This window comes from Chrysemys picta, chromosome 1 (genome assembly GCF_011386835.1).
Source record: "Chrysemys picta bellii isolate R12L10 chromosome 1, ASM1138683v2, whole genome shotgun sequence".
Lineage (NCBI taxonomy): Eukaryota > Metazoa > Chordata > Testudines > Emydidae > Chrysemys > Chrysemys picta.
The window spans coordinates 301,245,801-301,389,979 of record NC_088791.1 but is presented as its reverse complement, the minus strand read 5'-3'; the positions used below and the strand labels follow the sequence as shown (position 1 = coordinate 301,389,979).

The 144,179-nt window shown below is 44.6% G+C and overlaps 2 protein-coding genes across 3 annotated transcripts; one reads left to right on the top strand and one right to left on the bottom strand.

Moving 5' to 3' along the window:
- The first annotated feature begins 22,597 nt into the window (after nucleotides 1-22,597).
- LOC101939210 (complement C4) lies at nucleotides 22,598-119,900 on the top strand. The gene is made up of 41 exons (XM_065581281.1): nucleotides 22,598-22,771; nucleotides 23,448-23,640; nucleotides 25,252-25,435; nucleotides 26,184-26,254; nucleotides 28,432-28,517; nucleotides 30,157-30,239; nucleotides 31,203-31,290; nucleotides 34,625-34,730; nucleotides 34,991-35,114; nucleotides 37,485-37,600; nucleotides 39,454-39,621; nucleotides 41,821-42,018; nucleotides 46,245-46,436; nucleotides 47,361-47,510; nucleotides 47,952-48,078; nucleotides 48,475-48,546; nucleotides 52,764-52,967; nucleotides 57,858-57,972; nucleotides 58,188-58,258; nucleotides 60,819-60,958; nucleotides 61,534-61,746; nucleotides 67,031-67,082; nucleotides 69,979-70,059; nucleotides 83,731-83,934; nucleotides 90,197-90,272; nucleotides 91,977-92,133; nucleotides 93,110-93,214; nucleotides 95,007-95,175; nucleotides 95,686-95,852; nucleotides 96,406-96,564; nucleotides 97,131-97,190; nucleotides 98,028-98,121; nucleotides 98,862-99,033; nucleotides 101,865-101,952; nucleotides 103,328-103,402; nucleotides 105,880-105,988; nucleotides 109,167-109,256; nucleotides 109,640-109,732; nucleotides 111,650-111,733; nucleotides 118,105-118,237; nucleotides 119,657-119,900. Exons 1-41 carry the CDS (start codon nucleotides 22,707-22,709, stop codon nucleotides 119,796-119,798), a joined length of 5,076 nt encoding a protein of 1,691 aa, XP_065437353.1. The 5' UTR covers nucleotides 22,598-22,706; the 3' UTR covers nucleotides 119,799-119,900.
- A 1,005-nt stretch (nucleotides 119,901-120,905) lies between these two features.
- STOML3 (stomatin like 3) lies at nucleotides 120,906-142,193 on the bottom strand. Of its 2 annotated transcripts, XM_065581282.1 has the most exons (8): nucleotides 142,060-142,181; nucleotides 140,441-140,572; nucleotides 135,504-135,607; nucleotides 134,458-134,530; nucleotides 133,256-133,338; nucleotides 130,483-130,686; nucleotides 123,668-123,802; nucleotides 120,906-123,508 (listed from the first exon to the last, which is right to left on the bottom strand). In XM_065581282.1, exons 2-8 carry the CDS (start codon nucleotides 140,490-140,492, stop codon nucleotides 123,320-123,322), a joined length of 840 nt encoding a protein of 279 aa, XP_065437354.1. In that variant the 5' UTR covers nucleotides 140,493-140,572; nucleotides 142,060-142,181; the 3' UTR covers nucleotides 120,906-123,319. The 2 variants fall into 2 exon arrangements, with proteins under 2 accessions (XP_065437354.1, XP_065437355.1); XM_065581283.1 differs by lacking the exon at nucleotides 123,668-123,802 and having other exon boundaries at nucleotides 123,305-123,508; nucleotides 140,441-140,573; nucleotides 142,062-142,193.
- Between the last annotated feature and the right edge of the window lie 1,986 nt (nucleotides 142,194-144,179).

The following is a 144,179-nucleotide window of genomic DNA, read 5'->3' as shown; positions in this document are numbered from 1 at the left end:
CAGCACTGCAGGGAGGAAGGACTGTGCCCAGTTTAAGGTTGGGTGCAAGATTTCTTTTGTGTTTGTTTTTTCAAACTTTGTATTAGTAAACAACCAGACCACAAGAAGGGCTGTGATTGGAAGAGAGACTGTGTGGAGCTTCAGGAGCCCTGAAGAAGGGGAAAACAGAGGTGGGGCTCTGCAGAGGCACCCTGGGCACAAGGGGCTGCTCAGATGACCACCACAGTGTTATACTCTTAAATCATATAGAGGAGGAAGAAATGAGTGAGTTGCAATAGATCAGAAAGTCTGTAAACCATAGAAAAGGGGGCAGTTCCTGATGGCAGTAATTGCTTCAGAAAAGACGTGGATGAACTGGACCTCATGCTTGGCAATAAATTGTAGTGATCAGCACAAAACATTTGGTCATATTAGTTTCCAGTTGTTAACATGATAGGGCTGACGTGGCCAGGTAGAATATACTACACAGCAGGGCAGTTCCACATTGCTCTGTATTGTCCCACAGAATAGAACAAAGTCGTTCTTGGTCTGGAATAGAATGTTCCATAGGGAGCTACCTCACACTAGCTAAATTATACTGGGATCGTTATTCCAGAATGGCTATGTGGTCAGTTTCCCCCGTGTAGATAAGGCCTAACCTGAACTAAGCCCAGATCACCAAGTCAGCAAAAGATGTCCTGGCATCCAAAAGCAATAAGTCTTCATATAGAGCTAAAGTCTGCCTTTGGATCTAAGTCTATGACTCCCACTAACTGCAGTGGGAATCCCAGGAGTGCACATGAAAGCAGAATTTGGCCTCCTAATTTTCTTCAGACTGTTTTTAACACAGCTGTCCACTGGAGGGCACCATTATTACACACATATACCATTGCTGGGAGAATGTAAACCTTTCCTTTACTACTGCTACTACTACTATAGTGCTTATATAGCAACCTGAGTACAGACAAACAGGATATGAGCCCTGCATCCATGAATTTACATTCTAAATTACTAGTTTTTGCTGTCTTTTTTTAAAGACATGAAAACTATAACTGAAGGCACAGAAAACTGCCAACAACACAGTATGTATAGATATCAAAGGGGTAGCCATGTTAGTCTGGATCTGTAAAAGCAGCAAAGAGTCCTGTGGCACCTTATGTGTACCCAGAAGCCTCCTACTGCAAGACAAGCCCAAGAAAGAAACCAACAGAACTCCAGAGGCCATCACATACAGTCGCCAGCTAAAACCTCTCCAACGTATCATCAGTGATCTACAACCCATCCTGGACAACGATCCCTCACTTTCACAGGCCTTGGGTGGCAGGCCAGTCCTCGCCCACAGACAACCCGCCAATCTGAAGCATATTCTCATCAATAACTACACACCGCACCATAGTAACTCTAACTCAGGAACCAATCCATGCAACAAACCTCGATGCCAACTCTGCCCACATATCTACACCAGCGACACCATCACAGGACCTAACCAGATCAGCCACACCATCACCGGTTCATTCACCTGCACATCCACCAAGGTAATATACACCATCATATGCCAGCAATGCCCCTCTGCTATGTACATCGGCCAAACTGGACAGTCCCTACGTAAAAGGATAAATGGAACAAATCAGATATTAGGAATGGCAATATACAAAAACTTGTAGGAGAACACTTCAACCTCCCTGGGCACACAATAGCAGATTTAAAGGTAGCCATCCTGCAGCAAAAAAACTTCCGGACCAGACTTCAAAGAGAAACTGCTGAGCTTCAGTTCATCTGCAAAGTTGACACCATCCGCTCAGGATTAAACAAAGACTGTGAATGGCTAGCCAACTACAAAAGCAGTTTCTCCTCCTTTGGTGTTCACACCTCAACTTCTAGAAGAGGGCCTCATCCTCCCTGATTGAACTAACCTCGTCATCTCTAGCCTGACTCACTCTTGCTTGCATATTTATACCTACCTCTGGTAATTTCCACTACATGCATCCGACAAAGTGGGTATTCACCCACGAACGCTCATGCTCCAATACGTCTGTTAGTCTATAAGGTGCCACAGGACTCTTTGCTGTATGTATAGATGGATCACAGATTCTTCTTCTTTATTTATATTCTGGCACATTGTGGTTATGGGATTATTTTAGATATTACTTTACAGCCTATGGCTAGTGCTATGTTCTAGGATTCTTTTCCATGACTGCAGGCTTCTGTTTCTAAATGACACATGTGGTGTACACCTTCTAGTTTTATTAACTACATACCACTGGGAAAATGTAACTTCCCAAATCACCTTTGTCTCTTGCACCCTTCCTAAGTTGTGATCTTGATGTTAACTATATTGTGGTGCTGTCATTACCTTATTATCATTAATACTGTCAAATAGGTTGTAGCCAAAATATTTTCTCTCACTTACAAAACTGCAGTGATTTTGCATCATTTCCCCCTTGCCTCCCCACAACCACAGACAGACAAAGGACAGAAGAAAAGTAAAAGAGGCTCAGAGTGGGGGGAGGGGGTTGTAGAGTTGCTATGTAAGTCCAAAGTTGGCACCCTCTCTCAAATAGGCAGGAATTACCATGGGCTCCCCGTGTGTCTTGAGTTGGGTTGTGGAGGGGAAGTTATTGCTGTTTTGTCATGAATGAATGTGGCTTTTGGTATAGTTGAATCTGCATGGGAACAGGCTGCTGAGAGCACCCGTCTGCTGGTTGACCAGACTCTCTTCCCTCCTCACCGTATATTCCAAACTGCATGTTGTTGTCGTAGAGGGACTGTTGATTGCTACACAGGAAGAAGGGACACGTGCCTCCTAGCTGGCTTTCTTTTTTCATCTCCCAGCACTTGTGTAGAGAAGAAGCCAGCAGTGTTTTTATCACTAGGTTGACTAAGTCTCTCCTCAGCGCAAGCCTGGAGAGCACACTGGTAAAAAGGCAAGCAGAAACCAGCACCCTGCCCACCATTGCCAACATCACTGGAGCTGTATCAGTGTACCAATGGTGGCAAACTTTAGGGCAGTGTTTCTCAAATGTGGCCACCAGGGGCTTTTCTTGCAACCTCATGGGCAGTGATTGGGTGGGGAGGGCAAAGCAGCAGCCCCTACCCCAGGGCCACCAACAGGATCCTCCCCTCCCACCCCCAACACAAACGTTGGGGGAGCCGGCTTTCCCGGGGATGGTGGGCTTGGGCTTTGGATTGGGGTGATGGGGGGCAGGCTCCAGCCATGGGGCTTTGGGCTCCGGCCCCAGTCCCCGGGCCAAAGCTCCCCACCCCATTGCCTCCCGCTGCCTCCTCTGGCCCCAGACTTCAGCCATGTGGCAGCGGCGGGTGGGACTTCGGGCTCTAGACATGGTCCCTAGCTACATGGCAGCAGACTCTGGCCCTGGGCTCACCCCCCTCATCGCCCTGGCCCCCACTGGCAGCCTCCCCTGGCCACTCATTCATACACACATCCCCATTGCTCCTGTCCCCCACTGCCTCCCCCAACCCCCCATCCAACCCCCCATCGCCCTCCGGCCCTCACCGCCTCCCTACCCACTTCCCCATCCAGGGCTTAATTTATCCCTGGGCTTGCATAAGTCTGCTGTGAAAAGTGATATTAACAAACATATAAATATCACTTTTCACAGCAGCAGACTTACTAGACTAGCATGTTTCTAAAAAAGCAACCAAAAAGCAAAAGAAACAACAAAAAAGACAAGAACGTACAAAGCACCTTATCTGTGTTCCTGTTTTGTGCAGGTCCAGTAAACAATAGACACAACTGAACGTTTTTTTTTATTATTGAGTCTGCAAAAAACCCCTACATAAATAAATTACAATGATTTGGACCTGTATATGTGCATACTGATTTGTTTTTCATAAAGTTAATTATTTTAGGAAAAATTATTAGTCCACGAAAAATGTCGTTGTGAGAACCCTTGCTTTGGGGGGTTGCGAGTGAAGACTATTGTAGACCAGGCCTAACTGCAACTTATTTAACTTGCTGTTTAAACGGCCGACCCTTTTCTAACGTGATTTTCTTGTATTTTTGGTGGGTCACCGCCTCCTGTGATGTAAATCAGCACAGCTCTGATTACAGTGGAGCTAGGTGCATGGTCCAACTGATGCCATAAAAAATATTTCTTTTAACGGGGCTTTTTCTGAATTATTCTTTTAGATGCACCATGTTTAGTTAAACACCAAAAGGCTGATACTTTAAAAGGTAACAATAGCGTGGAGTGCTGCATTAACCGATGTACAGCTCTCTCCCTAGCCCTTTACAGAGGCTCCGCGCTTTACGGGGGTGGGTTTCACCCTCATTTCACGGCTGTAACAACCAAAGCTCAGAGGGGATCATTTAAAGCCTAGTCAGGCCCCATTCAACTGCTAACACAAAGCAATCAGTGAAATATAACTTCCACTTAGGCGATCGGGGCTGTTTCTCGCCTGACCCTACAGTGAGGGGCTCTGATTGATGGCTTGACAGTTCCAGCCTACTCCCCTTGCTACCAGACATCAGCAGGGCCTGGGCTGGGGGAAGGGATGGAGGCAGCTCCACTGCACAAGTGACCCTTGGGAGCTGATCTACAGGGAGCTAACAGTGGCCCCAGGGCAGGAGCCCACCCTGCCATGCTTTACTGAGGATTTCCCAGGGCTGGCAGTCACTGCTTCTTTTCTCCTAACTGAGGCTGCCCAGCCCCTCGTCCATCCCCACACATGGGGTAGAGAGCGGCTCCAAAAGCGCAGCAGCACCTGAGCCCTGTGCCATGGCCGCTGCCTCTTCCAGCGCATCCCTGCACAGTGAGCTGCAGCGCCCTGGTCTGCCTGGAGTCCTTCGCTGACCCTGTCATCCTGCCCTATGGCCACAACTTCTGCCGCCTCTGCATGCAGGGCAGAGACATGGAAGGACTGGACCGGCTTTCCTTGTCCCCCTGCCGCCAAGTGAGCCTCCTATCCGCGGGGTGCTCCTGCCCTGCGAGGTCACCTTCTCCTTAATTAGCTCCTGGGGCTTCTTCAAAGAGCCCAACCTGCCACTAAGGCCTTCCTCTGAGGGACAGCAGGGAGAGACTGAGATGTGCTCTAACCAAACACCCCCAAAGGTTAGTGTGACGGGATCCCCAGGGTACCACTGTGCCCCCTTAACTCTCCAACCTGGGCTGTCTCTCACAATGCCTTGCTAGTGACAAGCAGCAAACCCCTGCAGGTCCTGTTAGTCACCTCATTTGTCATTGTCACTGGAAAACTATCATTAGAGACTCTCAGAATGGCGACATATTTCAGTAACAACCATACAGCAAAATCTCATAACTTCATACACACTAATGATGTGCATAGTCTGACGGAACAGTGGGTTTCAGCAGGTCATGACCTCTCGTATGATATCTTACTTGGCCTTCTTTGTATGAAATATATCATAATTATTCGACAGCAGTGAATATGGGGATTCCAGGGTGCTGCTTTGAGGTACAGATTGTCACAGTTGGGATCTGCAAACTCCCCCAACCAGAAGCTTCTCCCCCACCTCCAATAATTAGCATCTCATCTCTCTGAAGCTCTCCTTCTGCTCTCAAAGCCTCAGGGTGGGGCTTTAATTTACTCTTACAGCCTGGAGGTGACTGAAAGGGGTCTGATCTTTAACACAAGCACCTGGGAAACTGGCACTACTTACCTGGGTGAAATTACTCACATGCAGGGCCTGTATGTGTGTCTTATATACCCCTTCAGATTGAGGACTAAATGGAAAATGGTCTTTGTATCTGCGAGGTTCTTGCCTGTTTGTGTCTCCACAGTCAATAAATCAATGTGGTTTGCACAGAACCATGTCTGAAAATAGCTAATTGTGTAGTGAATATGGGGCCTTGGAAAATCAAGTAAGCCAAGATTCCATTCTGGAGTCTAAACTGGCCCCAGGTGCTCTTATTCCATTGGGATGAATGGGGAGCAGACACAGTCTCTTCTTTGGATGATTTGTATTGGTTGGTTGGGTCAGTTTTTTTCAATGTTGGGTTGACAATGCAGAAGTCAATTGGTTTGTGCTGTGATTGCCAAGTCTGTGCTGGGTGCTGCTCTGGCTGCTTAATGTGATCCTTGATGATACTAGGAAACGTGTTCCTCAAACCAAATAGCTGCTTTAAAATCTTATAGCTGCAGCTAGACTTCTGTAGAAAGTATAGACAGTACAAGATTTGGCAAATAACCATCCGACTGAATTACTATAAAATAAATTCAGTTTCACATTACTGCAGTGGTTACCTGCTGGTTGTGGTTGTTTCCTGGTGAGATGATGCAGCAGTGTTGCAAACTCTTCATGTTCAAATATGTTACAACTAAACAGGTTATAATTTACAAGAAAAAAATGATTTACTTCTCCAATTACCTTCCTTCTCCATTCCATCTTTCCCTTTTGGTTTCCCTCCCTGGAAATGAAGACAGAGGGACCAAAATGGGGACAGCTTCTGATTGATCAGTGCAGATATTCCAAATGTGATTATAATCTATTAGCTGTTTATCACAAATTTGAACAGTGCAGAATGCAGCAAAAATCCTTGTTTAATACCCCCTTTTTTGCATCTGCAATTTTCTCCTTTCTGTAAGAGCTTTGTTGGGTGGGAACAAGGGAGGACTTTGCTGAACATTTCAGTTTTAACTTCTTGCAAATTGTCCTAACAGCTGCCACTGTGTATTCACCCACCCACAGATAGTCAGAAGAAGAGAAGCAGACAACAAAATAGTCAGGAGGAGTTGGGCAGAAGATAAGGGTGGCACTGCCCCACCTAGCTGCTAGACATGGTTGGAGGGGAAGAAAAGTTTTCCTTCCTCCCCTGCACACAAAGTAACCCTCAGCAAGGCTGGAAGAGCATTACATATTGATGAGACAGCAGCTAGCCAAGGTAGTTACTAAAAGCACACATATGTGGAAATGAATGTGTGGTTACAACAAGGATGTTGCACTTCCCCCAACCAGTAGCTACATGGATGCCCTGCCTCACAGAGCTGCCTCTAGCCAGTAGGAATCTTTTTCTTTTCTGGACAAGCTCTGGTGGGAACATTCAGTCTGCCCACTTGAGCTAATCCATGTTGTCTTTTAAAAATGTCACTAATCTCTGCCATTTTGTAGGATCTTGAAAAATCACAGCATAAACCTCTGTTTTTATTGCAGGGAGCTGATGAACATAAGTATAAGCAGAGTCAGGATAAGCTCTACCCTGACATCTGGTGGTGAATTATGGCGAGGGTGGAAAAGAACTTCAGGGGCTGATCTTGTTTGCATAGGCACACCCACTCGCCTAGCCTGGGGCAACAACAACTGAAAGTGGTTACTTTGGCTGGTGTGCGATCCTCAGTTTCTCTGTTATTGGGGCAGGAAGAATAAAGTGTTGTTACCCTGATTCTGTGAATCAGGGCTAGTGGAACTGTTGTATGACAGAGGGACTCACCAGTAACTAAGTAGCACTCACTAGACAAGCGGCATGGGTTACAAAACCCAGTGAATTGAGAGAGGTTGGGGACAGGTATGTGTATCTGATGGTATGGGCCCCTTTTGAGGGCCCAGAACACCAATTACACTACCCCCTCTCTCTACTGTTGAATAGCAGAGCTAAGTTTGCTTCCATTAGGAGTCTAGATAGAAGTTGCTGAACTGAATTCACTTTGGGCCAATGGTGCACCAGCACTGGGGCTCCCCTACTACAAGCTGAAATCACTAAAAGAGCTAAAATTGCTGAGCTGAGATCACTGAGTGCTGTGTTAACCAGTGGGGTAGCCTGAAGATATATTGCTAAGCAGCTTGCAGAGCCGAGCAGTTTGTGGGACGGTTGGAGCGGCCCATGGAACAGCGAGCGAGCGGAGTGACGCAGAGCTGAGCCATTTGCGGGGGCAGCTGGAGTGGTTCATGGGACAGCTGGTGGAGTGGAGCGGCTGGCAGAGCTGAGCAGTTTGTGGGACGGTTGGAGTGGCCCACAGAACAGGGAGCAGTTTGCGGGGACGGCTGGAGGAGCGGAGCGGAGTGATGTGGCGCGGCTGGTAGAGCGGAGCCATTTGTGGTAAAGGCTGCAGCAGAACTCCACAGAGAGGTGGGGCAGTCGGCCTTGGACCATGTAAGGTGCCCCCTTAACATTCCGTGTGCCCCTCCCCCCATTTCAGCCCAGGCTGGGGGGGGTAAAACTTTGCAGATAAACTTTTGAACTCTGGAGCAGCACTGACCAGGGACAGAGACTTTGGGGTTGTTGGAATTTGGGGTGATTGGACTTAAGACCCTGAGGATATTGCCAAACTTACTTGGAGGTGGGTCTTTTGCTCGTGGTTTGTGTTATGAATCCTGTTTGTGGTGTTTCCCCAACATAATGCCGCATTGTTTCCCTCCTTTATTAAAAGGCTTTTGCTACACTCAGACTCCGTGCTTGCGAGAGGGGAAGTATTGCCTCCTAGAGGCGCCCGGGGTAATCGTCCCAGGTCACTGGGTGGGGGCTCGAGCTGGTTTTGCATTGCGTTATTGAAATGGAACCCCTAGATACTGAACCCGGCCCTTGTTGCTGCCAACTCAGAGGGGCAGAAGGGTTACATAAGTATTAAAGCTCAACCTTCCTGTGCACAGTATTGTAAATATCCCACCTGAAAGAATGAATCCCCACATTTTAACCCTCACATCACTGATTGTTTTGACAGGTTTTCCCAGATCCCAGTTTCCCTAAGAATTTCTTGGTGGCAAACCTAGTGGGAGCGATCACAAAGTTCAAGGCCTCCCTTCCTCAGCAAAATAATGTGGGTCACCAAAAGTGTGGAAAGCATAATGAAGAACTGAAGTTGTATTCTTAAACTGACCAGGTGTCTGTCTCTGTGGTATGCTGGGAATCCAGGGCTCACAGGTAAATGGGTTGTACTAGCTTTTCCCTTTTTAAAAGTATGTATATTCTCCTCAGCAAAGATGCTTAGGAAGGGTAGCGTGCAAAAGAAATAATGTGGAGGAAAAGGCCAGTTCTTCCAGAGGAAAACCAGTGAGAATCTCTTCTCTGTAAAATAAGAATAGTAATATTTCCTTTCTCCCCACCCTTTCGCTGTCACATCTGTTCAGACTTTAAGTTTTTGGGGGTAGGGACTGTCTATTACTGTGTATGTATATACAGTGCCTTGCACAATGAGACCCTGGTCTCTATGTCATTAATACGAATCTAGCTAATTTCAGATTTCTTTCCTTTTAAGTGAACTCTATTCAAATGGACTCTGTGGATCTACTCCTTTGGCCTGCCCTCAGTACCTTTTCAAAATGAGAATGATAGCCAGGCTTGTGAAGGCAATGATTGATGCCATTGCCTGTATGATCTCTATTAGCATCTCCAGCTATCACAAAGCAATACAAGATTCAGCTAGTCAGTTGGTTCATGGTGACCTGGGACAAGAATTCTTTAGTAAAAAGCAACAGAGGGTCCTGTGGCACCTTTAAGACTAACAGAAGTATTGGGAGCATAAGCTTTCGTGGGTAAGAACCTCACTTCTTCGGCTACCCCTCGAATTCTTTAGTGTGTCCTTTTCAGGACCATATGTATTTAAGACCTCCAGTTTACACACACAGGACATTTCTACACTTAAAATGCTGCATCAGCGCAACTGCAGTGCTTAGCTGAAGACACCTTAATCCACCTCCCCAAGGAGCAGTAGCTATATTCATGGGAGAAGCTCTCCTGTCGACATAGTGCTGGCTACACAGGGGGTTAAGGTCAGTTTAACTACAATACTCGGGTGTGGATTTTTCACATTCCTGAGCGATATAGTTATACTGACATAGCTTTATAGTCTGAAGCCAGGTCTACATTGTCTTTCTTCTGAAAGAGAGTCTACCGGACCTCTCCTTTTGTGGTCCATGAGCTCTGCCTGACATCCTTCAGCTTCTGCACCTCACAGTATCCTGTGCCAATACTGCCCAATGGGCCATTGTCTTGCTCGCCATCTGAGATCACCAGAAAGGAAATAACTTAGTACAATTTTTAGGTTTTTCTTCACTCACCCCAAGTCAGATGCCTTCTAGAACTCTGGGTTAGGTGTCATTTATTAGATAGGTACAATATATGGCTACTAAGCTTGGGGGTTCTTGTTCTGTTTATGCACAGGGGATTTTGCCTGTCTCTTACTCTCATTTTGAAAAGGTGTTCGGAGCAGAGCCATATTGTCTCTTTTGAATAGTCTGTTGAAAAGCAAATAAATTTGAAATTGACAGGATTAAGCAGCAATGAGACAATGCTTCTTCAAACAACGGGGGTTTTTTCTGCGGGAAACATATGAGGTGTTTCCTGTAAAAGAAATGTATGAAGAGCTTGAGGTAATCACAAAAGGAGAAAATTGAAGCCCAGTTTAGTGAGCTTATTCAGTTCTTGCTGGATGAGAACAAAGTGCTTTTGGAAGATCTTCAAGCTGAAGAACAGAAAGCCATAGCTATCATGCAAAACACAATGAAAGACCATGAAGTGAAAATGAAGTTATTGGAAGAAGAGATAGCAGACGTTCAAGAAAAAGTGCCTGTCTCATTCAGTGGAGGTTCACTATTTAATTTTTACTTTGTATCTGAATCCCAGACTGTTTTGTGTCTGTGTATTGGACTTTGGCTCAACAAATGAATCAGTATGACGGTCAGCAAAACCTTAGCAGATAGGTAAATATGAAAGAACATTGACTTTGGAAGATATACAACAGTTTAAATATTTTAGTTGAAGTCCTTCTGCTGCCTTGTTACAGAGATGTGCAGTGACAGGTGTAGGTTCCATGGAATGTCAGTTTGTTTGTTTGTTTGTTTTTAAAGGGGACTTCCAAAGCAACTTTGTGTGTTATGTTAGAAATTCCTGTGCTATCTAGATTGGGAGATTCTATGGTAACTCAAGAGCTAATGAAAGGATAATATCAAACCGATCCAGAGATGGAAAGTTAAGCAACCAAGAGGAGAAGGAATTTCTATTCTAATTGAATAAACCTCTTCTGGGGTATGCATGTGCACAAATCCCTATTTAAATTCAGTAGTCAGTTTCTATTTTGGAGAAAGGATGTCTTTGTTAAGGGTTCAACATGCCTCTCTTAATTTAAGATTCGAGATATTAACAATATACACCTCTACCTCGATATAACGCTGTCCTCAGGAGCCAAAAAATCTTACCGCGTTATAGGTGAAACCGCTTGCCGCATTATAGGTGAAATCAACTTGCTTTGATCCGCCAGAGTGTGCAGCCCTGCCCCCCCGGAGCACTGCTTTACCGCATTATATCTGAATTCGTGTTATATTGGGTCGCGTTATATCAGGGTATAGGTGTACATGTCCTGTAGATTCTCCAAGGGAGACCTGATATTTCTTAATGCCAAAAATCAAGCAGGGATGAAACTTAATAGAAGAAACATCTGAGCTGTCTTATACATAAGGAACTAAAAATGGCACAAACCCAGTTTTAAAAAAAACGTTTAGGATCATCTTTAAAGAGTGATCCATGAAAAGGTCTGAGTTGTGAGCTCATGTGTTTCAGGGGCATAGTGACGGACTCCAAACTAAACAGCTGTTTGTCACAACTATACAAACAAACATTATTCTATATCCAAATAAGCCTGCCCAGACAACGATACTATGACCTCCCACCAAATAATGAAGATTAGAAATAAAGCAAACTTTTGACATGATTCGACAGTACATTTTGGGCTGTGCCAGCACCATTTCTTCTTTTAGGGGCTGGCAACTTGTTACTTTAAACACTGGCTGACCTGCATACTTTATCAAATTTATCTCATTTTAAATTGGCAGAACTAATTAAGTTATCCTTGAAGGGGCAGGGGATTGGATATGGGGGTACTGATCATTATTTTTCTTCCTTCCCTATGCTCTGGACAGAGTGCGAAGTGACCCATTAGTATTGGTGTCTTGCTCCAGTTAGTGATGGAGCTCACTCTATAATTGCATGATTGCTGATCTTTGATATCAGTGGTACAGGGATCACTTGAGTCTTGACTTACAAGTGCCCATAGAGGAACACCAACCTCTTCCGAAAAATCTCAGTAGGCTTCGCATGTTCTACTTCTGTGTTTTCATTAGATCCCACATTAGCCTCTTCCTTGCTCATGCAGTATGAGAGAGCTTTTCGGTACTCCAGACTTTAGTTTGCCCGGGTTCTGCTGCCAAACCACAGTCCCAGGAGAACATGAGCCCAGCGTCTCTGGAGAACTTTCGTTGGCATGAATTGTTGCTATTTTCCTTTAATACAAATTGACTCCAAGATGGAAATGATAGCACTTACTGCTCAATGTGCTTTGATTTAAGGATTCCATAGGCCTTGAAGGAACTGATGTAATGGTGACCAGGGGCCAGTTAGTCTCAGCATTACATAGTCAAAGTGGGAATGACTGGAGAAGTGTGGACCCAGATCAATCTCAGTTCTTTGGGGGTCTCCTTGAGACATCTCTTGCCAGGTTTCAGCACAGCCTTTGTGTCCCCTTAGGGTCAACTCTCTGTTTTCCAAAAGGCAGTGGAATAATTTCTTCATGCCCTCTCTTCCTCCTTGTTGACTGCTGGCTGGGGAATGTGGAAGCCCGCCAAGGGAGTAGTGAAGACAGGAGCGGTCACAGTACATTTCTGAGCTGAAGAAAACTAACTATATCTATTTATCTCCACCGTAATCTGGGAATTCTAAAGTTGGCAGCTGCTACAAAACCTGCACAGCCATTTCCTCGCTTGCTTTAATCTAGAGCAGAGTGAAATGTTTTTCTCTGCCCACAACAATATATGACTGTTTTTAATTTCCTTTGGTTCACAGGATGTATATTCCACTCTCTCAATGTTAGTGAACTTTCTGTTAACCCCAGGCTCCACAGTGTGCTGCAGTGACTGGCGACTTCAGAGAAGGGCTGAGTGACTGGCGGGGGACTGGAGTTGAATATCAGGCTTTCAGTGGGTTCCGTTAGTTCGCCTTATCCCTTAAAATCAAAAATAGTTGTAAAGTGCAGCACCTCAGTCAGTGCAACCACAAACTTCAGTTTTGTTAAACAAACGTGTGGAATTTGTGCTGGTGAAGGCATTAGCTCGAGAGCTCTGGTAAACGAAGAGTCCTCCATCTTGTCTCCTTCCTTGCCTATTCTCTTAACGTCTGCCTCCCTGCACTCTGTCCCTGGGACTTCTTTCTGTGGTGGAAATGGCGCTGCCATTTCAGAATTGCGGTAGGAAGAGCCCAATTCTGGACCTTCTCTTGCCTACCGGGCAATAGGGGCTGCTGCAGCTCCAGATAAACACAGATGTTGGCAGGACCATCTGGCCAATCCCTTCTTCTATCACCACTCAGTGACCGTCTCCACCTCCATGCCTGCCTGACCCCTACATGTACAGAGCAGGGTTCAGAAACCCTTCAAAGCGCTGCCAGTCAAAATCAGTATGCTTAATAGTCTTGATTTACACCACTGCTGGACGGTCCCTGCAATTTCAGCCCTGCCCTTATGCAAATCGGAGCAGGTGACAACTCTAGTGCCCACGAAAGTGCCAACTAGAACCAGTTATGTTCTTTGTCACGTGGAAATAGATGAATGGTGACCAGGGCTATCTGTCTTAGCTCTGTATAGGGCTCCCATCACTGTAGTACCTGAGCGCATCACTATCTTTAATGGATTTTTCCCCTCCCAATCCCACCTGTGAGGCAGGGAAGGGCTACCTCATTTTACAGATGGAGAACTGAGCCACAGAGAGACTAAAGTCACACAGGAAGTCTGTGGTAGAGGAGGGAATTGAACCTGGGTTGCCTAACTCCCAGCTTGCCGGTCCATGCTTCCTCACCATGTAGGGTCCTAAGCAGCCATCAGCTATTAATAACTTTCAGTCATGAATGAGGTGGACAGAATTTGACTTGGTGACCTTCAGGTGAAAGGCTCTGGCCCCAAACTTTCAAACCTGGGTGCCTATAGCTGGGCTCTTAAATCTACTGACATCAGGTGGCCAGGCCACTTCTATTTAAATACCTAAATGAAAATTTAGCAGCCTTACTTTAGGCTGCCAGGTTTAAAAGTGTTGCCTCTGTGTCCCATTACCTATTTCATGAGCCTTCTAGTCTAAAAACTTATCTTTGATATTGAGGATTGTTTTTCTTCTGCAGTCATCTACCAGCAATGCCCAGTTTCAACAAGTATAAAGTGATTCCTCATTGGCATAAATTCAATGGACCAATCCAATATGCTGCTTAGAAAAAAATGTTTGCAGATCTCAGTCCAGGTACTGGTCCCCCCCCCTTTTTTTTTTTTTAAGAAAGTTGATTTGCTAAAATGCATCTTGTCTAATACTTAGCAGCTGTCTTAAACATTGCTAAGAGAAACTGATCTGTAGGTATGTGTAACACTGTATGTATGTGATAAGAACTAATCCAGTACAAAGAACTCTTGAGAGAGTTTTATAGAAGAAAAGCATGAGCAAGTCAAACTATCCTGCTTCAGCAGTCTTGCCATTACTAAGACCAAAAGGGTATGTAGGGGGCCTCTACCACTCCACACAACCAAGTGTGTGGGACTGTGGCTCTGTTCCCTGACACACTAGCTAGCAGAGAGAAGCTGTACCCTGAACAGGGTTGAGGTAACTTCCTTTATGCCTCAGAGCAGGGAGAAGTGGGGAAGGAACTTCAACTCTCTCAATTCCTTCAGCCTCAATTCTTTCCTGCAGCTTTTCCTGCAATAATGTAACTACATGCAGCCCGCCCCCCGCCCCCTTTCCCGAGCTAGTGATTGGGTCACAATCTAACTGATAATTAGTAAGTAAATATATTATGAGTCCCAAACGAAGCATGTTTCTGAAATGTAAAAAAGGCCTTGAAAGTTAAAGCAAATCCATCACAGGAGGACAGTGTTCCATCATTGTGACTATCTTTAGCCTTTTCAACAGAAATTCCATAGGGACTTCTATTTCACTTGATGGCATAACAACATTTTATCTGTCCATTTCTGTTGTGCCAATCTCATACATTTTTATTTATTTATCTTGGAAGGGTTTTATGCTTCGTATGTTAGTTTCTCAATTAAAAACTTTTCTAGTGCAAAAAGGAGGAACACAGATGATTTAAAATGCCATTTGTAATACAAACCCCTTTAAAATCATTCGGATACACAGAGGTCCATGCTAGCTGGTCCTACTGAAGAATCAGGCCCTTTAATGTTTTCATTCTTTACTTTAGGACATTTGGCTCGCCTCTTCGATTGTTCTACAAATTAAGGGAAAATCTGTTTCATTGTGTCTGGAAATGTATGACTGATTTTTTTAAATTAAATTATAAATATGAAATGAAAAATGGATTTTTGTGGTAGTTCACATTTTGCCATAATAATGCCTATCTCCCTAGGGCCAGATACACTCCTCCGGACCCCCATCCTGAGCTCTGATGGTGGCCTAATTCCTTGACTCAGGAGCCAGCCGGCTGGCAGAGGGCAGGCCCTGTCCAGTGCTCAGACTGGCTAAAGAACCAGAAGGAGGTGAGCAGCAGGAAATGTGTCTGGGTGGGTCGGGTGATTGGAGAGGCCTCACTTAATGGAAGAGGAGCGAGAGGCATGTGATTGGGGAGACAGGGGAGCTGGGGAGCTGAAGAGAAGTTGAGTCGTGCTTGGCAGTCTAAGGGATGAAGAGTTTTTGTAAGGAAATTTCAACAGAGTTTGGGTTCCGAAGTGGGCTTTTCCTGAGAGAAGCTGGTCTTGATGAGAAGCAGAATATACACCAGCTGTGCTGCCCCTCTGCAAATGCCATTTCTTCACACTCTCATCTACACCATCCACAGTCTACCCAGCTGGGAGAGAACAGAAGGGTGAACCTAGATTCCTGCTATATGGAGGGGCCTTCCCCTACTGTTGGCCTGTGTTTAATCTGGCACTGGCTTTCTATATATGATATAACCATAAATAGTAAAGTTTTGACAGTGTTCTGTATGCAAGTGCCCCGTCTACTTGTGTATAGAGACAATTAAAACTTGTGTGGTAGCCTGGGGCTCCAGGCCTGTGCTTTTGGATTCTGCTGGAAAGTCTGGCAGCAGTTGGAAGACTCCCCATTCTGCTACATTTATTCATTAATGTCAGTTAGCTGCATTGCGAGAAACGGAATAGTTTCGGTTTCAGAGTAGCAGCCGCGTTAGTCTGTGTACACAAAAAGAACAGGAGTACTTGTGGCACCTTAGAGACTAACAAATTTATTTGAGCATAAGCTTTCATGGGCTACAGCCCACTTCATTGGATGCATAGAATGGAACATATGGTAAGGAGATATATATACACATACAGAGAACATGAAAAGGTGGGAATTTCCCTACCAACTCTAAGAGGCTAATTAATTAAGATAAGAAAAAAACTTTTGTAGTGATAATCACAATGACCATTTCAGACAGTTTGACAAGAAGGTGTGAGGATACTTAACATGGAGAAATAGATTCAATGTGTGTAATGGCTCAGCCATTCCCAGTCTCTATTCAAGCCTAAATTGATGGTATCTAGTTTGCATATTAATTCAAGTTCAGCAGTTTCTCGTTGGCGTCTGTTTTTGAAGCTTTTCTGTTGCAAGATTGCCGACTTTAAGTCTGTTACTGAGTGACCAGAAAGGTTGAGGTGTTCTCCTACTGGTTTTTGAATGTTATGATTCCTGATTTGTGTCCATTTATTCTTTTGCATAGAGACTGTCCCAGTTCGGCCAATGTACATGGCAGAGGGGCATTGCTGGCACATGTTGTCGTATATCACATTGGTAGATGTCCAGGTGAATGAGCCCCTGATGGTATGGCTGACGTGATTAGGTCCTATGATGATGTCACTTGAATAGATGTGTGGACAGAGTTGGCAACGGGCTTCGTTGCAAGGATAGGTTCCTGGGTTAGTGCTTTTGTTCTGTGGTGTGTGGTTGCTGGTGAGTATTTGCTTCAGGTTTGGGGGCTGTCAGTAAGTGAGGACAGGTCTGTCTCCCAAGATCTGTGAGAGTGAGGGATCGTCTTTCAGGATAGATTGTAGATCTTTGATGATGCGCTGGAGAGGTTTTAGTTGGGGGCTGAAGGTGACGGCTAGTGACGTTCTGTTATTTTCTTTGTTGGGCCTGTCCTGTAGTAGGTGACTTCTGGATACCCTTCTGGCTCTGTCAATCTGTTTTTTCACTTCAGCAGGTGGGTATTGTAGTTTTAAGAATGCTTGATAAAGATCTTTTAGGTGCTTGTCTCTGTCTGAGGGATTGGAGCAAATGCGGTTGTATCTTAGAGCTTGTCTGTAGACAATGGATCGTGTGGTGTGTCCTGGAGGGAAGCTGGAGGCATGTAGGTAAGTAGGCATGTAGTTTTGTTCAGATTTCTAAATATAGTTGACCCAGATTTCTGCTATTTACCCCTCAACTACTTATTTTGGGATTGCGTGAGGATTGAGGTGCTGTTCCACATGCATAAGACTCTTATTTTTTTCTTCCGAAAGACATTGTTCAAACAAATATGGATTTCGCTGCCAACCCTTTCAGAGCCATGAGTAGGTACCTAATAAATTGAGTTGTCTATGTAAGCCCAGGATCTGTTCCCATACCAATGTTTTTGAGCACCCAAAATTAGGGTGCACAATTTTGAGCACTCATTGTAGTTACTTTTGAAAATGTCCCATAATATTTGCAGTGAAGACTAATCCTGGGACACCCCAGCTCCCCCCCCAAAAGGAGCTCTTCCAGATAATCCAAAGGGAGCCTCTGGCAAAGCCAGCAGGACGTATGTCACAGTTGCAAGTTGTGCATCTATCATGCTGTGCCCAGAGTTCTATAAATGGATGGAAGTGTAGGAGGGTTGTGCCAGCTCCCAGCTTTAGCAAGATGATCCTTTCCCGCTTGCCTTGGACTGAGGCACCTACTGCTCTTGTGGCACCATCAGTGTGTGTATCAGGAAGACTTTTCATTTTAAATTATTTAACTTAATGGATTGTAGTTTAATGAGAGTGTGGAGTTGTTGACCACTGTAGAGCAAATTTCATGGGTAGCGTGGGATGGAGGAGCTGGGTGCGTTTGGAATGGGCCATTACAGGGGGGACTAGGGGGTGGAAATTCTCAGTCCCTCCCAACAGTCCATTTTTTGCAGAAATGGACATGGGACAGTAGTGGTAGTTCTGATTGTAAGTATCACAGCCTCACTTTGAATATAAATACAACCTACAAATTCTTAGACAACTGCCTTTTAATACCTGTTCCAGGCATATGATGTTAATAATTAAGGATCAGACTTAAATGTTATATGCCAAAGGGCAGTTTATCACTAGAAAATCTGGGCCGTTCTCATGGGCTCACTTCTTGTTTTCAGTTGTCAGTGAATCAGATGGGCAATTTTCCCTTTTCTTCTGTCAATAAAACCATGTTTACGAGTCAGCGTTCCGGGAAAGGGCTCCTGAAATTAGACCTGATGGTGGTTTTAGCTAATGCTTCTGTATTGCCTTTAATAAAGAACTGGTAACAGCACAAACAGCTAGGTGTTAATTACTTCTGTGTGTCCAACCCTGTATGGTACTGATTGCGCCCAACTCCCATGGATTTCAATAGGAGATGAGGGTGCTCAGCCTCTCAGGAGACGTGCTCTCCGCTTTGTAGGATGGGGTCCTGGAATTACAGTGACTAGTTCAATGCCGTGGCCAAGGGTGTCTCCGTCCCTTCCTGAGGCTGAGTCACAGGCAGAAACTTGTGTTACTGCTCCTAGTTAATGGACTTAGGGTTAGCGTCACAAAGGTACTTAGGTGTGATGCTGCTGAGTGTCACAACACTTAACTTTTAGGTGCCTGGAAAGTCACAGGAATTCACAAAGCCTGCATTACACAGCTGGGCTCCCTATACAATGAATGGGGAGAGAGAGGCACCTTCCAATACCATTCACAAAAGCCAGCATGCTTGGTGCTGTGGGCTAAGCCCCGATGCTCTCATGGAGATAGGAGCCTAAATCCAGGCTCTAGGGAGACTCCAAGCTCTGCTAGCAATCCAGAGCCAGGAGCCCGCTTTGGAGTTAGTCGCCTAAGGCATTTTATTTTATTTATTTATTTGCATGGAGGGGGGTGGTTGTCCACAGTGCGACAGCTTGAAGAGTCATTTGGGTGAGAAAGGAAGCATGAGACTGACACTGTAGCCTAGGGTCAGGGCACTCACCTGTGCGGTGGGAGACAGAGCTGGGCTGATGTCTCCTTGTTTATTTACAGTGGAACAGCTTCCTCAGGAGAGACAAAGGGAGCCCTACATCAGGATGTTCTATAGCTCAGTGGGTAGAATGCACTCCAGTCAGGTGGATGAGCCCTGTTCAAATCCCTTCCACCTGCCCCACCCTCAGGCAGTGGTGGGGATTTGAACTGGTGGTTTCCTACATCCCATTTGGGTAACTAACCATTGGGCTAAAAGTCTTCCTCCCTCTCCTCGACTATTTTCAAGCTGGTAGGTGGCCTCCGCGCAGGCCTACCAGGTCAGGCCCTGCACACAACTTAGCTGGCTGAACAACCATCCTCCCTGGCTCATGAATCGCTCTGTGGCTTAGGCAGGAGACTGGCGTCTGAACAACTAGTGGGAGGTAGTGGTGCGCAGGCCCGCAGGCAGAGACATAGGTGCCTAGGGAACTTCTACTGCAAAAGCTTAGGGCGCCAAGTGCTTTCAGGTGCTACAGCTGTCATATGGAGTTTTGTGAAGTGCAGTGGAGCCTAAAACTGAGACTTAGGTGTGTAAGTCTGGGGTTTAAGTGCCTAAGTACCAAAGGCACCGACTCCATGGGTGCTCTGGGGCTGGAGCATCCTCAAAAAAAAAAATAGTGGGTGCTCAGCACCCACTGGCCACAGCTGTTCAGTGGCGCCATTGCCGATCAGCTGTTTGGTGGTGCCCCCGATGAGCTAATCAGGAGCATGAACAAACAACTCTTTGGCCATGCCCCCAAACAGCTGTTTGGTGGCTTGGGGAAGAGTTTGGGGGAGAGCGGCAGGCAAGCAAAGGCCTCAGGGAGGGGGTGGAGCGGGGAGGGGCAGGAAGAGGCAGAGTGAGGGCGTGGCCTCGGGGAGGGGGCAGCGTGGGTGCGAGAAGAGGTGGGGTGACGGTGGGGCCTAGGGGGAAGGGGTGGAGTGGGGGCAGAGAACCCCTGGGAAAAACTAGAAGTCGACGCCTGTGCTAAGTACTTTTGTGACTCTAGCTCTTAGTCCTTCAGCTCAAGTGGTAAATATCTGCTTTGTAACTAACTAGAGGGCACTGATTCAATCCCTGCCAATGATCCACACAGAAGAGGGTAAAGGCTGTTGCAAAAAATTTTATAGAAAACCTTTAGAAACTATTCTTGGACAATCTTAAAGATGGATCACTAACATGAGGACTTTTGAATGAGGACTTTTGCGTCTAAATAGTTGAAACAAATAAATGAATCAAAGCTTTATTTTTATTGTTACTTAGTGGGAGGCAGGTGACCCAGAGTCTATGCTCGGCTCTACCGCTGACCTGCTGGGTGATCTTAGACAAGTCACTTCACCTGAGGGATAGCTCTGTGGTTTGAGCATTGGCCTGCTAAACCCAAAGTTGTGAGCTCAATCCTTGAGGGGGCCATTTAGGGATCGGGGCAAAAATCTGTCTGGGGCTTGGTCCTGCTTTGAGCAGTGGGTTGGACTAGATGACTCCCTTTGAACCCTGATATTCTATGATCTCTCTGCCTCAGTTTCCTCATCTGTAAAACAGGGACAATGGCCCAGGGACCTTGATTTGTCAAGTGCTTTGAGATCTAAGATGAAAAGCACGATATGAGAGCTCAGTATTATTACTATCACTCTCTCCCATTCTAAAGAGCTGAAGCAGAGGGCTAGCATTAGCATTGCTACACTCACCTTTCATCTCTAGAAGCCTGGGTTCATATGTGCCTTAGACCCGACAATGAAAATGGGCTTCTTGTCTGTTTTGGGATAGAAACAACTGACCAAAGCTAGGAATACGTGGCTTGATTTGATTTTGCTTTAATTTTGAAATTAATTTGTTTTCATAAGAATGTGTAAGGGGCCATTTCTCTCAATGCATCTTTTCATGATGCTGTCTCTGAACACACAGAATACATTAGCCCCTTGTAATAAAATCAAGAAGCTGAGAAGGCCATTAGTTAAACGGGCTGTGTTTCTGGTCTCCTACAGATACAAACAAGCAATAAAAACCTAACTCTCTGTAGATAAATCTTAACACTGAACATACATTGAAAAAGGCCTTGACATGAAAATGAAGAAAGAAAAGAAGCAGGATGTTTTGTAATGTGTCACCTAATTAAAATCAGAGAAGTGACCGTTATCACATAAAGAAACTGGCCACTCCACCTCCAAACAGCATGTAGAAAGTGAAGGGAAGGGGTGGCGCTGGGATCAGAGAACTGTGTTTATTGAGCTCTTTAGACACGTTTTAATTTTGAACCATTCTTCAAGGTTATTCACATACCTTATTGCAGTTCAACCTTTCCAGACTATTGTACCCCTTTCAGGAGTCTAATTGTCTTCTGTACCCCAAGTTTTACCTCACTTAAAAACTACTTGCTTACACATCAGACATATAAATACAAAAGTGCCACTGCACACTATTACTGAAAGATTGTTTACTTTCTTCTTTTTACCATATAATTATAAAATAAATCAATTGGAATGTAAATATTGTACTTACATTTCAGTATATAGTATATAGAGCAGTATAAACAAGTCATTGTCTGTATGAAATTTTAGTTTGTACTGACTTGGCTAGTGTTTTTATGTAGCCTGTTGTAAAAGTAGGCAAATATCTAGATGAGTTGATGTACCCCCTGGAAGACCTGGTTGATGTACCCCTGGTTGAAAACCACTGCCTTAGTGGCATGTCTGCTAATCTCACTAACGGTCACTGTCCTGTCAAGGAAATTGAACTGTGCCCTGATAACAATTGACCAGATTTTGGAGAAAAAAGACTGAAACAAGATGAGAGAAAAGAGGATGTGGGCCTTCAGGACATCCGTAAAGTATGACCAGATCCAACTGACTGGATGTCTTTAATTCATGCCTGCAGTAAGCATTTGTCCACAACACAAACCCAGCACATAATCTGGTATGGTTCAATGCAACCCTCAGGCTTTGCTCAGGATAAGTCCAGAGTGTGATAGTTTGAGTATTGCAGGCCAGGACGGAGTTGCATTGGAGGAGTTCCATTGTGAACTTTGCTGAGTGCCTGCCCATGCTATACTTGGCTGTAGTCAGTATTTCTCATGTTTTCATAATCACTAAATTCAATCAGTGTTTAAACACACAGAAAAGAAACTTTCTTACTAGAACAAAGTTACACTCAGATAGAAAAAAGCACCGTTTGTTTTATTCCCCACTCAGAATGAAGAATTGGCTTATTGCAATTGTTTTTGTCATGCCATCTTTTTCATGAAACTGGTTTTAAGGATAGCATTTTCAGAACTTACACTATTAAAGTAGGCATCATACTATAAGAACTTCACTCCACATGATTTTAAATGACTAACATTTGAAAATATTGCAGCTGCAAAGAATCTGGGCAACGGAGGCTGAATAATAACAATGCAAGTCTTGATTAGCTCTAGAATGCACATCCCTGGGCTATGTTTTTACATCTCTGGAACCTTCAGTCACTATTGATTGCATAATATTGAGGGTTATTAATGAGTAACCCAGGATAGAGACTGATAACTGATGTAATCTGTGGTCAGCCCCGTTCTAACCATCGCCATCTCAAAGGGAGGTTGTTAATGTTCTTCGGATAGATCTTTTTCGCAGCAAGGACATTTATATTGCAAAGGTTTTTGATGGAAAGGCTGGTATTTGTGCTGAGCATTTGTGCATTCTTGCGCAATGCAGAACAAGCGCCATCGTAAGTATATTGCTTATTAGTTTTCTGCTTAATGACAAATGCCATGGGACAGAAAGCATAGCTGGCTGACACTCAACTCCCTATCTCCTTCTCATGAAACCCAGATTCTATAGTCTTGTATTGCTAGTATTTTAGGGAGACAGGCATCTGGATGAAGATGAACTATCTATAACTCAACATATATAAGATGGAAGTGATACCTGTTGACATCTGGAAGCATTTGGAGGAATGGATAGTATAGGGGAGGTATTGGTACCATCAGTTGAAGATACATGTTTTCAAGTATAAAATACACACATTTATATAATGTTATTAATGCACTGCCTGGTATTACTTCCAGATATGTAGGCGTGAGCCTGTCTAATCTTGTTCTCTATTAAACTGGGCATTGGTAGTCATTATTCGGTCTACAAGGTCCACCCTTTCCCCCTTTGTATGTGAGATGAATTTGGGGTAGGACTGGTTATGGTGATTCAGGGTGGCTGAGAATTGTGGGGAAGGAGTTGATTGATTTCTATTGTATTTATGTTGTTGCTGGGTTGGTTTGATCTGGGGGAATTAAGAAGTCTGTTTATTTAGTGTCTTTTGAAAAGTTTGCACTTGATGGGTGCTTTTTTAGTGTCTGTTTAAAAAAATCCACATAAGTCAGTAAATAGTCTATTCTATCTGGTTTTAGATTTCTTATTACTGCACCAAATGTGGTACATGTAGGAGAATATGAGACAATAACTGTTCAAGTGCACAGAGCACAGAGCTCTGTCAAAGTTACAGTATATTTCAAGGATGAGATAAATAATGAGCTACTATCAGACATGACTGTCTTTACCCTCAATCAAGAGAACAACTATCAGGAAATGAAAAAAATTATGGTGAGTCAACAATCATACTAGTAACCAAAAGCTGTCATTTAAAAATCTCTCTGCAGCCATATCATCATGAGCTGGGACTGTGTGATATCACTGACTAGATGGGGTCAAAGCTTGGATAGGAAAACTCAAGCTCTCTTTGGAGTAGTATTTCCAGTTCAGATGGTGGCACTCTGTTTTCTGAGTCTATACTACTAAAGAAGTGCTCCAGCATGGTTTCAGTGGGCTCTTTGTGATAGGGTGACCAGACAGCAAGTTTGAAAAATCAGGACAGGGGGTGAGGGGGTAATAGGAGCCCATATAAGAAAAAGACCCCAAAATCGGGACTGTCCCTATAAAATCAGGACATCTGGTCACCCTACTTTGTGATGATAGGTGCTATCTTCTATGCAGTAGGTAGACCCAAGTTCCTGATCACTTTTGATTAATAAAGATCTAGTGACTTTTTCATGAGAATGTGGAATGGAATATTGGCCCTGGTGCCCTGGCAAAGTCACTTCACAGTTCCATTTAGAGAAAGTGGTCGTCTTCACTTTTATTATTGAGGGCTTGTCTAGACTTAAAACACTACGCATCACAGCTGCACCACTGCAGTTGCACTGCTGTAGTGCTTCAATGTAGACACTACCTATGCCAATGGGCGAGATTCTTCCATCAGCATAGGTAATCCACCTCCCCAAGAGACGGTAGCTAAATTGACAGAAGAATTCTTCCATTGACCTAGCACTGTCTACATGGGGACTTAGGTTGTTTTAACTCCACCACTCAGGGGTGTGGATCTTGCACACCCCTGAGCAACATGGTTATACTGACCTAATTTTCTAGTGTAGACCAGGCCTAAGATTGTGGTAGCACCCAGAGTGTGATGGGCACTTTCCATACCTAGGGGTAGAATGTATGGTCTTCTAATCTAAAAATGTAAGCTATTGCTGTGAGCTGTCAAGGAGCTGCTGCATTGCACCCCAAAGCCTGCTTACTGTTAATGGCAGTTGAAATGAGTCCTTAAAGTTCAGGAGAGTTGAGATCTGGGGTTTTGTTTTGGCTTATTGTGGAGACAGAGACATGCTGCAAAATTCCGACTTGATTTGAATATCCCTAAAGTTCAGATCTGCAGCTCTGGTTTGAGCTCCTTTCTAGACAGGACATTTGGTAGCCCTTATTAATATGCATCAGACAACACTCTAATCACATACCCAAACTTTGAATAAATAAGGGAATATGGGGTAATATTATAGCTAGCAAATGGCATGGTAACAAGAATGTAATATGTATTTAGGGTAAAAAGTAATTAGGTTTTAATTATATTTCATTTGAAAGAAGGTGTTTTACTTTTCCATAGTTCCATGGCAGAAAATTAGGGAGTGAATTGCATTTCTAATGGCAAAGAAATAAGAGTCCCAAAATAGAAATAAACTTGAGTACCGTCTGTATAAAAATGATATGAGCCATACAAATGGTATCAACTCTTCAGCTATTTCATGGATACTTCAATTGGATAAACTTCTTAGGCCAGATTCTCAGCTGCTCTACGTTGGCATAACTCCTTGGAATTCAGTAGAGCTACATTGAATAACACCATGTGAGGATCTAACACTGTTCTTCCATTATATTCAGGTCAAGCCTGATTTGATGCCTGAAGATATGTTCAAGAAAAGACGAAAACCGTATATTCTGCTAGTCGCTGAAAGCAAGGAGCTTTTTAAGGAACATGCTCAGCACACTCGCATCCTCCTGTCTTCCAAGAAGGGCTACATTTTTATTCAGACAGATAAACCTATATACACACCTAATACAAAAGGTTAAAAAAATAGTGCCACTTTTCAGAAGTTAAAAATGCTGTATATCATGTGGTTGCTCTTAGGGAAAAAATTAATGGCAAATTCTTCACTTTATGGCAAAAACCTCACTACTCCCCTCACCCCCTATGTGTGTCCAGCAGCTGCAGTAGACTCTAGGCACTTGTACTGCAGTAGACTCTGGCCTGCGGCATTGTGACATAGCTCTGTGTAATGGCACAAAAGGGGAAAGAATTTTTTTGTTCCTTCTCCTAGCCCTTAGACATTCATCCAGGGCCCAAGTGGAATCTGGAACTTCCTCCTCAAGCACACAGCAATGACTCTCATCAGAAAAATATTAAAATACAGGGGGAACACCCTCACAGAGCTTTGTGATGCACAATATGTCCCCTTTTAGTGATTGTGAAGTTACAAAATATGAGATTGGATTAAGTGATAACACAGGGAGCTCAACATTATACACATTTGAGTTGCAATGGTTAAGTGCCTGTAATGATACTATCGTGGAACCAAACTTATTTTATCTTTATAAGAGATAGGTTTAAAACAGCAAACACATTTGTTCATATTTATCTTGCTTCATACAGTATAACCTGGAAAAGACAGTGGTAGTTTTTTTTATTACGTTTCTGATTATTTGATTTGCCTTCCTGAATTGATTGACTCAGTTAACAACATGAAACTAGAACTAGAATGTGTATTTTAGAAAGGTAAAATGAAACCCTCAGCTTTACCATTTTTGTTATATAGTCAAATACAGGATCTTCACCTTGGACAATGCAATGAAACCTGCAAATGAGAAGATTCAAGTCATTGTACTAGTGAGTATTTAAACTGTGGTAGGTAGTTCTCCAGGAAGTTCAAGAGTGAGACTTGTTCCAATGATGGCTTTTGAGGGTGCAGCTGCACTTTAATTCACAATTGTGAGAATCTGGTTAAAAAATTTTCTAGTGCAGAGGTGGCTTCCGAGACCTCCATCAAGAGTTCCAGTTAACGGATGTGTTTTTGTGGCATGGGCATTTGTCCATTAAAAACTGAATAGAGACCATCAATTTATTTCATATGGCCATTGGACAGATATCCGATGGTGACAACTTTCAGTCATTATTAGGGCTGTCAATTAATCGCCGCTAACTCACGCGATTACCTCAAAAAAATTTAATCACAATTAAAAAAATTAATCATGATTAATTGCAGTTTTAATCACACTGTTAAACAATAGAATACCAATTGAAATGTATTAAATATTTTGGATGTTTTTCTACATTTTCATATATATTGTATTCTGTGTTGTAATTGAAATCAAAGTGTATATTATTTTTTTATTATCAATATTTGCACTGTAAAAATGATAAACAAAAGAAATAGTACTTTTCAATTCACCTCATACAAGTACTGTAGTGAAATCTCGTTGTTGTGAAAGTGCAATTTACATATCTAGATTTTTTTGTTACATAACTGCACACAAAAACAAAAGAATGTAAAACTTCAGAGCCTACAAGTCCACTCAGTCCTACTTCTTGTTCAGCCAATAGTGAAGACAAACAAGTTTGTTTACATTTATGGGAGATAATGCTGCCCTCTTCTTATTTACAATGTCACCAGAAAGTGAGAACAGGCATTTGCATGGCACTTTTGTAGCCAACATTGCAAAGAATTTACATTCCAGATATGCTAAACCTTCGTGCTTCGGCCACCATTCTGGAGGACATACTTTCATGCTGATGACGCTTGTTAAATAAATAATGTGTTAATTAAATTTGTGACTGAACTCCTTGGGGAGAATTGTATGTCCCCCGCTCTGTTTTACCCGTATTCTGCCATATATTTCCTGTTATAGCAGTCTTGGATGATGACCCAGCATATGTTGTTCATTTTAAGAACACTTTCACTTCAGATTTGACAAAACACAAAGAAGGTACCAATGTGAGATTTCTGAAGAAGTTACAGCACTCAACCCAAGGTTTAAGAATCTGAAGTGCCTTCCAAAATCTGAGAGGAATGAGGTGTAGAGCATTCTTTCAGAAGTCTTAAAAGAGCAACACTCTGATGCAGTCACTACAGAACCCGAAGCACCAAAAAAGAAAATCAACCTTCTGCTGGTGGCATTTGACTCAGATAATGAAAATGAACATGCATCAGTCTGCACTGCTTTGGATTATTATCGAGCAGAACCCATCATCAGCATGGATGCATGTCCCCTGGAATGGTGGTTGAAGCATATGAATATTTAATGCATCTGGCATATAAATATCTTATGACGCCAGCTACAACAGTGCCATGAGAACGCCTGTTCTCACTTTCAAGTGACATTGTAAAAAAGAAGCAGGCAGCATTATCTCCTGCAAGTGTAAACTAACTTGTTTGTCTGAGTGATTGGCTGAACAAGAAGGAGGACTGAGTGGACTTGCAGGCTCTAAAATTTTACATCGTGATTAATTTTTTGAATCGCTTGACAGCCCTAGTATTACCAAATTGTTTCAGACTTGAACCTGTAAGTAGATGAGAAAGGCTTTGTTAGTTTCCCATCCAGGTCTCATGAGGGGGACTGTTTAAAAGTATATCCTTAAATATAAGGTAAAGAACAATAATTATATTAAGACATTCAGCATATGGCTAATTGAGTAGCCTAGGACTAGTTCTGTGCACTATCATGTTGGAATCTTGGGTCCAATTTCTTCCTTTCTTCCTAGGCCAGAAAGGGCAGGGAGGACTGTCAGGGCAATTTACTGTGTCACTTAGTAGCAGTAGCAGTAAGTCTTCCAGTCAGAGGAGAAGTCGTGTTTACGGGCTGTGAAGAGAATCTAATATAGTCCTTCTCGGTCTAAATTGGAGTATGGAGGTGGGGCAGAAAAGTGGAATCCTAAAGAAAGGAAAAATTAGAGCAATCTTGCTCTTTCCCCTCCCCAGGATCTAGATGCAAACTTCAGCTAATGACACAACCGTTTCATTCTGAGGGTATGAGCTGTATCTTTGTTTTTGTTTTTTTCCTTGATAGAATTCAAAAGGAATGGTGGTTAAAAAATCAGCGTTGCAGACAAAGCCAATGACCAGTGGACATTTTGTGATACCTGACATTGCAGAGTAAGTTACTGTGGCATAATCTTCAATGTGTCAACATATCAAAATTACTACTATTATTATTTGGGAGCATCAGAAATGTCTTCAGACTAAAAGTGGCTAGAGAGATACACAGGCTCAGTTTGGAAACAATTTTCCCTTCCTCACCAAGTGTTGTTTAGTTTTGCCATCCTTTGTTAGAGCAGGGAGAGGAATGTAGGATGGTGTGTTACAAATTGCCCTTTCCCCAGTGCAATTCAGACAAGTCTGAGAGAGATCAGGTGGATTTTAACTATTTTATTGAAAACTACAATAGGATCTAAATATATGCTTCTAGGCTACAATTACAGGAAGTAAGGAAAATCTCATTCCCTGCTGTGTGGTCTGGCGGGGCGTACCAGCTACGGTCCGATGAACCTGTTTCTCTGTCTAGAGTCTGTCACGCCTCCATCACACAGTACATGGAGAAGCTCTTAACACACCCATATATATCCTAGGCTATTCATGTGCCCTGTCACATGCACATACACAGCATGTCTATACATGCCAAGCCATGGCTCCCCCTAATGCTGGAAAACATGAAACACATACTAAAAAGATAAACCTTAAAAACAAGAAGGGTAAAGGTTCCTCACCCTGGGACACAGAGTGGGGCGCTACAGTCCCGTAACAGATGAAGGGGATGTTTCTGCTTTGATTACATTCAAGCACAGCTATGGCATCCTTTTAGAAAACGTCATTTGGCAGGAAATGATGGCCCAGTCATGTGTGGCCCTGAGATCCTTGTGGAAGACACCTTGATCCTTACAAGAGCCAGCTCAACCATTTAGTGCTTATATGGTGCTGCTATATGTATTCCAAATTATGAAGGCCCCAATTCAGCAAACTGTTTAATTGTAATCATGTGCTTAAATCCATCCCTCTTCAGTATAGCACTTATGTTTAAGCATTTGTTTATTACAAGCTTGAATCCCATTGACTTCAATGAGACTTAAGCATGTGCTTAAAGTTAAACGTGCTTAAATGCTATGCTGAATTATTTAGAGCTCATAGCATCAGGGCCGGCTCCAGGGTTTTGGCCGCCCCAAGCAGCCAAAAAAAAAAGGGGGGAAAAAAAGCCGCGATCGCGATCTGAGGCGGCAATTCGGCGAAAGGTCCTTCGCTCCGAGAGGGAGTGAGGGACCGTCCGCCGAATAGCTGGACGTGCCGCCCCCCTCCGGAGTGGCCACCCCAAGCACCTGCTTGCCAGGCTGGTGCCTAGAGCCGGCCCTGCATAGCATGAAGATTGCCTTTTGTGAATATACTGTGACTGTCTTCTTCATATAGGTTTTTAGGGAGTAATCTGTGTTCCATGTAGTTTGCAACATGGTAATTTATTGGCTTGTTCCTCATGCTCTACAAAGTGTCTATTTCAATCCAGACTGCAGCGCTTCAGAGAGACATTTATGGGCTTCCCAGCAGTAAAGGGAAAGTAAAATGAAGGAAATTCATTGTTAGAGGGTGAAAACAAAGGAAGGAAGCAAAGATTGATGTTTGGTTTCAACTGCTGGGTTTTTTGTTTTTTTCCTTATTCTATTTAGCAAGACATTAAATATGTTTAAATTGCTTTGAAAATCTGTTGAGTAAGAGAAACTTTCCCCTTTCTATTTAATCTGAACACTAGTCCTGGAAACTGGAAAATCCTGGCCTGGTTTGATGGGTATGAGATGTCCAATAGTTCAGCTGAATTTGAAGTTAAAAAATATGGTAAGCTAATGTTTAACTGGGAGCATGAGTACATGAAGTTCTGACTATATCTCAGTGAAGTTTCTGGTTGTGCTTAGATATTAGATCTTCTAGATAACTGAGGGCCAAATCGGCTTGATAGGCAGTGACCCAATTAGGAGGTGGTGTTAACCATTCTTCGAGCAGCGCTTAGTGGGATTATACCTCAAGGAGGTGTAATCCCTTGCTGAGTTCCCTGGTGCATATGGTAGCGCGCAGTCTCCACCATCCATTAAGATGATGATGGTTACTCACCCCAGTGTGTCTGAATTGCTGTGTGAGCCAGTGCAGTGTATGTGGGAGGGGGAGGGGGCAGTGATGGGAGGTAGCAGGGCAATCGCTCTACCCCCTCTAGAATGCTTTGGGCTCAAAGAGATGCACAGAGGAACAGTCTCAACACTGGGCTGAGACAATCCATATGCAAGGTGCTTGAATTGGGAAGAATTTGCACCCTCTCATCCCTATGCAACCATGTAGGGGCCAATCATGACCTGACCCTTAGTGAACTGGAGGATTTTATAATGAATGTACTTTGGTGAGGAACAGCCAACTCTAAGAGTATCACTCAGCCAATGGGCCTGATTCTGATCTCACATATATTTTCATATGTGAAATATCATTGACTTCAGTGGATATAAATCAGTATTTGTGAGATCAGGCTCCTAAAAAAAAAATAAAAAAATAAATCCAGAGTCTATCTGTCTCTATGCCATTGTAATATAGCTCCAACTATTGATTAGCAAGAGGGCTATCAAAGACTGCTCTGCTTTTGACTACAGCTTAAATGGAGACTTCAACTTTCTCTGCACACCTTTCAGTGCAGGAACAAAGAGCTGCCAATTTTTCCAAAGCCTCATGCATTATGAACTCTCAGGAGTTGAAGGCACATTTGAACTGTGAACTCTTTTAGACATGATCTTTTATTTTTTGTGTTCTTTTGTGCAGAACTTCCATCTTTTGAAGTCAAACTTATCCCATTAGAGCCATATTACCATATTTGGAACAAGACCTTTACATTTGATATTTATGCAACGTAAGTATATTTTAATGGTGTCTTTTTTATGAGGCTTGGGGATAAGAAAAAGTGGGCTCTGTCACTTCCTCCACAAATTGTAATTAATAATTAAATTAATCCATAAGACAGGAGAGGCAGTTCAATTGTTGGCAAATGCATCTTTTGGGGCCCCGAATTTAAAGACTGGATGCTTTCAAGCCATATGAAAAGTCAAAATGCACTACTTGGAGTGTCTTGACAGAATTAATATTGTATGTTGCTTAATTTGACCATTTAAATAACCAAACCTTTTTAAAAAATGTTTGTTTTCTAGATTAGATGCTTAGATACTAGGTTGATGAGGGCCACATAGGTACCTAAATAGACAGATATTATATTTTTTACATTGGTATGGATCATACATCATATACATCTCATAATTCTTGTTTCTGAGTACATGCTGCAGGTCATCTAACATCTAATCCTGTATAATAGAAATCAGTTGGAGACTTTCCACTAACGTTAGTGGGAGCAGGCTCTGGTTTTTCTCAAGCATTTCTCCTTCAGTCTCTCATATTCTGGTCCTTTCTCTCTGTCTCTTCTTTCTTGAAACATTGCTGTGAAATGCTGCTTCTGTGCTAATGGGATGCAGTCTGATAAAGAAAGAAACAGGGCTTTGTGCCTTTCTTTATGAGCTATAGAAGAGATGAAAATGAGAGAGAATTTCTTTCTGGATTGCTAGATCAACAAGTCCCTAAGACAACCAGAGATCATTATTTTTAATTAAATGGAAAATCAGCAAGTATGAGAGTTAGCAACATTCTAAGCCCAGTAACTTATGATTTAGATAGAGGTGGACCTCAGCTGTTAGTTCAGACCCAAATCTGAACTTTTCCCAAAGCTCAGTGGTGTTTAGATCTCGTAGCTCAGTGTTTCTCAAACTTGTTCTGCCGCTTGTGTAGGGAAAGCCTCTGGAGGGCCGGGCTGGTTTGTTTACCTGCCTCGTCCGCAGGTCCGGCCGATCGTGGCTCCCACTGGCCGCAGTTCACTGCTCCAGGCCAATGGGGGCTGCTGGAAGTGGCGCAGGCTGAGGGACGTACTGGCCGCTGCTTCCCGCAGCCCCCATTGGCCTGAAGCAGTGAGCCGCGGCCAGTGGGAGCCACGATCGGCCAGACCTGCGGACGAGACAGGTAAACAAACCGGCCCGGCCTGCCAGGGGCTTTCCCTACACAAGCAGCAGCCCCAGTTTGAGAAACACTGAGCTTCTTAGACATTATGTTCTCATGCACAGGTTTCAAGCAGAGACTGGGAGAACCAAGAGCAGTTCAAATCTAGGTTCTATTTTTCCAAAATCCTGAAAATTCAGAGATTTCAGATAAATGGTTCTGTTTTTAGGCCATCTGTAGTCTGAATTGGAAATGCTAGTCCTACATTAGCAGTTACTGTAGGGTGGATCCTTTATGCAGAGAGTCTCAGAAATTTGGTGTTTCTTTACTTGCTATATCAATCTTAGGCACGTATGTGCCCCGTCACTGTAGTATGCCCTGTGAGGTAGGGCAGTGTAGCAGGGTCGGCACCCGCCTCTCGCGAGTGCCCCCTCTGGTTGGGTGTGTCTGTGGTCTTTAAACCAGTCCAGCCCTGGTATGGGGCTGTATCCCCAGGGCTTCCTCCCTGGAGACACTATCTTTCTGCGGCCCTCCAAAGGCTCAGTCCCTACTCAGTGTCCACAGCCAGACGGGAGCTCCTTTATTGCTTCCCCAGTCCCTACTAGCAAACTGTCTTTGGCTCAGACCTAGCAGCCAGCCAGCAGCCTCTCGCTCCCTCCAGTCCCTGCCATCCGTTGTGCTGCAGTTCCCTCAGCCAGGCAGGAATGCAGTCGTTTCTTCTCCAGCTTCCAGCAGCAACTAACTGCTACTCTGTTCTGCAGCTCCTTTTATATGGCCCTCCTGGGGCCTGATTGGCTGCTTCCACCCTGCAGTCACTCTAGCCTGCTTGGAGGACCTCTCCATCGTGCCTTTCCTGGGATGGGTGTGGCAAAACCCTGCCTTTGGGCCTAGTCCATCCCATCACAGGCAGTGACACAGTTCCAGGGTAACTGCATCTGTATTCCCTGTCTGTGATCCCTCAAGGGAATCCACTTAAGTTTTCTGGCTCCCACCATCACCTCTTTTGCATGGAGATCTGAATGTGACTCCCTTCTGACCAGGGTTTTAAGGCTGCATAGCCTCCTGCCTTACATTGTGATATCCCCAGCAAGCCAGTCTGCCTCAAGGCCAGCGCTTGTGCTTTGCTTTCTCTCTGAAGGCTGAGACCAGTGTATTGCCAGCAGTTACAGGTTACCACACAGCTCCTTCTAGGCAAGCATATTTATTCTTAAGGTAAAAGCATTAGAGAGAAAACATATTAAAATTATAAAAGCTCCAATGTACATGCTCAAAACTTACCAGAAGTCACCCATCAGTCTTCTGGGGCCCAAATAGGCCAAAGTCTTTCCAACCCTTTTGCAAGATGAGATCTTTACACAGGTTCAGAAAGAAAGCCCTGTGTGAATTCAAGCTAATCCTTTCATACTAAAAGCCCTTTCTTTGTTTCCTAGTCTCTGGAAAACCCAGTTTGAACCAGTATATACAAGACTCTCCAGGGTAGTACATCTCTACGGTTCTTTAGTCTCAATGACTCGCCTTAATCACTTCCCACTGTTTTTTGATTCCTGTGAGAACTGTGGTAACCCTCCCCCATGGAGTAGAACACAATGATACAGAAACCGTACAGAGACTGAATAGAGTGACCCCATAGATATTGCATTGGGTTGCAATATTGTTCACAGGGAGTGCTATGGCCCCCTTTGTGCAGATGAGGAACTGAGGCACAGAGGCCAGATCTACACTACAAAGTTATGCTGACAGAGCTATGTTAGCCAGGACTGTGAAAAAAAACGCACCTCTGACTGAGATAGCTATGCTGACAACCTCCAATCCCCATGGAGATGTACCTATACCAACAAAAGGAGTCCTTTTGCCAGTATATGCTGTGTCTCCACCAGGGGGCTCTGCTGGTATCTCTATACTGGTGCAGCTGTATCATTAAAGCCTTTGTAGTGTAGACTAGCTAAGGGACTAAGTGACACATCCCAGGTCTGCACTTTGTATACCTATACCTTTGCATACGAAGCTGTCAAAGATTATTATATGTATAGCACTAGTTACTAGAGCTGTATTTCAGTTCTAAATAATCAGTTACAAAGGCACAATACTAACTCATTGCTAGGCAAAGGGACTCTTTCATTTCATGTTCATTAGCAATTGCACATTAGACTGTCTACTGTGTGTATATTACTATAATTATTGTTGCTTCATTCTTTTTCCTATAAAAGGCACTCTTATGGAAAAGGGATAGATGGTGTTGCATATGTGCGATTTGGCATAATAGAGGAAACTGATAAAAAAATCTTTCTCCCAGGCCTGGAACAACAGCCTTCAGTAAGTACCACATGTTAGAAGTGATTATTGTATATGATTGAATATTGAATCATATTTAAATATTAGTTCAGTGGAGCTATGCCATTTTATACCAGTTGAGTTCAATATTTGTTGAGATTCGTGGAAATGAAATATCAAATGGCCTTAAAACACTGGCCCTTGTAATATTACAGTCAATTTACTGGAAGTGCAACATAACCTTTACATCTAATACCATTCAAAGCACCAAAGGCAATAATATTTTTCCACCTTTATTTTAGATACAAAATGGAAAAGGAACAGTCATGTTAAGTACCAAATCTTTGGAAGAAAAAATAACAAAGAACATTACTGTTTTGGAAGGGCATTTTTTATATGTCTCTGTTACAGTTATTGAAACTGCAAGTAAGTAAACTAAGCATTTGCTGATGTAATCTACAACATTTTCATTGATCTTTTCCCAGTACAGTTCTCATTGGGTGAAATCTTGGTCCATGGATCTTCTTTTCACTGCAAATTAACACAAGTCCTTATTTGACTGTTGTCCACACACATTATGTCTATGCCGCAGGCTTTATCATGTGTTCTTATCCTTGTTTTACGCTCGCCCCTCACACCACCGTCCACACACAGTATCCGAAAGCATGTGCTTATATGTGCCTTGAACCCATGTTTGCTTGCACAGCTGGGGGATGGGTTAAAGCCCACATTTTGCTGTAAGGCATGCTTCAAACTGTCCACTTTGCAGTGAGGATACAGCTGTAGCCAAGTTTGTGTTCAGATAATCCTCCAATGCCATACCACATTCCCAGGTCCTGTATGTTCCAGCTCTTCTTCCTAGTCACTTCCTACTTGCCTCCCATGCATCAGAAGCTACTTGTCAGTCAACATTTAACTCTTCATTCCATTCAGCCTGCTCCATTTCCTGCTCAGCCCAATTCTGCAAAACAGCTCTATGTTATGCTCAACACCCAGCATGCTGCTAGCTGGCCAAAGGAGCATGCCACAGTTCTGGTTAACCAGTGGTGTGAGCACAGAAGGGAGCATGATTTGGGGAGCAACATCAGAAATATCCACTTGTCTGAGAATATCTTAAAGAGGCTAGTGAAGATGGGACTGCTGTTCAATGCAGGTAGTGCATTAAACATCTAAGGACCTTCTACCGCAAGGCAAAGGTTAGCAGATCACCATCTACCCGCCCCTGTTAGGAAGGAGTTTGACTGGGGGCTCACCACAGTCCCAAGCACAGAGCCCATAGCCCTACATGATAAGTTTCTGAGCAGGGCTTTTGAGACCAGCGGTAATGGCACCTGAGTAGATACAGCAGAACATGGGGCGGAGTCACAGGAACAGACCGTGGTGCTGGAACAAGCCTTGGATCAGGCCCCACAGCTAGACGGGTGAAGGGGTATCCCAAGGCTATATTCCAAGGATATGAGCATACTGCAGCGCTAAGAGCCATGGGATATGCCCCAGCAGTCTTACTGCCGCCACACAACAGAGTACAGCATCAATGTGGACGCAACAATTTGAGTGTTATTTCACAGAGTGGCTGCTCTCACTCATGCTAGGCTGACATGAGAGAATTAACTGGAGTGTAGATCTTTTGAGTTAACTCTGTAGAGAAGACATACCCATGGAAGCCAATGGCAAAACTCCCATTGACTTCACTAGGGCCAGGATTTCATCCATTATGTTTTATTGTCCACTTAGCACAATTGAAAAAGAGCTGGATAATATATTTGCTCATACTTGCTATAATTTAGTCTGAGTCTTAACATTGTGGACACCATTGTGCATATAATGGCATGCACAGCTGATGAACTTTACTCAGCAGGGGCTGACCCTGGGAGCACACAAGTAACAAATAGGTATTATAGAAGGGTTTCTTCCCCTCTCTCCTCGCTAGCCACACTGAATTTTTGCTAGGAATGTATCGGCTTTTTTGCAGAAGGAAGGAGACCCGGTCAAAACCAGTGAATAATAATGCTGGGTGGGCAGGAGCTGATTGTGAACTTATCGTAAAGGTTTGAACCTGCAAAATAATATATCGAACAATCATAAAAGTATTAGAAGTATTTGCCAGAAAAGAAAACTTTCCTCCCAGAATGTTAGAGACCTAAGGCCTGATTCTTCCACCATTACTCACGCTGAGTAAGGCCTGCTTTTTTGAGTACTCCCAATAGAACTAATTGTAGAGAAAAGAATTACTCAAAGGGAGTGAGAGTGCTGGAATCAAGCCCAAAGTAAAAAACAGAGCTCTCAAAGGGCCGGAGTCTACCCTCCTGACACTGAGTAATACCTTTAACAGTAAAGAAATATCACCTGCCTGCTATCAATTCACAGAAGTGGTAAAAATGCTAAGTGTTTTCTTTCCTCCAGACCACTCTCTGCACCACGTTCCCTCAGCAAGGACAGCAAGAGGGATGTGAGCCGGTGGTGTAGGCTGTTCAGAAGGGAAAACTGGGTTGTATATGTGTGGGAGATGGTGGAAAGCAGGAAGGCTGAGGAGTACACACTGCTAATGCAATCCAGCTTCATTGGCTATGTGGATTAACTGCTTCGCACAACCCAAGAGCAGCCTGAGCATATTAGGGAATCCAAGGCCAAGAAAAGTGATATTCCATTATAAACTAAGCCGCGAGTCTTTGGAAACGAAGGCTCAGCTTCATTCACTTCTATTGTACTTTAGTTTTCTTCATTCGTGAATGCCTTTTAACATTTATGTGGGAGTAAAAAATGTCTTGGACCATAAAAGGTGTTTGCTATTAATAGGTGGTGAAATCCAGGAGGAAGAACTCAGTAATGTGAAGTTTGTCAAATCTCCTTATACTATCGACCTGTCTAACACCAAACAATATTTTGTGCCTGGGGCACCTTTCTCTATTGTGGTAAGTAACGTTTAGTTTGTAGTATCTACTTTCTTTCATTAAAAGGGACTCATCTAGCAGCTGTTCTGCCCATAGAATTCCCAGCTGCTTCCATGGGATTTCTTTGTGAGGAGTGCCTGGCAGGTATAGGCCAAAAACGTTGCTGGCCATCTCTGTTCATTTTCTGGTTTTATCTTTCTGAGTACATAGAGCCATACCAGGGGGTGGAGAGTAGAAAATATAGAACTTATCTTTAAGAAAGAACTAGGAATGCAATGGTGCACCTCAAGCCTTCAAAAGCTATGAGACAGTGCCCCTCCCCTCCCCCCCCCCCAAATTATGAAATTGGCTTACAAATCCAGAGGTTTTTAAAATAAAAGTTGGTTTCTTTTCATTTGTCTTCTGGCTTTTGAGCTGTCAGGGTTAATGTTTTCAAATTTTTTAGCACAACTATCAAGGCTAGAAACTTAATGTGTGTGTCTGTCCGCCTGTTATGGAAGCTGAAATTCTCATATAATCACTTGTCTCCAAGGCCTAAGTGATTACATATGCTACTCCTGGGAGAATTGTGCACCAAAAAATTAAAATTCTGTAAAATTCTGCATATTTTATTTGTCAAAATAACACAATATAATCATGTCAGTTACAAATATTTTGATAATTTATTTAAAAATACCTGTCAACAAGTATGTCTGTAACAATACAGACAACAAAAAATATTCATGAAATGTTTTTCTGACAAACAAACTCCTTACTAGGCATATGAGTAATAATTTATTTAATCTACAATACAGAAACGTATTTCCCACACCCCTCAGAAGCAGTGCAAAGGTTGGGGGAGTCAGGGGTAATGGAGGAGCTGAGGGAGAAGTAATTGCTGGGAATGAGCCTGGGAGTGAACATGAAGGGTTGCTGGGTGTGGGTGGGAGCAGTATGGAACGGGGATTTTTTGTGGGGAAGAGATTGTTAGGGAGTTGAGGAGCCTCCCCCATGCAGACCCTGGCTGACCCCTAGCCTTTCCCAGTCAGTCAGACAATCTGCCCCTGTCCCCATGTGTCCCTGCACCACCCTGCCCCCCAATCCCCATGTGTCCCTGCATGCCTACTCAGCCACCCCTGCCCCCTGTTCCCATGTGTCCCTGCCCCCCATCTCCATGTAGGCCTGCACCCCCATTCAGCTGCACCCCCATTCACCACCCTGCCCCCCCATCCCCATGTGTCCCTGCATGCCTACTCAGCCACGCCCCCCCAATATGTCTCTGCATCCCCCTGTCCCCATGGGTCCCTGCACTCCCACTCCCATTCAACTACCACGACAGGCTGTTCCCACCACTAGCCCTTCTGAACCCCAGTCTATGTGATTCCCCAGCAGCCCCATGTGACACTCTCTGTCCATTCCTTGCCTCCTCACCTGGCCCCTAGGCTGGGTGCTGTGAGGAACACACCCTCTACTCTCTCCCCATCGGCTGTTGAGTGCTACAGCCAGTGAGCTGGCTGCCTGTGTTCTGGTGCCAGAGAGAGCAGCCCCTGCTGAGTGAAAGGCATAACTGCAGCGCTTCTCCAGCAGAATGTATTTTCTGTGGAGAAAAAAAAAATCTTCAGGGCACATGAATTCTGCACTTGTGCACTGGCACAGAATTCCCCCAGGAGTAACATGTGCTTAGGAGAGCTCTGGCACAACAGGGGATCTGGGTGTAGTTGTATGATACTAGCTGGTAACAAGACGAAGTCACCTCCTGTTTCTCCCTTCCAATGGTCAAATTTCCAAATAATAATTTTTAAAGGTTCATATTTCCTATTGGTTTAAAATATCTTTCCTTGTTTTAAGATTTTATTTTCACCCTGTCATTTGCCTGTGGAAATTTTCCCGAATAGGCATCTATAACTTCTGCTGATGGTTCTCCTGCTGCTGACGTGTCTGTTACTGCAACTCTTACCCGAGATAGAAAAGACCCAAAGAAAAAGACTGCACTTTCTAGTAAAGAAGGTCTAGTATCCTTTGTATTCAACATTCCTCGTGCTGCAGAGAAGCTACAAATAATGGTAAAAAAAATTGTTAGACAAATTTTTACAGAAAATGAATGCCCAGAATATTTTTGATGGAAGCTGCAAGGCAACTGCAGCATGATTCCTTACATCATATGAACATCTTTAGGAAGATTCCATTGAAGATGTTACATAAAGTAGGAGCCTGATGCTGCAAATCGTTATGCACTTGAATTGTTTCACTGATATGATTGAAACTACTTCTGTGTTTTAGGATTGTTTGCATGGGCAAGGGTTGACTGATTCAGGCCCTAAAGTTGTATTGTAAAATAGTTTGTATGATTAGCTAGACTGTAATCTTCTCAGGGCAGGGATCAGTTCTTTATTTTCCCTGTACAGCATCTGTGGTGCTCTGTACAAATGTTAAATACTAGTAATAGTGTATTTGTTCTTGGTTTGTGATAGGCAAATTTTGTCAAAATATAGCTTCCATTTTCACACAATTGGCAGAAATGGTGGGCAAAATCCTGAGGTCACTATGCATTTTGTTCTTGGGCAAACTCCTGACCACAAAGGGTACATCTATACTTTGGGCTGGAGGTGTAATTTTTATCTTGCGTAAATGTACATGTGCTAGCTTTGCTCAAGTTAATATGCTAAAAATAGCAGTGTAACCGCAGTGGCAGGAGAGTTTAGTCACTTGAGCAATTACCTAGGGCCTCAGATGGGATTGTACTCCAATGGATAGCCTATCCTGCTGTCTGTGCTATTGCAGCTACACTTTTTGTAGCATGCTAGGTCAATAAAAGCTAGTGTGTGCGCATCTGGAAATTGCACCTCTAGCTGCAGTGTAGATGGATCCGGAGTCAACCTCGAACATCAGTGGGGATGCACGCAGGTGCAGGGGTCTCCCTGCAGAGTCATTGGTAGGATAGGGCCCTAATAATAGACATGACTCAATGCATAGCAAACGGGGAAGAGGTGGGGTGAGAAATGGCAAAGGACAGATCAGTAAGATCACACAGCTATTTAGCATAGTCATCTGCGCATTTGAATGGTTGTTAATTTTATTTTCAAAATACTTATTGTTAATCATTATTAAGTCACTTATTGTGGGTGTCATTGAGCAAGCTACTCTAGGAAAATATCAAAGACAAATATAGCAACAGCAAAATAAGCAACGAGCGAGAATCGGATTATAGAATTGTTGTTCTTGTTTTGAAATCACCAAGCTCTGCAAAAAGAACGAGGAGTACTTGTGGCACCTTAGAGACTAACAAATTTATTTAGGCATAAGCTTTCGTGGGCTAAAACCCACTTCATCGGATGCATGCAGTGGAAAATACAGTAGGAAGATATACAGAATATACTCGTTCATTAGCCCATTCGTTTATAAGCCGACCCCACAAGATGGTTAGGTAAAAATAGCAAAAACTGTATGAGCCTTTCAGAAGCCGACCCTATATTTCAGTGGTTAGCAAACTTTGGCTCCTGGCCCATTAGGGTAAGCCTCTAGCGGGCCTGGACATCTTGTTTACCTGGAGCGTTCACAGGCACCTTCACAGCTCCCAGTGTCCGCGGTATGCTGTCCCAGCCAATGGGAGCTGCGGGAAGTGGCACGCCCCATTGGCTGGGAATGGTGAACCGCGGCCACAGGGAGCTGAGGGGTTCCATGCCTGCAGATGCTCCAGGTAAACAAAACGACAATGTATTAGATGTTCAATTCAATGATTCCATAGAGTTTAAAATCATCAAATTTTGGTGTAGACCCGTTTATAAGCTGACCCCCGCTCTTTGATGCGTCACTTTTTTACCAAAAATATTCAGTTTATGAACGAGTATATACGGTATATACACAGAGAACATGAAAAAATGGGTGTTGCCATACCAACTCTAATTAGACTAATCAATTAAGGTGGGCTATTATCAGCAGGAGAAAAAAAAACTTTTGTAGTGATAATCAGGATGGCCCATTTCAAACAGTTGACAAGAAGGTGTGAGTAACAGTAGGGGGAAAAATTAGCATGGGGAAATAGTTTTTACTTTGTGTAATGACCCATCCACTCCCAGTCTTTATTCAAGCCTAATTTAATGGTGTCCAGTTTGCAAACAAGCTCCTAGACTTAGTGCATTATGGTGACTCAACTCACCCTCCAGTGTTTTCCAGGTGACTTGGTGATACATGAATTAACAGTGGCACCTGATATTGTCTCTTAATTGGCATGCTGTTTGCTCTGTCCTTTTCTTTCTTCACAGGTGAGGGCTGAAGAGGGGAAGCCTGGCATGGAATCAGCTGGAACCAAAACCACTGCTGAGAGATACCAGTCTGCTAACCAGAACTACCTTAGTATCAGCATTCCACATGCTGTCATAGCACCTGGAGATACTTTACAAGTTACCTTGAAGGATGTCCACCGGTCCAGCAGCAGTAACATTGACTATTTCTATTACATGGTTAGAAATAGGACTGTGCCAACAATACTTTGTATTAGAACAGATCATTTTGCAGTTTATAAATCTACACAACTGACTTTTTTCAGGTTGGGAGAAAAGCATGTTAATGTAAGATGCAGCTTCGGAGGAGATCTGGTGCAAAGAGATCCATACACGTGGTATTTTTAGATCTTTTGTGACATCCATGTACTTTAATTGAAGTGAAAGGCACCAGGTTGAGAGCTTTGGAAACTGAAGTCCTAGGGAGAAAAATTCCGTGATCTCCTGATTTTCCTAAGTTTGGGCCAAATTTATGCCCACTTCTACCAGATCTGAATTTGGTCCTTAAAACTGCAATAAGCCCAGATTTTTCTTTTTTAAAATTTAGTCTTTATAGTCCTGATTCTTATTTACACTCAGGCCCCTTTACATCACTCTTTCAGTGTCGAGGGGCCTTAAAATCAGCAGAAAAGTATATGTGCAGAAATGGGAATCAGGTCCTGTGAGTTTAAAGTGCAGTCATATTGCTGGTGTCATTTAATGTCTTGCAGTGTCTCTTCCAGATAAATGGTTCTCATTTTACAAGTAAAACTATACTTTTTTTTTAAATTACCTAGGATCCCAAAGTCCAGCTAGTCCTTTCAAGCTAGTGCAGCATTACCTGCAACTAGAGCTGGCCAGGAATTTTTTGACAAAACATTTTTCAGTGGAAATGATCTGTTGAAACTGATGCTTTTCACAGGAAATGTCCTGTTTTGAAATATTTTTTGAAATGTGTTTTGAAATTGTTAAAATGTCCCATTTCAACATTTTCAAAATGAAAAGTTCCATTTTTTTGGAACCAAATTATATTTTTTGTTGAGAAATTTAAAGGTTTTTTTTTTTTTAATTAAATTATATAAATATTGAAATGATATGTTTCAAACTTATCTGAAGCAACCCAAACTGAAATTTTTTTTGGATTAACAGTGTGCTAAAAATTTTGAAATTTTTGGCTTTTTGTGCTGATTTAGGATGGAAAATTTCAAAAATCTCAAACATCTCCTTAGGATGAGAAAATAGTTTCCTGTTCAGCTCTGACTGAATCTAAGAGATGTCTACACTACAAAATTAAGTTGCTCTAGTTTATGTTGGCATACGGCCGCCTCAGTAATTGCATAGCTTGTGCATATCTGCACTTTGCTCCTTGTGTCGGCTGTGTGCATCCTCACCAGGAGCACTTGCACGATTGAACTGTCAGTTCGGTGGCACCCAGTTCTTCAGATACAGATGAAGAAGTGGGGTTTTTTACCGATGAAAGCTTATGCCCAAATAAATCTGTTAGTCTTTAAGGTGCCACCGGACTCCTCGTTGTTTTTGTGGATACAGACTAATACGGCTACCCCTCTGATACTTGAACTGTCAGTGTGGGGAATTGTGGGATGGCTTCGGCAAGCCAGCAACAGGTGATGTAAGCAACAAATCGAAGGCCTGATTTACACTACAGCATAGGCGCTGACTTCCCCTTTGCCCAGTGGGTGGTTGAGTCCTCACCCCCACCTCTGGCCCTGAACCTGGCCCCACCGTTTCCCTGCCTATTCCTGCCCTGCACCACACTCACCCTGCCCCCATTCCACCCCTTCCCCAAAGTCCCTGCCCCCATTCCATCCCCTTCCCCCAAGTCCCCGCCCCTGCCCCGCCTCTTCTTCACCTCGTCCCCGGTCCTCCCCATTGCTCCCGGAAAGTCCAAAGTGCCGCCAAACAGCTGTTAGGTGGCAGGGGGGCGGGAAGTGCTAGGAAGGAGGGGGAGGAGCGGGGATGTGGTGCGCTCCGGGGAGGGGAGGAGGATGCGGTGGGAGCTTGGCTGCTGGTGGGTGCTAAACACCCTCTAATTTTTCCCCATGGGTGCTCCAGCCCTGAAGCACCCACAGAGTCGGCACCTATGCACTACAGAATTAGGTCAACTTAAGGTAGCTTATGTCAACCTTACTCTGTAAGCGTCTACACTAAAATGTAGCTCCCACCAATGTAACTTGCCCACTACACTGACTTAATAACTCCATTCCACAAGAGGCATAGCGCTTAGGTCAATGTAGTTAGGTTGATGCAGTGTCAGTGTAGACACTGCATTGCTAACATCGGCTGTTGCTGCCTTTCAGAAACCGTCCCACAATGCCCCACCCTGGTAGTTAAATCAGTACAAGTTCCCCTGGTGAGGATGCACACTGTCAACACAAGGAGCGTAATATGGACATGTAAAACTAATTCAATTACTGCGCTGGCTGTACGTCAACATCCACAGTGTCTACACTGACACTCTGTCGACCTAACTACATCGACATTGACTCTATGTCTCTTGTGAAGGTAGAGTTATTAAGTTGGTGTAGTGGACAAATTACATTGGCAGGAGCGCAATTTTAGTGTAGACACTTACATAGTTAGGTCAACGTAAGCTGCCTTGCGTCGACCTAACTCTATAGTGTAGCTAAACTGGAATTTAATGAGCAATTCTCTTCATGATCTCTTCATGCACAAGCCAGAAAACAATCTTGCTCAGTTTCTCACAGCTTTTATTGACTCTGCAATGCTAACAAGTATAAAAAATATTTCTTTCACTAAAATAAGCAGATCTGACTATGAATCCACTCAGGGAACAAATCAGTTGAATGACAAATATGTTCATTTTTTTTAATGATAACTGCACTTTACAGCTGACATTTTCAAAGCTGTGCAAAGCATTTGGACACCCAGTTACCATTTAATTTCAATGGGAATCAGGTGTCCAAATCCTTAGACAGTTTTGGAGATCACAGTCCCAAGATTTACAAGTAAGATGTAAAAAAGAGACAATTTTATGCCAGAAAAACAATGAGGAGTCCAGTGGCACCTTAAAGACTAATAGATTTATTTGGGCATAAGCTTTCATGGGTTAAAAAAAACTCAGTTCTTCAGATGCAATTTTATATCAGGATTAGAATACCTGCTACCCAGAACTACCTGGGCACCTTAGTACCCTTGAAGTGCAATATCTGTAAGAAAGTTAAAACGTGTCTGAAAGGAGAAACTCCATTAGCTCATTTGTGAGGATCTCTGTTCTACTTTGGCCATTTTAATGGCAAAAACCTGCTGGTTTTTTTTAGACTTATGGCCAAATGACCCTATGTTTTTATTGTGTCCTGTCTCATGATTTTTACTGTTGTTTTGAAAAGTGTCTGGCATCAGTTCAGGTAAAATCTTTATCAACTCTGCCATCTAAGGGTCTGATTCTGGCTTTCTTACAACTTTCTCTAGAAGTGGTTCAATTGAAATAAATAGGATTACTTGCAGAGAAAGGAATTAGCCAATGTAACAATGACAGAATCAAGAATAAGAGCCAGACTCTGATACTCTTACTCACACTGAGTAATACCTTATCCTGTCAGTGAAAGACCTATGCCCCCTTCAGCCCGATGTAAGAGAGCCAGTGTTCCTATAGCCTGCTGAAAGACAGCCACAAGCCTGCCTTCTGAAGTCCCTTTTGCAAGGTCGGGTACAAGGGTGTGCTGGGGATAGAGTTGGGGATGAAGGAGTGTGTCAGGGTGGATCCCCAGCACACACATATGCAGAAATTCTGGGCAGTGCTGCAGTTCTAAGGGCAGCCTTGGGATGCTACTGTAACTTAAACAGGCTACCAGAGCTAAGTTATACTGGGGGACCTCTCCAGCCCTGGGAGTTGCCCAGAATCAGAAGGGCACGACTCCATGAGGTCTCCCATGGAGCTCAGAGGTACTAACCATAGGCCATGAGTTGTGTGCTGTTCCTCTTTGAGGTGCAGCACCCAACATCACCCTATGGGTAGGTCTATACTTACCTCCAGGTCCAGAGGTAAGCAATTGATCTTCTGGGATCAATCCCAGAAGTGCTCGCCGTCGACGCCGGTACTCCTGCTCCGCGAGAGGAGTACGCGGAGTCGACGGGGGAGCCTGCCTGCCGCGTCTGGACCCACGGTAAGTTCGAACTAAGGTACTTCGACTTCAGCTACGTTATTCACGTAGCTGAAGTTGCGTATCTTAGTTCGAAGTTGGGGGTTAGTGTGGACCAGGCTTATGAATAGTACCATTGACTTCAATGGGAGAATTTATGGAGTTAGGTGCTACTAACCCAGAATAAGTTATCAGAATCTGGCCCTAAGTGACATGATTATTAAGTTTCGTATTCCCTTTATGTAATACAAATTCTGTCATGATTGCACAGCATTTGATTTGTTTGTATTTGCTTTTGAATTGCAGGTGGTGACAAAGGGGAAAGTTGAGGTTATGGGAAGGGTCCCTTACGCAAACAAAATAATCACCCTGGATGTTACTGAGAAAATGGTGCCTGCATTTCGCTTTATTGCTTACTACTTCATTAAAAATCAACGCCACAGTGAGATTGTGGCTGACTCTGTGTGGCTAGACATTGTGGATGCCTGTGAAGGAAAGGTAATGACAAATAAAGGGATATTTATAGAGAACAAAAATAGAAAAAAGATGAATAAGGTGGGATATGATAGAGATCAAGCCAAAGATCTGATCCCACATGTATAAAAGGGACAAAAAGCTGTTTCATACAGGTTGGCGTGCATTTATTAATAATCTTTTGGTAATTCCACCATTACCACCATCTAATTCTGAATACACAAAGAATCTACATTAGAGTGGTCCCTTGTAGTAATCTTTTAAAAGCCTAGTATTTGAGGGACAAATTCTGCTCTCATGTACTTGATTTAGACCTGTGTAACCAAGAGCAGAATTTGGTCCATTAACTGAAAGTGAGAAGGCAGATATGGGAGAAGAGAAAGTGAAGTAGCAATTGTTTTGGTTTAATTAACTTTGTAACATAAATAAGCTACACGTCACTAGTTTTATTTCAAAGTATTTTTGATTGTTAGCTTGCTTTGGAAAGATATTAAATGTTGCTTTGGAAAGATATTAAATGCAGCTGGTACTGTTTAAGGCCCTGATTCAGCAAAGCATTTAAGCATCTGCTTAAATCGAATTGAAGTTAAGCTCATGCTTTTCTGAATCCCTAAATATTTAAGGTAAAATTCTCTTCACACACACCAGCTTCCAAGGCTCTTAGTGGGTGTTGCCCACATGTATCTGAGGGCAGAGTCGCCATTCTTTAAGGTTCTGGTGTTCTGAGCTCTCATTGTAGCAACTGGAGTAAAGCACAGTTTAGGATCAGCCCCTTTATCTTCGTCTGCCAACAAACATATACCACAAGTGACACTAGATTTAGTGGTGTGAAATGCAGAAAGCTTAGATAGAGATTACCTATATTGCTAATATCCCACTAATATCAATGCTTGATATTAATGCTAATGAGAAATGTAAAATTCTGTTATTTAAACATTTTGCATTTAGATTAAACTGAAAACAGACCGAGACACATACGAACCAACAGAACTGGTAAATTTATCCATTGACACAGATCATGCAGGAACTGTTGCCTTAGCTGTGGTCGATACTGCAGTTTTCATTCTGAACAGAAAGAATAAGCTTACGGCCAAAAAAGTAAGTGTGTTAAAAAGAAAATAGCTTGTGTCACTGAGTCAAGTAGTATTTCATAGGAGAATAGAGAGAGCTGAATATAAAAAATGAGTAGTAATCAAAACATTATTCTAGACATTGCTTATTTGGGAAAATATTTTTCTTATTTATTTATAATACATTTATAACCAATTTTCATAGGATTTGCCAAAGCAGAACAGACTAGTAGGCTGTCCACTCTCATATGGGCAAAATTAATGATTCAGAGGGAGGCCATAAATGAATTCAATGTATGCCCTTCTTAAAATGTTAGATTCCTTTCATCTCAGTGCTGGGGTGTAACCAATACTTCTATTTGCATCATTTCTGCATATGGCCCGATAACAGGATATGACATCACTATTCAGAAAAGAATCACTAGTTTTGCAATAGTGCACCTTCCTTCAATGCTATTATATTTTGTAGGTCTTTGAAGCAATGAATTCATACGATCTTGGATGCTCAGTGGGCGGAGGTGCTAACAGTGCTCAAGTTTTCAATGATGTGGGTCTGGCCTTTATATCAGATACAATTAAATCACATTTTCGGCAAGGTAAACAAAGACCTTCTTCCTTTGCTATAGAAGTGTATTGTGGTAAAATAAGTTCACACTGAATTTCTGGGGGTTGATTTTTAGACCTTGTATGGCACTGTATTGTTGCTTTATTCAGCGGCCTCCCTTCTGTGTGGTCTTCTTATTTCCCAATGTTCATTTTCCCGTCTTATATTATGTGTTCATAGCTCATATGCAGGTGAAACAGGCTACACTCTTGAGACTGGTCATTTGGCATCTATTGTAGATTGGACTGTGTGAGGGGGAAAGGCACTGGTAAACCAGCTTTGCAGATCATGCGTCCTCTGGCTGCCAGGCCCCAGGCTGGTGCTGAGGAGCAACTTAGAGCAGCCTCAGGAATTATTTTAACCAAACTCTCTTGCTCTGTTTTCCTAGGCTATAAGTGTTCCCCTGCTACCAGAAGACAGAAAAGATCATTGGATTTTCACAAGCAAATTTCAGGAATTGGTATGGCCATTAATCTTCAGGGGCAGGGCGGAGAGGACTGGAGAGCTAGGGACCAGAGCCTCAGGGCTGGATGGAAGGAAGGGGAAGGATGGCGGCTGGGGGGAGGGGCAGCAGGAGCTGGAGCTTGCCTGAGGGAATGGGAGAGGTCTCAGTTATAGGGACAGGTGCTAAACGTTACAGGGTGTAATCAGGCTAAATCTATTTATACTCTTTTAGAGGACATGCCAATGCTAATTGTATGCCATTCCACTGTATCACCCATTATGTTTATGTTCTGTGTGTGCCATAGATTTCAGAGGAAAGCCATTTTAGAAATGATTTTATGGTTAGAAAATGTTTTATTAATACCACGTTTCCTTCCCTTCTGCTTCAAAGCCAGGTTGCCTTCGGCACAGTATGCTCCAAATGACAGAAGTGTTAGTGATCTAAATATATATGATCTGGAGAAAGCATTTTCAAAAATAATTTTCCTATAAGTCTGTCACATGAAGGCCTGATATCTTATGACCTGTCACTATAAGAAACAAATGCTTTATCCAAGAGTTTTCCTAACTTTCTGGAACTGGCTGTCTATTCCAAGAATAAAAATAGGGTCATGACTCAGTCCCCGCAAGACATCTAACCCTCAGCATGGGCAGGTGAAATTTTGAGTCATAACCATACTAGACATAACAACTAACTATGTAGTTTTTAACAGTGATTTTAAGGCTGTCTAAAGTTTTATAGATCAACATGCTGGAAGAACCTGTCTGACTGATTAATGATGTTTCACATAATGCTGAATTGGGGATTACAATCTTAATTCTTTTTTATCTCTATGCAATCATGATACTTCATTTATCTCTTCACCGTTAGAGAGAAACCTGATTTACAGAGACAAGAGAATGAAAATGAGATGGGAACTGTCAAAACTGATCCATCAAAAGCTGAGTGTTCCTCTTTCAGAGATACCCAAAATCTTCTGTTCTTCTGGCTAGAGAAAGCCAGTTCCAAAGTGCTGATGCAAGGGATGTCTGTCAACTTGCCTTCCAACAGCCCAGTCAGTCAACATCTTAGCTGAAAAGATTGGTGGTCCACCTCTTTCCTGTTGGTGGATCATCAGAAAAATAGTCCTGCTGCTGGATCTGAAGTTCTTTGAGATGCTGACTGTTGAATTCCTGATGGCTCCCATCTGGCATCTGTTCCCTTTAAAGTTTGAGGTGAAAGAAAGCTTCTCCAAGTTTCCTCTTTGCGCTTGGGAAGACCAGTTTCTAAGTGTTCTTATGAATAAGTTCTGCCCTGTTTTTCAGGTACTGAGCAGTCATATTCCACTACAATAGAGAAAAGTTCAGCTCCTTTAGGTGCCCCCAAATGTCAGCAGCATAAGCTACGCATGACCCCTCCTGAATTATTGAAGGCATCCACCAAGGGAGCTCAATCTTCATTCAGGAAGTCTGCTCTCAGTAAAAACAGTTGAGTTAGCCTGAAACTGTGAACCCATGAGACATGAGGTGCAATATGTTAGATCTGAGTGACCACACCACTGTTCTTACTTGTCTTTGCCCTGGTACCATATATGCAGATTGAGATGCATCAGTGAGATACACCGCTCTCACTGAATGTGGGAGTCTTTGACTGCTTCTGAAATGTCTCAGATAAGCATTTTCGTGGCACTGCTTTATAGAGGAGCAAGCCTTCTTCAATAGCAACATTAGAAACATACCTCACAAGCGCTAGAAGCCATCCAGTACCAGAGATACCAGTTGACTCATTACATTGAATTGTTAAATAGTCCCTTTTCCTGTCTTTTGAAAGCAACTGTTCTCATACATTCTCAGCCACATCACTGATACAGTATTGAATAGTCTCATTTTACAGGGCCTCTTTTCAGTTTGGTGGCTGATTCATAGATTCCAAGGCCAGAAGAGACCATCTAGTCAGGCTTCCTGCATAGCACAAAATAATTCCTAGAGCAGATCTTTTAGAAAACATCCAATCTCGATATAAAGATTGCCAGTGACGGAGAATCCATCACAACCCTTGGTAAATTGTTCCAATGGTTAATTGCCCTTACTATCAAAACTATATGTCTTATTACCGTCTGAATTTGTCTAGCTTCAACTTCCAGCCATTGGATCCTGTTATATCTTTCTCCGCTAGATTGAAGAGCTCATTGTTAAATATTTGTTCCCCCGTTGACGCTTATAGCTTGTAATCAAGTCACCCCTGAGGCTTCTCTTTGTTAAGCTAAATAGACTGAGCTCTTTGAGTCTATCACTATAAAGCATGTTTTCTAATCCCTTCATCATTTTTGTGGCTCTTCTCTGAACCCTCTCCAAGTTATCCACATCCTTCTTGAACTGTGGGCTCTAGAACTGGAGACAGTATTCCAGCCGCAGTCACACCAGTGATCAATACAGAGGTAAAATAACATCTCTCCTCCTGCTTGAGATTCCCCCGTTTATTCATCCTAGGATTGCATTAGCCCTTTTGGCCACAGCATCATGCTGGGAACTCATGTTCAGCTGATTATCAACCACAGCCCCCCAAATCTTTTTCAGAGTCAGGCCATATAATTTTTGAACCCATATTCATTGAGCAGGGAAGTATAAGATTTTCTACAATAGTATAATCCTTATAGTATTGTGTATCAAGATAAGATGCCTGAAGGGCATGAGTCTTGTCATAGCCAGTTTGAATAGCCAAGTCTTGCTGATTGTTCAAGGCTTTGAGTTTTCTCAGGAAAAAACCCTCAGGTTCATCTTTCAGTGACAGTCATTTTGAAGGCTTCTTAGCCTCAGCTGCCAGCATTTCATATCACATCACACACTGTGATATCAAATCAGTCAATGTAAAACCAATTGTTGCATCCTCGTGTTGTCTGTTAATTTTATGAACTGTCCTGGGAACACCTCACTTGCCATTGTCTCATTCACAAAACTTTTCAATAAGGCAGGGTCATTTCCTGGCTGACAACCCTTTGGCTAGACATGATCTCTAGTAAAAATGGAATGACATAGGCAACATGATCATGTTAGGCTCATTGGGCCTTCATGTTAACAGCAGATGCACTGTTCTAGCTCAGTGGTCTGTTTTATCATGGTCTGTGTGCATGGGCATGAGCACTTGCACTTCCTATGGTACATCATAAATAACAGTGCTGGTACAGGTGTTTTATTTGCAGCAGCTCGGTTGGCATACTGCACTCACGTTCTGCTCAAGACTACACTGAGCATTAGTCTAGATTAAAGTTGCAGTAATATGATGGCCTTAAAGGAAGCATGCCAATCATGACAAGACTTATAATGTGTATCTAATTACAAATGTATTACATTTCTTTTCTTTCCCACTGCAAACTCTTATAGTCATGTTTCAATTACATTTTTGGTAGAATTTTTCATGACATTGTTGGATCTTCTCTACAACCCTCTCTGGGACTGGATTCTACGCTTTGGGGAACAATACCTTATACTCTAAGAAAGTGTGGCTTCTCAGCTCTCCAAAAGGGATGGAGCATTCATTTCTAGCACTCCACCGTTATGAGATATTAGAACTTACCATTGTCACTGGATCAGGACGGAAGATGATGAGTGTAGTTTTCACTCTTTACTTTTATCTGAGCCTGAATGGGAGGGAAATGGGAAATGTTTTTGTGGCAGGTTCTTTTGTTTTTAACGATGATCATTGAAAAGCTATTCAAAGACTAAGCATGTTGAAAGCATTCTCAGTGGAAATGGGCTAGTAGGCAGATTACAGGTGAGGATTTCCAAGTATATGTTTAGTTTATTAAACCATTCTGTTGTTTGTTCTGGCAGAAGCAGAAATAAAGGAACATAATCCATGCAGAGGAGAATAAACCTGATAACTGAAACTCACAATCTTAAATTTTTCTGTGTAAGAAAACAAGCATTTGAAAAATGTGTCCTAAATAAGAGTCCAATTCTGCTCTCATTCACTTCAATGTCAGTCAGCTGATCCTGCCCCCAGTGACTTCATGGTCTGAACTTGAAGGAAAGATAAGATTGTAAACCCTTCAGGGGAAAGGACCTTCTTCTCGTTCAGTTTTAGTACAATGCCTAGCCGGGTGGGGCCCTGGTTCATGATAAGGGTTCCTATGGCTACTGTAATAATAGTGAAAAATAATAATAATGACATAAGTGAAGTACATAAGTATGAGTGAATATCTCAAAATTTATCAAAGCCTCTGCAACACTGATGTCACTGTAATTTTGTTACAGCTAGCAAATACCAAGATCCTGCTCTACGAAAGTGCTGTCATGATGGAATGAAATTAAATCCAATGAGGTTTTCTTGTGCCAAAAGGCTAACTAGAGTTACTGGCTCAATAAAATGCAAAGAAGCTTTCAAGTACTGTTGTGAGAGGGCTCAGAGCCTCAGGAGGGAGCTGGAAGAGAAGAAACTAGCTTCTGCATTGGCAAGAAGTAAGGAATTTTGCCTTTTAGTAACATACCATTTTTAAAAAGTGAATTGTATACAGCCATCTCTGAAAAACGAACAGGAGTACTTGTGGCACCTTAGAGACTAACAAATTGATTTGAGCATAAGCTTTCGTGGGCTACAGCCCACTTCTTCGGATGCATAGAATAGAACATATAGTGAGGAGTTATATATACATACAGAGAACATGAAAAGGTGGGAGTTGCCCAACCAACTCTAAGAGGCTAATTAATTAACATGAACTGTTGTCAGCAGGAGAAAAAAAATTTTTGTAGTGATAATCAGGATAGCCCATTTCAGACAGTTTGACAAGAAGCTGTGAGGATACTTAACATGGGGAAATAGATTCAATGTGTGTAATGGCTCAGCCATTTCCAGTCTCTATTTAAGCCTAAGTTGATTGTATCTAGTTTGTATATCAATTCAAGTTCAGCAGTTTCTCGTTGGAGTCTGTTTTTGAAGCTTTTCTGTTGCAAAATTGCCACCTTTAAGTCTGTTACTGAGTGACCAGAGAGGTTGAAGTGTTCTCCTACTGGTTTTTGAATGTTATGATTCCTGATGTCAGATTTGTGTCTATTTATTCTTTTGCGTAGAGATTGTCCGGTTTGGCCAATGTACATGGCAGAGGGGCATTGCTGTCACATGATGGCATATATCACATTGGTAGATGTGCAGGTGAATGAGCCCCTGATGGTGTGGCTGATGTGATTAGGTCCTATGATGATGTCACTTGAATAGATATGTGGACAGAGTTGGCGTCGGGCTTTGTTGCAAGGATAGGTTCCTGGGTTAGTGTTTTTGTTCTGTGGTGTGTGGTTGCTGGTGAGTATTTGCTTCAGGTTGGGGGGCTGTCAGTAAGCAAGGACAGGTCTGTCTTCCAAGATCCGTGAGAGTGAGGGATCATCTTTCAGGATAGATTGTAGATCTTTGATGATGCGCTGGAGAGGTTTTAGTTGGGGGCTGAAGGTAATGGCTAGTGGCATTCTGTTATTTTCTTTGTTGGGCCTGTCTTGTAGTAGATGACTTCAGGGTACTCTTCTGACTCTGTCAATCTGTTTTTTCACTTCAGCAGGTGAGTATTGTAGTTTTAAGAATGCTTGATAGAGATCTTGCAGGTGTTTGTCCCTGTCTGAGGGATTGGAGCAAATGTGGTTGTATCTTAGAGCTTGGCTCTATACAATGGATCATGTGGTGTGTCCTGGATGGAAGCTGGAGGCATGTAGGTAAGTATAGCGGTCAGTAGGTTTCCGGTATGGGGTGGTGTTTATGTGAGCATCGCTTATTAGCACAGTAGTGTCAAGGAAATAGACCACTTGTGTGGATTGATCTAGGCTGAAGTTGATGGTGGGATGGAAATTGTTGAAATCATGGTGGAATTCCTCAAGGGCTTCTTTTCCATGGAATTGGAGTTGGTTGGGCAACTCCCACCTTTTCATGTTATCTGTATGTATAGATATCTCCTCACTATATGTTCCATTCTATGCATCTGATGAAGTGGGCTGTAGTCCACGAAAGCTTATGAGCAAATAAATGTGTTAGTCTCTAAGGTGCCACAAGTACTCCTGTTCTTTTTGCGGATGCAGACTAACACGGCTGCTACTCTGAAATCTGAAAAAAGAATTGTTTTAGGGCTGCAAGGTAGAGAAGAATCGCATAGGTAAGTATTACTCATGGGGACACATGTCATTGCAATGCCTGTGACTTTAGTTGTGCTAATCTCATAAAACCTGTAGCAGTTTGTGCAGCTGATTTCCCAAGTGTGGGGTTCCGAAACGACACCGAACTGCCAATATAATTCAGCTAAGGATCAGTCCGGCAAGATACTGAGCACTGACTTTGAAGATCTTGTCCTGCAATGTGCTGAGCACCTGATACTTCTGTTGACTCCAGCGCTCCAATACTGCAACATTCTGAGCACCTGCTGTCCTTGTAGTTTGGTTTCTAGGAGGCACATCTGTGTTCACTTCAGATTGTGAAAAGAACAGATCTAGCTCTGTCCAAAAGTTGAGCTCAGGTTTTTGGGCCATAAAATGTTGGATTATATTTATCAAAGAGATAATGCACTGCATGAAGGATGACGTTTGTCTGAGTGTAAAGTAGTAGCAATGTATCTGATGTAATTCTCCATTATATGCACACACACATACATATGTCATGGCTGAGTAGGGTGGGATTTTGGAAAGTGCATATTATTGGTTTAACTCTGCTCCCCTTGAAGTCAGTGGGGGGTTTTCAGTGGGAGCAGAGTTAGGCCAATGATGGGAGCATTTGAAACCCCCACCTGAAATGTTTAACCACCATTGTTTTTTGGTGATTTATGTGCAGTTTACAAAGTTCCACACCCCTTTCTTCTCCTTCTCTCACAGACATCTCCATATCTTCCTGCAGGCTCCCATTTACATTTTCAAGGTCCCTTCTCCAAATGTATTCACCATACCACAAATACTACCTCTATGCCTTCGTGAAACATGCAAACAGTGAAAGCAAGCAAAGCAATCCAAGAATTCTCCATATGTTTTTGGCCCTCATTTGTTGTGCCATGTTGAGCAGGTGCATCCGGGCAGGTATTGTGAGCCTGAGTCACCCGTGCCCTGCACCTTGTACAGTCACTTATACCTGTGCAAAGGAAGGGTAAAATGATCCCAGTAACACTTTGCATGTATCCTCTCTACACACGTGTCTATGGCTACAGAGGGTGCAAAGCAGTGGAGAATTAGGACCACTGAAGTCAAACTCTGCCTATCTTACTCTCACTGAGTAGTACTGTATCTGTAAATAGTCCCAGTGGTGTTAATCTGGCCCTGGTTTGGGGGGACACCTTTGGTAGCACATCTTTGCTCACTCAGAAGAGCAGCAGTATTAATAGTGAGGTTTACATTACTGCTTTTTCAGCAAGTAACAATTTGTAAACTAATGATAGTGACCATTTGTTAATATTTTCAGTAACATAAGAACACAGGAATTGCCACACTGGGTCAGACCGAGGGTCCATCTAGTCCAGTATCCTGTCTCTGACGGAGGCAGTGCCAAATGCTTCAGAGGAAAGTGTAAGAACCCTACACTATGTAGATGTGGGGTAATCTGCACCCCTCCTTAGGTCTCTTCCTGTTGTCTAATACACATTGGCCTAAGCCTTGGGGCATGAGGGTTAATATCCCTTCCACAACATTTTGATTATCATGAATTATGACAAATCTGCATATTCCTGATATCCGTATAAATGTCCAATTCCTTTTTGAGTTTTGTTCAGTTCTTGGTCTCACCAACTTCCTGTGGCAGTGAGTTCCCCGGTCTAATTACAGGTTGTGTGAAAAATTTCCTTTTTTCTGTTTTGAATTGCCCACTTTAAAATGTCACCTTGTTTATGTGTTGTGAGACAGGGCGAACAGAAGCTCCTGATCCACTGTCTCTGCACCATTCACTTTTTATATACTTTTATCCTGTCCCTTTTATTCATCTCTTTCTTAATCCCTGTCCCAATCTTTTCAATCTTTCTCCATAGGAATTTTCCCATTCCCCTAACAATTCACATTACCTTTCTCTAAAAACAACAAGGAGTCTGGTGGCACCTTAATGACTAACACATTTATTTGGGCATAAGCTTTCGTGGGTAAAAACCTCACTTCTTCAGAGGTTGCATCTGAAGAAGTGAGGTTTTTACCCATGAAAGCTTATGCCCAAATAAATCTGTTAGTCTTTAAGGTGCCACCAGACTCCTTGTTGTTTTTGTAGATACAGACTAACACGGCTACCCCCTGATACTTATTACCTTTCTCTGACCACCATCTAATTCTATAATATCCTTTTTGAGATCTGGCGACCTCTACGCAGTATTCCAGATGAGGTTGCACCATGGATTTACACAAAGGGATTGTAATAGTCTCCCCATTATTCATCATCCCATTCCTTAGGCAACCTAACATCGTGTTTGCTTTTTTGACTGCTGCTGTGTACTGATCAGAGGTCTTCACTGAGCTGTCCACAGTTTCAAATGAAGAGTTAATTTCTTTACATGAGTTGTATACTATAAGCCTGACCCAAAGCCCATTGACACCAGTGGATGGATTCCCACTGTGGTCTACTGGGTATGGCCCTGGTTTCTGTTCCCAGCTCGAACACTAAGCAGCCTCGTGACCTTAAGGATTTCACTTCACCTCTCTGGGTCTCTCTTGCCCGTCCCACACAATGTTTAAACTATTTTGATTATTAGCAGGGACAGGAACTGCCTCTCACTGTGTATTTGTACAGTGCCTAGCATAATGGTGACCCAATCTCAGCTGGGGTCTCTAAACACTCCTGCCATGCAAATAAATAATAACAATCATTATCATCATCATTTCTGAATGAATTTCAGTGCACTTTGGATCACACCCTATGTACCCAAGCACTCTGAAAGTCTTCCTGCCTGCTGACAATGTATGAAATTCAAGCAGAGAAGTGTTTTGCATTTGTCTCCATTCTGCCCCTTAGGCAGCCAATTTCATTGAACAATTCTGTGTGTCATGACTGATCCCATTCAAAGCATGATTTCTGTCACTGGTGTTCTCTCCTTTCACGCCCCATCTATCACAGTAGTAATGAAGAAATAATTTCTCCTCTTGTAACTAAAGGGGGAATTTTTTCAGTTGACAGCATATAATTTCCCAGTTTGGAAGGAAGAATTAACCTTTTGTTCAGTGTCAATCTTTAGTTGTTGTCTGTTGTCTTTATGCATTTTTTTGCACTTTACAAGATCAAAACCAGACACAGTCTTTTCATTCAGCTAGTCAGCATATTAATCCTTTTGTCTTGTCTCTCTGACAACTGATTCTCCAAATCAGTGTAAGGTTATCAGCCATAGGTTTTAAGGAAGACTCCCAATTTCTGTTTTCCAGTTGGTGACGTTCCAGAAGAAGACGTGTTTGATGAAACTTCAATCAACTTGCGCAGTGTCTTTCCTGAGAGCTGGTGGTGGGAGACAGTAGAAATTAAAGAACCTGGACAGCATAGGTACTATATTATTTGACCAGATGAATACACCTCCATGTATGTAAAAATACCTATAAATGTCAGTGTTCTGTTGAATCTATTATAGAGGGATTTGGACCTGCTTGCTGTGTCTCTCCTCCACAACTGATATTTTTTTTTCAGTCTTCAAGATTTAAGGAATGAACTTGTTTTCATTTCATACATTCTTCTTAATACCTTATCTCTTGTCCCTTTAGGGTAACAAATGCTATTCCTGACTCTATAACTACTTGGGAAATTCAAGCAATAAGTATATCACCTCAAAAAGGTAAAAAAACCCTATTGGTAAACTGTTGGTTCACTCTGTACTGATGCATGAATATTGACTCAACCTCTACATGATCTTAAAGATGTGCACTAGCTCATCTAGAAGTTATGGACTCAATACAGAAAGTACAGAGTTGAATTTTATGGCCTGTCTTATACAGGAGATCAGATTAAGCAATCATCATGGTTCCTTCTGGCTTTGAATATCTAAGAACCTTTTAATTTTAGCTTCCAGTTAGACAGAGGGTTATGGCAAATGTGGTAAATAACAATGATAAATAAAATGCTGAGCACTTTGAACCTATGAATCTTTCACTGTGTTTAGTGATGCCTGTGTTCATATTAAGTAAGTCTGGGGAGCAGATGCAAAAAGAAAATTCCAAAGGAATCCTATTCAGAAGATTTTAACTGAATATGTGGTACATTACCATTAACAGATTCATTGGTTTTGAATAATAATACCTAGCACTTTGCATCTGTAGATCTCAACATGCTTCACAAAAGAGGTCAGTGTCATTGTACCCATTTTAAAGATGGGGAAACTGAGATACAGAAAGGTGAAGTGACTTTCATGTGATGACCAAGCAGGCCAGTGACAGATATGGGAATAGAATCCAGATCTTCTGAGTCCCAGTCCTGTGCTCCATCCACTAGGCAACATTGCCTCATACATGCAGAAAGGATCATTCATTTGATCATCTAGTGTGCGCTCCTGTATAACACAGACCATAGAATTTCACTCCGTTAGAGTCATAGTCACAGAGTTTAAGGCCAGAAGAAGCCACCAGATCATCTAGTCTGATCTGCTGTATAGCACAGGCCACCAGTACCCACACACTCAACTCAGCAACAGAAATTAGACCAAAGTATTACAGCCCAAAGGTCATTAGACTATTATGTGCCATAGGCAGAGAATAGGAAGGACTGTGGTGCACCAGTGTCTGAGGCCCCAGCAATGGCAGGGAAATTTGGGCTCATAGAGTTACTCCTATACTGAGCCCAAATTCTCCACAAAGCATTTTAAGAACATGGGATTTGCCATGCCAGATCAAATTCAAGACCATTGATGTATCCAGTTGGGTATTCTGTTTCCAAATTTGCTGAACCAACCACTGGCCCATACGTCATGGCTTCAGAAAGCACAGAACAAATCCACAATATACCCAGCCAGTTGTTCAGTGTTGGAGGCAGGAGTAAAAGTTTCCTCCTGACCCGGCAGGCCAGCTTATGGTCTGAAGCATACAGTGTGATTACCGTTATCAGTATTTTAGCTTGCACAATCACAGACATAAGCTGCCATAAGATATAGCTACAGAGACTTTTGTTCCTAGTTTGTAAACAACCAAACTCAGTACCGTTCTTTTGCATTTATTGTAAAAGCTTAGCAAATTCAGGCCTTTTCATAAGTCTCCCATGGATGCCAGCACTGGGTTTAGGTAGCACTGCTGTTCCAAATTAACATACCTTTTAACTAACGCATTATTGTAGATCCCCAAAAGATTGCCTGCACGGACCTTTGAGCCCATGCAGAATCCCATTGATTTCAGCAGGGCTCTGCACATGAAATGTCCCTTTGCAGAATCAGGACCGTAGTCATTTAGGCCTTGATTCATCAAGGGGTTTAACATGTGCCAAATATAAAGCCCCAGAGTAGTCTCCATTGGTGTAACAATTACAGCAGTGGAGCACGACTATGGAGTACTACCCAAGAAAAGTAATGGAAAAGGCATTTCCTAGGAACCTAATTCACGGTCTGTTAAATATTTTCAGAGAAAAGAGATTATTTGGAAAGAAGTTCAACAAACTTTGTGCTATTTATTTTAGTACGGTGTGCAGGGCCAGCTCCAGGCACCAGCTTACCAAGCAGGTGCTTGGGGCGGCCACTTCGGAGAGGGGCAGCACGTCCAGCTGTTCGGCGGCAATTCGGCAGACTGTCCCTCTCTACCTCCTGCCAAATTGCCGCCGCAGATCACGATCACGGCTTTTTTTTTGTTTTGTTTTTGTTTGGCTGCTTGGGGCAGCCAAAACCCTGGAGCCAGCTCTGACTGTGTGGGGTAAATTCTGTCATCCCTTTGTGCATGTAGAGAGCCCCGCCCTCAGCAGAACCAGTGTAGTTGTCCATGGGGAGACTACACTTCTGTATGCTACACAGAACACAAATTCACAGCTGCCTCCCTTTATGAAGCTCTGGGATGGGGACTGGAGCCAGGCCAGGAGTGGGGAAGGGTCAGTTTGGCGCATCCAACAGACCTGTGCAATCTCCATCTCATAGGTCATGTAGAGCAGGCATGCAGTCATGGTTGTCGAGCTGATCTGCTGGTGCACTACAGACTTGGGGAAGGAATCTGTCTCCTACACCTCCCCGGGACTTCCAACGCTATGCTGGGCTTGATGCAGGGTAGATTTGGACATATGTTTGTGTCTGAACATCAAGAAAGGAGCACAGCTATTTGTTCTTTTTTAAATGCAACATCTTAATGAGTACCTAAACTAACAGCACTTTGAAAAGCTAACATACCGTGGTTTTGCTGGGTCTGAACTCCAGTTTTCTCCTCCACCAGGATTCTGCATAGCTGACCCCAAGACCTTTAAGGTTTTCAAAGATTTTTTTGTATCAATAAGGTTACCATATTCAGTTAAACGGTACGAGCAACTAGAAGTAAAAGCAGTTGTCTACAACTACCTTTCTGAAGATCTCAAGGTAATGTTACTGTAGTACATTGCTGAACTGTATGCTATATAAATCACCCAACCACCAATCCTTACTTCCTTTGTCAAGTTTCAGCTACATTGTCTGAGTTGCCCATACTTGGCTGAGGTCCTTTGGGCTTTGTAGAAAGGAGTAGAGCTAGATACAGGGAAGACTGTTGTATTTCCCCTGCTCCCTCACGCTTCGGGGACTAATGGAAAATAACATTAATGTTTATATTGCATGTTTTCAAAGCAATGAACAAATGTTCACTAATGTATCCTTACATCCCTCCTGTAGGCAGGTGAGTACAGTTAGCCCCATCTTAGAATAAGCTGCTCAGTCTAAGTGGTTTAGCTGGGAGGCAAGATGGTCTAATGGATTAGCTATCGGACTGGGAATTAATAGATTGCAGTTCTGTTCTTGGTTTTGATAATGATTCATTGTGTAGCCACAATGGGCACTTAGCTCCTCTGAACCTCTGATCTATTTGAGGTTTGCTCTTCATTGTTTATATCTGTCGGATATCTATTTACTTGAGCAGTGGTGTAATAAATATTATTACAAGCATTTCCTTGTTCCAATAGGTTACAGTGAAGATGATCACTGTGGAGGGGGTGTGCAGTGCAGGGACATCGACAAAGGACGTGCAACAGAAACTAACTGTTAAGGGAAACTCAGCAGTGCCTGCCTATTTCTCAGTAGTTCCACTCACTGTAGGGGAAATTCCAATTACCATTACTGCTTTTGACCCAATTTCTGGGCACAGCGATAGTATTATGAAGAAACTCAAAGTTGTGGTAAGTATAACAGCATTTGATCAGCTCAGCTGTGGAGCAGGAATTTAATAGCTCTCTTTCTGTCTGTCTCTGTTTCATTACATATATACATAATTGTGTGCATGGAACTCTCAGGAAGAAAATAGCATTAGAAAGTAGTGACTAGAATGCAATTAGCACAGAGAAGAAACTTCATTCTGGGATTGACCTATGACTACAATTCCCTATTATAAGGTGGGTGCACAACTGGTTGGAAAAGTATATTCAGAGTAGTTATCAATGGTTCACAATCAAGCTGGAAGGGCATATTGAGTTGGGTCCTTCAGGGATCTGTCCTTGGTCTGGTTCTATTCAATATCATAAGAACATAAGAACGGCCATACTGGGTCAGACCAAAGGTCCATCTAGCCCAGTATCCTGTAGTCCGACAGTGGCCAATTCCAGGTGCCCCAGAGGGAATGAACAGAACAGGTAATCATCAAGTGATCCATCCCCTGTCGCCCATTCCCAGCTTCTGGCAAACAGAGGCTAGGGACACCATCCCTGCCCATCCTGGCTAATAGCCATTGATGGACCTATCCTCCATGAACTTATGTAGTTCTTTTTTGAACCCTGTTATAGTCTTGGCCTTCACAACATCCTCTGGCAAGGAATTCCACCGGTTGACTGTGCATTGTGTGAAAAAAATATTTCCTTTTGTTTGTTTTAAACCTACTGCCTATAAATTTCATTTGGTGGCTCCTAGTTCTTGTGTTCTGAGAAGGAGTAAATAACACTTCCTTATTTACTTTCTTCACACCAGTCATGATTTTATAGACCTCTATTATATCCCCTTGTAGTTGTCTCTTTTCCAAGCTGAAAAGTCCCAGTCTTATTAATCTCTCCTCATACTGCAGCCATTCCATACCCCTAATCATTTTTTTTGCCCTTTTCTGAACCTTTTCCAATCCCAATATATCTTTTTTGAGATGGGGCGACCACATCTGCACACAGTTTCAAGATGTGGGCATACCAGGGATTTATATAGAGTCTTATTATCCATTCTATCCCTTTCTTAATGATTCCCATCATTCTGTTCGCTTTTTTGACTGTTGCTGCACATTGAGTGGATGTTTTCAGAGAACTATGCACAGTGACTCCAAGATCTCTTTCTTCAGTGTTAACAGCTAATTTAGACCCCATCATTTTATATGTATAGCTGGGATTATGTTTTCCAATATGCATTACTTTGCATTTATCAACATTGAATTTCATCTACCATTTTGTTGCCCACTCACCCAGTTTTGAGAGATCCTTTTATAGCTCTTTGCAGTCTGCCTGGGACTTAACTATCTTGAGTAGTTTTGTATCATCTGCAAATTTTGCCACCTCACTATTTACCCCTTTTTCCAGATCATTTATGAATATGTTGAATAGGACTGGGCCCAGTACAGACCTCGGGGGACACCACTATTTACCTCTCTCCATTCTGAAAACTGACCATTTATTCTTACCCTTCGTTTCCTATTTTGTAACCAGTTACCAATCCGTGAGAGAACCTTCCCTCTTATCCCATAACTGCTTACTTTGCTTAAGAGCCTTTGGTGAGGGACCTTGGCTTTCTGAAAATCTAAATACACTATATCCACTGGATCCCCCTTATCCACATAGTTGACCCCCTCAAAGAATTCTAGTAGATTGGTGAGGCATGATTTCCCTTTTCAAAAAAACATTCCCCAACAAATTATGTTAATCTATGTGTCTAACAATTTTGTTCTTTACTATAGTTTTAACTAGTTTGCGAGGTACTGAAGGCAGGTTTACCAGCTTGTAATTGTCGGGGTCACCTCTGTAGCCCTTTTTAAAAATTGGCGTCGTTTTAGCTATCCTCCAGTCATTTGGTACAGAAGCTGATTTAAATGATAGGTTATAGACTACAGTTAGTAGTCCTGCAATTTCACGTTTGAGTTCCTTCAGAACTCTTGGGTGAATACCATCTGGTCCTGGTGACTTATTACTGTTTAGTTTATCAATTTGTTCCAAAACCTCCTCTAATGACACCTCCATCTGGGACAGTTCCTCAGATTTGTCACCTAAAAAGAATGGCTCAAGTTTGGGAATCTCCCTCACATCCTCAACCATGAAGTCTGATGCAAAGAATTCATTTAGTTTTTCCGCAATGGCTTTATCGTCCTTGAATGCTCCCTTAGCATCTCGATCGTCCAGTGGCCCCACTGGTTGTTTAGCAGGCATCCTCCTTCTGATGTACTTAAACATTTTTTTGCTATTACTTTTTGAGTCTTTGCCTAGCTATTCTTCAAATTCTTTTTTGGCCTTCCAAATTATGTATCTTCATAAATGATTAGGATAATGGTAGCAAGAGTACATTTATAAAGTCTGCAGATACCACCAAGCTGGGAGGGCTTGCAAGCACTTTGGAGGACAGGATTAGAATTCAAAATGATCTTGACAAACTGGAGAAATGGTCTGAAGTGAACAGGGTGAAATTCAATAAGAACAAATGCAAAGTATTACACTTAGGAAGGAATAGTCAATTGTACAAATACAAAATGGGAAATGATTGCCTAGGAAGGAGTAAAAAAGAATATGAGTCAATAGTGTAACACTGTTGCAAAAAAAGCAAACATCATTCTGGGGTGTATTAGTAGGAGTGTTGTAAGCAAGACATGAGAAGTAATTCTTTGGTTCTACTCAACAATGATAAGGCCTCACTGGAGTATTGTGTCCAGTTCTGGGCACCATGCTTCAGGAAAGATGTGGACAAATTGGAGAAAGTCCAGAGGAGAGCAACAAAAATGATTAAAGGTCTAGAAAACATGATCTACAAGGAAAGATTGAAAAAACTGGGTTTGTTTAGTCTGGAGAAGAGAAGACTGTGGTGTGACATAATAGTCTTCAAGCATATGGAAGGCTGTTATAAAGAGAAGAGTGATACATTGTTCTCCTTAAGCCGTGAGGACTAGCAAGAAGTTCTGGGCTTAAATTGCAGCACGGGAGGTTTAGGTTAGCCATTAGGAAAAACTTCCTAACTGTCAGGGTGATTAAGCACTGGAACAAATTACCTACAGAGATTGCAGAATCTCCATCATTGGAGGCTTTTAAGAACAGGCTAGACAAACACCTGTCCAGTATAATCTAGAAATACATAGTCCTGACTCAGTGCAGGGGAATGGACTAGATGACCTATAAAGGTTGCTTGTAGTTCTACATTTCTATGACTATTGTAGGTAAAAAGAGCTCACTACTGAATTATCCTGAAGGAGAGAGGAGTTCACTACCTCCGATGTATCTCGAACTACTCCAGTAGGATTGGTTCTCTGCTCTTAAAGGAGGAGTCCAATTGCTTTGGCAACCATCAAAAGAGTGGCCTCGCAGACCAGCCAATCACAGTTGGTTGGAAAACAGTATGGGCCTAACTAGCCTCAAACCTCCACCTAGGTTGTATATAGTACTGCATGTGCAGCTGGGAGAGTTTTTTTTTTTCTCCATGAACCTGTGGCTGAAAATTTGCATGGTGTTCGCCCACCTATGTGCAACGTTTGTGATAGTGGTAACTCCTAGTAGCCCTGGCATTTGTTCCTAGCCAACATTAATGGTTGTATAGCTAAGGAGCATACCTGAAAAGAAAGCTGCCTTGGATGAATCTTTAATCTCACTGCTTTCTTCTCTAAAGGTGGGAGGGGATGCCATTTTCAAAAGTCAATCTAGCTCAGGGCTTCCCAACAGAGGGTCCCTTTGGCAACCTGCCAGGAGCCCAAGGCCACACCTAATTTACATATAATGGGACTGATTCTGGCTGCACTCACCATTAATAAGCAGGTGCAGCCTCAGGGATCAAGATAAAGCACTGCGTGTTGGGAACCTGTAGTTTCCACTGGCCACATCCCCATTAAAATGGAGGTAGCCTTTATTATTTATTTATGAATTTATTTATATGTTCACTTGCTAATAACATGCTTGTTGCTGTGCAAGACACAAAGATAAAGTCAGTTCCTACCCCAAGAAGCTTCATCTAAAAGACATAGAGAAGATGGGAGACACTGGGAAATCAGGAAGGAAAGCAGTCATTTGTGATAACTTTCTGCCTCTTTGCTGGAAAAAGCACTATTGGCCTTATATGGCCTCCATTGCTTTAGTATCCATGCAGGAAGTCTGTGGCAGAGGAGGGAACTGAAACGGTGCCCCCCAGATCCTAGCTTGGCACCCTTCTCAGTGGGCCATCCTTCATAGTGATAATGCCCAACACAAGGTCTTCCATATTTAACAAACAGTCTGGAATTTTGCAATGTCATGATAACAGGGACCACATTCCAGGTAGTGAGATCAAGAATACTGAGACATTAGAATCATAGGACTGGAAGGGACCTCGAGAGGTCATCTAGTCCAGTCCCCTGCACTCATGGCAGGACTATGTATTATCGAGACCAGTGGTGTGCAACCTGCGGCCCATGGGCTGCAAGTGGCCATTCAGGGTAATTCGCTGGCGGGCTGCAAGACAGTTGGTTTACATTGACCGTCCGCAGGCATGGCTGCCTGCAGTTCCCAGTGGCCACGTTTCGCCGCTTCCGGCCAATGGGAGCTGTGGGAAGTGGGGGCCAGCACGTCCCTGCAGCTCCCATTGGCTGGGAATGGCAAACTGCAGCCACTGGGAGCTGCAGGTGGCCATACCTGCGGACGGTCAATGTAAACAAACTGTCTTGCAGCCCGCCAGCAGATTACCCTGAAGGGCTGCTTGCAGTCCATGGGCCGCAGGTTGCCCACCACTGATCTAGACCATCCCTGACAGGTGTTTGCCTCATATCACTCGAATCAAGGCCATTAGTTGTTTCAGCTGTAACTTGTATGAGCTTTGCACAGTCAGCATCTTTTAATTATTTTTTAAAAAAGAATTGATTAAAAGAAAATTAAGACATAGCTCCTTTATTGACACTTTGCATAGTGTGTGTGTAAAACTGAGCCCTCCTATGGACTGTAGATGTAGGTTTCACTTGCTAAAAATAAATGTCAAAGCTTCACATTTCTTGTTTGTTCTTAGTAAAATGTTTCATCTGAAAGAAATGATGCTTTTTCTAACAAAAAGACTAGTAAAAATCACTACTCAATTCAGCTGGTATATTTATGGACTTGAAATGCTGACTCTAAGCACCTTTTATTGTATTTGATCAGAAATCTCTCTCCAAATGAAATTATTGCTGCCATCTACTGGTCCAATATTATGTTAGAGAGGATATGTTTTTAGCAGTTAAGTCCTCAGGATGCAATCATTTGCAATGGGGTTGACCTATTTTTTTTCTTTATTGTGCAGACTGAAGGCATTTTACAGACAGAAGAAGAGACCATTTGCATTAATAATAATTGTAAGTTACAAGAGGGGCTTTATTTTTTAAGATTTCCACCATATTTAGTCTAATAATCTGATTTCAAAATGCTTTACAACCATCTGGGCTAGTAGGATCATAGGAACTGCCTATGGCAATCCTAGGCCCGTATACTTCTGGATTCCATCTCTGACAGTGGCAAGCACCAGATGCTTCAGAGGTAAGTGTAAGAACCTTATCTAAAGTGACATTCCTGTCCCCATGCTGTGTTACGTGCCACCAGGAAATAAGCTGAAATATTTGATTGAAATATTTCTTGTATGTTTTTAGTAAATTTTTATCCTGGGCAATTGATGTTTGTTGTTCCATGTTCAGAATAATTGTACTGCCAATCCTTATTTACCAAAATGATAGTGACTAACGTGCAGCTACAATTACCTCCATAAAATATTTCCTCTTTCTCTGAAAACAAATAATTTGACATGTGAATGTGTCAAAGTACTAAAAATTAATATTGATAAAATTTCACTCCACATTGACAGCCAAATCATGTTCCCCTGGCTAAGTGAATAGTCTCATTAACATAAATGGGGCTGACTGCTTGCAGAGGAAAGCATGCGCAAGTTGGCCTCTGGATAAGCTATGATAATGTTCTGCTCTCAGTTCAATTGGTTGACACTAGAGCTGGGCAAAAAGTTTTAGGACAAATAGTTTCTTCACCAAAAAATGCAGTTTTGGGCCTGTTGAAACTATTTGAGAATTCAACATAAATTTGCTGAATAGTTTGAGCCAAAAACAATTTTTGAGCTTGCATGTGGGAGACCCAAGTTCAAATCCCTGTTCCAGTGACTACGTATGTTGTACAAAGTGGAATGGCTTCAACAGGAGAGACTGAGAAAGACCCATCCCAGTGTACCCTGTTGCCCAGTGGTTAGGGCACACACCTGGGAGGTGTGAGACCCAAGTTCAAATCATTGCTCTGCATAAGGCAGAATGGGACTTGACCCTGGGTCTCACACATCCCAGTTGAGTGCACCACCTCCTCTTCTAGTTTTGTGACTGGTGTTTCCAAATTTCCTTGCTTTTAATTAAAAAAAGAAGTGGTTAAAATGTTTAAAATCTAAATAAAACAGTCCGTTTGACCTGAATCTATATATCTTTTGTTTTGCCAAAAAAAACCCGAAAAATTTCCATTTTGATCTGAAATTAATTATTTTAGGGTTTGGGATTTTTTTTGGTTTGGCCAATGAACCAAAATATTGATTATCCCCACACACAGCTCCAGTTGTCAATGAAGTTGTTTCTTGTGAACAAAATGGAAATGTGGTAAAAAAAAAACAATCTAAGTTTCCAGTAAAATCCTGTCTGACAGCCATTGAGAGACATGGGGAATGTTAGTGAGTTATAGATCGGGATGGTCAAACGTACTGACCCTCTGAGCTGCATATGATAATCTTCGGAGGTTTGAGAGCTGGGCGTGCTGGCCGGGGCTCCAGCCCCAAGTCCCCCCCCCCACTTCCCTGCAAGACAGAAGCCCCATGGCCCAGCAGGCACCTCCCATGGGCCTGAAGCCCCAAGTCCCACCACCCTGCTGCTGGGCAGAAGCCCTGAGTCTCTGTCCCAGTCTAGTAGGCGGAGAATGGGGGGGTGGGGTGCTCCACAAGCCACACTTTAACTGTAAAAGCGCCGTATGTGACTCACAAGCCGCAGGTTTGGTCACCCCTGTTATACATTATTGTAACAGGCTGTAAATCCAGTGGTGCTATTCAGTCCATGATTTTTAGTGTCTAGCAAAATTATGAATTTAAGCTCCCAGGTTTGTCTTTTGAAGGTGTTGTGCAGATTTCTTTTGAGGATGAGAAGAGGTCTATTATAGAGTGATCGTTTTGTGAAAAATATTCACCCATGGTTGATATGGTGTTTTTGTCTTTTATCATGTTCTGTGTGAGTTCATTCAAGAGCATAGTGATTGTCTGGTTTCACCTACATGGTTGTTACTGGGCGCTGTTATTAGAGCATTTAGTGCGTTGGATGAGGTACACCAGATGCCATGATAGGCATGTGTAGGACCCCTGCATCTTGAAAGGTGTGTTGTGGAAGGTATTGATTATCGTAGCAGTGAAGATATGTCTATAGGTTTTGTGTCTGGTGCTGCTTTGAGTTGGTGTGTCCTGGTCTGTGGGGAGCTTGCTTCAGATGATGAGCTTGGAAAGGTTGGGGGGTTGTTTGAAGGCCAGAAGAGTGGGTTCCGGAAAGATTTCTTTTAGGATGTGGTCCCCATGAAGTATCAGTTGTAATTTTTTAATGAGATCCCATATGGTTTCCGGTGTGAGGTGATAGGTGACAACTAGGGGTGTGCGGTTGGAGGGGTTTTTATTTCCGTACTGAAGCAGCTTTCCCTCAGGGCATTTGGGTAACCAGTTCCATGATGCAATCTACTCTGGTGGAGAGAGACTTTCACTGGAAGACTTTCATAGCCAGGAAACTGTTAACCCTTTGCTGACACCGTACTATCAAGAATAATTCATCCATATCTTTCTGCGTCCCTGATCCCTTTTTAAAATGATGTTCAAAATCATTTCTTCATAGCTTACAACAAATTTCTCATGTTAGCACTTACTGACCCTTGTTCAGCAAGGTGCTTAAGCATGCATGTCACTTTAAGCACCTAAGTAGTGACATTGAAATTGCATTGCAATTACTCAGGTGCTTAAAGTTAAGCACATGCTTAAATACCTTGCTGAATCAGGGCCACTATTATCAGCTCTTCATGCTGCTTCTTGTCTGCCCTTGACCTCAACTCTCACAACTTCCTAATGTAACAGTTCTGTTGTGACTGCTATGCATTGTGAGATATTGGTATGAAGGATATGTTTTTAAATTAAATTGTATTGGATAACACTTAATCAGTTCTCATGCACATCTTCTTTTCTAGTTAGAAGCCTTGTTCTTGATCTGAAGAAACCCTCTGATATGATACCAGAGTCTGAGAGTCATGTCTTTATGAGCGTGAAAGGTAAAAATAGCCTCCAGAGATTATAATGATGGCAAATGATATGCGAACTGGTGGATCAGGTTCATAAGCTGATCTCTGTACATACGAGTCACAATTCTTTCCTGGGGTTCCCCTGTCATTCAGCAGGAAATATTCTGCTATTGGTTTGGCCCAAATCACTGTGAGAGGCAGAACCAAATCTAAGCCATGTCCCTCTCCATCTACTCTCTACATAGCAAATGTGTATATGCAATCTAATATTGTGTGTGTGTAAAATGTATAAAAAAATATGTTAAAAGAACATTAAGGTTGCAAAGTCAAGCATTCAGAAGTTAGGAAATGCAACAATCATATGCATTATGAACAGTCTTTAACTACATGATCACATACTGTTTTTTCCATGGGAGCCCTGCCTCATTCAGTGCATAGACTGTATAGTTCTCAATTAAGGAGCAGCAAATCAGCATTTTTTTTATCTTCATTGGTCGGTCACAGAATTTCCATTGCTGTTCAATCTGGGACATTTGATAAATTGGTTGTCCCTTAGCACGTAGACTTCTCTGCCACAAAATACTGTGCACCTGTCTGGACATACATATAGCCTTATTGATGGATGGGTATATTGATCATTGATTAATCTCTTAGACTGCATTGGTTAAAGATTCAGTCTCCTGAGGTCTAGAGTATCAGGAATACTATTATTATTAGGAGACCCTAGGAGCACACGAGAAACAATTCTGGTGTATTACAAGTTCTTTTAGTAACAAATTCTCTAAGCAGATAAACAATCCCACAAATACTAAAACACAATAGCAGATACAGAAAGCGTGCAAAATGTTTAGCCCTCTATGACCAGTCTCACTCACATCTCCTGCTGGGGGACCCTGGAGTGTCAGTCATTATTCTCCTCATCACTGTCATCATCACCACCGGTGGTTGACATCTTGGCATCTCCTCGTGCATTTATTCTCCCCTCCCCCTACACAGACCAAGCAACACCTTTTATCCTGAGTTACGCTTATGCCTACTAAGGCTCATATATATGCATAAGGCTGTCAACCCCTTTTTTCTTATTTCTACTTCCACACCCCATAGACTTATGGGTGTTCCACTTTTCATAGGTTATCTTAGTAGACCAGGTCTACATTACAAACTTACATCACTACAACTATGTCGCTCGGGGATTTGAAAAATCCACACCCCTGAGCAACACAGTTATAGCGACCTAACTCCCAGTATAGACAGCGTTATGTCAATGGAAGGGCTTCTCTTGTCAACATAGCTACTGCCTCTCATGGAGGTGGATTAACTGTGCTGATGGGAGAAGCTCTCCCATTAGTGTAGTAGCATTTTCACTGATGTGCTACAGAAGCACAGCTGCACCGATGCAGTGTTTTAATGTAGTCCTGCCCTTAGTTCCCCTTATTCTCATTAACATCTATGCAGACAAGTCTGGATGGTAACCTGCAGTTCCTGCAGAATTTGTCATGAGGTTACAATCGGGTGTTTTGCTGTCTAGACCACTGTGCCCTTTTAAGGAATCTGATTCCAAGTTTCACCTCAGTTAAAAATTACTTGCTTACAAAATCAGACAAAAAATACTAAAGTGACACAGCCACACTATTACTGAAAAATGGTTTACTTTCTCATTTTACCATATAATTATAAAATAAATCAATTGGAATATTAATATTGTACTTATATTTCAGTGTATAGCATATAGAGCAGTATAAACAAGTCATTGTCTGTATGAAATTTTAGTTTGTACTGACTTGGCTCGTGCTTTTTATGTATCCTGTTTTAAAACTAGGCAAATATCTAGAAGAGTTGATGTACCCCCTAGAAGACCTCTGTGTACCCCAAGGGGCACATGTACCCCTGGTTGAGAACCATTGGTCTAGACGGATACATTGTGGCATATTTTCTTAAACATTTTTTTACTTTTATCTTGTAACTTTACTGGTACAGGGTTATTCCTGGGTTACCTACTTATGTCAACCTCCTTAGGCCTGAGGCCTAGTATGGCTAAGCTGAAATCATACAGGCCTCAGCCTGTAGACCTTGTAATACAACCTTACTTGCTTATATACCTAATACATATTTTTCTCTCATAACTACTTGTCAATCTTATACTCCTATGATCCTATCATGCTTAAACCTGTCCATTACACATTAATTATATTTAACCACAACAATAAATACTCTATGAAATGATTAATTAAACTAATTGGCTACAAATAGCTCCCACACATCATTTGTGGATTCTCAGTTTAACACATTCACGTGGATTATTACAGGCACAGTGAAATCAACGCCTCTTGTTGATCCTGGCTTCCTGAACTGTTGTATAGCCACCTACCTTAAATTTGTCATGAGAATTCTTTGGAAGTTCCATCGTGTTCAAGGGAACAAGGATCTTCCAATACATGAAGGCCTAATACTATATTCAGATTCTGTTTCAAATCCAGAAAACCTTTTTGGCTTGGAATACAAGGGTACATCTACACAGCGACAGAAGACCCGCAGCGCAGCTGCAGCTTGCCCGGGTCTCAGGCTGTGTGGCAATAAAGTTTCAGAGTAGACGTTTGGGCTTAGGCTGGAGCCTGGGCTCAGGGACCCTCCCCACTGATGGGGTCTCAGATCACAGGCTTCAGCTCAAGCCCAAATGTCTACACTGCAATTGTATAGCCATGCAGCCTCACTCAGCTGACCTGGGCCAGCTGTGGGTCTTTTATTGTAGTGTAGAGATACCCCAAGAGCTTGAAAACTTGGGGTGGAAGGTGGACGGATGCCAACATCCCAAATACACACCGAATCGAGCATCATGTTGAAGAAATAAGTGGCTTTTCACTCCCATAGAAAATATGGTCCACTTTGAATTGCATGCACACATCACATGGCGGATGTGCCTACTTTCTCCATAAATGGGGACTGAGAGATGGAGACACAATTCTACTTGTGACTGTGGAAACAGATTTCAAACTATGGAACACCTCATCAATCAATGTGTCAAATGATCATATCTCAATAATATCTCTGCCACTTCACCTGAAGCAATCAATTCGCCAACCTAGACTTAGATATCTAAAATTCCTTGTTTTTAACCCAGATGAAAAGAGAAGAAAAATAGAAAGGAGGGCTGGAAGGGACCTCAAGAGGTCATCTAATCCATCCCCAGTGCCGAGTCAGGATTAAGACAGCTAGACCATCCCTACATGTTTGTCTATCATAGAATCATAGAATCTTAGAATCATAGAATATCAGGGTTGGAAGGGACATCAGGAGGTCATCTAGTCCAACCCCCTGCTCAAAGCAGGACCAATCCCCATCTAAATCATTCCAGCCAGGGCTTTGTCAAGCCTGACCTAAAAAACCTCTAAGGAAGGAGATTTCACCACCTTCCTAGGTAACCCATTCCAGTGCTTCACCACCCTCCTAGTGAAAAAGTTTTTCCTAATATCCAACCTAAACCTCCCCCACTGCAACTTGAGACCATTACTCCTTGTTCTGTCATCTGCTACCACTGAGAACAGCCTAGCTCCATCCTCTTTGGAACCCTCTTTCAGGTAGTTGAAAGCAGCTATCAAATCCCGCCTCATTCTTCTCTTCTGCAGACTAAACAATCCCAGCTTCAGGTCCACTGTAAAAGACGGTTACTCACCGTTGTAACTGTTGTTCTTCGAGATGTGTTGCTCATATCCATTCCATTAGGTGTGCGCGCGCCGCGTGCACGATCGTCGGAAAATTTTCTACCCTAGCAACACCGGCGGGTCGGCTGTGGAGCCCCCTAGAGTGGCGCCTTCATGGCGCTGAATATATACCCCAGCCGACCCGGCGCCCCCTCAGTTCCTTCTTGCCGGCTACTCCGACAGTGGGGAAGGGGGGCGGGTTTGGAATGGATATGAGCAACACATCTCGAAGAACAACAGTTACAATGGTGAGTAACCGTCTTTTCTTCTTCGAGTGCTTGCTCATATCCATTCCATTAGGTGACTCCCAAGCCCAACTTAGGTGGTGGGGTCGGAGTGAGACATTGCTGTGTGCAAAACCGCTGATCCGAAGGCAGCATCGTCCCTGGACTGCTGCACTAGTGCATAGTGAGCTGTAAACGTGTGGACTGATGACCAAACCGCCGCTCTACAAATGTCCTGGATCGGAACTTGCGCCAGGAAAGCAGCCGAGGAAGCTTGGGCCCTCGTGGAGTGAGCGGTGAGGTGCGGTGCTGAGACACCTGCCAGGTCATAGCAAGTCCGGATGCAAGACGTAATCCAAGAGGATAGGCGTTGTGAGGAGACCGGTGAGCCTTTCATTCGGTCGGCCACTGCAACGAAGAGTTGCGTCGTCTTTCTAAAGTGCCTTGTGCGGTCAATATAGAAAGCCAGGGCCCTGCGTACGTCCAGAGAATGCAAACGTTGATCCTGGCGAGTAGCATGTGGTTTAGGATGAAAGACTGGGAGAAATATATCCTGGTTGATATGAAAAGGAGAAACCACCTTAGGGAGAAAGGCAGGATGTGGACGAAGCTGCACTTTATCCTTATGGAAAACTGTGTAAGGGGGCTCGGATGTAAGCGCCCTGAGTTCAGAAACGCGCCTTGCTGAGGTGATGGCTACGAGGAAGGCTGTCTTCCAGGATAGGTACAAAAGTGAACAGGTGGCCAGTGGCTCGAATGGAGGACCTGTGAGCTTGGAGAGAACCAGGTTGAGGTCCCACGTCGGAACGGGCTGACGTTGTTGTGGGTACATCCGGTCTAAGCCCTTGAGGAATCTAACAACCATCGGGTTAGAGAATACCGAGGACGCGAGTTCCCCTGGGTGAAAGGCCGATATAGCGGCCAGGTGAACTCTAATTGAAGATATCGCCAACCCCTGCTGTTTTAGGGAGAGGAGATATTCCAAAATGAGAGGAATATGTGCCTGTAACGGGGACGTGGTTCGTTGTTCGCACCAACAGGAGAACCGCTTCCACTTGGCCAAGTATGTGGTCCGTGTTGAGGGCTTCCTACTGCTCAGCAGAATCTGTTGGACAGAGTGCGAGCATTGTTGCTCTGCCTGGGTGAACCATGGAGCAGCCACGCCGTGAGGTGGAGTGATTGCAGGTCGGGGTGACGCAGGCGGCCGTGGTCCTGAGAGATGAGATCCGGACATAATGGAAGCGGGATCGGTGTCTGAACCGAGAGTTCCAACAGTGTGGTGTACCAATGTTGTCTCGGCCATGCTGGGGCGACCAGAATTACCTGTGCCTGGTCTCTGCGCAATTTGAGCAGTACCTTGTGGACCAGAGGAAACGGAGGGAAGGCATAAAACAGGTGGTCTTTCCAGGGAAGGAGAAACGCATCCGAGAGGGAGCCCGGAGCTCGACCTTGCAGGGAGCAGAACACGTGGCACTTCCTGTTGTCTCGAGATGCAAACAGGTCTATCTGGGGAAACCCCCACTTCTGGAAAACGGAATGTATGATGTCCGGACGGATAGACCACTCGTGCGTCTGAAAGGACCTGCTGAGTCGGTCCGCTAAAGTGTTCTGGACTCCAGGGAGGAACGATGCCGTGAGATGGATTGAGTGGGCGATGCAGAAGTCCCACAGGCGAATGGCCTCTTGGCATAGAATTGACAAACGTGCTCCTCCTTGCTTGTTGATGTAAAACATGGCCGTGGTGTTGTCGATGAGAACTAACACACAGCGGCCACGTAGGAGATTGAGAAATGCCTGGCACGCCAGGCGCACCGCCATCAGTTCCCGAACATTGATGTGTAGGGCTAGCTGAGGTGCAGTCCACAGGCCCTGGGTATGGTGCTCGTTGAGATGGGCGCCCCAACCCAGAGATGAAGCGTCTGTGACCAGGTGCAGAGAGGGTTGTGGGGCGTGAAACGGCATCCCCTCGCAAACCACATTGTGATCTAGCCACCAGGTGAGGGAGGTCAGGACCGAGTTCGGGACCGTGACCACCGTGTTCAGGCTGTCCCGATGTGGGCGGTATATTGATGACACCCAGGTCTGGAGTGGGCGAAGCCGAAGTCTGGCATGCCTGGTTACGTACGTGCAGGAAGCCATGTGACCCAGCAGGGTAAGGCACGACCTCACCGTGGTAGTTGGGAAGGCCTTGAGCCCTTGAATGAGGCTCGTGATGGTGCAAAAGCGGTTGTCTGGCAGGATGGCTTGTGCACGTCTGGAGTCTAGAACTGCGCCAATGAATTCTACTCTCTGGGTAGGTTCTAGAGTGGATTTGTCCTTGTTGAGTAGGATGCCCAACTCGTTGAATGTGTGCACTATTATGTGGACGTGAGCACGAACTTGCTCTTTGGTGCGACCGCGTACCAGCCAGTCGTCTAGGTACGGGAACACCTGTATCCCTTGCCGACGAAGATACGCTGCCACAACAGCCATACATTTCGTGAACACTCTTGGGGCCGAGGATAGGCCGAAGGGAAGGACTGCAAATTGGTAGTGCACCGTGCTTACCACGAATCGCAGGAAGCGTCTGTGAGGCGGGTAAATTGCGATGTGAAAGTATGCGTCTTTCATGTCGAGGGCGGCGAACCAGTCTCCAGGATCGAGGGAAGGGATAATGGCCCCCAAAGAGACCATGCGGAACTTCAACTTTACTACGAATTTGTTGAGTCCGCGCAAGTCCAAGATGGGTCGCAGACCTCCTTTGGACTTGGGGATCAGGAAGTAACGGGAATAAAATCCCCTGCCCCTTAACTCTACTGGAACCTCCTCTATGGCCCCCATAGCAAGGAGCGTAGAAACTTCCTGTATAAGAAGTTGCTCGTGAGAAGGGTCCCTGAAGAGGGACGGGGAAGGGGGGGAGGAGGGGGGGATTGAAGAAAACTGGATAGCGTATCCCCTGTCCACCGTGTGAAGGACCCAACGGTCCGAAGTTATAAGGGACCAAGCACGGTGGAAATGGGAAAGGCGATCCCGAAAGGAGGGGGCTGGATCCTGGGGGATGACTGGGGCGCCGTCCTCGACCGCACCTTCAAAAGTTCTGCCTGGGGCCTGAAGGTGGTCTAGGTGGCCCCTGGTTCTGACCGGGTTGAGGGCCGGTCCACCTTCTTCTACCACCTCGCCCTCACCTCCGGGCCGAGTCCTGTCTCTGACGAGGCGGGGGGAGGTAGAAGCGCTGAGGCTGCGGCCTAAATGGCCTGGGCTGAGGGCCCGCAACATGCATCCTCAGGGAACGCATGATTGTCCTGGAGTCCTTGAGGCTCTGCAGGCGAGAGTCCGTTTTCTCTGAAAACAACCCTTGTCCTTCGAAGGGCAGATCCTGCAGGGTTTGCTGCAGTTCCTGAGGCAAACCCGAAACCTGGAGCCAGGAGATCCTCCGCATAGCGATACCTGAGGCCAGGGTTCTCGCAGCAGAGTCCGCTATGTCTAAGGAGGCCTGTAAGGAGGTCCGAGCCACCTTCTTACCCTCCTCTACCAGGGCTCCAAACTCCTCCCTGGACTCTTGGGGAACCAATTCCTTGAACTTCCCCATAGAGTTCCAGGAGTTAAAGTTGTAGCGGCTCAAGAGCGCCTGCTGGTTAGCTGCTCTAAGTTGCAGCCCTCCGGCTGAATAAACTTTACGGCCAAACAAATCGAGGCGCTTAGCCTCCTTCGATTTGGGCGCTGCGGCCTGCTGACCGTGGCGCTCCCTTGCGTTCACTGATGCCACCACCAGTGAGCACGGCTGGGGGTGGGTATACAAGTACCCGTAGTCTTTGGACGGAACAAAGTATTTCCTTTCCACCCCTCTCGCTGTGGGTGGGATAGAGGCAGGAGTTTGCCATATCGTAGTCGCATTCGCTTGTATCGTGCGGATCAGGGGTAACGCCACCCTCGATGGGGCATCCGCTGCGAGGATATTCACGATGGGGTCCTGCACCTCCACTATCTCCTCCGCCTGCAGGTCCATATTACGGGCCACCCTACGCAGGAGATCCTGGTGAGCCCGAAGATCTATTGGAGGTGGACCCGTGCACGATGTGCCCGCCACTGCCTCATCCGGAGAGGAAGAGGAAGATGCCTCCGGTGGTACAGGATCCAAGGGAGGGTCCTGGTCTCCCTGCTCCTGGGCCGGAGCATCACCTGCGCTTGGGTCCAGGACGTCAGGTGGTGCGGACACGGAAGCCTCCATGCCCCCTGGCGGAGGCCGAGAGATGGTGGACTCCGGGGCCCTTCTAACGGAGTGACCCGAGCGAGAGGTCGAAGCTATTGGAGCCCCTTGCGCCTGATGGTACGCCCACGGGGTCCAGAACGACCAGTGAGATGGGCCATGAGTATGGTCCTCTGTTATCTCCTGCCAATGGCCCGAGTCCTGTTCCTCGGCTTGCCCCTGAGGGGGGTATGCCGATCTCGATAGGTCCTCAGAGGAGCGAGACACCGATCTCGATGGCCATGGCGGTGCTGAGAGCGTCGAGACAAATCCCGTGGGCTGCGGTGCCGCACGGTGCCGGTCCGGAGATGTTCCATCTCTACGCGGTGCCGGCGATCGGTGCCGGGACCTCGACCGGTGCCGATGACCTCGTCAGTGCCGGGAGTCGGATCTGGACCTCGACGACGACCTGGAGTAGGCCCGGTGCCGGGAGCGGCCTCTCGACGTCAAGCGTCGACCGTAGCGGTGCCGAGAACTACGTCTCGATGTTGATCGGTGCCGACGATCATAACGGTGCCGAGACGTAGAGCGGTGCCGCGACGAAGATCTTGGCCGCGAGTACGACCGGTGCCGAGGTGATATTCGGCGCCGGGACTGCGAGCGGCGTGGGGACCTGCTTCGGGACCTGGACCGGTGCCGTGGTTCCAGCCCTTGCGATGGAGGGCGCATCAAGGCAGGTTTCCCCCTAGACTGGACCGGACGAGTCAACGGTGCCTGCGGTGCCGGTGGTTGCGGTGCCGGCTCCGTGAAAGCTATTAAGTCTCTCGCCGCCGCGAAGGTCTCTGGAGTCGACGGGAGGCACTGTATCACTGCCGGTCTCGGTGGAGACGCTATCTGCACCGGACTCAACGGCCTCGGCGCCGGAGTCGACGGTGCTGGAGGCACCTGTTTCCGGTGCTCCACAGGCGGACGCGGCTCTACCCCCGGCACTGGGGGAGCCGGCGTCTTCGGCACGGAGGTCCCCGTCTTATGGGCTTTTTTATGCCCCGGGGATAATGACCGGCGCCGAGGCACTTGTTGTGCTTGCGGTGCCGACGAGGTCCGGTGCCGGGGAGGCTTGTCCGACGCCACTCGCGTGGTCGGCATGGCCGGTGCCGCCGGGGCACTGCGCACCGAGGTGCTAGGTGCCGGGGCCTGACTCGTTGATGGAACGTCCGGACTAAGTGCCGCCTCCATAAGGAGTTGCCGGAGCCGAAAGTCCCGCTCCTTCTTGGTCCTTGGTCTGAAGGCCTTACAGATCTTGCACTTATCTGTTTGATGGGACTCTCCCAGGCACTTCAGACAGGAGTCGTGCGGGTCGCTCGTGGGCATAGGCTTAGCGCAGGAGGCGCACTGCTTGAAGCCGGGAGCGTTGGGCATGAGCCCGGCCCCGCGGCCGGGGGAGAAAGGGGGAGACGACCCCCTTAATCCCCTGAACTACTATAACAACTAGAACAAATGAACAACTTTTTAAAAACTATTTAACTATTTAACTATAAACAACTAGAACTATAACTGTGAATAACTAACTAAGCTAGGGAGAGTGGAGAACAGCTATGCCGCGCTCCACAGTTCCAACGACCGTCAGGGGCGGTAAGAAGGAACTGAGGGGGTGCCGGGTCGGCTGGGGTATATATTCAGCGCCATGAAGGCGCCACTCTAGGGGGCTCCACAGCCGACCCGCCGGTGTTGCTAGGGTAGAAAATTTTCCGACGATCGTGCACGCGGCGCGCGCACACCTAATGGAATGGATATGAGCAAGCACTCGAAGAAGAACCCCTAATTCCTTTTCTGCTGAACTGCTGCCTAGCCTCTCGGTCCCTAGTCTGTAACAGTGCATGGGATTCTTCCGTCCTAAGTGCAGGACTCTGCACTTGTCCTTGTTGAACCTCATCAGATTACTTTTGACCCAATCCTCTAATTTGTCTAGGTCCCTCTGTATCCTATCCCTACCCTCCAGCGTATCTACCACTCCTCCCGATTTAGTGTCATCTGCAAAGTTGCTGAGGGTACAATCCACTCCATCCTCCAGATCATTAATGAAGATATTGAACAAAACCGGCCCCAGGACCGACCCATGGGGGACTCTGCTTGATACCAGCTGCCAACTAGACATCGAGCCATTGATCACGACCCGTTGAGCCCGATGATCTAGCCAGCTTTCTATCCACCTTATAGTCCATTCATCCAGCCCATACTTCTTTAACTTGCTGGCAAGAATACTGTGGTCTTTAAAGCCCCCAATGACAGGGATTCTACCATCCCTAGATAACCTATTCCAGTGCTTAACTATCCTTATAGTTAGAAAGTTTTTCCTAATATCTAACCTGAATCTCTCTACAGAAAACAGTTGCTTTCACTACAAAACCCTGATTCACCTCCAGAGTAAAATCCATCCTGTGCACTGAATGAGGCAGGGGTTCTGTGGAAAAAATGGTATGTGGTCATATAATTAAAGGCTGGATCATAATGCATACCTAGAAAGGGACAACTTAAGGTTGCACGAGTAGTCGATTTTTGTGTAATTTCCTAGTATTTTTTTAAAAAAGCAAACGAAAAAAAAACAGAAATTCCATCATGTGGCATCATATTGACACCAACATGGGTCATCAGCAGGGTTGGAACTTTAAGATCCACTGTACAGACCTCTGCCACTTGAGCTAACAAAGTAACTGATAGCAGTAGAAGTTGTCATCCTCTATGTGGACCAGCGCTAGAGGGGAAAAGCAACACACTTTGCCAGAGGGTTTCACTGATGTCTGCTGACAGTGGAGGAACGGTGAGACTTGGGAATCATGGGTTCCATTACAGGCTCTGGAGGGGAGTTTTCCCTAGTGGGCACAGGCACTTCTGTCCATTTGCTCCCAGCTTGACTCCTTCTTTCCAATAACCTCCAACATGTTCTTGTCCTACCTCTTTCCCACTCCTGGTTCTTTGTCCCAGTCATGTTCTCCATGCCTAGCCAGTTCCATTCTCCATTCCTCAGGCTTCTGATCCCAGCTCTAGTCTCCTTGCCCAGCCAGTCCCAGTTCCCATCTCCTGGCTTCTTTCTCAATCTGTGTCTTCACCCCTAGCATCTGGTCACCCCATACCCTCATTCCCCATCCCCATAAGCTCCAGTCCCAATCTCCGTCCTTGGGCAAATTCTCCAATGTCCAGCATTTCCACCCAACCCAGCTGCTTGTTTCATTCTCTTTGCACATCTAATCTTGGTTCTCCCACTTCACCCTGGCTCTTCATCAGACCAGCCTGTCTCCCCTTCACCTTTTCCCCTGGCCCCACTGGTTCCCAGTCCTCATCTCCTTGTTCAGCCAGTCTCATTCTTCTTCCCCGGTCTCCTAGACCAACCACAGTCTCCTTCCTCATCCACTGGCTCCGAGTGCCCCCTCCTTTTCCCTTCCTGACTCCCAATCTCCTTGTCCAGCTAGTGTCAGTCCCCCACAACTGTCTCCCAGTCTCAGTCTATTTGTCTTACCAGTCATAATCTCCTCTGCCCACGTCTCCAAGTCCTAGTCTCCTTGCCCATCCAGTCCCAGTCTCCTCTTTACCCCCAACTCCTGGTCCCAATTTTCCCTCTTCTGCCCCATACTCTTCAGCCTCCAGTTCCATCCTTCCCTCCCAACGTCATTGTCCCAATGAACTCAGTATGTCTCCTCCACACACACACACACACACACACACCCCACCCCTCAGGTCCAGCTCTTTTCCCCTCTGCATTCAGTTATTCAGTTCAGGTGGCTCATGCCTCCTGGGCCCAGTAGGAGAGTCTTTGAAAGCACAGGAGAGACAGCCTCCCTGTTCACAGTTCTAGTGCTTGGACCTGGCACAGCTGGGAACTTGTGGCACTTTCTCTGGATGCCCATGACTGTTACCCCACTGACCCCAGTGAGAGGAAGACTTGCTGGTGCTGGGTGTCAGCTCCCTGACACCACCCGTCTGTTAGCCACCCAAACAATCTCCTCAGGGCTCTGTCAGCCCTTACTTTGCCTTGTGGTTTAACAAGAGGTGTACCCCAATCCTCAATCACCTTTGAAATGTTCCCCTGTAGTATCCAGCTCCTGTCGCTGGACAGTCTCAGAAATTGCCAGATTCGCTATCCCCAGTGTACATTGAGAGTCAGTTCCTATATAACATCACAGCACTGAGATAGAGCTACAGTAAAAACAATCATAAGTTTATTATCAAAAGCTAAAATGTAGGGGACAGTGAGTAAGGACAATGGAAACAGGAGTGGTTTCATATAAAACAAAACCATAAAATGCCAAGCTGGGTCTACACTTATCAGTGGTTACCTTTCTTATATAATCAAATAGATTCCCCTTTTTTCCCCCTCCCCCCCGCATCATCCCAAAAAAGGTTCAGTCTTATGCAGAGCTAGCTGGTTTCTGACAAACCAGGATCCAAGCATTCATGAAGCACCTTCCCTCTGCCAGGGGTTTTCCTCAGTGAATGGATAACAAAATGTCTCCTTTCATTCATTTTGTATTCTTCAAAGTTCATTTTTTGCCCCAGAGACAGCAGAACCCCCCTGTGGTTTAGTCTCCAATGACATCCCAACCTCTTGTTGACTTCATGTTTAAATTGGTCTCCCACTGTGTTGGCTTATAATACTTAATGTACATGTGAAGCAAGATGGACAGGTGAATATATATTCTAACTCCTGTCTGGAAGAAACCTGTTTTTTTTTCTTTGGTTAGTGACAGACTTTAAAACATAGTTTCAATACATATAAACAACATGTTTAAATACCATCTGTACATATATCTCACGATGATTATGAGGATCAGTATAAAATAAGCCTTTATTAGAAGCCTTACATGACATTCTTTATGGATAAATACTGTAAAGGTTGTCTGCTAGGTGCAATGAGTTTGTCAAGCCTGCTCAGAGTTGCTGTTACAGAACACTAAACCATTTGCCAGCTGGCACAGAGGTGTGCTTAGGGTCGCAGAACTGCAATTGCCGGGAAAGTCCTGCTCAACCCTGGGCTGGCTTATGCCCAGTCTAGCTGGAATTTTCAGGGAATGAAACTGAAGATATAACAAATATCTACTGAGCATGTGCAAACTATGATTCTTCAAAGGCTTATAACTTGGCCAAATTTGGGCTGATTTTTCACCGGCATGGCAAAAGGCATATCACTGACACAAAGTCCCCACCCCCCCCCCTCCACACACACCCCCCAAATTTCAAGTCACTGCTCCAAACCATGGGGAGTGCTAGAACTTCTGAAATAAAAGCTGGTCAGAATTTTTTAACATTATTCCCTAGCCTTGTTCTTGGAAATAGCTGAACTGTTGTGACTGAAATTAAAAATAAATAAATAAATCAGCCTGAGGCAGACATGTGGCATGGAAAAGTTCAACCAAGCAGTTAAAGTTGGGCAAAGTTATAAGCAACTGAAAACAGGATCTTATAATGAGAACTGTTGGGCAACCTTAATAATCGGCAATGCTACTAGCCCCACCTATAATCAGTTATTTTAGGATTATGTTTACTCTTATTATTTACCCTTTCCAACCTTTTAATACAATAATTTTGGTCTGTGTTTTGGGGTTTTTTTTTGCCAATATAGGGGATATAATGGGTGAGTCCATTCAAAACTGTCTCAGTCCAGCTGGAATTGATAAGCTTATCAAAGTGCCCACTGGTTGTGCTGAGCAAACTATGGTGACAATGGCTCCAGCAACGTATGCCATTGAATACCTGGATGCAAGTGAACAGTGGATCAACTTTAAACCTGAAAGGAAAGAAGAAGCCCATAACATGATTGCACAAGGTATGTGGAGCCTCTTCCTCCTTCCCCCCCCCAGCCCCAAATAACAAAACTGTTTTTACTTGTTCTCTCTTTGCATTGTAGAGTAAACATTGATGTTAGACATAGGACTGAGCTTGATTCTAACTAACTTGCAGAACCAGGCACAAAATCTGCACATTCACCTGCCAGGATGATAATGAAAGAACAAATGAAATTCCATACATTTATAAAATCAAAGGGGAAGGGTGTAAGCAAATCCACAGCTGTCTGTGAACTGATGAAGATCCAAGTCAATGGAGTTGTGTCAATTTCCACCAGCTGTGGCTCTGACCCAAAGACTCTTTTTGGTTAATTAGTATTCTGCAAACCTTTTCTAATATAATTAGGGGGTTCTCTTCCCCCCAACTCCTGTACGGGCATGGAACTCCCATGCTACTTAGGGCTTCTCTATATGAACACTTAGTTCACGGCAAGTTGGGGTGTAAATCTACTCTGCACTAACCTGCCGTGCATTAAGTGTCTATGTGGACACTGCTGCCATGCAATATCTGTTGGGCCACGCATTTACATAAGTATATAATATGTGGTGTCTTTTAAATTAATTCAAATGTGGCTATAAAAATATCCCCAGCTTATCAAATTCCTCCAGCTTGTTACTTGTTTTATTGATGATCCAAAGCTACTTTTCCCTGCTTTCATCTGGTCGCATCATTTGTCATAAGCCCATGAAGAAAGCTATAGCCCTCCATCGCTGGATGCCAGTTCTTAGGTACACTATAACCCCTGCACTCACAGCAATTCCCTTTTAAGTTTTTACAGGCTATCAAATAAGACTGGGCATGAAGTAAGATATTGCAAACCTTACTGCAGAGTTGTCATTGTGCAACATGCAGAATAGAACCACACCTACAATTTATCCCCTTAAATAAACAGCTATTAACGAAATATTCCCATTACAAGAATTATATTGTGGTGAAACATATTCCTGTTGTGTCTTTATTACAGCAGCGATATATATATGGTTACCATCTGTACTTGCTTATAAGCCAAACACACTCTAATATGAATATTGAAATTGATCCATATATCCAATTATCTTTAAGAGCTCCTGGAGGACTGATGAGGTCCCAGAAGACTTGAGAAGGGCAAACATGGTGCCTATTTTTAAAAAGGGGTGAAATGAGGACACAGGAAATTATAACACAGCCATCCTCACTTCGATACCTAGAAAGATACTGGAACAAATTATTAAACAAGCAATTTGTAAACGTGTGGAGGATAACAGGGTTATAAGGAATAGCCAGCATGGGTTAGTCAGGAACAAATCATGCCAGATCAACCTAATTTCCTTCTTTGACAGGCTTACTGGCCTAGTGGGTGGGTAGAAGGAGTAGATGTGATGTATCTTGATTTTAATAAGGCTTTTGACAGTGCCGCATGATAGTCTCATAAGCAAATTAGGGAAAGGTGGTCTAGATGTAATTACTATAAGGTGGGTGCTCAATTGGTTGAAAGGCCATACTCAAAGAGTAGTTATCGATGGTTTGCTGTCAAACTGGGAGAGCATATCTACTGGGGTCCTGCCAGGGTCAGCCTTGAGTCTGGTACAATTCAGTATTTTCATTAATGATTTGGGTAATGGAGTGGAGAGTATGCTTATAAAATTTGCAGATGACACCAAGCTGGGAAGAGTTGCAAGCACTTTGGAGGACAGGATTAGAATTCAGAGTGGAGAATTGGTCTGAATTCAACAAGATGAAATTCAGTAAATACCAGGACAGAGTACTCAATTTAGGAAGGAAAAATCAGAAAGCACAACTACAAAATGGGGAATAACTGGCTAGGCAGTAGTGCTGCTGAAAAGGATCTGGGGGTTATACTGGATTACAAATTGAATATGAGTCAACAATATGATGCAGCTGCAAAAGATGCTAATATCATTCTGAGATGTATTAATGGGAGTGTTATGTGTAAGACAAAAAGGGTAATTGCCCCACTGTACTCAGCACTGGTGAGGCCTCAGCTGGAGTACTGTGTCCAGTTCTGGGTGTCACACTTTAGGAAAGATGTGGACAAATTAGAAAGTCCAGAGGAGACCAACAAAAATGAGAAAAGGTTTAGAAAACTTGAGCTATGAAGAAAGGTTTTTAAAAAACTGGTCATGTTTAGTCTTGAGAAAAGTAGACTGGGGGGGGGGGGGGGGCCTGATAACAGTCTTCCAATATGTTAAAGGCTGTTATAAAGAAGACAGTAACTAAAGGAATAGTTAAGCTCTGGAACAGGCTTCAAAGGGAGGTTGTGGAATTCCAATCATTGGAGGTTTTTAAGAAGTGGTTGGACATACACCTGTCAGGGATCACCTACGTTTACTTGGTTCTGCCACAGTGCAAGGGGCTGGACTTGATGACTTCTCGAGGTCCCTTCCAGCCCAACAATTCTGCGATTCTATGTCAGCTGACCATAGACACAAGTATATATGAATCTAGTAACATTAGTATGGCTAGTCCTGCCTAGGGATCCAGCCCTTGTGCAGGACATGACACACCTCAGCCAGGTGAAGATGAGCCGATGGGGCCATTAACAGCAGTTCCTGCCTGGGGATCCTGGATGTGTTTGAAGGCGGCACTTTCATTCTAAGCCCCAGATTTTTTTTCAAGTGCTTCTAACTATCCACAGAATTTAGCCTAAGGCTGGAGTTCCTCATGTTTGTCTCAACCCAGTTGTGACAATGAAATACGGGAAGATTCTGCGCAGCAGTTTTCGGGTTACCCACAGACAAAAAGAAAACTGCTTTTTGAAGCTTACCCCATAGGCAATTGGAGAGTTGCCTGATGGCTGTCAGCTGGAAACTCGCGAACGTCCTGGGGTTTGTGGCAGCTTGAGGGCTCTATACCAGCTAGGAAGCAGAGTCTGATAGGAAGCAAGGCTAGCTCAAGACTGCTGGCCAAACTTTTAAACACTAAGTGATGATTTTAGGATGTCTCACATTTTGGGCATCATAGAATCATAGAATCATAGAATATCAGAGTTGGAAGGGACCTCAAGAGGTCATCTAGTCCAACCCCCTGCTCAAAGCAGGACCAATTCCCAGCTAAATCATCCCAGCCAGGGCTTTGTCAAGCCGGGCCTTAAAAACCTCCAAGGAAGGAGACTCCACCACCTCCCTAGGTAACGCATTCCAGTGTTTCACCACCCTCCTAGTGAAATAGTTTTTCCTGATATCCAACCTGGAGTTCCCCCACCGCAACTTGAGACCATTGCTCCTTGTTCTGTCATCTGCCACCACTGAGAACAGCCGAGCTCCATCCTCTTTGGAACCCCCCTTCAGGTAGTTGAAGGCTGCTATCAAATCCCCCCTCATTCTTCTCTTCTGGAGACTAAACAATCCCAGTTCTCTCAGCCTCTCCTCATAAGTCATATGCTCCAGACCCCTAATCATTTTTGTTGCCCTCCGCTGGACTCTTTCCAATTTTTCCACATCCTTCTTGTAGTGTGGGGCCCAAAACTGGACACAGTATTCCAGATGAGGCCTCACCAATGTCGAATAAAGGGGAACGATCACGTTCCTCGATCTGCTGGCAATGCCCCTACTTATACAGCCCAAAATGCCGTTAGCCTTCTTGGCAACAAGAGCACACTGTTGACTCATATCCAGCTTCTCGTCCACTGTGACCCCTAGGTCCTTTTCAGCAGAACTGCTACCTAGCCATTCGGTCCCTAGTCTGTAGCAGTGCATGGGATTCTTCCGTCCTAAGTGCAGGACTCTGCACTTGTCCTTGTTGAACCTCATCAGGTTTTTTTCTGCCCATCCTACCTGAGACACTTTAAAGAGCCTGGTTTTCAGAAAGTGCTGAGTGCCTGCCATTTAAAAATGGATCCCTTTTAAGGTGCCTTAATATGGGCACCAAAAAACTGGGGTACCTGAAATCACCAGTGTTTTAAAATCTTAGCCCTCTTTTTCATAGATTTCAGTGCCAGAAACCAATCTATGTCTCTGGCCAGTCGTCATCTTATTCTGCCCCATCTTCTGTTGGCAGGTCTCACTTCCTCACTCAGCCTAAGAGCCAACAGTTAACTCAGGATTTGTCTACACAAGGAAATCAGCATGTAAATCTACCCCACACTAACCTGCTGCACAATATGTATCCATGTGGACCCTGGTGCGCTTTGATCTACTCCTATTTCAAAGCAGCGTAGGTTGAAGTGTGCTACAGAACTTTTAGTGTACGGCGGCAGAGTCCACATGGACGCTTAGTGAGCGGCAGGCTAGCGCGGGGTAGATTTACACCCCAGCTTGTGGCAAACTAAGTGTTTGTGTAGACCAGTGGTGGGCAAACTACGGGCTGCGTCTGGCCCATCAGACCTTTTAATCCGACCCTCGAGCTCTTGCCAGGGAGCGGGGTTGGGGGCTTGCCCAGCTCTGCACGTACCATGGCTACACGCAACTCCCAGAAGCAGCGGCATGTCCCCCCTCCAGCTCCTATGCATAGGGACAGCCAGGGGGCGCCTCATGCTTCCTCCGTGCAGCTCCCATTGGCAGGGAACCACGGCCAATGGGAGCTATAGGGGAGGTGCCTGCGGATGGGGCAGTGCACAGAGCTGCCTGGCTGTGCCTCCGCATAGGAGCTGGAGCTGCTTCTGGGAGCTGCTTGAGGTAAGCGCCACCCAGAGCCTGCACCCCAGACCTCTTCCTGTGCCCCAACCCCCCCGCCCAGCCTGGAGCACCCTCCCAGCCCGGAACACCCTCCTGCACCCCAAACCCCTCATCCCCAGCCCAGCCCCAGAGTCTGCACCCCCAGCTGGAGCCCTCACCCCCTTCTGTATCCCAACCCCCTACACCAGGCTGGAGCCCCCTCCCGTACCCTGAACTCCTCATTTCTGGCCCCACCCCAGAGCCTGAACTCCCACACAGAGCCCTCACCCCCTCCCGCACCCCAACCCCCAATTTCATGAGCATTCATGGCCCGCCATACAATTTCCATACCTAGATGTGGCTCTCAGACCAAAAAGTTTGCCCACCCCTGGTGTAGAAAAACCCTTCCCTCGCTCCAGCACCTTTACACTGGGTCAAAGAGCCAGAGTGACTCTAAATGCCCCAGATGCAGCAAAGGCTGGCTACACGTTGGGAGATGCTGGAGGTGAGAGGGGTGCAGGGAGGCCTGGATTGTAGTATGTGGGGCTGCGGTGATCCGGGCAGTGCTGTGACCCATAGGCAGCCGATGACAGGCTGCCATAACTTACACTGGTCCCAAGGGAAGTTTGTGTTACGTCAGGGCCTGCTGAGCATCCCAGAATTGGGAGGGCATACAAATGACTTAAAACCACCCGATCCACCTTTCTCCATGGGCTATGAGTGCTGTGTTGCACAGCACAGACTCTCACCCATGAAGAGTAATGATGGAAAATAGACTTTTGTTTGGCAGTTAGCTGAATGGAGATCTTTGGCCTTGTTGTATATCTGTTACCAAGGGCCTCGTCAGAATAATTTGTTCCCACCGTCATTGGCTTCTGTGCATCTTAACAATGAATTAGAGTGCAACACAAACCTGAAGTATGTTAGAATGTGTTACATGCATCTGACTGGAAAACAGAAACACTTTGAACCTGAGGTGTTTGGTCAAGCATCATTTCTTTTTCTTAGTAGTTGTATTTATCTAAAATCCCCCAAGGAAACGTGATGCTATTTTATTACTGGTGATTAATTATTATTAATAAAACATAGTTCTACTGTGCCTTTTTTCAATAGATCAGAAAGAACTTTACAAGGATGAGTATCACTCTCACATTAAAGGTGGGAAAATGAAGTGCAGAAAAATGAAGTGATCTATTCAAGTCAACGGCAGAGCTGGGAATGGAGCCCAGATCTCCTGACTTCCAGTTGTGTCCTATCTGCTGGACCTCACTGCCTCTTTTATGTCTTATTTCAACCCCTTGTACAGCTGCTCAAGAAAGTGGCAGTACTTGGGGATGGATTTTCAGGGACCCACCAGGCAGAAATTCCTTGGTATCCACAAATGTTTGTAATATTGATGCCCTTATGCCAACTCAAGTAGACCCATCAAGGCAGGATTTAAACAAAACTCATGCTCCCTTTCCTCTACTTTATTCCAAAGGGCCTGCTGTCGCAATCATATACACACAACCTTTATGAGGAGCAAACAAAAGCAGTGGAGTGCACTTCCATGTTAATCCAGGTGTTGCATGTAAAGGCCCAAAGTACAAAAATACAAGTCCATGTACAATAATATTCTTACCCAATATATTTGATTGCTTGTTTATGCAGGTTACACGAGACTTCTTGAATTTCAGAAGGAGGATGGCTCTTACGGAGCATTCAAAAAAACTCCCAGCAGTACATGGTAGAGTATGCGTCATAATCAGCCCTAGTTGTTGTTTTATATTCTAAAATGCCAATGTTGTCACACATAGTGTATCAGAAGTTTACTTGCTGGCTTTTGGGGCCAAATTATCAAATTGTGCCCATATACTTGAGTGCATCTAATATGTACACAGACAATTTAGCTACATACACAGCTATGTGAGCAGGCTTCACACGTGCACAATGGGTATTTGCAAATATATGGATGCAAGTCTGTGTGCCTAAACTTTGATTCTTTGGCTTTTTATGGCCAAATAGTTTTTATTATTAATAAAGTGAGACTTTTTTTCTGAACAACTTTCAGTGAACAGCTAATGCTGATGTAATTACGTGGGCACGTGCAAGCATTGTTTAATAAGAAGTGCAAACACCTGGGCGGACACTTCTATATATATTTAAAACTGCTTATACTGGCAGGAGTGAAAATAATATGAAACACTAACCGGTAAGGGGGCCCGGCTCCAGGCCTCGAGTGGAAAGGGCGGGGCCTCGAGCAGAAGGGGCAGGACTGGGGCGTCAACCTCCCCCAGCCAGCCCATCTGCGCTGCCTGGCCCGTGCTGCCCGGAGTTCCGGTGGCAATTTAAAAGGGCCCAGGGCTGCTGACGGAGGGGGCAAAAGGGGCAGCGACATTAAAGTGCTTTAACGTCAGCTGCATATGGGCCAGTACCAGCTTCTTACCGCTATGCCATACCCGCTCACTTTCACCCCTGTATATTGGTTTAATTTAAACTCATCAGTGCAAGAAGGGTATAAACACAGGGGGTTGCCTGGTATAATTAAAACAGTAGAAATTCACACTGCTAGTTAAACCAATGCAACTTGGTGTGTAAACCAGGCTTCATCGTACATGAGCCTGTCTCTGTCTTTCTCTCTATCTTTTTGTATATCTATCTCTATCTTTTACACTCATGAAAAACCAGTATCAGAAGAGAACTGGGCCCAGTGTGGTAGTGAATAGTGTTGTACCCTAAGGTATGAATTGCACTGAGACTCTTCAGTCTTTCTGGATGCCTCGTATATCTTTCGGCATTGCCCCATAACTAGCCATTGACTGGTCAACATTATACATAGCGGTAGCTTGTGCAAAATTGTATCAGAATTTCTGACGTACTAATTAGGGCTGTCGATTAATCGCAGTTAACTCACACGATTAACTCAAAAAATTAATCACAATGAATCACTATTTTAATCACAATAGAATCGCTGCTGGAACCCTGGCACATAAATACCTAGCAATGCCTGCTGCAAAAGTGCCATGTGAACACCTCTTCTCATTTTCAGGTGACATTGTAAATAAGGAGTGGGCAGCATTATCTCCTGCAAATGTAAACAAACTTGTTTGTCTGAGCGATTGGCTGAACAAGAAGTAGGAGTGAGTGGACTTGCAGGCTCTAAAGTTTTACATTGTTTTATTTTTGAGTGTACTGTAGACTTTGTATTCTGTGTTGTAATTGAAATCAATATATTAAAAAATATAGAAAACATCCAAAAATATTTAAATAAATGGTATTCTAGTATTGTTTAACAGAGCGATTAATCATGATTATTTTTTTTAATTGGTGATTGATCGTGATTCATTTTTTTAATTGCTTGACAGCCCTATCAATTTTTTAATTGCTTGACGTGTTAGCAAACCACAAATATCAATGAGTTTAGAAAATGAAACCAGTTTCTTTTATACAGGCTAACTGCATTCATTGCTAAAGTGCTCACAAGGTGCAGAAAATACATCAGTGTCGAAGACCGTTACATACACAAAGCTGTTTCCTACTTGCTTGGACAACAGCAGGCGGATGGCTCATTCCGTGACCCTCACCCAGTGATGGACAGACTTATGCAGGTTGGTCACTGAAAATGATAAGAACCTGTTCCCATATGGGCCAGATTCTCAAATGCTGTAAATCGGTGTCACTCTATTGAAATCCTTGGGGCTATACCAGCTGATGATGTGGCCACGTATTTTATTTTGTTTTGTTTTGTTTCCCCTGATTCTGGACTTTTATCTTTTGCTTCCCATATAATTGTGTGTGGGGAGGGAAAAATCAACAGCTCTTGCAGCAAAATATTTTTAACTCTTTAAAAGGATGAGTATTTGAGGCAGACTGGGGAGGAATTAGGACTTTTTCTAAAGGCAGAGGGTGCAGAGAAAAAACAGAAAATGAGTCAAGGGCTGGAAAAAAACACCTCACAGTGAGAGACTCAAGGAACTCAATCAGTTCAGTTTATTAAGAAGATCAAGTAGTGATTCGATTACAGTGTATAAGTACCTTCATCAGGAGAAGATACCAGGTGCTAAAGGGCTCTATAATCTAGCAAAAAAAGACATAAAAAGAACCAATGGCTGCAAGCTGAAGCCAGACAAATTCAAATTAGGGATACAGCACACATTTTTAAGCAGGACTGTGATAAACCATTGAGACAAACTACGAAGGGAAGTGGTGGATTCTCATCTTTGATGTCCTCAAATCAAGACGGGATGCCTTCCTGGAAGTGTGCTTTAGACAAGTTATTGGGCTCAGTATAGGAGTAAATGGGGAACATGTAAAGGCCTGTGTTCTAGAAGGTTAGAGTAGAGGATCCAATCGTCTTTTTTTACTTTAAAAGCTATGAATCTATGAATGAAAAAAATACTTATACGATAGAAAAAAAGTGTGGCTGGGAGAATGGAGAAGGATATTAGGGTGGGTGTATTAGCAACAAATGTGTGACCGTGTGGTGGTGTTTATTTTTCATACAAAGAAATAAAATTAGATTTGCTCAATTTAATAATAAAACAAATGTATGCTTTAGAAGCTTTCCCATGATTAACCTTCTAGGGTGGAGTTGGGAAAGCTGAAGAACATTTGGCTTTGACAGCCTTTATAACCATCGCTATGCAAGAGGCCTTGGGGGCTTTTGATGACTCTAAGTCTTCTGAGGTGGTAAGAAGCCTGCTTTTCTTTTCTCCTTAAATCTTTCATTCTCTTTTTACGTGCATTTGTTTTGTGCTGGCATGCGTGCTGCACTCGGTTTAGCGGCATAGAGATTCCTGAGCATGTCCTTGGCCTCATGTTCACTATTGAGGCTGCCTTTCCACTATAGCACCACCCTTACGCTTCTTGGGCCATATTCAACTCTAATTTCTGTTGGGAGAAATACAGTCACAGCACCCCAGTGGCCACAAGTCTGCTGGACTGGTGCAGTGCAAAACAACCACAACCTTTCCTCCACTGTGGGGAGACTGCAGATCCCCAAAAGCACATAGTGCAGGCCAATGTGACTGGAGGACACATTGATTCAATGCACCCCCTTGGCTGCCTCTACTAGCAAGTTTCTTTGAAGCCCCTCGCAGATTTTAAAGCTACCCTCCCCCATGTCAGAGCCAGAGGGAAGGTAGATGGCAGCATCACTACTTGCTCTCCTTGGGGTGAATCCTTTCTATAGTGCAAGAGGAACAGTGGGCCCAGAGAAATGTGGTTTTACACCAGTTGGGGGAACCAGGCCATAGTCAGTGGTGTGCTTATGATACTTTGCTTTTCTATAGCTCCTTTCATCTGAAGATCTCACATTTAAATGAATTAGTCCTCACTATGCCCCTGTGAGGATGGAAGTGCTGTTATCCGTTAAACAGATGGGTAAACTTGGAAACCAGCACTAAAAATACTGTTACAAAATGAAGCCAGGACTAAAAGCCATGTCCTTTGAGCTTCAAACACAATAATTATTCTGTAATCCATGGTCAGGTAATAAAATCATGGTTCTAGGTGGAAGCAGGAACAGAGGAATATAGTAATAGCCAGATTTAACAGTGGCCAGCACTTGATGCTTCAGTGGAAGGTGCAAGAAACCTCCTAACTCTAATAATTAGAGACTGGCTTAACCCTTGAATCATAAAGTTTAATCTCTCAGAACCTATGTTAGAATTAACTATTATACCTCTGTATAGTCTTGTTATCCATATTGATGCCCAATCCCTTTTTTAATCTTGCTATGTTTTTGGCTACAATGACATCCCGTGGCAATGAATTCCACAGTTTAATTAGGCATTATGTGAAAATGTATTTCTTTTAATTTGTCTTGAATTTGACCCTAGTGATAATAAATAATTAATAATAATTAATAGCCCCAGATCCTGAGGTCCCCATTCAGGCAAACACCCAGTTTTGTCTGAGAAAGGACTAAGTAAAAATTGAGTAATAAACTCAGGATTTGGCCAAACAATGCTGTTTAGCACTTATCCAGCACTTTACAAATTCAGAACATTGGACAAACATTCATTTTGAAGTATCTTGTTTTTGCACACATTACTGCCTGCATCGTCTTCAAAGCCTTCCTCTCCCAGAAAATTAGGATCTGGTGCCACAACCGTTGCAATCAGACGCTAAAGGTGCCTCCTCTTCTCCCCCAGAAATCAGCTGTATGTGGCAGGGAGTCTCTGATGAGAATTTTGTACTCCTTGTAAATGGAGCAATTGCAACTCAAATAGCCCATCTATTTTAGCATAGGCCAGCCAGTGCTCATATCAGAAATCATTTTATTCCCTGCCAAAATCTTCAACAAATATCATTGTTTTGCATTATTCGTAACCACAGTTATTAGGGTCACCTCACTCCCATTCAATTTAATTTAGAAATAGCTGTGTTGTGTTGTTATAATTCATTGGAACTCAAATCAGTGTTACCTTTGCATTGGTTTTGTACCACCCTTCAAACTGATCCATATTTATTTCCACAGAAACAAGGCATTGAAAAAGCTGTCGCTTACGTGCATAGACAACTCTCACCTCAGCTGAACTTCTACTCAGTTGCAATCTCTGCCTATGCTCTGGCTATTGTGAAACACGATAGCTCAGAAGCCAAACGGGCAGAACATATTTTAAGAGAAATTTCTACACTCGATGCAGGTACTAATAATTATTCTTACAATGATGATTCAATTTATAAAGCACTCTTCCCAACCAAAGTCCTTGTGCGCTGTTGCAACATAATTAAAAAAAAAAGATCAGGTGCAACAAGGCCAACATGATTAAATGTAGGTAGTATGCAGATTATTAATTCTAGACCTATTGGAATAATAATTCTACCTTTAAGCTATCCCCAGAAGCAATCTTAGCACCACACTGAGTTGGCATTGCATACCTTATGATCAGTACTCTATAACAACTGGGTACATTTGATCAATACACTATAATGGCTGGGATAAGTCAAAACTCTGTTCGAAATCTGGCTTTTTAATAACCTTTGGTTCCTATACTTATTTATGTATATCGTCAGAGTGGTGGTGGCTCTCTCTCTCTTGGATGGAATCATTACTATGAAATAAATTACCTATATTTTTCTAAATTGAGCTAAATTGAAGTAATTTTTGGAAAATATCTTCCCCCGATTGATTTAAGACTGAGTCATTGTTTCAGCAATGCAACAGCGCTACTGGGGAAATGGTGAAGATGCAATTTCTATAGAAGCTACCGCTTACGCATTACTTCAGACGTTACTCCAGAAGGATATCAAGTATGCAGAACCTATTGCTACATGGTTAACAGAAAAAAGGAAATATGGTGGCGGATACTGTTCTACACAGGTATCTGGCTTTCAGGCTCAATGGAGTGGGGGGGAAGTACTGTAAAAAAAAACCCTTATGTGTCCAATAAATATGGAAAGATAAATATTTCTATGGGTCCAACCAGGTAGTCTTTTACAGCAGTTCAGGATCATAATGTTATGGGGCGAAACTGGATTTTCCATTGGTAGAAAGTTGCTTATTTTGATTTGAAGCCCACAGTGAGCCAAGTCCTGAGGTCCTTAAGTAAACACCTGAGAATTTGGCCCTCGGAAAGGAACAATATGGGTTAGTGAGGGTTCCATGACTTTAATGGAGCTATGAAGATTTATACCCGCTGCGGATCGGGTCCAAAATGTTGATAGAAGAATCTGGAAAATAAGGTGAATGGATTGAGGGGGGGTGAGCGGACATGTGGAGATCTCAAAGAGAGAACCTCAAAGGAACAGAGATCTAAAAAGGAGACATCTGAATGAGGAGTTACTTACAAGGAGAGGCATGTGACTAGAGCACTTCGTTATTACCGAAAGACTCCAGTGTGGCTGGTGTTCATTTGTATTTCAATCTCACACAGGATACAGTGGTGGCCCTGGAAGCTTTGTCACAGTATAGCATACAGACTATAGAAAGCGATCCCACCATTCTGAACCTTGCATTAAACCTACCTGGAAGGCACAAAAAGCACTATTTTAACCTGAATAGTAACAATGTCCAGATTCAGGAAGAACTACAGGTACTCAACCCTTTATTGTTCTAAGTTGTGATATTTCCTAGTTTGCAAACAGAAGGAATGTTTTCATTTCTCAGCAAACTTGATATACTTTGGTTGCAGCCTTTTTTCTGTGTAATAACAATATTTAGCACTTTCTGGGCACCTTTCTGCCTCTCCCAGATGTTCAGATTTCTGCTTTTCCTCCGATGGGAAGGACCACTGCAGTCCTCTGTCCATTCAGGGTCATCTTAGGGGAGGGAAGAGGCAAGATATGTCCTTTGCTCTGACCCACAATGCAGTGGGGCCTGGAAAAAGGATCCCTACTCCTGCTGAAGGGATCACTTTAGTGAGGTGGGGAAGACAGGCCCCATAGTTCCTTGAATGACAGTTAGGGAACTGTTACAACCCTGCACTAGGGAGGAGGAACCCCTATAGTCCCTCACTTATGGCAAAAGGGGAACACCACCTAACATGGTGCAGGTTGCCCAGGTCCCAGACAACAAGTAAGACTCTCAGGGATCACAGGAAAAAGACAATGTGAATAATGGCCAAAGTGTTAAATGTCTACTGTTTGGTTTGGTTTGCAGTTTGACCTCGGAAGCAAAGTTGAAGTGACGGTAAAGGGCAAAGGAAATGGGACGCTGAGTGTAAGATGGAGCTTGGAAACTTATAAGTTTCATTTTATTTTTCTCTTTCAAAAAGAAAATGGTACTAATTCACATCTGTAGGCGCCTGCCCCACCATCACTTCCAATCACACACAGTGCAGGAAGGAACCTTGGGCAGCCTCACCCCTTCCCAAATCCTGCCTAACAGTAACTAAGCAAAGGAATCAATACCCCATACTGCGTAAGACCTTGTCCTTATGCATCCCTGCCCTCCCCCAAATCCCAGGAAAATAGATGCAGAGTGCCCTGAAGGTTACAGATTTTGCCTGTTTTGGACCCGGCTGCAGGGAAAAATTCCAAAGTCTATGGAGCCTCATGGAGAACAGCCTGATAGTTATTTATTACACTGAAATTACTTCAGTTTGTGCACCTCCACTGAGCGCTGCTGGTGGGGGGCAGGAAGGGGGTCTTTGAAGTAGGTAGGTCCCAGGCCATTTAGGTCTTTGAATATTGCACATCAGTCTGTCATTGTTGTATCCACTACAGTCATCAGGAGATAATCTGTAGCTATAACTACATTATGAGCTATGGGTGTGATTGACCTGCTCATGCACACAGACTCGCGATAGCTCTCATTGGGCTATCACAAGTATCACAAGCAGGGTAGCTGCGATAGCGCTGGTAGCTGCATCGGAGGCATGGCTGAGTCATACCAAATACAAACCTGCCTGAAATTAGTTTCTGTGGAATCTCTCTCACTCTCCCTGATCACATGTAACTTCCAGTATGTGCAGAATCAGATAAATTGCTGCAGATCTGGTTGGTTAAATTCTTTGTAATTTAAAGGAGCTTTTAGGGTGTTCTCTTTTTTTTTCAGATACAAAAAATATATTATTCTGTTGAGAAGGAGAACAACACCTGTAATGATTTGATTCTGAAAGTTGAAATGGAAGGGAACGTCAAATATTCAAGTACGTGAAAAGAAAACAGAGCACCTGTTTTTAATGGTGGCAAATTTGGCTAAACCCTGATAGTATAGACTTTTTAGCTGATTAGATTGGGAAAGGCGAAAGATCTATACTATCGTGCCTTCAGGACAATTTGTATTTTTATTACATGTAGGGTGTTTAATTGGTAATATTTTAAGAATTGTTTTATAAGAGACTTTTTGGAGGGTGCTTAATAAATATACTTATGTTATTATTATTATTATTATTATTATTATTATTAGTTATTACTAGAGAGCAAGGATGGCCTTCTTGGCCAAATGACTTAATATCTCTGTGTATCATGGTTCCCGCCCAAAAAGAGTTAATAATATTTCCTGTGTCTGTCTTTTAGCTATTTATTATACTGAAATTACTTCAGTTGGAGCACCTCCACTGAGTGCTGTCTGTCTTTTCTCCTTAGATTGTTAACTCTTTGGGGCAGGAATTGTCTTTGTGTATTTACACATGGGGCCCCAATCTCAGCGGGAACCTCTAGGTGCTACTCTCATACAAATTAAAAATAATGGTGATTATTGCGGGCATTTATTTTAAGCTTTAATTTAAAAGATACATGAGATAATGAGACTGAGAAAAATGAGGTTTATGAAAGCAGTGGAGGTGGCAGGAGTCAACGCTGATCCCTCACAAAGTGCAAAGAGGAGCGCAATCAGCAAGCTCTTCATCCCAGTCTGCCGGGGTCTGATTGTGTCTAACACCTCCAGGTGCTCTGGAGGCTGAGGAAGAGGACTATGATTATGGGCAGGACCATGCAATGGAAACCAGAAGAGATGAGCCCATGAGCCAGATAGAATGGTTTGACATCCGCAATAGAAGGAAAAGAGAGGTGCCTGTTCCCGGTAAAACAGAATCATTACGATACAAAGTCTGTGTCAGGTAGGTTTGGGACTAGGTTAACTTTATTAGTGAGATTACACACTTTTGGTTAGGAAGTCTTGGTTTTATACATCTTTCTGCCACTTGTTGTCTTTCTGGAAGCACACGTTCAAATCCTGGCATGGTGGCTCAGCTCTTCATCTTCCAAGACAGTAAAGCTGATTTCCATGCAGTGTATGGGGTATGGGCCATTCACACAAGATCTTAAGCACCAAGCTCCTGTCTGATCTGCATATCATTAAAGAATAGTTTGTCTGTCTGTCTGTTTTAATGTAAGATTTTGCCCCAGTGTTCTTGGTCAAAAATTAACTCCTGCCTTATATCCCCATAGTTGTATTGTATACCAACTATTCACCTGGCTGCTGCCTTCCACCTCAGAGGTGGTTGCACTTCAGCATATGTAAACAACAAAAACTCAATAATCTACACCAAAGAGGAGGGGGAACCTCAGTGGGATTAGTGTAGTTTGCAGATTACAGAGTGTTGCCGTGTGCCCCGTGTGAGTAACCTCCTTCTCCCTGTGGATGTCACATATTCTCCCCCGCTCCCTCACACTCATTAATGCCCTGGAAAAGAGCTAGTCCATTTACTATTGGCTGGCGGTGCTTCTCCAAAGATAGACCACGTTCTCTTGCTGTTGTGTGGAGAGCAGAGGGGAAGGTCTGGCTCTAAGTGCCCCTGGTTCTGTTGGAACCATGGGAATGAAGAGAAACTGGTAGTTATGTAGTAGAGGCACTGGAACCCAATGAGTGAGAAGGGCCTTTATTAAGGCTGCTGTTTCACTCTCCTCCTGTGCAATGGTGGCTTTTAAGCAGTGGCAGCTCAGAGTTTTAGGCAGGACTTTGTAACTTGCTTTTGTTCTGTACATGTATCAGTGGGAGGTGAGATGCAAGGTGAGTGAGGTAATACCTTTTATTGGAGGACCAGCTTCTGTTGATGACAGAGACAGGGTTTTGAGCCACACAGGTCTGACCTGAAGAAGAGCTCTGTGTGGCTTGAAAGCTTGTCTTTCTCACTAGCAGAAGTTGGTCCAATAAACGATATTACCGCACCCACCTTGTCTCTCTAATATCCTGGGACCCACATGGCTACAACAACCCTGCGTACAACAATGGGAGGTGAGGGCACTTAGTACCACATGGGATCAAGGTATAATAAAGGGCACTTTGAAAGTGCCTATCAGTGTTCCATTGTGGGTGCACCAGCAGGGGCCCTGGGCTGCGCGCCGCCACCTGCTCCCACAGCACCAGCAGGGGTCCCAGGCCACCCCCCCAGCACCCATGGTGCTCCCCAGACTGCCCCCCTCAGAGCACCCCTGGCCCAAAGTTTAGTCAGGAGTATATAGTACAAGTCATGCAGTCACGGGCCGTGAATTTTTGTTTACTGCCCGTGACCTCTCCGTGACTTTTACTAAAAATATCCAAGACTAAAATGTAGCCTTAGCTATGGACACTTGAGGAAGTTGCTGCTGTGAGTGTTAGGGTTGTTTGGTAATGTCTGACTGAACGCCCTGAGAGGAGGAGGGGAGGCAGCTGTCACTTTATTCATTGATCATATGGAAGAACTATTCCAGTAAATTAGCAGCTGCAATGAGTATAAAGGTACCTACCCCAGCTGTCCCATTCATAATGCTGCACTGCTTTTTAGAGAGATGCTGTCACCTCCTCTGTAGCCATCATGAGTAAAGAAGATGGCTACTAACATCCTAGGGGATGTCTTGTTGTTTGCTAATCACGAAGCAGGAAAGGGCAGAGCTGGCAGAACATAGTGTCCTATACAGAATAGGGTTGCAGCAGCCATTTTGCTTGCTCCCACAGTTAGGCTAGGGCTGCCAGAGAGCATGGCAGTGGCCTTCCTGAGAACCCCCACTTCAGAAGAGCCGGGGGGTGGTCACCTGCCCTGCTGGAATCTGTCTCTTCCACTGCCACCCGCAGAGCCTTGGGAGCAGTGACCACCTGATCTAGCTACCCCCAGAGAATAGCAGCAGCAAAAGTGGGAGGAGAACTAGGACTCACCTTGTACCAGAGTATTACTGGGTACCAGGGCCAGTGGCAATGAGTAATGTGAGACTCCTTCAGTGGCTCTTAGGGTGTGTGATGATATCTGCACTGTCCTCCCCATCACAGCCACAGAACATCTCTGAACTGTGCTACAATGCACTGCACACTTGCAATCCAGTGTGGATTTATGGGGTTGTGGTTTACCACAGCATGAATTATCAAAGAGCCACTGTCATTTGTAAAGCACATTGTAACAGCTTCTGATGAGAGGTACCATGTAAATGTAACATACCATCATCATCTCTGGCTTCTTGGGGATGGCTCAACAAAAACAATCCAACTCTGAAGAATTTGGGACAGAGGGGAATTAAAGGGCATTAGAAAAGCACAACAGACAGTTGCATATTTAGGAATTTAGTCTCTAGACATAAATTTAAGCTATTTACTTGCCTAGGTAGATAAGTTTAAATAAACGGCTTCTAGGAAAGCTTTGGATTGTGCTCATTGACAATAGGAATCAGAATCTGTTTCATCATCACCAGGCAGGAATGGCAAAGCTCTTCAGATGACCCTCTTTGTAACAAAATGTAAATGTACAATGTAGAGAGACAAGGTGGGGAAGGTAATATCTTTTATTGGACCAACTTCCATTAGTGAGAGAGACAGTGTTACACAGAAAGCTTGTCTCTCTCTCATTAATGGAATTTGGTCCAATAAAAGATATTACCTCACCCACCTAATGTTTCTAATGTCCTGGGACTGATATGGCAACAGCAACATTGCATAAGTTGTACAATGTAAGCATTTACTAACAGCAATTTTCTCTAAAAGGTCCACAGGTCCCAATATACCAAAGATGTCTCTAGTTGATCTCTCACTTTTAAGTGGCTTGGAACCTGACACAACTGAACTTGAGCAGGTGAGGAGCATTTCTTTCATTGACATCTGTAATTTAATTTATTATTTTTGCACTGTTCTTTGGGAGTCTTTGTTTATCACAAGAGTAAAAGGGGTGTGTTTTAGCCCCACGTCTCTCAAAAGTTTGCAGAATAATTAACAGGAAACTGAGAATCGGGACAGACATTTTCATTATGGAAAAGAGTTAGGGCTGTCAATCAATCACAGTTAACTCACGCAAATAACTCAAAAATTAAAAACGATTTTAAAAATTAATTGTGATTAATCACAGTTTTAATCACACTGTTAAACAATACAATTCAATTGACATTTATTAACTATTTGTGGATTTTTTTCTACATTTTCAAATATATTGATTTTAATTATAATACAGAATACCAAGTGTACAGTGCTCACTTTAAATTATTATTTTTGATAAGAAGAAGCAGGCAGCAGTATTTTCCGTAAATGTAAATCTTGTTTGTCTTAGCGATTGGCTGAACAAGAAGTAGGACTGAGTGGACTTGTAGGCTCTAAAGTTTTATATTGTTTTGTTTTTGAGTGCAGTTATGTAACAAAAAAAATCTACATTTGTAAATTACACTTTCACGATAAAGAGATTGCACTATGGTACTTGTATGAGGTGAATTGAAAAATACTGTTTCTTTTGTTTATCATTTTTACAGTGCAAATATTTGAAATCAAAAATAATAATATAAAGTGAACACTGTACACTTTGTAGTCTATGTTGTAATAGAAATCAATATATTTAGATGTGTAGAAAAACATCCAAAATATTTAATAAATGTCAATTGGTATTCTATTGTTTAACAGTACGATTCATCACGATTAATTTTTTTAATCACGATTAATATTTTTGAATTAATCACGTGAGTTAACTGCGATTAACTGACAGCCCTAGGTATGTGAGCTGTGAATTGCACCACTAGATCACATACTGTAGACATACCCTTAGTTAGGGATTGATTGCTTTTGTTGATAGGTGGCTTATCTGATGACTACTGGATTTGTCCTCCTAGACTTTTTTTTTTTTTAAATAGTCCCTGGCTGGATATGGTGTTTGGTTGCTTCAGTCAACTCAAATCTTAATATTTTGTACTCTTTTGTCTTATGACTGTTTGATGCTCACAATATGCCCTTCATAATGGATTAAATAAATAAAATACAATAAAAATGAGCAAACAGTCCCTCCATATACTCATCCAGAAAATAGCCTAGGTCCTCCACCACATAAAGGAACAGCAGATGAAGGAACTGTTCATTCTAAGGAAGAATCAACCAGTCCAGTACAATACACAGCTAAGCAGTTTAAAACAGCCAGCATAAGCCAAAACAGATTTTAAACCAAGGTAAAAACGATGTTTCTGTTTTTGTAGTTGGTAAAGTCTACAGACCAATACATCGACCACTTTGAGTACAAAGAAGGAAAGGTTTTGCTCTACTTTGGAGAGGTGAGTGAATCCTGTATGACTTTTCCAACTTCCATCAGGTGATGTTAAAAAGAAGAGAGTATGTTTAGAGGCATATCTTTTAAATCTGTATATTGTTTGTACTGCTGCTTAGCTCAATGTAGGGGGAGGGATAGCTCAGTGGTTTGAGCATTGGCCTGTTAAACCCAGGGTTGTGAGTTTAATCCTTAAGGGGGCCATTTAGGGATCTGAGGCAAAAATCAGTACTTGGTCCTGCTAGTGAAGGCAGGGGGCTGGACTTAATGACCTTTCAAGGTCCCTTCCGGTTCTATGAAATAGGTATCTCTCCATATATTATTAGTCCACACAGACAGCAGTGCACCATCATGTATTAATTAGAGGACATACCCGTTCTTTATCCAAAAGTATCTTTAGGCCTTTGTAATACCCAGAAAGATTAATACTATGTTCTGGACCAGGACTTTGGAACAAAGTAGTCACAGAGCCCCTAATGAATCCATTCAAGCCAGAGCAATTGCTAGCATTTGTGAGGCCCCAGGGCCCGAATCCTGCAAAGCAATTATGCATGTGCATAACTTCAGGCATGAGAGTAATCCCATTACAGATGGTGTGTTTGCATGTGTGTAAAGTTAAATATGTGCTTTGCTGGATCAGGGCCCATGACAAGAGAGATGTACAGGGACGTCCTCAAATTATCTGCCTTCTGGGTATCTACAATGCCCCTGACATCCCTGTGGAATTACTTCACATGGTGACTTCTTCCTTCAGCCATTTGAGATGCTTCACTTCCTTAAGTGACACTCAAGCATAGATGCCACTCGCAGGTGATTTACACAGAAGGCAGCAAGAAAAGAAATAATTAAAGACAAGGGCCAAACTGGATGAGAAAAAAAATAGATATTAGTATTGCTATGGTTGACAAAGTGATTGTGTTTATGTGGGGATCATAAATAAATGTAACATATGTGGGATGGGATAGCTCAGTGGTTTGAGCATTGGCCTGCTAAACCCAGGCTTGTGAGCTCAATCCTCAAGGGGGCAACTTATGGACCTGGGGCAAAAATCAGTACTTAGTCCTGCTAATGAAGGTGGGGGGCTGGACTGAATTGACCCTTCAGGATCCCTTCTAGCTCTATGAGATAGGTATATCTCCATTAAATGTAAATAAACTGTAACGGGTCAGCACCCGCCTCTTGTGCATGCCCCCTTTTCTCTGGCCAATAGTGCCTGCAAACACAGTTCTTTTCACGGGGAGGGGACACCCACCTTTCGTGGATGGCCCCCTTTCTCTCGGTTAGGTGTGAGCCTGCTTTTGGTTTTTTGTTCTTTCAATGGGGTGGCATCCACCTCTCGCAAGCACCACCCCTCCCCCAGCCGGTGGTTCTCTCAACTGGTCTTCAGCAGCTTAGCCCTCGGGCCGAGCCGCACATGCTGTCCCCGCTTTTGGGATATACAGTCCTGAGTTCTTATCACAGCCCTGGTTTGGAACCATAGCTCAACCAGCTGGTGTCCATTTCAGCAGCCCTCCCTGAGCTTAGTCTGCTACCAGACCAGCAAGGCACATCTCGGTACCCTTGTTTGGTCTGGCCAGGTCTTGTGCTCAGTTCTCCGGGCTCAGCCTGCCCGCACTGACTTTTTGACAGCTCTGCTGCTGCTCAATCCAGCCAGCCAGGCATCCAGTCTTTGGCAGCCTTGCTGGGCTCAGTTCTGTCTGGTGAGCTGTCTGGAATGAGCTATCCGCAGTCCAGCCACACACCTGGTCCTCCCTCGTCAAGCACCACACAGCCACTGAAGGCTCTGCTCTGCTGCTTGCCTTTTATCTGGCCCTTCTGGCCCCTTATTGGTGGCTCTCTCAGTCCCTCTGATTGGCCGCTCTTCTGCAGCCACTCTAGGCTGCCTAGACTACTAGAGGACTTCTCGCCGCTCTATTCTGGGAAAGGGTGATGCAGGACTGCAAGGCCTCCAGCAGGGGGCCTCCGGACCTAGTCCACCCTGCCACCTGCCCTATGCAGTTACATAGTTAACAAAGGTCTAAAGCTGTCCCTTACTTCTATAAAAGAACCAGTGCATATTGGCACAGGGCACTTTGGGATGTTAGGGCCTGATTCAGGAAAGCCTTTAAGCCTCCATTCCTGTTCAGGATGATTTCAGTGGGACTTAAGCACATGCTTAAAATAAAGCAAGTGCTCTGATGATTAGGGATACTTTCCAGAGTGAGGATCTCAGAAAGAGAAGACCATCGCTGCTGTACACAGCCAATAAACCTGCTTATTCTTTAATAGCAAGTTTTTAGCATATTGATTCAAAGCGCCCAATAACCTGAGAAAGAACAACCTTATGCATTTGTGGCTGAAACAGCCAGTTAATTCATCCATGCTGTCAGAAAAAAAGTGTTCAGCAGGACCAACACTATAGGCACGAATAAATTGGGGAGTGGTTGGAGAGCATGAATTCTCTTTTTGTAATAAATGTTGTTTGTGTTTGCTTTTTTTCTGCAGCTCAGCAATGGATCCAAACCAGACTGTGTGTCATTTGGGGCTAAGCAAATCAATCCCATGGGTCTAGTACAGCCAGCAAATGCCATCATTTATGATTTTTACAACCCTGGTAAGCTGACCCGTAGTATAGAAAAAATGAACATGAAACTATTAAGAAAGTGCAAGATGCCAAGACTGAATTTTTTCCTTCTGTCCATTGAGAAGAAACCCTAGTATATTGGAATGCAATGTGTGAATCAATATTTTTCTTACAGTGCTTAATGCAAAGACTCCCTTCTGAATAATGACTGGTAACGTCACAGCGAGAGCACACTTTAACAGAGATCTTTTCAAGAAGTGATCTCCTGGTTTCCATTGATTGCAGGGGATTGAAAATACATATTTTACTTGTATGAGGTTTTTAAGTGAACTTTTCATGCTTGTGTAAAATTGATCTCCACAGATCACATAGAGCCATAGGCGCCGACTGGAGCACCCACAGGGAAAAATTAGTGGGTGCTCTGCACCCACCAGCAACCAAGCTCCCCTCACCCCCCGCCCCCCTTCCAACTCCCCCCCGAGCGTGCCGCGTCCCCACTCCTCCACCTACCTCCCAGCGCTTCCCGCCGGGCCGCCGCCAAACAGCTGTTTGGCAGCATTAGCACTCTCTGGGAGGGGGAGAGGGGCGGGAACGTGGCACACTCAGGGGAGGAGGCGGGGAAGAGGTGGGGCCAGTGCGGGGATTTGGGGAAGGAGTTGGAATAGGGGGAAGGAAGGGGCAGAGTTGGGGCGGGGACTTTGGGGAAGGGGTTGGAATGGGGGTGGGGAAGAGGCAGGAAGAGGCGGGGCTGGGGCGGGGCCTCATGGAGGGGGAGGGGGAGTCAAGGGCAGGGGTGGTTGAGCACCCACGGCAAAGAGGGGAAGTCGGCGCCTATGCATAAAGCACCAGCAGCAGTAGACCAAGCTTCCCCAAATTTGTCCCTTGGATCAACTCTTAGGACAAAGGCCCAGATTCTCAAAGCTATTTAGGTTCCTAACTCGATACATTGAATGGGAGTTAGACATCTAAATACCTTTGAGGATCTGGGCCAAAGAGACTAGTTCAGTCTCTATGTTGATTCAAACCTTGGCCTCTGATAGTACTATTAGCACAGTGATCAACTAGTGCCATACATGGTGGTGGTATTTGTAGTGTGGATCGTTTATCGACTAGAAAATGTTTAATTGATGAATTTGCATCAGAACTTTTTTTTTCAAGAAACAGTAAATGTTTTACATAACTTTTTCTCCTTTAAGCTTTCCATTGTGGATCTGTCCACCACTGCACTTTGTTTATTAGACCATCTCTTTTCCTTTACAACATCCAACCCACAAACCAGCTAAGTACTCCAAATCCTAGGCTTCTTAGAAGTCCTTTATAGAAAGGAGACACTTCAACTGCAAAATATCATATGTCTTCCAGTAGAATCTAGAGTCCCCAATCAGGATCAGAGCCTTGTTATGCTAGGCATTCTACAGACATAGTAAAAGTATTTCATTTACCTTTTTTGATTTCTAGAAATGGAATCAAGTTGCAAAATTAAGATCTAGCTACAGATTTCAAAGTTTTAGGGGGAAATGGGGTGTTTCAGTTTTTGGTATGGTCTATTCTAAAGGTAGGTGCCAGTTGCAAAATCCAGATCCAGAAACTTCAGCACTGTTTGAATCTGGAGCTTTGGTTGGGATCATCTATAGCAGCTTTCTATACACTATAGAAAGATATGGTGCATTTCTTATTCCCATCTAAATATCTGAGATTTCATTTTAGCTGCTAAAATAAAGGAGCCTGGGGGTGAGGAAGAAGAATATTGGGAATTGTAGCAATAGGCAGACAGAAACTAGGTTAAATTTCACTTGCTTGACTCTATGACTGAGCCATTGGTATTTGGAGTGATCAGATTTATGAGCCAAACTACAACTGAAGTTCTGATTAAACCAGAATAAAGCTAAATAGTCAGTGTATGGTAATCGATGGGTGAGAAATAAAAGAGAGATTGTTCAAAGAAAGTCAGAGGCGGCTGTGCTCTCTGTGTAAACATCATTAAACCAGAGTGAAGATAGTGCCTCTCAAGTTATGTCTACACTGCAAATGAAGTTGTGACTGGAGCATGGTAGGCATACCAACACTAGCTTTAATCTAGCTAGCATGAGTAACAATAGTAGTGAAGATATAGTGGCATGGTTCTAGCAACCTCAATACATTCCCAGAGTCCCCAGCAGGCTTTTACTCAGGGGGTGAACCTGTTTTACCACATCACTGCTATTGTAACCTGTGTTAGCTAGATTACAGGTAGCACAGGTTTCCCTCCCCGTGCTACAGTCACACCTTCATTTGTGGTGTAGACAGGGCCGGCTCTACCATTTTTGCCGCCCCAAGGAAAAAAAAATAAGCCACTCAGACTGCCGCCCGAACTGCTGAAGCAAAAAAAAAAAAAAAAAAAAGCCGCTTGGACTGTGGCGCCCCAAGAATGGACAGAATGCCACCCCTTAGCATGTGTCGCCCCGGGCATGTGCTTCCTCCGCTGGTGCCTGGAGCCGGCCCTGGGTGTAGACATACTCTGAGAGGCAATGGCCTCCTCAGACCCATATAATATAGGGAGCAAAGTTGTTGCTATCGTCTCTAAATGCTATGGCAGTGAACTGTACTTGCAAAAGAAAGATACTCTGATGTGAGGTTGCTCAAAGTCCCACTCCTTGTGGGACTTAAAAGCAGCAAGGTTATTAAGTTCTCTTTCTCTTCTCTCTTCAGACTGCCCCTGCTAGCAGATGAGGATAGCAGAGAACAGGCAAACTCCAGAGCTCTAAAGTGCAAGCAACCACTTGGGGCCCAGTCTAAACCCCCATCCTGGGATGTTTAGATTCCGACCTTCCCCACCTGCCATAATTCTGAGCAGAATGAAAACATTGGGCTAGACCGATTTACACTATCTGGCCCAGAGATAGAAAGATGGCTCATAGGACAAAGGTCCTTAATAGACATTATTTAAAACTTGTAAATTAGTGTTGACTGTGTCCCTTTTTTAAACAGATGTTTTATGTGATGAAATGGGTTTAAAATTAAACACATTGTTCAGTTGGAATCCAAACCATGAGTTTCCATCAATATTATAGAGTTAAGGGACGGCAGTTGCTCATGCAGGTTGCACAGAAGAACCCTCAGTGCACTGGGGATGTTCAGTTGCAAAGGTGAACTCTGTAACTCTGGCCCATCGCCACCTTTTCCAGTTTAGGCTGCTTGATAATTAAATTATTTTGTTTCCTTTCTTTAGGGAGAAAATGCAGTATATTTTACAGTGCACCCAGACAGAGTGCCATGTTATCAAAGCTGTGCCATGCAGAGGTTTGCCAGTGTGCTGAAGGTAAGGTATTGATAAATGTGATTGAATCAGTTCCAAATGAATTCATTCCTTCATAGCAGCCAGCTGTTCATTTTAAGGCCAGAAGGGACAATTATGATCATCTTGTCTGACCTGCAAAACACAGGCCATAGAACCTTACCCAGTAGTATCTGCACCATGACCATAACTTCTGTTTGAAAGTTAGTCAGTCTTGATTTAAAGTTTCAGTATGATAAAAAAAATTCATCACATCCCTAGGTACATTGTTCCAATGGTTAGTTATCTGCAGTGTTAAAAATTTGTGCCTTATTTCAAGTCTGAATTTGTCTAGTTTCAGCTTCCAATCATTTGTTTCTCTTAGGATAGAGTGTGACTGTTGAATATATTTAAATTGTCCAATCTAGGTCCCTGTCCACGAAGAAGAATGACTTTCAATAAAGCCATGGCAGAGGATACACGTGAAAGCTTTGCATGCTACCACCCTGTTGTAGACTATGGTAAGACATGAAAGTTATTTTCAATGTCTTTTAAACTTGGTGTTTCTCTATGTGAACCTTCTGCCAGGTGAAGCCAGCAGCAGCCAGGGCTGGGTTCAATATCTAGTGGTTCCTTTCCATCGATACAACACAGAACCGGCTTGAGCCCCCACCCAGGAACCTGGGGAAATTACACACCACCCCTGGGTGCCTCTGAGAGGCAATACTTCCCCACTCGCAAGCACAGAGGCTGAGTGTAGAAAAGAAACATTTAATAAAAGGAGGGAAGTGACTCAGTGTTAATTTGGGAAAACACCGCAAACAGGGTTCATAAACATAAACCATGAGCAAATGACCCACCCCCAAGTAAGTTGGATAGTGTCCTTTTCCCCTCAGGTTCTTAAGTCCAGCAACCCAAAAAGCAGAGTAGGTGTGTTCATGTTTGCTCCAGAAGTCTCTCCCCTTCCCAGCTAGCTGTCAGGGGAGAATTCATTCAGTTCATTTTGACCCTTACATCTCTAGTGGTAAATTCTCTCTATAATGAACCTCCCCTAAACTGAGCAGAGTTTCTGGCTTGGAGTCTGTCTGGGATGGGGAGATGAGTGGGTATTAGGGCAGTCATTCTGAACAGGGGAAAGAAAAAGAGAGGTTTCCAAGGAATTCATCTGTGCTGGGGAGAAGGGCAGTGAGTGGGTGATGAGAAGTCTGGCTGGGCGGGGGTTGGGGGGCAAGAAAGAATGCATACCAGTATGTTACTCTGATTCAGAGAAGACGGTGGCATTGGAGCCTCTGAGCTCATGGTCCCTGGTGTTAGGTAATAATAATAAGGCCTATTTCTTATATAGCAGTTTTCATCAGTAGATCTCAAATAGCTTCACACTCCATAATGTGTTTCCTCAAAACACCCCAGCAAGGTAGGGAAGTGCTGTACAGATAGGCACAGAGAGGCTGCATGACTTGCCCAAGGCCATCCAAGCATCCACGAGTAGGGAATTGAACCTCAGTCTCCCATAGCCTAAGCTAATACCTCAGCCACCAAACTATCCTTCTCTTCTGGTAGGAAAGGGGATAGCAAACAGTAGGCGACTCCTTCTAGCGTTTCCTTCCTTCCCAAACCTGCTGACCGGGCCGGCTCCAGGCACCAGCTGAGAAAGGGCGGCACGGCCGCTTTTTTGTTTTTTGTTTGTTTTTGTTTTTGTTCCGCTCCGGCCGCGCGGAGAACCAGAGCACCCTGCATGGCAGTCCTCTTCCTTCCCTCCCCGCCGACCAGAGCGGAGCCCTCGCAGCAGGCAGCAGGAGGCGGCGCAGCGGGAGGGGCTGCATGGCAGTGCCCCTGCTGTAGCCCTGGCCGCCCACTTCTCTCTCTCTCTCTCCCGCCCGCTCCCTCCCCCCCAGCTGGTCCCGCGCGGTTTTGTTTTGTTTTTGCTTTGCCGTTCTGGCCGTCCCGTTTTTTTTTTTTTTTCTTGGGGCGGCCAAAAAGCCAGAGCTGGCTCTGCCTGCTGAGCCAGCTAAATACCTCTTTATATGTAAGTTTGTCTCTCTGGCTCCTCTCTAGGATATGCCGGGTGCAAGAGATACTGGAGGAAGAATCTGGCTCAGCAGCTTTAGTGGCGTGCACATGAATGCAGTGGTAGGACAAAGACAGGCCTTTCTTGGTGCAGCAGTCCAGGAAACCTACTGATATAGTCTGGTCTATCTCCAAGTGGGAGATAATGTCACATTTGGCAGAGGGGGTTCAACCCCACAAACTCCTGATCAGTGTCTGCCTTGTCAAGTACATACCTTACCAGTTGTCTTTCAGATTTCCAGCTCTCTTGTGTACCACTTGGTAGCACATCTGCCTCTGTGCTGGAAACCACTTAAAGTGTATTTGATTTTCCTTTCTGTATGCTTTTTAATATTTGCATCCATCCTCACACAAATACTATCCTGTTGCAGCATACCATGTAGAGATCCTGGGGATGACCCAAAAGAATGCTTTTGATTACTATGAGACCAAAATCCAAAGAATCCTAAAAGTCGGTAAGTATAAACTTTGCATTCATTTACGGCAAAATCTGGCCTTCTCCAAGGAAAGTAATTTTTTCTACCAAACTGGTGGCATTCTAAGGACAATAATACTCATTCAATTCACTGGTCTTTGCCTAGATGAGCGGTCGTCACACCTTGATGAGCAGAACTTTTGTTATGTGCCCAGTGGTCCAGTTTTTGGCTGATGATCTGGTCCTGGGTGTGTGGGTCCAGAGATAGCTTATATGAACTCAGTGGTTTCCGAGTGCAGGAGGTAGGATAATGCAGTCCTTGGCACTGTCTATATGGAGGGTGAGGATGCTAGGAACAGTGACTCTGGAGGAGTCCAGCAACATGCTGGACGGATCTGTTAATTCTAGGAAATCTGCAGGGTCTTAGCCAGGAAATCCATAGACTGCAAGGTTCTCTTTGCTCTTATTCTCCCAGTCTATTATGGTGATTTCTCAGATAGTTACAATCCCCCCATGGATTTGAATCAGACTACAGCATGAGTCGTACAGTTACCTACAAGCCATAAGAATTTTAAAAACGGATGGCAATTTGACTACAATGGGCCCGCGGCAAAATGACATAATTGCTCAAGTAAGCAAGCCCAATCCATCTTTGTTTTCCTTTGCATTCCTAGCTGTAAGGGAAATTGAGTCCACTATGTGGCATACATGCCCTACAAGTCTTGCACTACACAACAAATCTGCAGCACTTGCTGTATTACTCAAGGGAGCAATGCACATGTAGGACAGCATATATTACTATATGGCTTTTTTCTTTGGATTTGAAATAGTGTACGTAAAATTGATGTAAGTTTAAACTAGTGAATAAATAAAATTCTCTTAGAGTTGGGCTTCAAGGGTTAATATTTTTTTCCAAGTCACACTGAAATCTTATTTGCTTTGAAATATTCAACTTTAGGATTAGGTTTTATATCCAGAACTTTTCACACTCAGGATATCCCATAATACTTTATAGTACAGAGACTGTGTAAGAAGCCAGGAGCCACTATGAACACAGCAATATCTTGTAAACAGCTTGGGATGCCTTTTAATTGTTGCTGTTAAGATTTGTATATGTGCCATAGTTATGCCTGCTATTTTGCATTGTATTCAGAAGGAGAATTTGGCCAGCACAGTAGTGCTCTCTGCTCTTTTCAAAACGTGTCATGAGATCTTAAAATTCCATCTGGAATGTTGCTAGAAGCAGGCAGAAGTGACCTTACTTTTATGTCCTACCCAAGTAGTAATACAGTGCAGCACCACTACCCGTACTGCACTGCTGTGTTAGTATTTTTGTGTTCTGTCATTCTAGTCACTGTGGTATCTGAGCACCTTCTCTCTCCCCCTAGAGGTAGGTTCTCAACCCCGGCAATGAGCTCAAGCCCAAGTCCTGAAGTAATATTGAAATCCATGACTTTCTGGCCCAGAACTAGAATAGGATCATCTGACCTATTTTAACACAGAGATTAGTCTCTGTTTGCCAGAAGCTGGGAATGATCACTTGATGATTACCTGTTCTGTTCATTCCCTCTGGGGGCACCTGGCATTGTCCATTGTCGGAAGACAGGATACTGGGCTAGATGGACCTTTGGTCTGACCCAGTATGGCCATTCTTATGTTCTTATTATGATCCCTGTTATGGCTGGGAAGTGAATGTCCTATGCAGTAGCTTCTGAGGGAATAGCATATCATAGTGGTTTTCAACCTTTTTTCATTTATGGACCCCTACAAAATTTCGAATGGAGGTGCGGACCCCTTTGGAAATCGTAGACACAGTCTGCAGGTCCCCATGGGTCCACAAACCACAGGGTTGAAAACTACTGTTCTGTGTTACCAATAACCTTTCACAAACCCCTTAGACATAGACTGCGGGCCCCACATGAACCACAGATTGAAAACCACGAGCATATTAGGATGCATCATTGTAGGGCAGGTCAGCAGCACTGGAGATGTAGATTTTCTGATTCTGCCTGTTACACTAAGCACTGAAACACCACCAATGTTGAGGTGAAGATTATGAAACATCAACTTTGCTGGGCTGCTCATTGTGTGGGGATGGCTGATACTAGTATTCCGAAGCAAGTCCATTTTTCTCAACTTAATCATAGTTTGAGGACTTGCAGGGGACTGAGGAAATCCTACAAGGACACCCTGAAAGTATCTTAAGAAGGGAGGCATTGACCCCACGAATTGGGAAGAGCTGGCTGGCAATAGACTGCAGTGGTGTCACATCACACATCAAGCCTCAGCCCGTTTTGAAGAGAATCACCTTGCTCAAGAGACTGAGAAGGAAGGAGCATGTACAGCATCCTGGCCAGCAGTTGTGCTCTCTCCAGGCAGATACCAGTCACATATGTGGGAGAACCTGTAGAGCATGGATTGGACTCCTGAACCATCTTAAGTCTCATCAATGACTTTTCCCCCTGGCAGATGACATCCTCATATCAAGGGATAGCCGATGGCTGGGAGGAGAGAGTAGCTCTGGGTTTTCCATTGCCTGCTTCCCGGCTGGGCTGTAGGACTCCAGTAAGAGCAGGGTAGGTGCTCAAATGGCAGTGCCAGAGCCTAGGGGAGCACCCCGCAAAAGAGGACTCCCTTTCCCCACAAACCAGGCCAGGAGAGGGGGAATAAAAGAGAAGAAGCTGAGACACAACACCCAGTTCCACAGTTCTCAGGCCCAGCCCTTGTGCAGGTTACATGGACTGTTCTAACTTGTGTCAGGTAACACCTCTCCCCTAGGGACCACACGTCACCTGAGGATAGTAGAGCAGAGCACACTGCAGCCACTCGCCATCCCCACTGCACTGCGGTTGTGGTGAGAGAGGCATGGGGACTATCCCTGCCTGATCTGTGCCTGCTGGGGAGTTCCTTATTCCAAGGGATTCCCCAGCAAGGGGACTTGAAAATGTCCAGAAGGAACAGAATTTTGGAATCATATTTCAGCCGTAAGGATGACCTGAGGGTATGTCTATACAGCAAAGAAAAACCTGTGACTGGCCCATGCCAGCTGACTCAGGTCACCGGGCTCGGTAGGGTTGCCAACATTGTAATATTTAACAACTGGGCACTCCAGCACCAGTGCTGGAACCTCCCCTGCCCTGTCTCTTCTCCCGAGGCCCCACCCCTGCCCTGCCTCTTTTCCCCTCCCCTCATCACTCACTGCTTTTCCCTCTGGCCCCCCACTCCGCTCTGCCTGGGTTGGGAGGGACTCACCTGCAGAACTGGGCATGGGAGCTGCAGCCACCCAACGCAGGTAGGAGGTGGCCCCAGCTGAGTAGGGGTTGGTGGTGGTGATGGCCTGACATCTTCCCGCCTCCCTCACCCACAGTAACTGGACTTGACTGGACACGGTCAGGTCCCCTTTTTGACCAGACTTTCCCGTTGAAAACTGGTTACCTAGCCACCCTAAGCTGTGGGGCTGTTTCATTGCTGTGTAGGCTTCAACCTGGGGCTGAAGCCCAAGCTCTAGGACCTTCCCACCCCACAGGGCCCTAGAGTCCTGGGTCCAGCCCGAGCCTGAAAGTCCACACAGCAGTGAAACAGCCCTGCAGCTCAAGTCGGCTGGCATGGGCCAGCTGTGGGTTTTTCTTTGCTGTGTAGACATTCCCTGAGTGGCCTCACAGATCTAGGTGTTTGTAGGCGACTGGACTAGATGATCTGTCGAGGTCCCTTCCAGTCCTACATTTCTATGATTCTATGGCCCCCATCAGCATAATATCTGAGCACCTAAAAGGAATCATAGTCCCTGCCCAAAGAATGTACAGTCTAAATATTGACATGTTCCCATGGTTTATTTGCTCCCAGTAATGTATGGAACTATTTGCTTTGTACTTTTTATGAAGAAGAGATGGTGGCTTCTTTTATCTGGAAAGGAAAGATTTACAGTCTAGTACAGTTCTTCTGGCTATGAAAAGCTCCTGAATGGCAGGAAGCATTCTCTAGTAGTTAGAACAAAGGTCTGGGATCCTGGACTCCATTCCCAGCATTTTCTTTTGACTTTCCGTGTGTTGTTGAGTAAATTATTCACCTTCTATGCACCTCAGTTTGCCTATCTGTAAAATAGGCATAGCAGTCATGCACTGCCTCTCTGGGGTGTGTGCAATTAAATTGATGCTTCGAAATCACTTTGTGATACTTCAGGAAGCAAAATGTTACCCATCAAGATGTGATTATAGCCCTTGCTTTGCCTGGTAGCGAATGCAGTAGTTAGTAAAGCAAAACCATTTCCGAGTGGCCCATGATGCCAGCCTCCGTCATCCACTGGTTACATTTTCAAACAAGCACCTTTGTGCTTTTCACCAGTGCTGCCCCTCATTCTTGAGAGGAGCTTCCAGTGAACATCTGCAAAGCTATCTCATTCTCCCTAAAATTCCTCTTTGCTGTGATGCCTGCAATAAACTTGACAATGACAATAACTGTGCAAAGACCACTGCCTATCACGCTGACCAATATTGTCTCGTTTCCTTTGACTTCTTTGTTCAGCTGTGTGCATCTATCTTGTCTTATACTAAGGGATGGAAGTTGTAAATTCCAGCTTCAGCAGACATACCTGCACTAGCACTAATCGAGCTAATGTGCTAAATATTGACATGTAGCTATGGCAACACAAGAAGGGCTTGCTGCCCTGAGCATGTACGTATGGTCTCAGGTGGGATTGTACTTGGGGTGGTAGCCCCTCCCACTGTTCACACCACTGCAGCTACACTTTGCATTTTTAGTGCACCCGCTTGGTTAGAGCTAGCATGTGTCTGTGAGCTGGAGTTTACACGTATTAGCTCCAGTGTAAACACACCTTAAGAGAAATTCCAGCTGAAATTTTTCAGCTAGCTCCATTGGGAAACTAGATTTTGGAACAAAGCACTGCATCTGTTCATCTATGGGCAGCGCCGTATTGTTGCCTAGGCCGACAAGGCCTAGGCCTAGGCCAGCAAATTTGCAGGGGCGGAAGCTCCCCTCCGCGCCCCACCCCCATGCTCCAGCTCACCTCCGTCTCCTCGGCAGGCGCGCCGCCGCATACTGTTTCTCTTCCCTCCCAGCGCTTGCGCCGCAAAACAGCTGTTTCGTGGGGCAGGGAGGGAGGGGGGGAGAAGGGGGAACGCCGCGCACTGGGGGAAGAGGCGGGGCCGGGGGCAGGGATTTGGGGAAGGGATCCAATAGGGGAAGGGAGGGGGCGGAGTTGGGGCGGGGACTTTGGGGAGGGGGTTGGAATGGGGGTGGGAAAAGGGCAGAGTCGGGGCGGGAAAAGGGTGGCAATTATTTCCCGGCCTAGGGGCGGCAAAATTATTAATCTGCCACTGTCTATGGGATCCTAGATTTCCTGGTTTTCCAGAACAGAGATCTGTAGAAATTGATAGGTTTAAGTATTCTAATGGAGTCTACTGCAATCGAGACTAAGTAATTTAGCAAGCGCTAGGCAGACAAAGACATAGGATAAAGGATAAAGTGAGCACTGTCAAATATTTATTAGCAGCAATCAACCCTGGTGGTGTTCAGTGCTTTGGAAGTTAGTTAATAAAATGCTAGGACAAAAAATCTGTTTCAGATTTGAAGAGTATGTGATAAGGGATAGACCTGGGGTTCCCAAACTTTTTGCTGGCACAACCTCATTTTAATCAAGTCTTTCTGTCCAGAACACTAGACTGCCTGGAGGACACCATTTCGAAGAGCGAATGGCATCCGCCACACAGAGTGACTTCACACGTACCTTATGTGTGAGATCATGCCGCACAGAGGACACTGCACATGGGAGGTCACACTGTGTGGCACAAAATGGTGGCCTACGCACACTAGGGATAACGGTACTCCCAGCTGCTGATGGTGCGACTGCAGTTGGGGTCCTGACCCATAATTTGGGAACTGCTGGGCTAGACCCTCCAGTGCCCTGCACTCTGTGTGTCATTTACACCAGTGTCAAGTGCAGGGCCGACTCCAGCGTTTTCGCCACCCCAAGCGGTGCAAAAAACAAACAAAAAAAAGCCACGATCGGCACTCTACCGCCGCTGCTTCATTCTTTGGCGGCAATTCGGCGGCAGGTCCTTCCCTCTGAGAGGGACTGAGGGACTTGCCGCCGAAGAGCCGGATGTGCCGCCCCTTTCCGTTAGCCACCCCAAGCACCTGCTTGCTGCACTGGTGTCTGGAGCCGGCCCTGGTCAAGTGGCTTTAAAAAGCTACTAAAAGCGAATGGAAATGATGTACACTTGCTTGGCAATGGTGTACATGACTCCACAGGGTGCAGGACACTGGACAAACTGTCCCTAAAAGTTTATTTTACTGTTGAAAAAACATAGTTCTTACTGTGACCACTACAGACTTTTTCTCTTTACTAGTATCAGTCAGAAGCCGTTTATGGCGCTTTCTTTGTTTCCACAATAGCTGGTGATGAAACCATCCAGATAGGTGATCTCCGGCAGTTCTTAAAGCGTTCATCTTGCGAATTAAAGGTGGAGGCTGGCAAACAATACCTTCTGATGGGGAAAGATGGGAAAACTATTGACTGCAACAACAAGTAAGTAAAGTGCCTCCTTTATAAGCAATAGCGACTGATGTTGCAAGGTCTATCAACAGATACTGAACTGTGAGGTGACCTGTGAGTCAGATGTGCCAAGATCTATTATCTTCCAGGGAAGTCTGCAACTGAGGACTTCTTTTATTAGAATGCTCTTTTTATAAAGGATTGGGCCAAATTTTGAGGCCCTTATTCAGGCACTGATTCTGCTGCCCTTGTCCATCTGCAAAATATGCAACGGCACAGGTAAAATGGTCATTGCACTGTAACATGCAGCTGCTTGACCCAAGCAGGTAACTGCCCAGTTACCTATTCTGCATGCACAGCTGCATGTTTGCATGCACAATTACGTGCCTAGAGCCAGGCATGCATTCTCTGGAGGCTCAAGGTAGGCTGCTATTTTTGAAAATCTGGCCCTGAGGCTACGGTATCATAACTGTAGGAAATGGGGAATGGGAAACTCCAGTTCAGTATCTTGAGAACCCCTTGGACTATGTTTGTGTTTGGAGAACAAATTTGAATACGTTGTTCTTTTGGCAAAGTGGGGTTAAAAAAAGAAACAAAAATGCCCATTCTAATGGGAAGCCTGTGCTGCATATATGGGGACAGAACAACTCTCAAAATCAAGGCTGCTTCCACTGCATGAAGTAGGGGTTTGCCTCAGGAAGGACGGAGTAAAATCTGTGGGCCCAGTTCCGGGACAACTTGTAGCCTGATCCAAAGCCAATTGAAGTCAATGGACAAGCTTCCATTGTCTTCAGTAGGCCTCGGATAGGGCCCCAAAGCATTTCTCATCATGTTAGAGGCTATTCCCTATGGTGCTTTCTCCATTCCAGTTTTAAATGGCTGAAGGCAAAGCACTATAGCTTTCACTATCTTTCTGGTCGTCTACCACCTAATAGCTCTCACTGTATGTCTCTTGAGATTCTGCCTATATGTCTTTACTCCAATTTTATCCCATTACTCCTCTGTGTACCCCCTTGCACCACCTTAGCAAGTCCTCTTGCTGAGCTGGGGAGTTTCACCAATTCTGGTTTGTATGATTTTTTTTCATTTCCCGTCACAAAATTTTGAACTCCCAAAACTCAAAGTGAAATTTAACCCAGTCTACCACATTTACCTTGGTTTAAACCCCAAACCATAAATCATTCCGGGACTGCCCTAATCCAAAACTTGTTCAATCTTGAGTGAACCTGTTAGTGAGCCCAGATTAGGTTTCATGTTTGCTGGAAACCTGAAACCAGGCAATGTTCATCTGGCCTAGGGCCAGATTCACGGCTGGTGCAACACCACTGACCTTACAGTTGTTAGCCCAAAGATGAATCAGACCCCACAGGGTTTATACTCTTCACATTCTTTAGGCAAAGCTGTCTTTCAGCATTAACTAACACCTCCTTTGTTATTGTAATTGTTACATAGGATGCAGTACTTCCTCGATTCACAAACTTGGATAGAGGAGATTCCAGATGGTAACACATGCAAAGCCACCACTCGCCGAAAACCTTGTGTTGACCTCCATGATTTTATGAATGAGTATGAGATAAACAAATGCAACATTTGAATCTTGGTGTCACACAATGTACCCTCTACCTGTTAGTGCTACTCTTTCCCTGGGCTGGGTATGGCCCATAAAGCATTAAAGTTCTAGGAACATATAACAGAGCTTGTTTTGTTACTGTGTGTGTTTCTATCAATAACTGCCTGCTCCCTGGATGGGATTTATTACTGTGTGGGGATAGCATGGCAAAAATGTCAGCTAAATTATAATTTCAAATGCACAAGCCTTTCCTTGAAACAAAGACTACGGCCTGGTCAACAGTAGAAGATTAGGTCAGCATAACTACATTGCTGGGGACCTAAGTCGCTTTGGGGACAAACCCTAAAAAATGGCCAAGAAAAGGATACCTTCCTTAAAGGATATGCCCCCCAGTCAGAGACAGAGAAAACTGTTCCCAGACAATAGTTGCAGTTGCCATTAATTGCTATATTTGTTGTCTGACTCTAGCTTGTATGGCAATAGTTAGATGTGTGACAGCTGCACCGCTGTAGTGTAGACATGACCTACATGGGAAGGAGGGCGAATAGGCCGGAATAGCTACATCTCTCAGGGGTGTGGGTTTTTCACACCCTTGAGAGATGTAGCTATACCAATGTAAATTCCGAGTGTAAACCAGGCTTTAGACACTGAGGAAATAGGGCCCTTAGAAATATATAAAATGGATGATTGCACCAGAATGCCCAGAGAGGCAGATATCTGTGACAGCCAGTTAGGGGAGTAGATGTTTGACCCATAAATAGAAAATAAACACATCTTGGTCAATTAGAAACTTGGTTACTTAAGGCTGTACAGCAATCTGTATAGCTCAGTCAATCAGAGTATTTTAAGCACATCATAGGGCTGTTCTCTGTCTCAGCCTCAGCCCATCACAAAAAGGTTATTGCAGAATTAGAGGTGGTGGAGGCATTCAGATGAGGGTGATGAGAATGATATTGGGCATGGAAAATCACTCAGGAAGCAAGATTGGAAAGGAGGGGACAGGATGAAAACAAAAAATAATGACTGGGTTAGAGAAGGTAAATTGGGAGCTTCTGTTCTCCTGGTCTCATAACACAACAAGGGGACATTAAATTAAATAGGTAGGCAATTCAAAATTGATAAAAGGAAATACTTTTTCACATAATATGTAATTAGACCGTAAAACATACTGCTACAGGATATCATTGAGGCCAAAAGCCCAGCAGGATTAAAAAAAAAAAAAAAAAGAATTGGCCATTTACATTGTTAACAAGAATATCCAGAGTTTTAACTGTTAATGCTAACACAAAGTTTTGGAAGCAATGCTAAATCTCCTGCTGCAGGGTTCTTATACCTCCCTCTGAAGCATCTGGTGTTGGCTGCTATCAGTAACAGGATCCTAGACTAGATGGACCTCAGGTCTGCTCCAGTCTGGCAATTCCCACATTCCTTTCATGTACGCTAGCAGCAGTAGCCCACTGGGGGCAGGCAGAGAGACCTCTCAGTTGTTCTCCTCTCTCTCTATTTTTTTTTTAAGTCAGCTGCTGTGGCTGTGAAGAGAAACTTCAAAATGTGATCAAGTGGCAGAGTTCACAGAGACCTGATACAATAGCTCTGTGGGTGTGATCTGCCCTATCAATGTCAAAGGATGCTAACTCATATGCCAGTGATGATACTTTACAATGTTGACTATTTCGCTGCCCATCACACCATGTGTGAAAGGAGAGGAAGTCTCATATTACAAATATCTACATCAATGTGTCCCAAATATGGGGGGCATGGGGAAAACAAAGGACTAGCTGTATGCAGAGGCGTGGAGAAGATGCATACATTAAAATGTGTAGGTATTTAATCCCACATGGCTGGGTTCATTTTCCTGAAAGTAGGCTCAGCTTTTGAAAGTGCAAGAAATGCTGCTGTAACCACTGGAAATACGTTCTCTTCCTTTTATTGTACATAGTGCTGATTAGTTTGGGATGCCAAATACCACATAGGCCTGATTCTGATCCCACTTACAGTTGCGGAAAACTCCATTAAAGTCAATGGACTTACTGCTAATTTACATCTGCGCAAGAGCAGAAGGAGGCGCTAGATCCACCAAGGGACTTACGCTCAGCTTTGCAATGCCTACATTTTGGGTGCTGTGTCACCCAGTAGAAACTGTAGCATTGAATTAGGGGCTCAGGCTCCCTATGCACTGCAGGGGGGAGAATTCATTAGAATGGGGCCCAGCATGCTGAGCAAGGAGTCACCTCTGCCAGGCATTAGCATGTCCCAAGGAGAAGGGGGTGGTCTAAACCCTGAGCCACTCAGAAAGCCCGTCTGCTTGGGATTCTCCGACATGAACCCTCTCCTGGAATTAGGGGCCTAAACTGATTTTTGCAAGAGGGAACCCCCAGTGGTCAGAGCACTTCTTCAGGATGTGGGAGATTCAGGTTCAATTCCCCCATCTGCTAGCTGTGGAGAAGTGATGCAAAATTGGGTCTCCTACCTCTCAGGAGAGTTCCTTAACCACTGGGCTATGGGATAGTCTGGTGCTGGTGTCTCTCAGTCTCACCTGTTAAAGCTGTTTTGCTGTGTAGAAATAATTAAATATGGATTGGGACAGACACAGAGTGAAAATAACTCTCTAGGGCCAATGGTTGGGCATTCCCTTCAGGAACGGGAGACCCAAGTTCAAACACATACTCCCCATCAGCCAGGAGGGAGAACAGAACCCAGGTCTCCCAGGTCCTGCCTGAGTGCCCTACCACCTGACTAAAGGTTATGAGAAGGCCAGGCTATTCTCTGTGGTCATTGTTATTTTGTGTGGATTTAAATATGCTCAGTGCATGCCAACTGGATTTACCCCCATAGGTGAAATAGATGGGGGCCCACCAAGTTTGAGGAGCCTGCTGGGGCTTAGGTGAGAGAGAGAGGTTTAAGGCCGGTGGCATCTAAATGTTGGATATAGGCACCTAAGTCCTTTTGTAGATGTAGCCCCAGTCTATAAGAGCTACATAGACTTACAAATTACTTGGTGGTTCCAGTAATGATCAAGGGATACCTCTGGGTGACATTCTTCTCGCCACTATACTGGTATTTTCAACTGAGTTGCTACAAATTTACCCCAGTGTAACAGAGCAGGAGCTGGCCTATTTACTGCATGCAGTGGTTGTATTAGCTTTTAGAGGCATGCTCCTGGTGAGCAGACAAATTACCACATACCTGCTAAACGAGTGACTCTGTAAAAATCAAGTAACATCAAAAGCGAGCATCTCAGTTTAAGTTTAACCTGCATTTTAACAATGTCTCTTCTATTTTTTACCTAGAGATGAGCTTGAACCACAACATTTGGATGTCTGAATTTTGAATCCCTCAGAAATTTGGGGGCATTCAGATTCAGTGTTCTGGCTTGTGATTGTCTCTGTGTAGTTAACACTATTCCTGAGGCAGGGTATCAAAGTGTACTTTCTACATTAATTCTGATCATCTGAAGAGGCTTGCCTCTCCTGAATCCCTGTAAAACTCTCCAAACTAAATAATTCGGTGTAAAAAAGCCTTGGTCACCATTTGGTTTTGTCCTATTATTGTTTATAAAAACCCTGCAGCATATTCATAGGCAGAGGAAAGACAATGGTGGAATTCTTCTCAGTAGCCAGTGTGGTCAAGGTCTGCAAGTAGCGCAGCTGGAGGGCTGATGGAGCCTCGACCAGCACCATGGAGGCCTGCTTCAGTGCTTCGGAAGCATTCCGTTCTCCTTCTGCTGCTATGATCTAAAAACATGATAGAAATGGACACGTTGGTGGCAATGAGGAAAAACCACCCTCCAATTGAAGCAAAAAAAACAACGTGGAGGTTTGTCCTTCAAAAGATGTAGAGGTTATAGATGTACAATGTTATACGAATGAGAGAAATATTACTATGGATCTCACCTGAGCTCTAGCATCTCGTGTTGCTTCAGCTTCAGCAGCCATAGCTCTTTGCATCTCCATAGGGATCCTGACGTCTTTGATTTCCACACGTGCTACTTGGATTCCCCATTTACCGGTGGCATTATCGAGGATAGACTTTTTTTTTTTTTTAAAAAGGACAATTAATATCAAAACCTATACTATGTGACTTAAATGACAAATCACACTAACCAAAATGGCTCAGATATCGACTACACTCCGAATTCCAAAACAATTGCAAAAGAATAATTGGAATAAATGGGAGGAAATTATGATCTGCATGAGGATATTTCAGGGGTATGTCAAGTGCCTAAAAAAGGTCAGATCAATTATTAGTTGTGAAATATTCTCTCGGATCTGTGACGTGTTGGAGGGGAGATGATGCACATGGGCAAGTCATTGTGCTATTTTTCTAGCATCAGTTCTGCCCGATGGGAATAGCTTTGAAAGAAGCCATTTACCTTTATCGTGGTCAGAATTAAAGACCTGCAGGCCCAAACCTACAGACACTGCCTTGAGTTACATTCCTCATGTGAGGAAGTGCTTGCAGAACCGGGTGCAATAGTGGGAGCTGTTAATAAAGGACCAAGAGAATCTGGGAACATAGAAGAGTAAGTACCCCCATGTAAAAGAATAGCACTCAACCCTTCATCGCAGATAATCCACTCTGTTATCCACTGGAGCCAGAGACCTTCAGAAGAGTGCAAGTGACATCCTGAAATTGCCCTGTACTATTTGCCATCAATACATAGAATCAGTATGATGCATCACAATGCCTAGCACAATGGGATCCTGGTCCATGACTAGGGCTCCAGGGTGCTACCACAATCAAGACCATTGACTCTTCCTCATTACACATTGTCACAACATCACGTCATATCACCTCTCTCAAGCACACATTTTCTCCTGGCTGTTGGAAGGGGTGTGGCGGTGAGCTGTCTTTTTTTTGGTGTCTCTCTCTCTTCCTGATATCTAAGAGGAAACAAGATCTTTTTTCTCAACTCTACTCTCTCTTGGCTGCCAGAGTGACACTCCCTGGGGGAAAAGGGGAGAGATTTAAACACTGGAACAGTTCAATCCAGTTCAGGTCAATTCAATACATTTTATTGACATGACATGAGAGATGGGTGGTGCAAAAGTTTAATCAAGCAACTGCTTAAGATAATACAAGATGGTTTTACAAAAGGTAGATTGTGCCAGACCAACCTGGTCTCCTTCTTTGAGACGGTAACTGTTTTTTTAGACAAAGGAAATGCAGTAGATCTAATCTACCTGGATTTCAGTAAGGTATTTGATACAGTTCCAATGGGAAATTATTAGTTAAATTACAGAAGATGGGGATTAATATGAGAATTGAAAGGTGGATAAGGAACTGGTTAAAGGGGAGACTACAACAGGTCATACTGAAAGGTGGACTCTTAGGCTGGAGGGAGGTTACTAGTGGAGTTCATCAGGGATCAGTCTTGGGCCCAATCTTATTTAACATTTTTATTACTGACCTTGGCACAAAAAGTAGAAGTGTGCTAATAAAATTTTCAGATGACACAAAGTTGGGAGGTATTGCCAATACAGAGGAGGCCCACATTATCAAATAATATGATCTGGACAACCTTGTAAACTGGAGTAATAGAAATGAGATTGCATTTAGGGACTAACAACAAGAATTTTTGCTATAAAATGGGAATGTATCATTTGGAAGTGACAGAGAAGGCAAAAGATCTGGGTGTATTGGTTGATCGTAGGATGACTATGAGCCACTAATATGATGTAGCTGTGAAAAAGGCTAATACAGTCCTAGGATGCATCAGGTAAGGTATTTCCAGTAGCCACAGGGAAGTGTTAGTACCATTATACAAGGCACTGGTGAGACCTCATCTGGAATACTGTGTGCAATTTTGGACTCCCATCTTTAAGAAAGATGAATTCAAACTGGAACAGGTGCAGAGAAGGGTTACTAGGATGATCCAAAGTATGGAGAACCTACCTGTGTAGAAAGAATAGTAAATATGGCAGGCGACCAGCTTGGCTAAACAGTGAAATCCTTGCTGATCTTAAATGCAAAAAAGAGGCTTATAAGAAGTGGAAGATTGGACAAATGACCAGGGAGGAGTATAAAAATATTGCTCAGGCGTGCAGGAGTGAAATCAGGAAGGCCAAATCACACTTGGAGTTGCAGTTAGCAAGAGATGTTAAGAGTAACAAGAAGGGTTTCTTCAGGTATGTTGGCAACAAGAAGAAAATCAAGGAAAGTGTGGGCTCCTTACTGAATGAGGGAGGCAACCTAGTGACCGAGGATGTGGAAAAAGCTAATGTACTCAATGATTTTTTTGCCTCTGTCTTCACGCACAAGGTCAGCTCCCAGATTGCTGCACTGGGCAGTACAGCATGGGGAGAAGGTGACCAGCCCTCTGTGGAGAAAGAAGTGGTTCGGGACTATTTAGAAAAACTGGACGTGCACAAGTCCATGGGGCCGGATGCGCTGCATCCGAGGGTGCTAAAGGAGTTGGCGGGTGAGATTGCAGAGCCATTAGCCATTATATTTGAAAACTCATGGCGATCGGGGGAGGTCCCAGATGACTGGAAAAAGGCTAATGTAGTGCCCATCTTTAAAAAAGGGAAGAAGGAGGATCCGGGGAACTACAGGCCAGTCAGCCTCACCTCAGTCCCTGGAAAAATTATGGAGCAGGTCCTCAAGGAATCAATTATGAAACATTTAGAGGAAAGGAAAGTGATCAGGAACAGTCAGCATGGATTCACGAAGGGGAAGTCGTGCCTGACTAACCTAATTGCCTTCTATGATGAGATAACTGGCTCTGTGGATGAGGGGAAAGCAGTGGATGTGTTATTTCTTGACTTTAGCAAAGCTTTTGATACTGTCTCCCACAGTATTCTTGCCACCAAGTTAAAGAAGTATGGGCTGGATGAATGGACTGTAAGGTGGATAGAAAGCTGGCTAGATCGTCGGGCTCAACGGGTAGTGATCAATGGCTCCATGTCTAGTTGGCAGCCGGTTTCAAGTGGAGTGCCCCAAGGGTCGGTCCTGGGGCCGGTTTTGTTCAATATCTTTATTAATGATCTCGAGGATGGTGTGGACTGCACTCTCAGCAAGTTTGCAGATGACACTAAACTAGGAGGCGTGGTAGATGCACTAGAGGGTAGGGATCGGATACAGAGGGACCTAGACAAATTAGAGGATTGGGCAGAAAAAAACCTGATGAGGTTCAACAAGGACAAGTGCAGAGTCCTGCACTTAGGACGGAAGAATCCCATGCACTGCTACAGACTAGGGACCGAATGGCTAGGTAGCAGTTCTGCTGAAAAGGACCTAGGGGTCACAGTGGACGAGAAGCTGGATATGAGTCAACAGTGTGCTCTTGTTGCCAAGAAGGCTAACGGCATTTTGGGCTGTATAAGTAGGGGCATTGCCAGCAGATCGAGGAACGTGATCGTTCCCCTTTATTCGACATTGGTGAGGCCTCATCTGGAATACTGTGTCCAGTTTTGGGCCCCACACTACAAGAAGGATGTGGAAAAATTGGAAAGAGTCCAGCGGAGGGCAACAAAAATGATTAGGGGTCTGGAGCACATGACTTATGAGGAGAGGCTGAGAGAACTGGGATTGTTTAGTCTCCAGAAGAGAAGAATGAGGGGGGATTTGATAGCAGCCTTCAACTACCTGAAGGGGGGTTCCAAAGAGGATGGAGCTCAGCTGTTCTCAGTGGTGGCAGATGACAGAACAAGGAGCAATGGTCTCAAGTTGCGGTGGGCGAGGTCCAGGTTGGATATCAGGAAAAACTATTTCACTAGGAGGGTGGTGAAACACTGGAATGCGTTACCTAGGGAGGTGGTGGAGTCTCCTTCCTTGGAGGTTTTTAAGGCCCGGCTTGACAAAGCCCTGGCTGGGATGATTTAGCTGGGAATTGGTCCAGCTTTGAGCAGGGGGTTGGACTAGATGACCTCTTGAGGTCCCTTCCAACTCTGATATTCTATGATTCTATGATTCTATGATACCTTATGAGAGGAGACTCAAAGAGCTTGGCTTGTTTAGCCTAACCAAAAGAAGGCTGAGGGGAGATATAATTGCTCTCTATAAATACATCAGAGGGATAAATACCAGAAGGGAGGGGAGCTAGTTAAGTTATGTGCCAATGTGGACACAAGAACAAATGGATATAAACTGGCCATCAACAAATTTAGGTTTGAAATTAGACAAAGGTTTCTAACCATCAGAGGAGTAAAAGTTCTGGAACAGTCTTCCAAGGGGAGCAGTGGGTGCAAAAAACCTAACTGGCTTGAAGACTGATCTTGACAAGTTTATGGAGGGGATGGTATGATGAGAATGAGAACGGTATGTAGCCAATCTGTGACTGCCAGCAGCAAATATCTCCAATGGCTGGTGATGGGACACTTGCTGAGGTGGGCTCTGAGTTACTACAGAGAATTCTTTCCCAGGTGTCTAGCTGGTGGTCTTGCACACATGCTCAGGGTCTAACTGAACACCATATTTGGGGTCAGGAAGGAATTTTTCCCCTGGGTCAGACTGGCAGAGACCCTAGGGTTTTTTTGCCTTGCTCTGCAGCATTGAGCATGGGTCACTTGCAGGTTTAAACTAGTGTAAATGGTAGCTTCTCTGTAACTTAAAGTATTTAAATCATGATTTGAAGACTTCAGTAACTCAGCCAGAGGTTAGGGGTTTATTATAGGAGTGGGTGGGTGAGGGTGAGGTTCTGTGGCATAGGCAGCATGTGACTCTTGCATTTGGGGAGGTGGGGTGGAAGTGCCGGAAGCTCCTGGACCGTGGCTCCACCCCCTGCTCCACCCCGAGGCCCACACCCACTCCGCCTCTTCCTGCCCACGCTTTGTCGCTTCCCACCCCTGCTCCGCATCTTCTCCTGAGGCCTCCCCACCCACTCCTCTCCCCCAATACCCACTCCACCCACTGCTCTGGGGTTTCGGGCTCTGGGGTGGGGCCACGGATGAGGGGTTGGAAGTGCAGGAGAGGGCTCAGGGCTGGGATAGGGGGTTGGGGTGCAGAAGGGGGCTCGGGGTGCGGGCTGTGTGAGGGAGTTTGGGTGCGGGAGGGCGATCAGGGCTGGGGCAGGGGATTGGGATGCAGGATGAGGTGAGGAGTGTGGGCTCCAGCCGGGTGGTGCTTACCTCGTGTGGCTCCCAGAAGTGGACGGCATGTTCGGTTCCTAGGCTCAGGGGTGGACAGATGACCCTGTGTGCTGCCCCTGCCTGCAGGCACTGCTCCCGCAGCTCCCATTGGCCGTGGTTCCTGGCCAATGGGAGCTGCAGAGTCGGCATTCAGGGCAGGGACAGCATGCAGCGACCCTGTGGGCACTCCTGCGCTTAGGAGGTGGACATGCTGGCCACTTCCAGGAACCACGCAGAGCCAGGACAGGTAAGGAGCCTGCCTTAGCCCCGCTGTGCTGCTGACCGGACTTTTAGCGGCCTATTAAAATCTCCCGGATTGGTTTCAAATTCACCGGGAGATTGATGCCCATTCCAGTAGAATCCTGGCCAAACTGGAGCCCTCCCCCCCTCCCACACCCCAACCCTCTGCCCCAGCCGTGAGCCCCTTCCGACACCGTAACTCCCTACCCTAGCCCGGAGCCCCCTCCCAACCCTGAACCCCTGATTTCTGGCCCCACCCCAGAGCCCGCACCCCCGGCTGGAGCCCTCACCTTCTCCTGCACCCTAACCCCCTGCCCCATCCCAGTGAAAGTGAGTGAGGGTGGGGGAGAGCGAGCGACAGAGGGAGGGCGATGGCGTGAGTGGGGGGCAGGGCCTTAAAGAAGGGGCGGGGCAGGGATGTGGCCTCGGGGCAGGGGGCAAGGGTGTTCACATTAGAAAATTGTGCAATTAGAAAGTTGGCAGCTCTACTCCCTCCTCCATGGCCCCCCGCTCCTCTCCATCTCCTTCCCTGAGTCTCCCCTCACCCTCTCCTCTCCACCCCCTCTTCCAAGGCCTCCATACCTGCCTCTCACTCCTCTCCACCCCCTCCCTACTCACTTCTTTCTGGCCCTTCCTGCCTTAAGGGCAAGTGATGGGGAGAGAGGGGGCAGAGAGGAGCAACTGATGGGCAGGCAAGGGGGGGCCTCAGGAGAAGAGGCAGAGTGGGGGCAGGAAGAGGCCGAACGAGGGTAGGGCCTCCGGAGGAAGAGGCCAAGTGAGGGTGGGGCCTCAGGGCAGAGCACAAATGGGGCCACAGTTTGGGCACTGGTGGCCCCACCCCTTCTTGGGAGCTTCCAGGGGTGGCGGCAGGCCTCCAAAAAGAGGTGTACAGCATCTGGCATTTCTTGCCTGGTTTGGGGAGGCTTAGTCTCCCCAAGCCTCTTATACCCACGACCCATATTCTGTGGCCTGCAATGTGCAGGAGGTCAGTTTAGCTGGCCATGATGGTCCCTTCTGACCTTAAAGTCATGAGTCTATGAGTCTAAGATAGAGCATCCCAGTAACTATGGAATTCTCCACCATCGCACATTATTGCTCATTTCTAAAGAAGTGGCAGGGAGCCCCATATCAAGACTCTTTACTGTCTCATTCACTTCTCAAAAAGTTAAGTTCCAAGAGCCTTGTTTGCTTTTTAACAAGAGATTACTAGTTTTATCAGCTGAGGAAATATCTTTACAATATTTCTTCCATATTTTGCAGTAGGTGGGGTATGAAACTGAAAGGAGATAATGAAAGATTTTACCATCATGTTTTTTTTTAAAAAGGCCACTCGTTTCTAAGATTATATTCCATAAAATGAGATGTTGTGCCCATCAATAGAACATTAGATGTGGATTTACCTGGATATTGTGGGCAATCTCTTCTCGACCAGACAGGATCTGGGACAAGCTTTGGGTGCCTAGAACATTTCTCAAAGTGGTCTGTGCCAGCAGGTTGGTGGCTAAATGGACATCTGTGACATTAGCCACTGAACAGACAGCACTGTGGATTTTATAGTAGACCACTCCATCAACTTGGGTAGTTACAGAATCTTTTGTAAGAATCTACGAACAACAAACATACCCAGATTAGATAATCATCCAGGACACACAAATCCCAATGTTATGGAGATGTTTGTTTCCTGTAGTGAGAAAAGAAGCCACTATAATTCGAAGAAATCAAGGTAAATTGATTTCAATGGCAACACCCTGGATTTACAACCTCTAAACCAAAGCAACATTTGTGTAAAGTATTTAAATGACTCGACCAGTAATATGTTAACCATCTGTGATAATTCTGAGTACATTTGCCTTGGAATAATCATAGGCAGGTTCATGGAATTTAAAAATCATAGGCACAAGGACAGGGAAAAAATGCAACAACTGGATGACATGTTCTTAAATGGTCTGTGGGGTCCCTTTACGTAGCATGCCAGGCCACATTCACCAACGCTGGTGAAGGGAGCCGTAAATCCCCTGTGCCCCAGTGAACAATTCATCTTGCTAGAGCACAGGTGATGTTTCCACCGCTGCCTTACCACCAGAATAGGTGGGAGGGAACTTTAGTTTGCAGCCAAGGGCTCCATAGAAGCCCTGCCAGAAGAGATTGCAGTGAGGATGTATTGAGTAAGAATGTTCCCAGGCTATTATGGCCACCTTCCTTCCTGTACAGACCTACCCATGTTCAGAGATGGCTCTCTTCATCCCTCCTGCATGTCATCTCCCCTCTCCCCTTTTCACTACATCAGCTTCCCCTCCACCCCAGCTGACTTTCCATCTATGGAGTCTTTCTAACAGGGTGTTATGCTGGGGGTTGGGATAAACCTCACTGAAGCTGGTGGGCATGACAGTCACTCTTCATACAGGATAAAAGTAAGAAGCAGTTAAGCTCCTTTATGGAATCCAGAGCTGAAACAATAGGGAGCCACCACCCACAAATATAGACCACATGCAAGGCTGGAATAGGAGTTGAGCCATGCACTCGGAGAGGTTTTCCTTGGGGTCTGAATGAAATGCAGTTTGTGTATGAGAGAGAGAGGAAGATCAGTACCATAGAAGCACACAAAGAAGGCAGCAAGGAAGCCCTAGATGCATTGGTGTCCCTAGCTTCTGTTTGCCAGAAGCTGGGAATGGGTGACGGGATGGTTCACTTGATGATTACCTGCTCTGTTCATTCCCTCTGAAGCACCTGGCATTGGCCACTGTCAGAAGACAGGATACTGGTCTAGCTGGACTTTTGGTCTGACCCAGGATGGCCGTTCTTATGTTCAGTCAGAGGAGCACTTGTAGTATGACCCTGAGAAATGGCTAAGAGATGGAGCTTTTGCACAGAGTGCTGATGGAAATAGGTGGGAAACTATGAGCAAAGAAACGGTCTCCTGCTGTTTGATTCCTACTGTATTTAGGGAAACAGGACTTGGTACATTTTTTGTAAATAAACAGGATTGCATCGAAGAAATATCTGCCTCGATCATCATTTTTTCCTCCTAATGGAAACAACCCACAAGACCATGAATACTGACCACTTGGGTCAAAGGGGGTAACAGAGTTTAGACTCAGTGAATTTGACACTACATAAAATAAGACCCATGAGCTCTTAAAACCTAGGAGGTTCCTTAAGCATATTTACTCCAGGCCACAGGCATTTAAATTTTGGATGGAATATTTACGAACAATCTCTAGCAGCACACTATATCATAAAGAACCTTTTCTCAGATCTGTAACACGGAAACGTTGTGGCTCTATCACTACTGATTCTTGTTTCTCCTTTCTTCAGAAAAGCACAATAAAATGGCAACTCTTCAAGTAGAAACACAGTACTGTAGCTACATGCAAATAAACCTTTTTTTGGAGAGAGGGAGATTTCCCATTGACTATTTTTAAAAATGAACTTCTTTGGCTAACATTTTCAACCCTAGGTGCCTAAAGAGAAGGCCCTAAATCCCTATTAAAGCCAGATTTTCAGAGATGTCGAGCGCCTGCAGCTTCCTTTGACTTCAAGGTGATTTGTTAAGGTACCTAAGTACGTATTAAATTACATATGCGTAGGCACCAAATGTGACAAATTTGGTCTTTGCTCATTGTTTTGTCTGGAACAACATTAACTTTCTAAGTGACTTCAGTGAAGGCTTTTGTAATGATGATAAGTTTTTAATCTAATCAGTTAGTTACCAGATCTTCTACTTACTAGGAAAAATAGTTACTGGGGATCCCACTCTAGTTTATTGCTTGATTTCCATGGATGGTAGAGAGAGGACTAATTATGAAGGCTTGGTAAATTTCAGCTCTCTTGACTTCCCTCTCTCTCATCTTTGGACCTCCCCACATCTCCAGCTCTAATCTCACTTTCCTCTTTTTCTAATCCAGAATGCTGAAAGTCAATAAGAAAAGCCTGCTTGACTTGCCAGGAGTGACAAGATTGTAACCTGAGCTGGTAGGGTTGTAGGCTTGATTAGATTCCAGTGTTATTCTGGTGCCAGCATTTGTAAGTAAACAAGTACAGCAAATGAAGTTAAGTCTGTACCGCTGCCAAAGACTGTGAGACAATAAAACTGCTTTCTTAGTTTGACATGTTAAAAACTAAAACTGCTTTAGGTTTGATTTTTAGTTTAAATGACTATTGAGTGGTTGTTACCTCTTGTAGAGGAATGTTACTGGTAACAGTTCTAAGATCAACCCTGGCAAAAACATCCGTACATGGAAGGACCATGATCAAACCTGCAAAAAAGAAGAAAAGGCCAGAGCTGAAACACTTTTCTCTGAAGGCTAAGCTCTGATCGCATATGAAGCAAACCTCTGAAAATAACTATTTCTATTGTGTGATGAGAATGGCCCTCAGAGCTATACTGATATTTCATTACCACAGCATTTCTTTTTCCGTGTGGTTGAGTAGATAGTGCACTAGACTGGGAGTCAGAAGAACTCTGTTCTGTTCTCAGCCCTGCCATGTGACCTTGGGCAAGTTACTTCCTTTTTCTGTGCCTCTGTTTCCCCTCTCAAACTTTTGTCTATTTAGATTGTTAGCTCTTCAGGATGGTGGGTCAGGGGAAACTAGCCACTTAGTGTGGCTCCTCCTTCAACCCCTGGCCCTGCCTACTTTTTGGGCCACATGGTTGTTTTGCAGAGGAAGCGAGATGGTTATGTGATAAGGAGGTTCTTCCTCCATTCCTACTCCACATTTGTACCATCTCACTGTACTTTTTCCAATGGATTGTTTTTCATCCGCGCAATGCAAAGGTACTTGTTATAATAATGTAGAGAACATTCTTTTTATTAGTGATCGTTTCCAATGACAATAGCACCTGAAGGCCCCAACTATGATACCAAGTGTTGTGCTAGGCACTGTACACACACTTAGTAAGAGACTGCTTCTGCCCCAAAAAGCTTACAACTTTAAATAGACAAGACTGATAAAGGGTGAGATAAAGGAAGTATTACTATCCCCATTTTACAGATGGCAAACTGAAGTCCAGGGAGATTGAGTGATTTGCCAAAGGTCACACAGGAAGTCTGTGGCAGAATTGAGAATGGAATTCAGATCTCCTAAGTCTCTGTCCAGTGTGTTAAGCACAAGATCATCCTTCCCCTTCATGTGATCTTTAGTTTATTATAAAGCCAGGTTTAGATCTCAGGATCTGCTGGCTACCTCTCTAAACAGCAATATAGAGAAAACAAGCACCAGATGGACAGGCTCATGGACAAAGAATTACTTTGGCTTTTTTACTGTGCCCTGGACAGATTCCTTGCATCACCCATTCTCTGAACAAGGACTTGAGAGAACCTCAGATGCAGAACATCTGGTTACAGTGAAAACATAATAAAACCTCATTTACTCACCTGGGCCCTTTGCTTTTTTAGACACTATACGTCCCAGCCGAAATACAACAGCACGCTCATATTCTTTGACAATCTAGGACAATATTTTTAAATAATAAATAATAAATCAATAATAAACTAACACCACCCTTCCCTCTTGCCTGACCTTCTATCCTTCAGACCACATGGAAATGACAAAATAATTATAGCAAAAGATGTGTAGGTAATTACACATTTTTTATCTTGGTCTCCCTCTAGCCTCTCACCCTGTCCCTTGCTGTGGAATATCAGGCCCCGATCCTGCAAATACTTATGCATGTGATCACAGGCGCCAGCTTCTTCCTTTCCCTGGGAGTGCTCAACCCCCACTCAGTCCCAGGCCCCACCCCGACTCCACACCTTCCTGCCTCCACCCCTGCCCCACCTCTTCCCGCCCCCGCTCCGTCCTGCCCCTCCTCTTCCCAGCCCCCCCTCTGCTCCCACCCTGCCTCTTTCCACCCAGTCCCCCTTCTCCCTCAAGTGCACCCCATTCCCGCTCCTTCTCCTCCTCCCTCCCAGCACCTCCTGCACACCGCGGGACAGCTGGTCGTGGTGGGCAGGAGGCACTGGGAGGGAAGGGAAGGAGCCGATTGAAAGGGGGGTGGGGGAGGGAGCTTGGCTGCCAGTGGGTGCTAAGCACCTACTATTTTTTTCCATGGGTGGTCCAAGATGTGGACCTGCATTTGTATTTGTTTGTTCAAATACTGATCCGTTTTTCTAGGTCTCTCATCCCCAGCACCTCAGAAACATTCATTTATTTATTCTCACACTATCCCTGTGAAATAGGGAAGTAGTATCCCTGTGTGAGAGCTGAAGGCACAGACAATTTAAATGACTTGTCTGAGGTTATACAGGAAGCCTGGGGATGAACATGGACCAGAACACAGAACTCTTGCATCCCAGTCTTGAACCTTAACTACAAAAACTATCCTTTGTCCCATAACATGGGGTACAAATGGCTTTTGTCCTGGTGAAATACATGGTAGTAATAGACCATTCTCTCAGTGCTCCAATTCCCATCAGCTTACCTTCAAGCACATCCAGATGGAGAAAGGAAAGGTAATAAGCACGAACAGGAATGAAAGAGAAACCAGGATCCAGCCACAGGCCCCAATTCCTTCCTTCTTATCTGCTACAGAATGAAAAGACGGGAACCATTGTCAGTTCCCTGGTCCATCTGCTGAGTTTATAGTAAAACATCTGGCACAACAAAGAAGCTCTACATGAGGAAAATGACAGGGCCTTCCAGGACAGTTTAGGTTTGAAACTTCTGGTGTAGAGAGCTGGCCCGTTCACCAAATGCCAGAAAAGCTTTAAACCAGTGATTGTCAAAATGTACAGATGTGTGACTAGCCCTCTGGGCAGTTCTTTTCACTCTCTGGTCCTGCTGCCTTTCCTCAGCACTGTATTATTATTATTTAATTGTGTCGGGATAGAGCCTGGAGACCCTAATTGCCAGGTGCCAGGATTTTTTTTTTTTTTTTTAGCAGGGGAGGGGATACTTAGGAGCAGAGCTGCAATGAGGCAAGGAAAAGCCAGAGATTTTTTCACAGGAAGGGTGTGACGAATCCAGCCCCGCCAAGCCCCACACAAGAGGAGCAGTTGGGGCATAAGCAATAGGAACCAGAACAGGAGAAGTGGAGGGAGCCATCCCAGGGGAAGACCAGCTTCAGGAATCAATTTTTCAATGGAAAGTGTGGCCGTAATTGATTTTTGTGAGCATGCTACCGAGAAGCTGAATGTTGCTGCCTCCTCCGCTTCTTCACTCCATGCCTCTCCACTACTTGGAGAGGAAGACAGCTAGGGGCTCAGAGCAGGATACAAGGGAGGCATGTTCACAGGCTCTGAGTGTAGAGGCTGTTCCAGACAATCTGCTCCCACACTGGGCTGAACACAACCTGTGGTGGGGGCTGCTCTTCCCCGTATGAGGACTCCTATACCAGAACTAAGGTCTTTTCCCTGCTCACTTGCTCTGCTTGGGATTCAAACTTCGCCCTGTGTAAAAACCTTCTTGTATAACTTCTAAAATCTTTTTTCCCCCACCACAATCCCTGAGGAGACAATGCTGAGCTCTGCAGTCCTCTGTTCCACATTTCGGAGGTCCTTGCTACAGATTTAATCATTCACAGGTTGAGAGGTTTGGGCCCAAGAGGACCGAGTTTCAGGCCTTCTTTGGAACATCCTGCCTTTTCTGTTCAAGCTTGTTGCATGAGAACTGTGTGTGAATCTTACACTAATACTCTACATTTGGGACAGTTTGAATCCAGGCTTTTGTTCTGACCTATTGTAACAGAAAAGACACAAATCTAGGGGTTAGGTTCAGGTAGGGTTACCATACGTCCGGATTTTCTTGGACATGTCTGGCTTTTTGGTCCTCAAATCCCCGTCCGGGAGGAAATTCCAAAAACCCGGACATGTCCAGGAAAATAGGGAGGGGTCGTGGGGCTTGGGTCCGGGCTGGAGCCACTGGGGCCGGAGCTGGAGCCGCTGGGGCCGGCCGTGCTCTGCTGCCGGCCGGCATGGCTTTGCCAGGGCCGGGCCGGAGCCGCTCGACTGGAACCGTGGCCCAAGCCGAGCCGGGCCGGAGCCGCTGGGACCGGGGCTGGAGGTGCTTGGCCGCTGGCCGGCACCGCTTGGCCGGGGCCGGAGCTGCTCGGCTGGGGCCAGTGCCCCGGGGCCTGAGCCGAGCTGGAGTTGCTAGGGCCGGAGCCGCCGGGGTGGGCCAGAGCCGCTCGGCCGGGGCCGGCGCGCTCGGCCGGAACCGGGGCCCGAGCCGGGCCGGAGCTGCTGGGACCGGGGCTAGGGGTGCTTGGCCGCCGGCCAGGGCCGGTGCCCCGGGGCCCGAGCCGAGCTGGAGTTGCTAGGGTCGGAGCCACTGGGGCCGGGGCGGGCCAGAGCTGCTCGGCCGGGGCTGGCGCACTTGGCCGGAACCAGGGCCGGCGTCCCAGGGCCCGAGCCGAGCCGGGCCGGAGACGCCGAGGCCAGAGCCTCTTGGCCGGGGCCGGCCACCGGAAGGAGCCGCTCGGCCGGGGGGGGCAGACTGGGCCACACCTCCTCGCGCCCCCCCCACGCCCCCCTCCCCACCCCTGCCCCAGCCCCAGCTTACCTGCTGGCTGGCTGCCTGCCTGCCTGCCTGCCTGTTTCAGGCTTCCCGCGAACATTTGATTCATGGAAAGCAGGGGAGGAGGAGGAGCAGGGGAGCGGAGTGTTCAGGGGAAGGGGCGGGGCTGGGGCAGGGCTGGGGCCCCATGGAGTGTCCTCTTTTTGGAATATTAAAATATGGTAACCCTAGTTCAGGCCAGTTGCTAGAAAAATATCATTTGGTCTTGTCACTGCTGGAACCAATGATTTGAGCAGTTCTTTTGAATAAATTACCATGAAAAGCTCAGGTACATATGGCTGAGGCCAGACTAGGACCCTCAGGGATTAGTGTTAAAAACTTAAAAACATTGTCTATGCTGTTTCTTCACCATACATCCTGCCCTATTCAGATTCATTTGGCATCACTGGAGTGTCAGGCTATAGCTGGTACATTAAGTAATAGGCAAGAAGATAAATGTTTCTTCCATCAGCTGAATGTCCTACTCACTCTTATGATCAAATGTAATGTGAACAAATAATGGGAGATGTTTGTATCAACACTGGTTCACTGTCAGCTCCAAGTGTGAAAGATTGCTTAAGAAGCAGGGCCATGTTTTAATCACAGAAGAATTTTACAGATGTTAAAAAAAAGGCATATTGTACCTCTTGGCCTTCATCATCCTCCCCACCTCCAACCATGCCATCATCCCCTTTCCTCCTGCCCCTTTTACACCCAGATAAGCTGTAGGTTTCAACAGAGTTTTTCTTTGCAGCTCAAAAGTTACTCTGATTTAAAATATCATACTTGTATCCCTGTTCACTATGCTGCCACTGTTGTCATTCACATCCTTCCTAAAGACTCTGGGCTAGATCTTCCAAGGGACTTACTTAGGTGCCTATGGCCAACATTTACACGTCATTGAGATCCTCAAAGCCGTCACTCAACTGAGCCCTAAGTTCCCAAGTTCCCACTGGTAATGTCTCCTAGGTGGCTAAGTTTCTGCTGATGGGCGCATGCAAAGCCTTCTCTGTCCTGACACCCCCAAGGTGCTCAGAGCCCTAGTACGATTCATAAACTAGATGTTCCCTCACCCTATCTTGCCCGGGCCTAATCTAGTAGGTGTTCTTGGAGCACGCCTAACTCGCACAAAAGTCAGGTGTGGTGATGGCTGTTAGACCGCTCACCTGGGCTGATTACTGCAGAGGCAGGATTTGAATACAGCACTCCCACCTCTCACATGGGTGCCCTAACCACTAGGGTATTAGCTACTCTGATGTGGATTTCCCTCCGTCTCTCCTGTTGAAGCGGTTTCACTTTGGGTAAATAACTAAATATTCATTAGCCTAGAAAAAGAATCACTTGACAGCCCAGTGGTTAGGGCATTCACCTAGGACATGGGAGACCCAGATTCCACTCCCCGCAGCTGAGCAGGAATCTGAAAGCAGGTCTCCCACATCCCAGGAGACAGTCCTAACCCCGGAGCTATTTGCTATCATGGGGGATGGAAAGAAGGCGCTCTCACTGTGTGTTTTTCTTGCTACAAAGGACTGACCTGAGCCTAACTCCAGGACTGTCCCTTTGAGGCCCAGGGCTTAGGCCGCACCCCTCTCCTGAGCATTTCCTACTGGCTAGCTTCAGGCGCTCCCCATTCAGCTTGTATGAATTCCATTCTTAGGTGTCAGACGCTTTTCATGCATTGAATAGGGAGCCTAACTCGGGGCTGGGGATTCCACTGGATGGCAGGATGCCTAAATGTTAGGCATTGCATGTCAGCGTGGCCATGCCTATGTCCCTTTGTGGATCTAACTTTCCCTACCCGATGCCCTCCCAAAGTGAGGTAATAGAAACAAATAAAATAAAAAATCTTCCAAGTTATTTCCTTCTCTGAGTTTCCCAGTGCCTCAAGTCTCTTCTGTGTCTGTCTTTTGAAGGGCCAGGCTCTGGCACCACAACTGTTTTTATTTTGGGATCTTGTACAGAGCTGAGCACTATTGGTGCTTTCACCATCACTTTGTGAGAGACAGAACTAAGTGAATATAAGGCCACATGTTTTGGAGAGAAAGAAAAATGTTCCCTTATGGAAAAGTCCTATAGGATTTAGTAGAAAATACTACCCTTTATATAGGTTTATGGATCCCTATAGACTATCATAGAGAATTATATCTCTATCCTAGAATTCTATAAGATGGTCTAAAACCCTATAGAACGTTTATAATTCTTTATTAAAATCTATAGGACTTTTTCATAAGGATTATGTTGCTCTTGATTGCTAAAGCCAAAATGCTAGCAGCATAGATTGTCTATCTAACCTATAATTATCACACAAAATTAGTAACCATTTTAAAAAAAACCAAGGGGATGTTGGATGGCTCCAGGAATATGTAATGGAATATGGAGTCTTTTACCTGTAGGAGCTCCGACACCCTGGCAATGGGTGCAGTGAAAAAACTAGAAAGAATGGAACTGGTAAATAGTTCCAGTCCATATTGGACCACTGACTGAAAGCTGTTACCTGTTCAGTTGCTTGGTGACTTAGGTGAAATGAGTTGGTTGTCTCAGTCCAATTCTCAGGAGCCTTCATTACAAAACCACCTGCGTAATTGGCATCATTTGGTACCATCATGGCTAGTCTTAGCAGAGAGAGGCTAAGGATTGTATGGGTATGGACTCTGAATTAGCCTATCCCCTATAGGTGTCAGTCCCCAGATAAGGGTTGAGACATACTGGCAGGACAGTGGGGAAGCTGGCACAAGTGCTGTCCATGAAGATGGAGGAATCCAGGGCCAGCAATCTGAGGCCTTTGACCCACACTTAACTTCTCTCTCACACACACACACACGTTTGTTGGGGTTATTTTGCAGTAAGAATGGAAGGAATACTTACCAACTAGAGTCTCCTTACTCTCTTTCCCAAGGGAGCCTTTCCCGGAATCCATCTCATTATAGAGAAATCCTTATCACCTCACAAGCCGTAATGAAGACACCCCCTCAAATGGCACACAGCTTGTTAAAGTGTCTGAGAAGAAAAGCAGAGTGACAGAAGAACAAGCTCTCACCTGCGAGTGAGTCCTCAAGGGATTAGTTACCCAGGTGAGGGAAGAATGTTTACAAAAACAAAGTCTGATGGGACATGTTCCTCTCTGGAGTAACTCCACTGGTTTCAATGACTTTACTCCAGGGCTGAATTTGGCCCAGCACTTCTAGTTCCTGCAGAATCGTCTCTGATTTCTACACACGTCAGCAATGAATGGCACCATTTTCAAAGCCACGGCAAAAAAGGAAAAGAAGTCAAAGCTGGATTGTAAACTCTCCAGGGCAGGGATTGTTTCTTGAGCTGCGCCTTTACTGTATCCAGTGTAATGGGGCCACAATTTTGTTTAGGGTCCCTAGGTATTAATACAATACATATAATAATGTCAGGATGCCAGTGAGATTTCAAGGAGCATAGTGAATCCTCCTTCTCCTCGTTAGCTTATAAGAGACACCTTAAAATTATTAATTATTAATAAACATTTATACTGCAGTAGGACCTAGAGGCCAACCAAGTTGAAGCCCTATTGTGCGAGACACTGTAAAAACATATGGAAACTTTTCCAGCCTTTAACTCCTTACATTGCCCAGGAATTATATGGGTCAATGGACATTTGCTAGACTTCCTGAAACTCGTTGCTTTAGTGCTGCATCAAATTGGCTGTAATTAGAGTGTGAAAATAAAGACAAAACCATTTACAAAGAGTGTGGGCGGGGGGGGGGGGGAGGTTGAAGGAAGGTGTCAGCCCCTTCTAAGGACATAGGACAAAATGTCATAGTATGTTAATTCAATGAGCCATTTTCTCTCTTTCTCTCACTTAGTTGCATTAATTATATTTTTATGACTTATCTTCTCCATCACACTTTAATTCTCCCTCTATATCCATTGTTTCCCTATTGCTGCCAATACATTTAATTATATTTTGCCTAATACCTGTTACATGTCCTCCCCATGGATGGGCACCAGGCTGCTATATTGGACCCAACCTTTGGATCTCATGGGCTTCCACACCCACTGGGTTTGAGCAGCATCCAGGCACCATCTCTGGATCTGGGCTCTCAGGCACACTTCAGAGGGGCAGACTCCCTGTTGGGTGCCCCCTCCTTTGGGAATGGAATCCCACAGGCCAGCTGTCCTGGCCCCCAAACCATACTAACCCTCCAAGTCTCCCCAGCAGTTTATACAGGCATCCCTCAGAACCCCACCTCATGGGAACTGTAGGGTTTAGTTTAACTCTTTGGGGACATGTGACAGATAAAGCAAGGAACACACAGGCTTTGCAAAGGAACTTCTTAAACACACCCCTTTACCTAGATCGTGAGCCCCATGGGGCAGGGCCTGTCTTGTGCTTCTGTGTTTGTACAATACGGCCCTGACCCATGACTGGGACTCCTAGGCGCTATGGTAGAACAAGAGATATCAAAAACAACAAACACCTATACCCTGTTCCTCTGCCCTGAGTCTATGCTCACCCCCTTCTGTGCGTGCTTCGGCCCAGTCTCTGTGAGAGGCAGGTAGGTCCCTCTTCCTCCAGCAGTCCTTCCACTTGCTGGTGATTGCTCGGCTGGTGTATGTGGTTGTGAGAGAAAGAGAGTGTCTGGGGCAGAGCCTGCCCTTAAATAAAGTTTCATCCCCCTTCTGTCAGATGAGTCACTCACCACCTTCAAAGCCCTAGTCAGGGGTGTGTCACAGCCCTGGCAAAATGCCCCTACTGGATACTCACCAGTCTGTGGATTTGGACCCACAAACTGGAGCACCATGTGCAGTTAAGCTCCCTTTGATTCCCCAAATAGGCCCCAGTCACAGTCTTTCATATCCTGATATCTGACTTGTGTCCATTTATCCTCTTGCATATCCTCACTACGCAAGAGGATAAATGGACACAAGTCAGATATCAGGAATGGCAATATACAAAAACCTGTAGAACACTTCAACCTCCCTGGTCACACAATAGCAGATGTAAAGGTAGCCCTCTTACAGCAAAAAAACTTCAGGACCAGACTCCAAAGAGAAACTGCTGAGCTCCAGTTCATTTGCAAATTTGACACCATCAGATCAGGATTAAACAAAGACTGTGAATGGCTATCCAACTACAGAAGCAGTTTCTCCTCCCTTGGTGTTCACACCTCAACTGCTAGCAGAGCACTTCACCCTCCCTGATTGAACTAACCTCATTATCTCCATACTGATTTATACCTGCCTCTGGAAATTTCCATTACTTGTGTCTGATGAAGTGGGCATTCACCCATGAAAGCTTATGCTTCAATACTTCTGTTAGTCTTAAAGGTGCCACAGGACCCTCTGTTGCTTTTTACTAATTTAGGTTGGCATACAGCCACCCACAGTAGTTACTGCAGTGGTTTATGTCCACACTACGCGTCCTGTTGGTGGTGCATGTCCTCATCAGGGGTGTTTCCACCAACTTAATAGTGTGGGGCAGTGTGGGGCACTGATAACTGGAGCACCCATCCTCCTGCGTGGGGCTCACCCCATGCAACGCTCGTAGCTGGAGTCCACCTGCCCCAGGGCTGACAGTGTGATTCTCACTGTGAGCCCTGTGCTGGACTGACAGCCAGGCTGTCAGCCCCAGGGCAGGGGGAGCGCCAGCTATGAGCCTGGTGCGGGGCTGACAGCCAACAGGCAATGTAAGTAATGCAGTGTCTACACAGACATTGTGTCACCAGGGCTGTCCCTACCCATACGCAAAGTACGCAGCTGCGTAGGGCACAAGGAAATTTGGGGCATGCTGCTCCAGCCCCTGCTCTGCCTCTTCCCCATGGCCCCTGCCTCTGCTCCGCCCCAGCCCCGCCTCTGCTCCGCCCCAGCCCCGCTCCCACTCCCCTGAGGACTGCAGCAGGGGTCAGGCCTGCACTCACCAGCGGCGGTAAGTGGAGCGACCCGGCCCCAGCCCGCTCCACTCCTCTGGCTCCCAGCTGTGCTGCCGGTGAGTGCTGGGGGGCAGTTTCCCCCCCTACACCCAAACCCAAGGCTCAGCCATTCCCAGTCCCTATTCAAGCCTAAGTTTGCAATCAATTTAGGCTTGAATGGCTGAGGCATTACAAACATTGAATCTATCTCCCCTTGTAAGTATTCTCACACTTCTTATCAAACTGTCTGTACTGGGCTAGCTTGATTATCACTTCAAAAGTTTTTATCTCTTATTTAATTGGCCTCTCAGAGTTAGTAAGAAAACTCCCACCTGTTCATGCTCTCTGTATGTGTGTATATATATCTCCTCAATATATGTTCCATTCTATGCATCCGAAGAAGTGGGCTGTAGCCCACGAAAGCTTATGCTTAAATAAATTTGTTAGTCTCTAAGGTGCCACAAGTACTCCTGTTCTTATAGCTAATATGCATAACTTCAGATACCAAGATGAATATACATGCATAGAAATAGCATAATCATAAGTACCAGGTATTTCACCTACGTGACTATTCCCAAAAAAGTTTCTGAAAAAGCACACCAAGTACCTGAGACCCTATGTGCCAGCACCATGCCCCACTGGAGTTTTGTTATCTGTTATGTAACAACAGAGATGAAGCCAGTGACATGACTCAGTTTAGCTTAAAAGGGCAAGGTTAATCTTTA

Coding starts and splice junctions, on each gene's coding strand:
- LOC101939210 (XM_065581281.1), top strand. CDS start 22,707: ATGGAAAGGCTGGTATTTGTGCTGAGCATTTGTGCATTCTTGCGCAAT. Junction 25,436..26,183: donor ATACACACCTAATACAAAAG/GTTAAAAAAATA, acceptor TTTGTTATATAG/TCAAATACAGGATCTTCACC. Junction 48,547..52,763: donor CAAGCAAATTTCAGGAATTG/GTATGGCCATTA, acceptor ATTTTGTTACAG/CTAGCAAATACCAAGATCCT.
- STOML3 (XM_065581282.1), bottom strand. CDS start 140,492: ATGGATTCCGGGAAAGGCTCCCTTGGGAAAGAGAGTAAGGAGACTCTA. Junction 134,531..135,503: donor CCATCTGGATGTGCTTGAAG/GTAAGCTGATGG, acceptor ATATTGTCCTAG/ATTGTCAAAGAATATGAGCG. Junction 123,509..123,667: donor CACGAGATGCTAGAGCTCAG/GTGAGATCCATA, acceptor TCATGTTTTTAG/ATCATAGCAGCAGAAGGAGA.